General features: G+C 39.2%; 2 protein-coding genes across 4 annotated transcripts; both read left to right on the forward strand.

The window, feature by feature from the left end:
- The first annotated feature begins 30,049 nt into the window (after window positions 1–30,049).
- On the forward strand, window positions 30,050–41,411 carry sall3b (spalt-like transcription factor 3b). Its single transcript, XM_033638065.2, has 4 exons — window positions 30,050–31,000; window positions 35,648–38,599; window positions 38,702–39,045; window positions 40,433–41,411. The coding sequence occupies exons 1-4, from the start codon at window positions 30,919–30,921 to the stop codon at window positions 40,823–40,825; spliced, it is 3,771 nt and encodes a 1,256-aa protein (XP_033493956.2). The 5' UTR covers window positions 30,050–30,918; the 3' UTR covers window positions 40,826–41,411.
- A 1,159-nt stretch (window positions 41,412–42,570) lies between these two features.
- On the forward strand, window positions 42,571–99,164 carry atp9b (ATPase phospholipid transporting 9B). 3 transcript variants are annotated; one of them, XM_033637102.2, is made up of 31 exons: window positions 42,598–42,672; window positions 43,130–43,201; window positions 48,987–49,160; window positions 53,139–53,289; window positions 54,368–54,481; window positions 56,902–57,010; window positions 57,713–57,771; window positions 59,704–59,755; window positions 62,348–62,442; window positions 65,199–65,279; window positions 67,697–67,772; window positions 70,851–70,927; window positions 74,682–74,842; window positions 75,161–75,303; window positions 77,719–77,831; window positions 80,761–81,012; window positions 86,300–86,461; window positions 86,786–86,878; window positions 88,570–88,653; window positions 88,812–88,982; window positions 89,392–89,490; window positions 89,603–89,692; window positions 90,077–90,221; window positions 90,537–90,601; window positions 91,505–91,660; window positions 92,155–92,219; window positions 92,596–92,704; window positions 92,849–92,906; window positions 93,871–94,074; window positions 95,846–95,878; window positions 96,283–99,164. In XM_033637102.2, the coding sequence occupies exons 2-31, from the start codon at window positions 43,194–43,196 to the stop codon at window positions 96,417–96,419; spliced, it is 3,336 nt and encodes a 1,111-aa protein (XP_033492993.2). In that variant the 5' UTR covers window positions 42,598–42,672; window positions 43,130–43,193; the 3' UTR covers window positions 96,420–99,164. The 3 variants fall into 3 exon arrangements, with proteins under 3 accessions (XP_033492991.2, XP_033492992.2, XP_033492993.2); XM_033637100.2 differs by lacking the exon at window positions 43,130–43,201 and having other exon boundaries at window positions 42,571–42,672; XM_033637101.2 differs by lacking the exons at window positions 43,130–43,201; window positions 95,846–95,878 and having other exon boundaries at window positions 42,571–42,672.
- Window positions 99,165–110,758: the final 11,594 nt, after the last annotated feature.

The following is a 110,758-nucleotide window of genomic DNA, read 5'->3' on the forward strand; positions in this document are numbered from 1 at the left end:
CCAAAAGTCAGTTGAGATATTGTAGTGATAGTGTGGTAGTATGTGTAGCATATGACAGGAGTGACATATGTCACATGACATGATGTTAATAACAAACATACTTATTTTAAGCCAAACCTTGATGTTTTTTTTCAAACCCAGCCATATATTTTTGTTGCTGAAACCTATGTAAGATTTTTATCTATGTGTTAAGTTTATTTGAAAATACACTGTTTGCATTTAATGAGCAAAAACTACATTTCCTGTGATAATGAAAGTTTATTTTAAAAAGGACACAATGCATAGAATGAGTGTAAATTGACACATCATCCCTGAGTGTTCAAAACTGATGCTAGAGGAATGCTTAGAGTGTCAGTTTGAGTTGTAGGGCCAGTGACCACGTGTCGCTATTTGATGATTTGGCAGTGAGAATGTGTTGATTTATCACCTACACTGTACTTAACATTTCAGCTCTTTTTAGTTTATGAACTTGAATACTGAAACAACTGAATCTATATGTACTTTCTGTATTATTTTTCATACTTAAAGTATTTATATTTTGACTCCCATTTTAACTAAAATTGTTTCAATATTTCAACTGTAAATTTTTATTTTTAATAAAATTCTCTTATTTGTTCTCATAAAAACCTAATTTAATATTGGCAAATGTTTGAGTGTTTTAACTCCTGAATTTCCAATTAGTTTTACCACTTATACTTCAGCTGATAATTCAGCGGCTTTCACCATTTTCTTCTTCTGCAACTGAAACTTTGACCGCATCAATCTGTTTCTCTTCAGCTGACATTTCAGCTTCTTTTAATTCTTACACTTCAACCCTTTCAATTATCAGGGGTTCCCCTTTGATCAAGAAACACTCCTCCCACTCCCACAGTGTTCTCTGTTTAACAGTATACAGCACAGCACACTTTAACTGCTTTCAGTGACTCTTCAGCTGACACTTTAACTGATGTCATCCTTTAGTTTATACACTTGAAATGGCACTTAATAATTTCAGGACTTTCACACTTCCTGCCCAATTGATCACCGACACTGAATCTCAAACTATGTTCTGCACTTTCATTTCAACTGATGTGTCAACTTCAGTCAATGTGTACACTTTGTTTGACACTGAAAACTGAAACTCTATTAAGCACTTCCATTTTAAAAGCTATTTCAACTTCTTTCAGTGTTTATAATTTGACCACCACTTTTACATCAGCCTACAACACATGCTATTTCAAGCTGCAAAATTTTAGCAAAATTTTAAAGATGTGTTTTCTTTTTTCCTCGTTATCATGTAAAACCTAAATGAATATTGGTAAATGTTTGAGTGTTTGAACCCGACTTATTTTTCATTTCCCTCTTGAGCGAGTTTGGCAGGGCTTTCGCAGGAGCTGAGCTGTTGGCTGCCCTTCCATGTCTTCTGTTGTTGTTTTCTGGAGGCCTCAATGGGATGGGTAGTTTGTGAAATGACAGGACATGCCAACAAATTGCATCACTTCTGGCTCAGCGGCCAAGGACAATGCCATGCCATATGCCAATCGGGGGGGTTATGGGTAGAGGGATGAATGGATCTCATTTCCATGTGCTCCCTTCGAAGCCTGACCCCCCCCCACCAAAAAAAAAAACAAAAAACGCCCGACTCCAAACTCTCTGTTACAACCACACACACACTCACACCCAAAAAGCCCTGTCGGGAGGCTGCCTTGGCCAGTGGTGTGACACAGACATACGAGCTGACACATCAGCCATTAGCCAAAACAAAACATCCAGAGATTCATTTCAATACACGGGCGGGCCGGAGGAGCAGCATTGTCTCTGCTGATCTCTCTCTTCCTGCAGTGGACAGAGTCATCAGAGCGACACACTGGACACACACTATCACTTTCACACACATCATCTGCCGTTACTCAACGTCTCATCAAGACACAAATCACAAGTTTGATTCATCTTTCCTCTGAAAACTTATCTACTTTGTATTTAACTTATTTTTTAACTTTGCATTAATTTATAGTTTATTTTCTTTTTTGTATTAAGTTTTTTCCAATATTGAATCCATTCTACATGTTGTATGTTTCCTGTTTGCTGTGTTTTTGAACATACTTTTTTCTGTCCATATTCTACTTTGTATCTGTTTTGTATCTACCTCCTACTCAGCATTAATTTTGTACACCTCTTCCTTCGTGTCGTTTTGTATTTACTTCCTAATTGTATCTACTTTGTGCCAATTTTGTTAATATACTTTATCTGCTTTTGACTTTGCATCAGTTTTGTGTCTGTTTTATTTACTTTCCAGGTCTTTACTTTGTAGTTTCTACTTTATCTTGTTTGGATCTATTTTCTATTTTGTGTCTGTATTGTGTTAACTTATAAATAAACAAACGTTGTATCTACTTCCTCTTCTGTGTATGTTTTGAACATACTTTCTACTTTGTATCTACGTTTCTTTATCGGTTTTGTATTTACTTTATGTCTATTTTTTCATATACTTTATGCTCTGTATCAATTTGTGTATCTTTATATTTTGTTTTGATTTTGTTTCAGCTTTTAGTTCTGTATCTACTTTCTACTTTGTACTTTGTATTGTTACTTCACCCTTGGCACACATTTGGTATTTACTTCCTCTTTTGTACAGTTTTGTCTACCTGCTGCATTGTATCAGCTTTGTGTCTACTTCCCACTTCTTTATCCATTTTGTACTTCTTTATCTACTTGGTCTAATTTATATCTATTTTGTTTAAACTTTCTGCCAATTTCTAGTATAGTCCTTATGAGATTTACAACAAAAAAATCATGTAAAAACTCGAGTTAAGTTGCATCTCACTTTACTGTGATCTGTGTTAGGTAGCTAACAGATACTGGAGTAGATTCATGGAACAAATATTGAAATTGATCAACTAATTTTTCATGTTGACTTAAGCGAGATAGTTACTGACAATCTAAGGCATTTTTTGTCTCTGTTTTACTGTTGTTTTTGAAATAAGATATTTAAAAAGTGATAATAACAGCTAAAATGATTATGGTGAAAATTTTGGAATAGTCCATTTAGTGGTATTTTAGTTGCTATGATGTATACTGAGATATCTTACTGATACTTTTTTCTCTTTTCTCTCTCTCTTTTTCCCCTACTGTTATTTATGTTCCAAAGTATTTTGCACTTGTTCTGCTGTAGGACAAAATCACTTTTTGGAAAGGTTCCTCTTAACTGTGTCTCTTTTCTGTGTCTTTGGGATCACAGATTTAAATAGTGTGCGGTAATTTGACCAGGGAGTGAGGAGCAGTGATTTAGGAGCTGTTTCTTCGTTGACATGATACAAATGAGGATGGTACTAGAAGGTCAAGCAGCCTGCACCATCGCCATAATTGTGCTAATTGGGACAATATGTGCGTGATAAATCACCACGGCATGGCATCAAATCCTTTAATCGCTTTTGTTTTTTCTGAAAAAGTACGTTTACATTCACCGCTTTTGCTTCAAAGTGAGTGTTTTCATTGTTTGCAGAGCTGAAGTTTTGTTGCTGACCATATGTTTTTAAAGAGCATATGTTCTGTGCTAATGCTGCTGAGGGAGGGAGGGAGGAAACAGTGAAAGGGTTTTAACCTTCTACGTGGGGGAAGTTGTGCGGTTAATACTCCAGCCACCTCTTCACTGGGCCGCTGCCAAGTGTTCTTCCAGCCCCGGCTCTACGAGAGGGGGGAGGAGGACAAGACCCCACAGATGCTTTCTCTCGGTCCCCTCTACCTCGCAGCCAGATGCCAAGAGGATAAACTCTGGTAGCTTCAGGACCACAACATCAAGGTTGTGTCCAAAACTGGAGCCTGTGATATTAGTCATGGAGAGGGCGTGATGTATGATGCCAGTTTGTGTTCTGGCTCAACAGCATCTGAAATCACAAGACAATACAACACAACACAAAAGAATAGAAGATAATATAGTGTGAAGCAATTAACGAAAGCGAAGATGGGGAGAGGGCCAAAATGGCTGACTAAACTTTTACTCACATAGAAGTATGAATATTAGCCTAAACACTGACTTTATGTACTCACAGTTAGTCACTTTACTTAATAAAACTCCTAAATAATGATAATAATTAGCAGTAATTAAAAGTTAGCCTTTAACTGGCCAACTAGCCAGCAAGATCCAAATAAACCAAGCACAAACCAAAACATAAAAAAACAACAACATATAGCCTGCAATTAGCGGTGGGAGATGTGGCCAAAATCTTCTGTCACTGCCCTAAATATTGTTTTTTTTTTCACAACAAAGGCACGATCACCCTACTCTCACTCTGACTGGTTATTAGCCTACTTGTTGCCCTTGTTGGTTGGATTGGTTTGGTCATAAAGTGTGAGACTGGTTAGAGTTAGGGTGAGGATATCAGGGTAAGCCAATCAGAGACAGAGTAGGAGAGAGAAGGGCAGGTCATCAGCATAGAAGAGAAAAAAATATTACGCCCTGAATGGCTCTAGTGGTAGAAACAGTATTGCCACATGGACATTAACTCAACCCATAAAGGCATTAAAAATGCCAGTTTGCCATATGTTAGCATGTTAGTTTGGCTAATGTGGCTAGCAATAAAGTTAATGCAGGTGAGTTTAGAGGGATTTTATTTAAACCTACAGTGGGAAACTTCTTTGTCTGGCAGTGAGAGTACTCACACAAACACTGTTGATGCTGACTTAGACTGCCTGCAGGTGAGCTTGCCACATCTCTTCTGCTCCAAGGGTGCGCTGTCTGCAAGTCTTCTCATATAAATACAAATACCAACCTATTCAAGAGCAGTAACACAACATCAGTGTTTGCCTTTATTGTCTTTGCTCTTCTTTCAGTGCTCTCTGTCAAACGCCAAGTTTCCTCACCTAGACCATCCCAGCCCGGTCATCAAAGGCAAATGGTGGCGTTGTACATTTCGGCAAACAGCTATTAGATTTGTATGTTTCATACATATCATGTCGATGTTAGTGAAGTGACATAGTTTGGAATACATGTATATGAGCTCACTTTGTCATCAGTGTGTGCAAGGAGATGGTGGATGGCTTGAAAATAGAAAATAACGTACATATCCGAGATTTTCGGAGACATACGATGCCAACTATTTTCTTGAGGGTTAAGCATTCACTCCAGAAATTTTTTTTGGACACACGGGATTTTCTGCCAAAGCTTACGCTATACTCCGAGCTGCTGCTTTGTCGCTATAGTCTCTCCCCTCTTCCTGCCCCCTTTAGATCCGGCTGGTTGGCGTAAAGGCCCAGACACACCAAACGGAACCAAACTGAATAGCCAATCAGAGAGATTTCATTCACCCATGGGCTCCATCAGATTCACAGATTCAACATGCTGAATCGGCCAAACAAGCAGCAGACAAGGGCTAATGGTGCGGGACACACTACAAAAACTAGAGCTACTGACACTCACCAATGGCGGACTGTCGGCTTGGTGTGTCAAGGCCTTAAAACATATCACTTCCGGTGCGCCAGTGTGGGAAAGTTGCCAGAGACATGACAACTCTAGTATACTGCAAAATACAGAGAGCTTTCCCTGGCAATAGGCTCAATCAACATTGTGTGAGCTTGCTTGGCGACGGCTTGAATGCAACAGCCCTGCACTTAAGCTTTAAATCTACAAATTGATTAGAAATTTACAAAAACTTATTTAGGCTAATAGGAAGAGAGACTGAAAGACTTTAGTGACAGGTTAAAGTTCACCACACAGTTTATGGACGTATTATTTATAAACCTTTTGATCAGATGAAGATCGGCCTTGGATCGAAACATCTATTCAAATGTATTTGTGGTTTGGAGTCAGTGTGCAGGTGTCACTCCTCTCATCAGCGCTGTTTTCCAGTAGCCTTGCACCTGCATGTGAATTATGCTCCATCTACACACACAAATGCAACAAACAGAACTCGGTTAAGGGAGCGATTGGAGGCTTCCAGCTTTGCTAATTAGCCATTTACAGAAGTCTGTCCAGGGAGTTGTTGCTGTGAGGAAAAAATGTCAGTTTAAAACAGCAAAAACAGGATATTGTGTAAAGATGAAGTAAAGCCTGGCCGCTTGAACTTTTTTCCTTCCGTGGCAGTTTTATGTGAACCAATGTTTCTTTTGGCTCTGCGTCTGTCTCGGCGTAAAACTGACATAAAAGAATTAACAGTCGTCAGAAAAGCTGTCTCGCAAATGTGGGAACATGTATAATTTATAATTATAAATGCAGATTTATTCTATCAATCTTACATAATCTTTTTCTCCCTTGTTTTTTGTTTTTTTACAGATAGCTGTGAGGAGGGAGGGAGTGGGGGGGAGACAGAGGGGGGAGACCTGTGGATGATTAGCTTCTTTTTGTCCTCTGTTTTTTCTCTGCTTTATTTTCCCTGAGAAGATTAAATATTTCTGCTTGAGAAAATCTTTTTAAACGGCCACTGACTGCTGTCCTGGCCCCCTCTGTCACTGCCTGAGCACACAGGGTCCCCCTCCAAAAAACCCACAGTTCTCCCCCATTTTGTCATTCCAAAATGTGGTGAAAAAATGTAATCTTCTAACAAAGAATAGAAAAGGGTGGCTATAGAGGAATTTTTTTCTGCAAGTGGCCTCTTTATTGGGTGGGGGATGGGCGGCGGAGGGCTCCTTCACAGTATCCACACACAACAGGGCTCCAATCTGTCAAATAATTAGCCAGTGTGGGAGGACAAAGGTTTTTATTTGCCCGAATTTCATACATCACTGCTTGAATACATCATCACTGTATTGTGACGGGTCATGGGAACTTCAGCTTAGAGACAGAGACGGAGACACTGAGAGGTCTAGAGATGTGATAATGAAAAGACCAAACTGAATGAAGTATCTATGAGGGTTTATGTCGACGCTGTGGACATAATGTAGACATAAGAGAGTTTTTATGTTAGCCTGAAATAGTCATAATTTTGAAATGTTTGCAAAGAGCTACTTGTAAAGGTCCTGTATCTAAGCTGAAGTGATTGATTGACTGATTTAAACCATTATTTATACAAGGCAAACTCACTGAGAACAAACTGTCATTTATAAAGACTTCCTGTTTAGTCTGTTTTGTGTGTCACTCTTTGCCAAAGGCTACGCTGATGTCTTTAAATTCTTTGCTTTGTCCAACCAACAAAACCCAACGATATTCAGTTTATGCTAAATGACAGAAAAAAGTAGCAAATTACCACAGCTGCAATGATTTATCAATTAAGTGATCAGTTGTAAACTTTTAAATTAATCGCCAACTAATATGATAGTCATTTTTAAGGAAAGAAATATTAAACATTCTCTAAAATGTGATTATTTTCTGGTTTCTTCACTCCTTTATAACAGTAAACTGAATATTTTTGGGTTGTGGACAAAACAAGACATTTGAGGATGTAATCTCTTCTTTGATCAACATTTTTCACCCTTTTTCTGACAATGTATTGACCAAATAACCGATTGATTAATCAAGAAAATAATGAACAGATTTAACAACAATGAAAGTAACTGTTAGTTGCAGCCCTGCTCTTAACATGTCTCCAGCTGGAACCAGACAATGTTTGACATTTTCGCTTCAAAACGTGACTGAAATTAGGTAATTAGTTTTCTGCCAATCAACTGATCGATTAATCAGCTTATCGTTTCAGCTCCAGCTGCACTGTTGCGTGTTGATATTATTAATCACAAGCTGAATCAGAAATGTTTTATTGCCAAGCAAATTTGCACTTACTAGGAATTTGACCTGGTGATGATTTGGTACATAACATTTGAACACAAAAAACACAAAGAAATATAAATGAAATAGAAGGCTGCAAACTGACTTGAAGAGAATAAAGTTTTGGTTCAACATTCAGCTCAAACATTTAAGAATTTCTGACATTTGAAGTAGGTTAAAGTTAAGACAGTAATCAAAATTGCCAATTTAAAGATCACTGCTACAAATCAAAATTCCAGTGAGCTCATGGTAACCTCCTAATAATTGGTGGAAACTTCATTGTCACTGTACGGGATTTTTTTTGTGTGTGCAATGTTTCAGGACTGTTTATCTTGGCAACACGAGTATGTCTCTGCATATTCTGGTTAGGAGTGTGGAGAAAAAAATTATACTGCAGAGTATAGAGATATTTTTCATCCAATATTGTAAATATACAAAGACATCAAGTATGGATTTTTTGTATTACATAAATTCACATTATTCACATTTTTTAAGTTTTAATTTTTTATTTAAACTTTATTTAACCAGGAAACTTCTTGAGATTAAAAATCTCCTCGCCAAGACAGATGGCAGCAACATAAGTTACAGACAGATGACACAAAACAAAAAAATACTCAAATATGCAACACAAAAGCAAACAATATAAAACACAAAAACAAAAGCTGAAAGTAATGCAAAGAAAAACTAAAAAGTTTATTTACAAATACTATAAGTGAACCATGAAAAAACAAGAAAACAGGGCCAACTATAAGTGATTAAAAAGACTACATACAGAAATCCTGAACTAAACTAACTCAATTGCTTTTTTTTATTCCACTGCAATAAAAATGATTTAAGTTAGATAAATGGACTGAAAACTTTATTTTTTTAGGTAACACAGACAAAGTTTTTCTTTTGGTTTGGATTTTGCAGTTGAAAAATAGGTAGGGTTGGGTTAGGGTTAGGCCACAATATATCACAATAAATGTCACAGATGTAATACTCAGCATATCGGCTCATATTGTATTGTTACTCAAGTATTGTGATAGAGGCCTGTGGTGATTCCCACCCCTAATTCTGATGGTTATCAGTCAATTTGTAAGGCATATGAAGTGACTGACAGGTTATTTTAATTTAAAAATAAACAAAACAAAAAAAAAAACAGTTAATATTAAAAACCAAATCCTCAGATGGTTTATAAATCCTTCAGAGTCAACCCTCTGATGGCAGTGACTGTAAAAATGGCTGAGAGGTCCAAAGATTAAAACACAACTAGATCAAGTTTATCTCATTACCAGCAGAGATTTAAAAAGGAGGTGTTTGAGTGACACTTGGGGTGAAGGATTTTTGTGGCTTCATCCTCCACGTGTGTGTGTCTTTGAGGTGCGTGTGTCAAAATAAGCCCTGTTCTTTGGATACTAAGACAAACAAGTCGGGGGATTGAACTGTAATTGACCCTCAGTAAAAACTCTTCTTCTGAGGTGGCTGAAATCGGCAGAGAAAAGTTATCAGGAGCTTGATATTGTCTGCTTTTATAAAGTAGCTGCTCTCTTCACCTTTGAGTTCCTGTGTGAGGGGGATAGACCTCTGTATGGCCATTGTTTGGTATGATTGCAGCGGTCCATCACACGTTTCTCTGAAGGATTATATTGATCCACTGACAGAAGAGGAAGTCCTGGTGTCTGTACTGTACCCAGCAACACAGGAACCAGCAGCAGTTTGTGGTCCTCACGCTCTTTGTTCTTTTCTTTTACTGGGAACTGAAATTAATTACCAGTTTTTGGCAACTGGGAATCAGTTCCTAGTGTGGTGATGTATTTTTTGTGTTGTTAAGCGGGTGCCTGCAGCAGTGAGGTGATATAAGTCTGCTGATAACAGGAGCCAAGGTGCAAGAGTGAAGAAAGTGATTAGTGTCCACAGACACTCAGGCCCTAAGAAGGAATTTATAAGAGGGAATTCTGAACAAAACCTGTTTGTTTTTTCTATATATGATGCAAGAAAAGATTAAAATCTCCTTTAAAATCTACCAGTTTGTCTTCAGGTTACCACAAAATTGTATTTTTCATCAAATAACCACAATATTAACATCATTCAGTTTAAGATTTTACATTAAACCAAGCTGGCTGAGTCCTGAACATTTAGCATAGCATTTCTTTGTGGATATAAGGCCCCAGCACACTATTAATATACACCTTGTCAACTAAGAGTATTATTTACAGTATGTCTCTGCTTCCCCGGAACACTGTCAGATGCTCCCTTTAAAATTTGAATTTGATTTAAATTCAAACTTCATGAGAAAAAGTTCCTTCAGCTCAAAACTTGGTACTTTTTCTAACGTAATAAAATGAAATGAAATACAAATTTTCTTGCTAGTCAGTGTGTCTTTTCCACACTGATTGTTTTAATTTATGTTCCAACTCACAATACTGCAATATTCTGCAGGCTGAAATCATTTTCAAATAAGGTGTCATCATCACATGTTTTTGGTTTGATGGAGTTTCCTGGGGGGCGGTTTCGGCCTGCAGGGCCTTTTGAAAGCACATCTTATGTTTTGCATGTTGCTGTCAGTATACAGACGAAGTTTTCTTGACTCCTGGAGTGTTTATATTTTTCAGGATGTAAGGTTTTCGTCCTGAGAACAGTGACATACATAAACATCAGTATACAATACAAGCATGTAGATAATTGTGGAGTTAATACTGTGTTTGAGACAGACAATGGTGGTGGATCTTACCCTAGGCAACATAGGAGATGACGCAAAAAGAACCTTTCTTTTTTTTGGTTGTTTTTTGTTGAATGAAGGTCTGTGAAGACTATTGTTATTATTTTTATTAGGTGGTTTCTCATGTTTAGATTCTCCGTCCATTGGAGTCACATTCAAAACCAATGAACATTAGGGAAATGGTGCAGTGGAGTATATGTGGAGACAATTAGAGCAAGAGAAAATAAAAAGGGAAACACCATCCAGGGCAGAGTAGAAAGTGATAAACACAATTAATATGAAATATGATAATAATCATTATATATTATTTGTAGGGGTTGAGGGGGAGCCTGTCATGGCCACCAATTGTGCTAGGCCCGGCACTGATAACAAAGGAAGTTGATTTACTTGGAATTGTATAAATCACAGACAGTGAAGACAGGACAGATACCAAACTTATATTTTCATCTGTTTTAACACATAGGAAGCACAGATGTGAGTAATGGTAACATTATTCTGTCCTTTTATGTGAAATTCTCCTTTTTCTTCTGTTTATTTTCTTTCTTTCTTTCCTTTTTCCAGAAAAAGAATAAAATAATGAATAAAATCGAGACTGAAAAGAGGACAAACGGCACCGTAAAATCAGAAAGTTAAACACACTCCTAATTGTCATGTGTGACTGAGTGACATTCTCAAATCTCGTCTTGGACTGAATGTTTTACTTTCTCCCTCGTCCTTTTTTTTTCTCTCTCTCCCTAGGACTGATTTATACACACAACATGTTGCACAATGGGAGCCTTGTTTGTTAAATGGGATAGCCTTAATGGAGACTTATATTTCCAGGATTATATCTGTATTCAGTTGCAAATGATTTGGAGGGGGGCGAGAGGGGGAGGGGGAGTCGTTTCAATACTCTTCCTCTGTCTATGAATAATAGTATCATTTGAATTAAGTGGACACCTGGTGCAGTGGGTAAGGCTCTGAGGCGCGCTGTTGACCCGCTACCACTGCCAACTTCCCTTTTTCCCAGCCTGTCCTTATCCGTCCCTCCGAGCCTCCAATTTCATTCTCCCTCCACAAAATGCCACACACTTGTAACTTTAGTCTCCCTTCGGCAAAATCTTGCTCTCTCCTGAAAGGCGAAGGGGTTGGAAAAAAAAAACTTTAAGAGAGGGGGAGGGAGGGAGAGAAATTCTTATCAATCTCCTCTTAGATTTGGGCAAAGTCATTTGAAAGCGTGGTGTAATGTTTCAGGGAAAACTTCCAATTAAATACTGTAAAAAGATAAAATAACAGTATCCTGGGCCTGCCCGTCGCTGGTATTAAAGCCCCCTTTTGTTGATTTATTGTACATTAGCCACTGAGCCATGCAAGGAAGGGGACATTTCAGAAGGGATTCTATTTGTATGCATCCTGCGTCTGCTCCACACACAATCAGGCCTGTATTGCGTTTTGCAAATTTATACCAGGATGTAGGTTTAGAGTGTTCTCCCCTCCACCCCCACCACCTCCACTGAAAGAAAAAGAAAGTTTTTCAAGTAAGTGTCTGCTTTCATGAGCACAAGTGATTGAGGCTCACAAACAAAGCTTTGTTTCTAAACTCACAGATGTACAGCCCCGCCGTAGCTTTGTCCTCTGCCCCTGAGAAGCATTCATAGATTTCTATTAGAGCACAACATTGGATTGTTTGGGAATACTTTTAGAGTGGACATCCAATAATAACCCAAAGCTTTCCCAGGGCTGAATTTTTCACCCAAGAGGAGGAACGAAAGAAGTCCTTTCTGCCTAGATATCAGATAAAAAGGAAGTAGCCTGCTTTTTTTTCTTTTAAATGTCCTTTTTTTCAGTCTTTCCTTGTGATTTCGCTTTTGTATAACATCCTGAGAAACTAATGAGACTTTGAGCTCTTTCAGTTAGATGACAGCAATAATATTTGGCACTTTAAACTTTAACAATACAAGATGATGTGCTGATTTCAGATAGTTTCTGTTTTTGCTTATTTCCTCAGAATATTGCAAAAATATTTGCCATTTGCAGTGAAGGAACGTACATCTACTCAAGTGCTGTATTTAAGTACAATTCTGAGGTAACTGTATGTACTTTGGGTATTTACATTTTCTTCTTACATATTATACTTTTTACTTCACTACATTTGCCTGACAGCTGTATTAACTACATATCAAGATTTTACATTAATAAAACATTATGATGATCCTAAATTCCTGACCTGTTCCAAGGGTGTAGGTTTTGTTTCAACACGGGGGGAGGGGGGCACAGATGAAACCGTGGTGTTGGGGGCCTCTGACAGAAAATGTTCAGCATCAAACAATTAATTTCCTGCATTCTGTTGAATCTGCATCAGTTTATGGTGTAAATGTATTTAATTTGGTCAAAATAAAAGTCCTCTGCCACATTCATGCTTTTATCTGGGGAGACAAATGCATATGTTCTAAATATTGAGGGGATGTGTCCCCAGTGCCCCCCCCCCCCAAAATCCACACCTATGACTCAACTACACTGACAGACAGCTGTAATTAAGATTTTACATAAAAAAAGATAATCTTATATTCAAATCTGTTTGGCTTTGGTGTGCCAGAATTTCAAGTGTCTATGAGTCTTTAGCAGTTCCACCAAGGAGACATTTAACCTCCAAACAGTTTCATTCCATTACTGTTTAAGGCCCAGCGAGCTAAAAGCATTCAAGATATGGAAAGAAAAGCAAATATTAAAGAAATGTCCAAAAAATAAATTCAAATTTGTGTCACAGAACTTTGTTTTCTCTTCTTTTGTGCTCAAATAATCATCTCATGATCAGTGGCGCCCACTTTCCAAAGGGGTGACCACCAAAAATCTTGGGGTGGCACACCAAAAAGAAAGCCGTAACTGAATTTCAGGAATTATAGGAATGATGCTGCTGAAGTATAAAGGCTAGTTCAAAACTATGTCAGTATGAGAGTTAAGGAATCACATACTGTCATACAGTTCATATTACCAATTATCTGATGTGCATAGATTAATAGTGGTACAGTTAACATTTTTAATTTCACAACAATCCTGTTTTAATGTGTGATGTATTTGTACATGTTTCATTGGTTCATTGTTCTTCAAATAGACTGGTTGTTCTTCTCCTTTAAAGGACAAATATACAGCTTTAATTTCACAGAGTACACTGTAAAAAGAAAGTGCTTGTTTTAAGCCCTGTTTTAAGTTAGTGTTTGGGCTGCCTTGAAATTTTAAACTGATTGAATTCAAGAAGACGAGTTGAATCGTTACTAAATTACTTCAGCTTGTCTTCTCAAATGAAGTCAACGTAAACTTTTAAGGCAACCTGGACACTTGCTTTTAAAAGTTAAAACAAATACTTTCTTTTTACAGTGTATATTGCTTGTAAGGAGCAAAACATTTCCTGGGAACAAGTCTAGCTAAAAACACCACATACAGGCATCCAATTATTGTTGAGTATTTTTTGTGACAGGGGCATGAGGGTAGCTGTGGCCCCCCTGGCCACCCCTCGGCAACATCACTGCATATGATCCTGCTAAAAAGGTGTCTTGTTTCTTTTTGGAGGGGCCTGACCCCCCAACTAAAATCCCCAACTGTATATAAAGTAGTTCACCTCAACCAACTGCAACTGTTACATATGCATTGATGAATCAGTATTGACAATATGATAATGTATTACATAATAACACATCAGTCACTTGCCAATTTTCTGCAGAACAAGAACATTTTACTGGTAATACTTTTGTACTTTTACTAGAATTTTGAAAACAGAACTTGCATTGAATATATTTGCAGTAATGTGTTGGTATTTTTACTTAGCTGAAGAATGAGTATGTCTCCTACCACTGGAAACTTAACATCAAATGACACGTAATTATGCACACAATTTGCAGAAAATCTAATTATACACATACGTTTCCATTTTTCTCTCTGGAATATGCCAATAAAAGATTATTTTTGTTCAGTTTAAATGCAACCAATGAGCTCTCTGTAAACAAAAGACTCTTTAACTTCAGAAAGTCCTAATGTCAGACTTCGTACAGACAACAGAGAAAACACACACTTAGTCTCACACTCACTTGGAGAGAGAGAAGGACGGTCATGTTAGAGTTAGATGACAGAGGAACAATTATCCGTCTAATTCTCTTGTCGATACAGTTATGTCTTATGTGGTCGATGGACATGTAGTTGTTATCCCTGATCGATACTGAGACACTTCATAACACATCTGAGCGTGATAGAAGCTGATATCCTGCGCGACACCTCCTGATCCCCATTTAGCTATGATTGCAGGCGTTGGCGTGAATCTGTTTGGCTGGTTATGGATTAGCTACTTTGGCCCTGAAGTGGCTGCAGTTGATGATGTGATTAAATCAATGATCATCTCTCCGAAGGCTCTTTGATTCGTTCTCGTTTGGCTGCGCAGCAGAACAGAGCTGACTGTCTCAGCAGCACAGGGACAAATTACACAGGTTGTATTTCAAAGGCACGCTCACTGTCTTGATATTCTTTTTTATAAATGACTGGAAAAATGTTTTATTTTTAAAAGACTGTAAACAGTACATCATGCAGAAAGCAAGAGTGGTACAATATGTAAAACAGTCTGTATTTTTAGAGATCTTAGCAGTTCATTCTTGATGTTATAAACACACTTAATGTGTGTGATTGAAAATTTGAAACTCAAGGTCCACCTGCTTAGTTTTTCAGGGCTTTCAGATTCACCTCCTGGTCTTCATCAGTACATGGATTTTTAGAAGTTTTAGGATTTTTTAAGGGGTTTTAGTATTTGTCATTTGTACTTGTACTTGTAAGGCTTTTTGGAGGACTTTTTATAGGTTTGAGGGGTTTAAGGTAATGGATTTGTAAGAATTTAAGTATTTTCCAATGCATTTTAAAATGTTTCGATTTTTTTTTTTTTTTTTAATTTTGTCTGAAATTTTTGGAAAATGTTTTAGTTTCCAGGATATTTTTAGGATGTTTAATTATTTTTTTATGCTTTTTTTAAAGGATTTTTTTAAAGGGTTTAAAGGTAATGGATTTTAAGATTTTCAGGATTTTTTGTTTATTATTGTGTGTTGTTTATGTTTTTAAAGTTTTTATTTGGAATTTTTTTGGTTTTTGATTAAGATTTTTGGAGAAATGTTTAGTTTTTCAGGCTATTTTTAGGCTGTTTAAGGAGTTAATGGCTTTTTTTAAGGGTTTAAAGGTCATACTTTTTTTTTTTTTTTTTTTTACATTTTTATGATTTTTGATTACCAAGGGATTTTTGGTTTTATATTTAGGTATTATTCATTTTTTAGAGATCAATAGCGACTTTAATGGCTTTTTCACAAATTTGTAAAGGACTTTTAATTTGATTTTTAAGTTGTTTTTTTTTACTTCATTTGTCTCCAGTGCAAAATGTCTTCTCCAACTTGTCTACTTTTTTATCTATATCTCCTCCTTTGTGAATGATATCAGTCTCTAATAACTCTCTGTATGATTTAATGCATTTTACCAATATCCTTCTCTTAAGTGGATTTTGTGGAAAGACTTAAATATCCCCACACTTTGTACAATCAGACCTTGTTAGCATCTTGACTAAATCACTAGATTATTTCAGTTGTTTTACAGATGTAAAATGTTTTTTTCTCTCCGCAGACGATAAGTGAGCACTGCTGCAGCTCTGCGTCAGCTGTGTCTAGACTACAGGAAATGCAAAATTGCATTTGTTTACAGCCTTGCGGAGCTCAAAGCGGGTGGTGGTTTAAAGTGCAGCAGCCAGCGAGGATGGCAGAGGACTGGAGAGGCTGCAGCGAGCAGGCCGGATATGAGAGAGGGCTTGTCTGCAGGCAGCCAGTGAGGCTCAGCCCAGGATGTGTTGTAAAACTGTTGTAAAGCAGATTGGACTCTTTTTACTGTTTGCATCGCATGACATTTGTTTTTCTCTCTCTCTCCACTCCCCCTCCTGTCCCCTCCCCTCGTCTCTCTCTGAATGGACTGTTTGACGCACATGCTGCCATTTTGTGGCGCAGTCCACTGTGAAGGAACAACAGTGTGAGGCAGGTAGAAACAGAAACATTTACTGGGTTTAACTGAGGCCAAAGTTTGGGAGAAAATCTGTCTTTTTCTCTCCTTCACATTTCTCTGTGAACACCAGTCAGAGAGTGTCAGCGAGCCTCGGCAGTATCATGATATTTGCCAGTTCATACGCCTCAGGACCAGACATAATACAAACATAACCCTGATGACAGATCTTGTCAGCTGTCTGACTGTCTGTCCATCCAGCTATTGATTATCTTTCAGCAGGAGGTCATAAATGACCCATGATCATCTGGCTGAAAAACATATTCCCAACATCTGACCTGTCACTAGAGGTTAATCAAATAAACCACGCCGGCCCTATGGAGCATGACTTTGCAATTATCCGTAACTTGCTCCTCCTGTGCTGCCTTTTATTGCATCATTAATACGTGGGAAGCCAGGGTGACAGCTGAGGGAGATGGCAACTCTAAAAAAACAGTCCTGGGTGTGTTTAGCTGCATTAACTTACAGGGGGAATGTGTAAAATCTGAGAACATGAACATCTCAAAGCTTTAACAGAGGAAAATCAATATAATGCCAACAAATGACAAGTTTACTGTCTGTCTTCACTCCATTCTTGACTGTGACTTTAATGCCAAGATATTTATTTACAAGGAGATGGACAAACACATCACCTCAACATCTGCTGTGACGGATGTGGATGCTGTAACATTTAGAAAAGCATCAATAAAAGATGTTAATATTAATGAAAGGAGGATGGGGAGCATGGAGGGCAGCTGTCATGCTGTTTATGTCTGCTGCCTTCAGAGGATGTCATAATGTTTAACTCAATGAAACAAAGGCAACAGAAAAGTAGACAAAAACAAACTTATGGAGGCTGAATTTTATCATTACTGTTATTGTTATTTAATTAATTTAACGTTTATTTGTATGGGGACAGGCTTTGTTTTGTTTTTGTTTTCATCTTTTTATACCTTAAACCTAGTAGTAAATGTGTTTCTCATGAGAATATGCTAAGTTGAAAGGGTAGATATAATAATTTTCAGTCCATAGTTTTTGTTTACCTTTGTTTTGCCTTATTTTATTATGTGAATTCCTTTTGGAAAATTGTTAACAAGGACTGAAATAAATATGAAACTATACCATACTATACTATACTATACTATACTATACTATACTATACTATACTATACTATACTATACTATACTATGTAGCATAAGCAGATGCCACACACTACAACATTTGGGCCTACAGCCTGAGCTAATTTGCAATGCCCGTCCCGAGATGGACCTTTAAAATACGCAAAACTCAAGAACAAATACCGGTACAAAAGAGATAGTGCAGAACACAAACTCCAAAATAAATATGACATAACTCATTCACCATATTCAGACGTCCCACTCAATATTTACCACACATTAACCCCCCCCCCTTGACATTTCTACCTTAAATTGATGCTTAAAATGCACAAATTGGGAATTAGGAAATTAAATGTTTGACGATCAAAATGTTTTGGTTTTGGTTTACGATCCTCACACCCTCTGTTTCATGTGTCCACCCCAGTGTTAAAGGCAAAGCTAATCTCTTGCGCTGTTTACATCCACTTATTTTAATCCAAAAATGAACGCTTAACCCAAGTCTGCATTTACATTCTCCCTATTTAAGTGGCATGTTGCTAACAGGTTTTACAGAATCTAGAGAATCCAAAGACTCCTTAGAACTGCTCCATCTTCAGCTTTAGCCAACAAACAAGTGACTGAGTTACCTCAGTTGTAAGTGTGATGAGGACCAGCAGCTGCTTAACCTGCATGTTAAATCCACGCCTATGTGCAATACGAATTATCCAAACATCTTTATAACGTCCATCATGCCTACATGAAGACCGGCAGTCTGTTGTGCCTACGACAAGTAAAACAGAAAACAGTCTTACCTACAGCTTTGACAATCAGGTCCTGGTATTTTGAGGTGAAAACTATTAAAAATAGCCTCTTTCAGCAGGCCCGTGTCAGAATGGTAGAGCAGCAGCAGCAGTCAAACTGTAACCCTGGGAATGTGTGCCATCTTGCATGATAAATATCAGTGATTTGCTCCAGGCTTCAGACTGTTACTCACAGGAAGTCACTGTTTGAGCTGGTTTACACAGATGGAGACCATTCTTAGTCAACATTCACATAAAAATCAGTCTGGGACTTTTTTTTTTAACTTTCTTTTTCTTTTTTTTCTCGCCTCCCTTTCATTGTGTGTAGACAGTGGCGGAGCTTTGCTGTTTTACTGGGCTGGAGACGACACCTTTATTTGTTTGAGAGCTTTAACTTCACATTTCACGAGGATCTGCAACTTCACACAGACATGAGTAAGCTCGACCTTGTCATTCATGTTTTCACACAGGGCAAAAGAGTTTAATCTCGTCTGGGAGTTACAGTTCTTTAAGATCATTTAGACGATGGGATTCACTTTCTCCAGTTTTGTGCTCTGGTAATGCGGCAGGACAAAGTTTAGTCTGTGGTTGGTTACCAGCAGTTATTGGCCTTTTGATCAACGTCATCAGGACAGTCTGTGTGTGTGTTTGTCCTAATTGTTTTTCTGTCCGCTGTCTGTCTCCTGTTGAGAGCCACGCTGGACCTGGAGGCTGAAACATCTTCACATATGTTACTGCAACGTGTTTAAGAGGCATGCACGTCTCCTCTCACTGCTGCACTGTGTGTGTTGGTGCCACTGGTGGAAGAAGTACTCAGATATTAGTAGTGACACCACAGTACTCTGTGACAAGTTAACATCCTGCCTTCAGAATTCTACTTATCAGCATAGCATTAGTTTTAATGTGAAGAATGGTGTTAAGATGTCGCTGGTGGAGGTGTAGCTTATTTCAGCCATTTTGTGCACTGTTGGGCATTTTTATCTATAACAATACATTACTGAGTTACAGGTTGATACTATGCTTTTAAAGGTGTTCATCTACAAAGTAACAAGTAGCTATGACTGTTACATAAGTAAAAAGTAGAACAGTTAGCCCGCAATGTAGTTCAGTAGAAGAAAATGGAAATGCTAAATAGTAATTCTATTTTTCTTAAATGGACTTTAATGGATTTTAATTTTTTTTTAAGATATTCAGGATTATTCAGGGTTTTTTTTTAAACACTATTTAAGGGATTTTTTAAGGGTCTTTTTTTAAACAGATTTTTAGGATTTTCAGAATTTTTCTGTTAAACATAGAATTTGTGAAGGACTTATACGGACTTTTGGAGATTTTTTTTAAAGGAATTTAAAATTAATATTTGTCTCTAATGTTAAATCTTTAAAGGTCCAGTGTATAGGATTTAGTGGCAGCTAGCATTGCATTGCAGAACTGAAACATCTCTTGTGTGCCAAGCAAGTAGAACTACTGTGGCTGAAGTGTAAACACTAATGGCTCAGTCTGGAGCCAATGTTTGATTTGTCCATTTTGGGCTACTGTAGAACAACATAGCAAGCTCTGTGGAAGAGGATCCGCTCTGTTTGTAGATATAAACAGCTCATTCTAAGGGAAAACACAATAATTCAAAATTTCAGTTAAGTGTATACTAATCAAAATGTAGTTAGAAATATTATATTCCATTTCTGCCAAAAGACACCCCTGAATTTTACACACTGAGGCTTTAAAATGTTCCGATTTTTCAGTTTATTTTGACTTTTGAGAGACTTAAGGGGTTTTTCTTTAAAGGAATTTTAGATAGACTTTTGTCTCTTCAATCACTTGGTCTGTTTGTTTTAGAAAGGAAGACACCTCTGTGGACAGTTCAGCTCCCAGCAAAAAACTCCTTAACAATGAATGCTGAAGGAATTCTAACCGGGAGCACACACTTGGCACATGGGAGAAGTTTCAGCTGGTTGTAATCTACAATCCTCATGGCTACATTCCACTAAATCTGTCACGCTGCTCCTTTAATTACAGCACTTAAGTCAATGTATTAAGATACCCTCCACCTCTTGTTGTTGCTGCAATAAATCACATTTAGGTTTCTACATGTTTCCCAGATTAAGTGACTGCCAACCAGATTATTTGTCAGAGCTGATATGAAATGCTGTTTCTGTTCATGCTGAATTAAAACAAAGGGCTAACTGTGGCTTTGTTAGTCAGCTCTGAAAAGACCTCTTACTTTCACTTTGATCTGGAAACATCTTTTCTCATTCGAAACAACTGTGCTTTCTAATTGTTTTGGGAATAAGAAAGAGGCTTCCTGCTGGTACATTCAAGACCACCTCCTCTTTGTCTTAAGAAATCTATCACCCGGAAAGTTTCTCTTCATTTGAAATGTGGCACTCCTGGCTGAGATACTTCCAGTAAATACTGCGCTTCTATCACAACAGGCTCTGGTGTATTTCATGTAAAGGAGGTGACTACATTATATTGTAGTTTTCCTCCACCAGCCTCAGATGTTACTGCTCAAAGGTTGTAATTAACTACTGTTTTATTGCAGCCATTGTTGTAATTGGCACGCAAGTTTGTGAGAGGGAATAATTTCCTTTATTTTCCTGAAATTTGCAGCTTTGTTTGCCGTTAGGTTTGTTGTCATGTAAGCCTGCACGTCAACAAAGTCCCAACACATCATTATAAGGCTTTTATGTGTAAGAAAACAGCAGCTGAGGAGGTGTTTTAATCTGCATCCCTGTTTCCCCCATGCTGCTTTAAACGGAAAGATGATCTCAAAAACTTCACAAGTTTCCCCAAACAACAAAAACTTCCCTGAAGGAAATATTCTCTTTTTGGTTGCCTGTGCTCCAACAAATATTTACACCGATGTGATATTATCCCGCACTTTTAGAGATTTATTTAATTTTCGTCCATTTCTTTCTGCCTCAGCCAATTTCCTCCTTTTTGATCCCAGTCCACTGGTATCATCAGCTTCCTCATTTACAGCGTGAAGGCGATCCTGACACCCGGGACGTCATGTGAAACCATGAAGGACAGGAGGCAATAAGTCGGAGAATAGCAGCAATCTTCAGGAAAGTTCTCCATTCACTCTCACTCCCGTAGTTCTCTGTCCTCTTATCCAGCCTTGAAGATAAAGAAAAAAAAAATCAATACAGAAACACAGTGTTAGATAAAAGCAGAGAGGGGGAGAGAGCCGGGCCAAGTTGGGTGTAGTGAATTAAAGCGATCAGAAATTTCCCGGCCACTCAGCCCTCAGTCTACATAACCTAACAGCCCTGTCTTGGTGCTGTCTATCACTCTCTGCTCTCTGTTCAATCCCTCTTTGTTCACTTTTGATTTCTTTTTGGTCTATTCCCCGTTTGCTTTGTGTTTTGGGATGAAGGACCTGCTCCCATTCAGCTGCAATAACTGCTGAGTGAAGGTTTTGGATATTGCCGGGGAGCCTGTCTGAGCTTCCATATCAGCTTTGACAATTGCTGGTCTCTCTGGAGAGACGTGAGAATGGACTGGCGTGATCAGTCTCTTGTTTTTAGCTGTGGTAGTGGCAAGGCTCGAGGGGACAGCAGCGTCAGTTGGTCAGTTTACCACTTTGGTACACAGTTAAATATAACTATTGGATGGAATGCTATGAAATTTTTAACAGATGTTCATGGTCCCCAGAGGATGAATCCGTCTAACCTAACAACAGAATAGGTCACAAACTGTAGGCAATTTGTTAATTTTGAGCAGGAGCAAACGTTTGCCCTAGCCCTTTTTTAATGGCTTTTGCCTTTATTAGACAGGACAGTATTAAGCGTGAAAGGGGGAGAGAGGGGATGACATTTAGCAAAAGGCACGGGTTAGAATCGAACCTGCAGCCGCTGCAGCAAGGACATTGCCTTTGTACATAGGATGCCCACTCTACGCACTGAGCTACTGGGCTCCTAGATTTTTATCGCTCTTTGACCCAACCCCCCATTAGAAAGAATAACTGTAAGAGTCTGTCCATTCTTGATTAATGGCCTTGACACACCAAGCCGACGGTTGGCTGATGGTCAGTATCAGGCCTCCATGAGCGTCTGTCCCCTAGTTCTCAGCCCTTGCTGGCTGTTTTTTGAACAATTCAGTATGTTGAATCACCGTCTCAGATGTGGAGCCTGTTGGTGAGTAAAATCACTCTGATTGGCACTTCAAATACAGACTACCACCATCCGCTAATATGGAGTTATTTCCTCTCATGCAGGTGTAGAATGTACGTACCAGTTTGCTGTTGTCTGTAGTCTTTGCAGTGTGTTCAAGTGCAACTTTTTGGCCGAAACACAAACATAGCAAAGCAACGCATCAGTCAACCTTCGTCGCCACTAGTTCTTTAATGTCAGTTTGGTATGTCTGGGCCTTAAAAGCTCTTTTTTGCTGGCTACCTTTCTCTTTCCATGCACATCATGTTAAATTACTTTTCTCTGACTTGCTTATTTCTCTAACTGTTGTCTCTCATCTCACTTACTCGAGTCACAAGGCTTATTGGAGTGAATGGAAATGAATAAGTGTCTCCTGGGTGAAAGTCCTGTCTTTGTTTGATCTATCTGTTCACCCCTCTATATCTTTGTCTCTCTTTATACTTTGTCACCTGACTTCCGCCTTTGCTCCTGTCATAAATACTACAGCCACTAGAGGCTGGCGCATAACAGCAAAGCTAAATATGGGCCTTAATAAGCAGCTTGTACAAATGACCTTTGCTGTCGTTTTTTGGAGTAGAGGAGTCTCAAAACTTTAGTAATCCCCTAACTTTTGTCTTTGAACCATCATCAGGTCAAAATAAGAACTGGTCCACTACTCGGGTTTATGACCAAATACCTGGAAAAACGAATGACATTCTTATCAGCCTAAGCTGAACTTTGTGTTTACAGCAAAACAGCACACGAAATTAATTAAAATAAGTCTTCATTACTCAACAAATCTGATTGGAAGAGGGTGTCTGAAATTCCTGTCCTACCACTTTTTAAATATTGTAGTGTTGTCACATATAGTACAATGCTTTTAACTGAATTATATGCATGCAAATCTATAAAAGAGGACATTAATTATTGAAGTAATCATAACTTACCATCAGTGTGTTATTATTGACACTGTGAGTATGTTATCTCGCTAATGTTAGCATGTAGTTTAAAGCACTGCTGTGTCTGAGAACAGCCTCACAGAGCTGCCAGCTCTCCATCTTGTTTTACCTGCTTCTTGAACAAATATATGTCCATGCTCATCCCCTCTGTCTCTCAGCTCCGTCAGCTCCTCAGGTACCAGATCACATCGACATCTGACGAGCTGCAGCAGATACCTCGGCTGCATGCGATGCTCTGCAGGACGTATTTCAAAAGGGGTTGAGGTCATATTTCACTGTTTCAGGGCTGAGGCGCCGTCATGTATTAATTAAAATCCAAATACCCTGTATTGATTGTGTTATCAGGCTAGTGCAGCCTGGGCCCCGTGTATTGATCTGGCCTGTGATTTATGATCATTTTCAGGAAAAATCCTTTTGTGTGATTATATGAGGAAACAGAGCCTGAGTGAGTGTAATTCTTTTAGATCTATTCTGCAGCGCAGTGCCGCTGGTGGAGGGCTAACAGACTGCCACCCTGAAGCCCCCCAGAGGAGAAATATTTTCAACAAAAAATTGTTATGATCCAGTTGGTTTCTTTGAAAAGTAAATCAATTGAAGCAGCAGGCTCCACTGACTCGCACTGAGGCTGAAGCCTGTGGCTTTCAAACTCTGCACTTCTTACTGTTGGATAGGGCTGATCTTAGGATGACTAAATTCTCAGAATTTAGTTTGAGGGTCAAGCGTATTTTATTCATTATAACGGTGGCATCAACCCATTCATATGTAAGAGTACAATACCTTATAAAGTTGTGCCAACATGGATAGATCTCTTTTTAATTCTGTTGCTACAAAGAACATTAATAATGGATGATTTTGCAAAAGCCTGAATCAAACTCAGAGTTCCCATGGTCATGAAAAACCTGAAACGTCATGAAATTCCTAAATCTAATTTACCAGACCTGTGTTGGCATTAATAAAATCCCTGAAATTTTTGGAAAGGTCATTTAATTTTGTTGTGTTTATTGGATTTAATTGTTCCATTCATCTTTCATGGACAACCTTTGATGTAATGTCACAAAACAGTGAATGTATTTTCTGTTGCTTTTGGCATGACATAGCCCTAATAATGTTACATTTTGTTTATCATCACGTACGTTTCTTCATTTGTTTTGTTTTTTTGCTAACACAATCCATGCATTGCCTGTGCACTGTGCGTTAGCTTTTTTCTTGTTTCTCAGAAGGGAATTATTTAATAAAACATTGCAACAGTGAATAATTCCTCTGTTTCTTTGTTGTTGTAGGGTGCATTCATTCAAATGCATTAAGAATACACTGAAAGTACAATCGGTTCAGTTTTCCCTCATGCTTGAAAGCCAATGCAAGTACCTTGAGATATTTTTTTAAATGAAAGCCAGTGTATTGACTGAACCTGTGGTTTGAAGCATTTGAAGCGAATATGAACGTAACAAACTTTTACAGACTCAAAAAAAGTTAAACTTTCATACAATAATTAACATTTGGAGTAAAGTATATTATACATTCCTGTTCATGTTGTCAATGGTCATGGAAATATTATTATGGGTCCTTAAACATTTTGGAAAGGTTTGAAAATTTTGTAGTTAAAAATGTGAAGGGACCTTGTAAATTTGATTAAAACACTTTTTTTTAAAAGTCCCAAAGCCAAACCAAACATCCATTGTCAGATTGATAGAATGCAAACTCTGGTCACCCTCGTGAAAGTAAGATGTGCCACGTGCCCATTCACCACTTTGACAACCACACCCACACATTCTGCCCCCATATAAAGGACACACCACTTCCTACTGTACCTTGGCACTGGCACGTAAACTGTGTGTTGCAGATTTGTCCAATATGAACATAATTTCTAGGGATACTGAATTGAACGAACAACTGTTTTTCTGACAACTGACCTGTTTGTGGTTGCGCAGAAAGTGAATGTTTTTTTTAAGAAGCAAATGTGGACATAGTGTAATAACACCTATTTTGACATTTAGGTCTCAGGACTTGTTTGTTGGTTAGTTGGTATAATTGACCTCACTGTGGACAATAATCATTGAGACTTTAGTAATGTAGCTGTCCCCTTTTATTCCCCCTTAAGTTTTTTTTATCATGTTTATTCAGCTGTTGTTATTTCTAAATGTGCTTTATTACATAATGACTTATTAATAATGACTTGAAAAATCATGTTCGGCCACACTGCCTGACAATGTCATATATATTCTGTATTATCCCAGTGATTTCTGGAAATGTCTAGATGTCTTACACACAGTCCTCCTCAGTTCTTACTATTAGTTGTCTTTGGAGACTTTGTGATCTCCACTAGAATTTAAAATGAGGTTCTTGGGGTTCCAACAATGTTTGGCTGCACAGCATGAGTTTGTATTGATCAGCCGGCAGGTCAGTGAGGTTTAAGAGCAAACAATGTAGCTGAAATGACTCTTGAAATGTAAAATCTTGGACCAGATTTCCCCTATATGCCATGCAGATACTGATAAAATAGACCTCCAATGGAATTAGGTTCTCGCTCAGTAAACACCTCAGTAGCTCCAAAGTCTTCCCAAGAATTTTGTCATGTCTCCTGGCTTCTCAGCAGAGATTTGCATTTTTCTCGTAGTTGATCGCTGTCTGTCTCAGCGGCCATTAGCTTGTCATATCTGCATCTGAGGCCTCGTGCTTTGTACAACAGCTCTCACATTCCTCAGCTGGCAGCGGCTGACGGGACACTGCTGTATCAGCTCCTGCATTCAGCTGCTTGTAAATCACAGACTTCTACTGTAATTTTCATGTGGACTTAAACTGGTCACAGGGAATTTTCTCAATTCTGAGGACTCAGTTTTTTAGTTTCATATGGACAGTATTTCACTACTTTAGACAATGTGTCAAGCTTCCACACACAGAGTGGAGCTTTGTAAAGGGAGTTTGTGCTTTTTTTTTAAACACATACTAGCTCTGAATTAAAGTCAACAATCAATTAAAAAATGATTGCTTATTAATTGCTACCATTTAGTGTAGTTTGGTGTACAATTCACATTTATTTTTTGATCCTTCATGTGTACTTAATGTGTTAGAGTCCAGTGCAGTGGACAAAATACCATGAACACTTGTATGATCTAATGCTGTAATTACTGCAATGTTGGGATGTTTAAAGTTTTCGATTTTTGAGACTTTTTCAGAGGTGTTGATTGATGTCCAGATGGTGGACAAAGGAACAGAAACAACTAGAAGTTCAGTGCATTATGATCTGGGTGTTTGTATTGTTCAGTCCATCTCCAGGACAAATGATAAGACACACATTTTACCTCATATCCAGGGCCATAGCTACCACTGAGGTCACGCTGTCTGTATTTTGGGAGATGTGGGGTATTTCACAATCTGTAATGATGTGCAAATTACAATTTTTAGTAAAAATCTAGTCAGAAAATTGTTTGCCAGGATGATGATCACAGACTACATCAACATCATATTTTTAAATTTAGGCCCCCTGGTTCATTATATCAGATCCCACGGCATATATGTAATTTTGAGAGGGTGTAGTTTAAAGAAATCAGTCACATATTTTACTTATTATGGAGTACAACTATGAGGCTACTTGTAAGTCATATTTTAACCAAACAAGGGAAAACAAACCAAAAAAGAAACAAAAAAAAACACACCTGTATCCTTGATTTAATTACAGTAGTTCATATTCACTGTTCAGGACATGATTGGGGTCAGAGACAATGTTGCTGACCAGCTTTAATATGTTGTTATTGTAGGATCATTCATAGAATCTCCAGGGTTTGACCTGCAAACTTTGATCCGATTGTCATTTAGTTGAGCTTTTTTTTTTACTTTAAAGTGTACCATATTGTATTACTATACCGTAAAACACTCATCACAGAAGTAAAAAACAAAAGTAAAATTTTTCTACTCACCCCAAAAGACCTAAGGTGGTGGAGGAAATTAAATCTTTGTTTTGTCCTTTTGCAGACAGATCCAGTGCAACGTGGTCTCTCCAAGGTACCAAATGGTCTATAATTACCCTCTGGTATTTGTGGGAAAATAGCTGCTTGTTTTTTTTCATTATGGAGAATAATAGTAACAGTGTGAGATAATGTAATCTAGTGCAACAGCTCGGCTAACCTCTGCCTCATAATTAACCTGAGAGTTGAACCAGCACATCTACAGCACATGTTGACAGCAGTTTTAGCTTCACAGTAATTTCTGTTGTCCTTATGTTATTGTGCAGCTCCAGTATGCCTTTTTGTCTGATATTACTATTATAAACGTCTGTATTTGATGCAATTTCATTCACTTCCTGCAGCTCTTTGACAAACCGAAAAGTCATGTTTATTCATTATTAAATATTATTTATGGAACTTGTAGTGGCCTTGTTCAGATACATCTCTGCTGCTCATCATATGAACCAAAACAAACAGATACATTTGTTCCTCTAACAGATGTACGCAATCATCAAATTCAAGTGGTGCTTGGGGCCATGAGTGGAGTCTGCCTTATTGTAGGCCAAGTTCGAATCTGGAAGAGATCATGGTCAAGTAGTTGCTAGTTTGATTTTGTGTGCCGACGCTGGTTACAAAGAATCAATATCAAATCAAGGAGGGTTGAGTTTCCAGATAAGCCCTCTTGGCCACTCTGGCTATTCATCATAAGTCTGTAGAAACCTGATAGGTCAGAAGAAATTATATTCCAGCAGGAGTGGGGCCTCCTTATCTCTCCATAGCAGGGGAATAGGAGACATGCCGATCAATACCAGGCTGTTGTGTAGTACTTGCAATTATCAACAGCTGATTCTGTCCTCCCCCAGCTGCATCTTTTAATACCACATAATTACAAGTTTTGGGACAATGCCTGGTGAAAAGGGATTACAGCTCTGGTGAAGTATGCTTCATTCTTCTCTCAGCTTTGAAATAGCTACACTCTGTGAAAGAGGAGGATCAAACAATAACATCAAAAAGATTTTTTTTCTTGTACAATTCATATTCTGATATTTAGCTTCAGTTACCATTGTGACATAAAAGAGTTTTAAGTGAAAACTTTTACCCATAGTTGGTGAGCATATGCCAGCCACAAAAGTTAATTAAAACCTACAAAAATTAAGGGCTAGTAGGCAGAGGTGTGGACTCGAGTCACATGACTTAGACTCAAGTCAGAGTCAAGTCACAACTTTGGTGACTTTAGACTCCACTTGACAAACTCAAAAAACACTTGCAACTTGTTTTGGACTTTAACACCAATGACTTCACTTGGACTTGAGCCATTTGACTTGCAAGAGCAAAGATTAAAAAGTATGTTATTTTAAAAGTTTGCCACGACATCAGTTCCCCAGATCCACTTTGTTTGAACCAATCAGACAGCATCGAGGCAAGATATAAAAACTAATGACTACGAGGTCATTAGAAAACAAATTGCAGTATGCAAAACACACGGGTCAAAAATTACAGTCAGAGGTGCAACAACTTCCAATTGTGTACAACATTTACAGTTGCACAAAGAACGGTAATGGTAACGCTAATATTAACAAAGTAAGAAAGCTAATACTTTAGCTAATACATTAGCTTAACAAGTAAGCAACTTTTTATAAACACAAATTTTAAAAAGTATTTATGATATTTGTTAATATATTATAATATTGCTTTGTTGTTAAAATGGTGTTACATTTTGTGAAAAGTGCATCATGACTTGTGTAGACCTTCAAACTTAAAGTTTAGGACTTGTCAGGTTTTTTTTTTTTTTTTGGTAAGATATTTTTAGGGCATTTTTGCCTTTAATTGATAGAACAGTGAAGTGTGAAAGGGGGGGGGGGGGGAGAGAGACATGCAGCAAAGGGCCACAGGCTGGAGTAGAACCCAGCCCTTGTAGCCCACATGGGGCGCCTGCTCTCCACTAACCCACCGACGCCCCAGGACTTGTCAGTTTTGACTTGGGAATTGGTGGCTTTGAAAATGTATGAAACGGTGGACAAACTCTATTCGGCAAATTAAAGAAACTGATTTAGGTTGTTTTACTTCCTGTTTCCTGTCTGTTGCCTGTCTAGACTAGAGACTTGACTCAGGACTTGTCAGTCTTGACTGTAGACTTGACTCGGGTCTTGCGTGTCTTAACTTAGGACTTGACTCGGCACTTGTCACTCTTGCCTTGGGACTTGTCTGTCTTGACTTAGGACTTGCCCCAGGACTTGAGTGCAAAGACTTGAGACTTACTTGTGACTTACAAAACAATGACTTGATCCCACCTCTGCTAGTGGGCAAAGGAGTAGGTTTTGTTTCAATACTGGTGAGGACTCGTGAAACAAGAGTTTCGGGGTCCTCCACCAGAGAATACGTGCCTTATCAATTTATGGTGTAAATGTCTTTAATTTTATTCAAACAAAAACCTCTGCTAACCTTTTATGTCTTTATTGGTCGTGACAAATGCACGTTCTAAATATTGAGGGAGACGCCTATGCTAGTAGGCCTAATTTTTCTTTCAGCACCCTGTTCTCAATAAACTCCAGATAACAGATCTGAGCCCAGGTTGGTTTACCCTCCACACATCCCTGATCATCACTCAAAGGAAGAGTTCTTTTCCAACTTAGAGACATTTTTCAGTCTATTATGGCGCCAAATTGTGGGAGGTCGTAACAAATGAAGCAAGGGCTCCAACACCTCCTGTGGTATCCTGGCAGTAGCCTATCGCAGCCGGCTGAAGGGCATCTAATGATGGACCGGAGGCGGAGGCAACAAGGAGAGCGCCGGTGCTTTGGATAAACCAGGGAGTCTCACTTCCGACAGCCACCAGTTTAAGATCGGACCTATCTGCGACCTGAGCGAGGTTTTACGCACAAAGTTTGATTTTACGCACCTATTTAATCCGGCTTTCAACTTTTACGCAAGAATTACCTCTTCTAACGTGTCGATTGTGGACTTAACGCAGTGTTTTTGGACTCTGAACATAAAGCCTTTCCTCCTGTGGAAGGATAACTGCTCCTGCTAGTGTTGCTGTGTTGTCTTAAGTGTGTGTGTGTGAGGCGACAGATTCAACCGGGACACCCATCCATCTACCTGAGAATCAGCTCAAACTGGAGCGTCTCTTTTGACACGAACTCATCAAAGAGCTCAGAAACAACTCGCTCTTAAACCTAAACGGACACCGAGATGCAGCATTTGGTGACAAACTTAAAGCCAAGGCTACTCCAAAACGCATGAGCCACTCAGGTCGGACTGAACCATGTCGGAGGTGCTCGGAGTTGTGCGTAAAAGCAGCCGCACACCGGACAGGAAGTGAACTAATTATTATTAAACCCCATCCCTCATTTCCATATCTAGCGTGAGTTGGCTGGACCGCAGCCAATCACCCAGCGAAGGGCAGCAAGAGTCGTAAAAGCATTATCCTTCCTCCATCACAATTACACTGACATGCGCAATCTGCACGCGGGCATCAGCACCAGCCACCGCTCGCTTATTTCACCGACCCCGCTCCCTCTGAAGGGTCCCATTCGCTGCTTGTAGATGAGTCGGCGAAAGGCAGCAGCGAGTCGCAGAGAGAGATCAACATGTCCCGCCGCAAGCAAGCCAAACCGCAGCACCTCAGGTCAGAGGAGGAGGCGACACGGAGCGGACTCCTCTGCAGAAATGGTAGGTGTCCGGGAGGCTTTCAAACACTTTTACTGGCTTTACTTCAGCTGCTGGGAATAAACAACAACAACAACAACAACTATCATTTTAGAACAGCTTCATCTAAAGCTTTTTTTTTTTAAAAAAAGCGTGTTTAAGTAAAGGAATATGATAAAATTAACAAAGATGGTGTCTTTGGAAATGTATGAAAAGGTGGACAAACTCTATTCGGCAAATTAAACAAACGGATTTAGGTTAGTTTACTTCCTGTTTCTGTCTGACTCTTAATTATTTATTTTTTACATTTTAACATTATTTACTTTTCACATCTTATTTTGAAGCCGAATGAAGCCTTGTTAGTATTCAAAAGTCCCCAAGAGTTTATCTCCTGGTCACGAAAAGGAAATTTAATTGCGCACATATTCAATACTTTTCATATTTTATTTGAAAAAAGATTGATTGACTGAAAACTGAAGGCACACTTCGGACTGTAGATGCAAACAAAACGATGGAACATCTCATGAATTAAATCATTTTCATATTTAATTTAATTTATGTATAACAGTTTTAGGGAGATAATTACCAACAAGGCCTGTGACTGTAAAATTCACCAAACTACAGAGTAAACAAATGGAAACAGCCACGAGGAAATGTATGTTAAGGTTTTTTTTCTACAGATTATATTTGAGGTTATTGTGTGTTTTGGTTTGAGGCCTTCCTGTCAAAAACTTTCACATTTCAATGACATTTACATCATAATCCAGGAGAAAATAATCTGGGGGAAAATGTGGCCTCAAAGAAATTACTTTTATGATCCTAACAGTGTATTTACATGCACGAGGACTCGTGCTTTACTCGTATACTTGATTAGCATCCCATATTTTCTGTACAAGTTATTTCTTAAATAGGATGAAAAAGCAGAAAAAAAAGTAGATCAGATTTAATTGGTCTCAGCATATTTTATCTCAATGTTTTACCTGGTGTGTGTAAAATAATAATTAAATTATCATCCTTGTACACGACTTGTAACTAGATCTTCATCATATTGCCGGCCTATGTTATGGTACACCATAATATAATTTCTAATATTTTAATATTTAATTAAACAATTAAATGTTCTCCTCATATATGTGCAGGAAAGCCTGACTGTTATTTGAACCATTAATCAACATAAACCAGTGAGCACTAACTCACACCAGCACCAATATTTTAACAATAAATTCACTTTTAAACTGTTGGATGTGTGTTTATCCAAAAATTGACTGAATTTTAAACGGACTTTGGCCTGCATTCTTTGAATTTGGTGCAAAGTCTTTGAGAAAAAGGGCTCACCTAGCTTGAACTGACAGCTCATAAATCTAAATTAGTCTGAATTAATCTCATGTAGTATGATTCATTTCATGTTTGTGTATTTATTTATATCACTTCAGTCACAGGCGCATTTCTCTAAAGCAAAAGGCCTGCAACACAAAGCCAGTTTCACACATTAATTCCAATCATTATCATCTCAGTTCTTGGTCCATGTTTGTTTGATTTATTTAGTTTTATTTGTGGCTGTGAAAAGGTGTCGAGTGTGGGACAGGCCTTCCTCACTCAGGCCCTCCCACCAACCCTGCAGCCAGGCGGGGGGCTCCGCCACTCGGAGATGGGCTTTGATTGAGCCTGCTGACTTAACCTTTGTCAGCCTCACCCTGCGAGGACCAAGTGCTCCATGTCTGGATCATAATACAATTAGTACATCTGAACCGTTGACCTCTGCAGCCCGGAGGTCACGCAGAGAGGCAAAGAGGCATTAACACTGAGGCTGAGAGTCTGTTTGCTTTTCAGCTGCAGCTTCATGATTTCTCTTTTTCTCCTCTCATCGCCAAACAAACCACACAGCAAGAAACAGACATAAATCTGTTTTCTCCTCCTGCCGTTATGGATGAAGCAAGGATGACATTTTGAAAGACATTTCTATCGGTGTTATTATATTTGGAAATATATTCAGAGCTTTAAATCAGAGCTGATCTTTTCTTTGTTTTTCCTGGAGATAAATCTCACAAAGTGCAGGCAAAATCCTGAGCTAAAACAGTGAAAGTGTTTTCGCTCCTGTGTTTGCTGAATCGCCTTGGTGATCTTCAGACCACCCACATGGTGAGCCAGCGACTCTGATTATTTACCTCTGACCAGTTTGACTTTCAAATAGATTTTACCCACTCACCTGTGGTTACACTCTGCTTTCATACACTAACAAAAAAAATTAAAATCAGTTTTCATTATCTCACGTGGGAGACAGGTGGAAGCTAAAACCTGTAATGTATTAACAAACTTATTGCTAATTAATACATACACACACTGTGTGTGCTTGTGTGAGGATTTGTTGAGTGTACTGGTTGTAATTGTAAATACACCAGTCTGTGTTTAGCTTGAGCACACTGGGACTCATTCTTTCAGGTGGTGAAACATAGTGATAATCGGAGTGTATTGACTACACTTGAAGACACAATACACACACACACACATGCACACAAACACGTAAACTATGTGAACATACGGGAGCACTTACACACACATTCATGGTAAATTCAGCACAAACACGTGCACGCTTAATTGTCCACTTTTACTGCATTTAGGAACAAAGGTGCAGCACATATGTCGGCCACACATGCAGTTTGCTGTTTTATTTTTTGATTAATGACAGTGTGGCAGAAATAAAATTATTTTTTCAAAAAGTAAGTAAATTATTGTCACATTGTAAACAGAAATGTTTGCGAAAATATTAAATGAAAAAAAAAATCTAAACCTCACAATATCTCGTCTTCAGCTTTTGGTCCTTTTTAAATAGTTATTGTTAAACTGGTGCAGGGAAGCCCGAGTGTATGTAACAACAATTTACTATTGATTTCCTCAAATGTTTCCATCTGGTATTGCTGTCTGTTTCTTAATGGGCCAAAGCCTGAACAGATGCAACAGTGATTCTAAAGTGTGAAATCTTAAAGATAATCATCAAACAGACGGAAAAGAGAGTTTTATTGAAATGTGTTAGACATGTGATATGTGCTGCACACGGCATTTTTAACATTGGATTTAAAAAGTAACAATGGGTTGACTTTGCAGTGCGTTAGGGATTAAAACAGCAAATTGAGATCTTATATCCTGTTCACATTCACATCATGGTATTTTGGATCTTTTATTGTTTTCCTCTGCTTGTGTTTTCCTGTAGATTTGGAGCTTGATGACATGTAAAAGTGGCAAATTGGGTGTCAATTAAAGCTATTATTCACTACGCTGAGCTCTATCATGTGGATGAATACATTAGTTAAGTTTATTTTATTACTTGATTTGACAGGGACAGTGCATATTAATGGACACTGCTTTAAATACCCCAGAATTAGCCAGAACACTAGTTTTTATCTCTGACCCTTACACAGATTTAAAATAGACTCCCTAAAAGTAAAAGAACAAAACAAAAAAAGTAAAATAAGACAAAAATATTGAAAAAGGTGCAAGCAGCAATTCAAACACTTATGAAACTGACAATTTACAGTACAATATATTGACATTAATGATGATATAATTAAAAATGACATGACATCTATCGATTGCATTGTGTTGTTGATGCAGAATCCCAGTTGTGTTCGTCTGGAGCGAAAACACAAGTTTATCAGTCTGAGCACAATTAATGATACAGTAATAATAATCTCTTTATAGCATGTTTCACACTGCTTATAATATCAAATGGCTACGATGTTCTGCATAAAAACACACCACTAGAACAGGGAAGTATTTTACAGTTTAACTGCCAGCTGACTTCACAGCATCTGACTAAACTTCATGTTTTATGAACAGTTTAGACAACTACAAACACGTTGCTGTGAACAAAATATAGAAAATGCACTTTTTTTGCATAAAGATGAGACACGGTACTGAAACGTGAAAATGCTCAACAAAAAAATCAATATTCTGTATGGAATTTCATTATCTGTGTGAACGCACAATCGAGAGGTCAGATAACTTTATTGAACCTTATTGATTTTTGGGGAAGATTATTAACATCTGAAAACAGGGGGTGTGAGTTTTTGTCAACACTTTAAAGCAATGTCACTGGGGCCTGCTGCATTTTTACGATTGCAAGTGGTATCACAGAAACAAATTATTCATCTGCTGTTAACATTTAAATAGTAACAAAAACTTTGACTTAGATATAATATCATTTAAAATATTAATAAAGAAAAATAAGTGGCTATTATTTGTAGTTAAAACTTCCCTTCAAGTTTCCTCTTAAGCAGCTTGATAGTTAGAAAAAGCATTTCCACACTGTGTATCAATATTATATATGCAGTATGTTTATACAGTGTTTGGATTGGGAATAGGAATATAAAATGTTTCCTTTACATCAAATGATCTGTAAATATATGTTTTACATCTTTTTATAAAAACCTTGTAATTCAGCTCGACATGTTTGTTATCTCTGGACACTTTGGGATCGCTTGTGGAATTTCAAGTTCAGTGAGTTTGAACAATGCTTGTCCACACAACACGAGTTTGGAAAGATGGACTCACTGCTGTGTGTGTGTAGAGATTAATTACAATGTGATCGAGGAAAATTTGCCCCTCTGGAGAAATATCAGGACAATAAATTGTCAATTATGCATTCTTAATCTGTCTTTTTTTTCATGTTTTCAGGCATCGTGGAGGGCATGGACAGGGTGGAGAGCAATGGAGGCTGCCACAGCAGTGAGGAAACACACGTCTGTGACAAATGCTGTGCTGAGTTCTTCACTTGGACTGAACTGAGGGAACATCAGAAAGTCTGCACTGAGGATCCCTTGGTGCTGATAGTGAAGGACAACGAGGGGATGCCAGCTCCTGAGGAATCTCCTGTCGGACCTTCTCCAGTTCCTAGTGTGGCGTCCAGTGACTCATCTGCAGTGGAGTCCACAGACGCTGGATTTGAGCTGAATGACAATGACAGTCTGGACAATTTAGAGGAAGGCTTGGAGCGTGATGAAGCCATGGAGCTTGAGCATCACCCACAGGACACTACAACCTCAAGCCCTCAGCATCAAGATTCAGCTGAGTCCATTTCCCCTCAGATGCCAGCTGCTGGCAGCTACGGCATGCCGAGTACAAACGTGACGCTGGAGATCCTTCACAGCACCAGGGTGGCTGTCGCTCAGTTCTCCCAGGGGATCAGCAACAGCGTTACTGGAGGGAAGGCAGCTTCAGCAGCCATCCCGGTGATCCTGGAGCATCTTCTGGCTCTGCAGCAACAACAAGTCCACCAGCTGCAGCTTATTGAGCAGATCTGCAGCCAGGTAGCCATTATGAACAGACAGCCAACACAGGCAGCGTTAAACCCAGTCTCCAGATCTCTGTCTCTGGCACCTAACCCTTTCCCCTCTCAAGGCATCATCGCTCCTCCCATCCTGCCACTGTCAGGAACGATGCCCTCAGCCATCAATGGACAGGCTGCTGTTTCCTTGTCCTCTGTGCTTGACAAGTCACAAAGTCTCCCTTCACAAACTGTATGTGGGCAGTCCAACTGTAGAGATGTAACATGTACCTCAGCTTCCTCAGAAAATTCAACCCCATCGCTCTCCAGCTGCAGCAGCAGGATCTCCACTTTACTGCCACACACCAGCAGCATTAGCTGTACTCAGACACTGAGCTCCTCCAGCCAGCTCCCCCTGGCGCAGAGCAGCCTCCTCAGCTCATCCTCCAGCCTGCCATTTCTACCTCAGAGCCCCGCCAGCACCGTCATTTTCCCCAACCCCTTGGCGAGCATAGCCGCCACAGCTAATGCACTTGACCCTCTCTCAGCCCTCATGAAGCACAGGAAAGGGAAACTGCCTAACGTGCCCTTGTTCGAGACGAAGCCCAGCCCGGAGGAGCCCTTCTTCAAGCATAAATGCAGATTCTGTGCCAAAGTGTTTGGCAGTGACAGCGCTCTGCAGATCCACCTGCGCTCCCATACAGGAGAGCGGCCCTTCAAATGCAACATCTGTGGCAATCGCTTTTCCACAAAAGGAAACTTAAAGGTGCACTTCCAGAGGCACAAAGAGAAATATCCTCATGTTCAGATGAACCCCTACCCGGTGCCAGAATATCTAGACAATGTGCCAACAAGTTCTGGGATTCCCTATGGAATGTCCATCCCTCCAGAAAAACCTGTCTCCTCATGGCTGGACAGCAAACCTGTTGTAGCAACTCTGCCAGCCACTATGGGTCTTCCTCTTTCCTCCACTATTACCAGTATCGGAGGCTCAAATGACCCTGTAAGTGTAACACCATCCGTTAAATCTCCCTACCAGCCAGCTCCTGGTGAATGTGTATCTTTGTCACCTAACCACAGAGGCAGTGAGGCTCATTTCTCTCCTGTTTCAGAGTCTCCGCAGTCAAACCGTGAGACAGAAGCGTCCAATATACTGAAAACAGAGGGGGTACACCTGCCCCAGAACTGCTCCCTGAGACTGAGAGCCAACCCGGTAACAGATGCAACCAGCACTATGATCCCATCTGTGACCACCACGCCTGAACCTGTCACCTCAGCATCCCCTGTCTCCAACTCTCCACCTCTCTCGTTCAACTCGGACGAAACTAAATTCCCAACCGGTGGTTTCCTGGACTCTATGCAAACATCTGAAACCTCAAAGCTTCAGCAGCTGGTGGAGAACATTGACAAAAAGATTACAGACCCCAACCAGTGTGTCCTCTGTCACCGCGTCCTCAGCTGTCAGAGTGCGCTGAAGATGCACTACCGCATTCACACCGGGGAGAGGCCCTTCAAATGTAAAGTGTGCGGCAGGGCTTTCACCACCAAAGGCAACCTGAAGACTCACATTGGTGTTCACAGAGAAAATCCCCCAGTTCAGGTGCAACACTCGTGTCCCATTTGCCAGAAGAAGTTCACCAACGCTGTTGTGCTTCAGCAGCACATCCGCATGCACATGGTCGGACAGATTCCAGACTCGACCCTGGTGGATGGGCTGCAGGAGACAGATGGCGATGTCTCCTTCAATGAGAGGAACTTTGACAGTCTCAGTAGCAATGACAATGACCTCATTGATGATATTTCAATGGAGGATGATAATGACGAAGAGGAAGAGGAGGTAGAAAATATGGAGGAAGTTGTAAACCCATCTAAACCCTTAATCTCTGAATGTAACTCTCCTCCTAAGTCCTCCGTTGTTTCAAGTATAGCTGCACTGGAGAACCACATGAGGATGATTGACTCGACTGTAAGCCTGACCAACTCCTTCAGTATAAAGTCCCTAACAAATGGTTTTAATGACAGCAGCCATCACAACGTTAAATGCTCTTTATCAGAGAAAAAGGTGGAGCATTGCAGCCTAAACAGCCCGAATGTGTCAGAATCCTCCAGTTCACCTCATGTATCAGTGTCTCCCATTCAAAGCAACTCAGAAGGCATGACGATCAAATCACCTGCAGTGAGCAACAACAGGCCAGAATCCCAAGAGCCTTTGGCAGCATCAGTGAAGAGAGAGCAATCTGAGTCTCCTAACTCTGCATCAGCAGCTGCAGTGGCCCAAGAGCTGAGAGGGATACAGGCCAGCAAGCTGTGCGTGAAAGAGGAGACTCCTTATAGTATGTCATTCCAACTGAGCAGAGAAAGAGGTACATTTAGTGTTAAAATGAAAATGCTCATAGCCTACTCTAGTTGTTTGAATAATGTCTCAGTATGATGGGGAAAACCTTATTTCTGCATTCTCATTTCAGCTGCAGGTCAAAGCATTCCCAGCCTGGTTACCAGCACGTCATCAGGCCTGATAAAAACCGAGGTGAATGGTCACAGTCAACCCCACAACCCTTCCGAAGGGCAGCACCCACCATTCAGCATTCACATCCCCCCGGCTTATGCATCCGTTGGCAGCCCAGGAATGACCTCCCTGCTCGGCCCCGCTCCTCCTCGTCGGACACCGAAGCAGCACAACTGCAACGTCTGTGGGAAGAACTTCTCGTCGGCCAGCGCCTTGCAGATCCATGAGCGCACGCACACCGGAGAGAAACCGTTTGTCTGCACCATCTGCGGCAGAGCTTTCACCACGAAAGGCAATCTTAAGGTAGATAAAGGAGGTTTTTCTCCAGGATGTTTTTCTCTTTCTCTCTTTAGATTCAAGCTTTGTTGCCATATTTAATGATAAATATCTGCCTTTTGTAAAGTATTAGATGATCCACTTCCTGGGTCTGTCTTACAGTATGTTAATGCAGGCAGCATATGGCAACAAGATAACCTCCCATGTTCTCTTACATCAATATTCTCTGTGTCTTCACTAACAAACATAGAAACATAGAAAGCAAAGCCAGTTTGTAAATTGTAAGTGTTGTTAAACTTCCTGTTAAAACACAGGTAATTCTGCTTTTATCAAAATGTGTACAAACTTTACGTTACAACATATTTATTCATAATAATACAAGTATACTTTAGCAAAAGTAAGAAAATTAGCAACACTTGAAGTGTTAATGGGCACCTTTCAAAATAAAAGTAGTCTATGCTTAATCCACATAAGATTCAATAGCATTCAATAGTCAGTCATTTCTAATAGGAATTATAATAATTAAGTGCCCCATCTGTCCTATGATGTTTTTTCTCAGTCTTTTCCTCTCCACTAAAATAGATGAATCCCCCCCATCCGCCAACACCAAAAAAATTGTTTGTTTTTTTTTTTTTGCTTGTTTGCTTTTTTGAATGTCTATAGCATGTCTGCTCTTGACCACAAGTCTCTGCTAGTTGCAATATCTATAGAAAATTTGAAATAATGATAAAGCCATCAGTCATGTGACTTCATCTTTAAAATGGTTTATTGTACATTTTGTCTCTTTTTTTGGCAAATTACCTGCAATCAAAATACAAGTGTAGGGAGGTCAAGAGAGAGAGTCTGTAACCATAACTGTACAAAAGTGTACAAAAAAAGCAATTATGTTTAATGGATAGTGAAAAGGCTACCAGATGTTGCTGGGGGAGGGAGACAAAGCGAGTGTGGAGAAACACAAATGATTTAAAAGGCACGTGATTATTTACACATTATCAGGTGTGTTTTATTAACAAGATATCAATACTTAATTTTTAAATATCACAGTTATCGTCAATACCGGTATATCACGACGACCCAAGCTGCAACTTACAATTATTTTCCCAACTGATTAGTCTGCTGATTATTCTCTCATCAATCAGTTGATTATTTTGTTCACAAAATGTCAGAAATAATTTAAAATGTGCATCACGGTTTCCCAAAGCGACATCTTCAAATTGATTTTTTTTGTCGAGTCATAAGCCCCAACCCGAGGATATTTCAATTTAATGTCATATAAGACAAAGAAGAATAGGGAGGATAAAGCCCCAGTTGAATGTAGTGGGGTTAGTGTTCACTGGGACCACTCATGTTACACACGTTTACGTTTCGAAATAAGATCAGTCACCAAATCTAATATCTTGTATGTCATTTTCAGGTTCATATGGGAACTCACATGTGGAACAACGCACCAGCCAGGAGAGGCCGGCGGCTGTCAGTAGAGAACCCCATGGCGCTGCTGGGTGGAGAGGCAGCGAAGTTTGGGGAGATGTTTCAGAAGGACCTGGCAGCTCGAGCGATGAATGTAGACCCTGGATTTTGGAACCGCTATGCGACAGCTATCGCCAACAGCCTGGCCACGAAGAACAACGAGATCTCAGTGATTCAGAACAGGGGCATCTCTCAGCTTCACCCTCTGACTGCAGGCATGGACAGAGTGAGCACTGCAGGAAGTCCAATAACCAGTCTAACCAAGGCAGGCATGGACCTGGGAAATAATAGGCATTTTTCAATGCTGATTGATGACAGCAAAGAAATTGGAATCAACTGAAAATAAAAAAGATGAATGGAGACGTAATACTTATGCAATCTATTATGGACATTAAAATATTTGTAAAACATCTTGTTTGTTCTTATGTATTATATATAGACTTGAAAAAGAACTTTTTATCAATTGAGAGAGAATAGTAGGGAATTCACATTTTGCTATTTTACTTTGCTGTCATTTGTGAATGTTTTTTTTTTCTATACATTAAAGAAGTTGTTTAACTTGTACCTGAGAGAATTCCTAAGGTGCTCAGACATATGGTTGCTCTGAAGAAGGGAACGATATGTTCAAATCAATAATGCAAAGAGTCTGTTATCTCCTCTGGACAGCTGCCCAGGCTGCTAGCTGGTGCAAAGCACAAACCATGCCCGTACATACCCACAATTACCAATTGCAATGAGCTATTGTCAATGTTATGATGAGAAATTGTCATTCTTAAACAACAGTTGGACCGAATAAAAACTAGAACAAACAGTCTGTATGTTCACTTCACAACCTCACTGTATAAAAACGGAGAAGAGCTTACTAATTTCACACAGTGCTTGATAGAAATTACATCAAAGTAAAAAGTTACACATAAACTGTGCTCTTTCATTTCATGCTTCAATTCATGCTTCTCCATAACTTCTTTTGGCAGCTTTACCTCTCTTTTGAATTCATGCATTAAGTACGTAAGTAAGCATTTTTCCCCTGCAAACACAATTTCTGGATAATGGTAAACATGACGGGTCAAGCGTGTGCAGATGTGCATTCATACACAAAATGCATATGTCAACACGTCTTTGTGTCTTCTTTATCTTTTTTTGGTTCTTCTTGTAGGCCTGCAGCAAAACTGCACCCTTCTCAGTAATAATAATAATAATAATAATAATAATAATAATAATGACAAACTTAAGAATATAGGCTATATGTCCAGGGTGTATATATGGTGCAATCACTTTTCAGTTTGCACAAGCATAAATTAGCCTAGTTCTGATTAAATTTGTGTTTTTTTAATTCATCTTTTTTAATCATCGCTTTCTGATATTAATAAACTTCATGATATAACTGATGCACATCCTGCTGCATATCGGCACTATGAGCCATATGAATACAGACAGGTACTTTTCAAAGACTGCCTCATCCTTTATTGGGAGCACCATCATGAAGTGGAAGTTTTTCAGATCCAGATTTCCTCGGAAATGGGCGTTGCAGATTATTTTGGGAAAAACACACCAATTTAAAACTTATTAAGCTGATATATCTTAAATATTATCTGGCAATTCAATGAAAAATAAACAAGTGGTTAGCGTTGGGCTTGTTGATAAGAATAAGGGTGGGTTTAGGGAGGACTTTTTAGGGAGGATTTAACTTTTCTAACTATATGGAAAAACAGTCAAGGGTCACTTATGAGCTTTTGCGGAGCTTTCGACCGCATCACACGGTCCTTATCATCATTTGCCCTAAATACATGTTCTTCGGATCACTCATGTTTCATTCCGGACCCTCGGAAAGCGGAAATTCCCTATAGTTGCATTCAATAAGGCCCGCTTTTCGTAAGTAGACACATTCTTTGTTAGTTTAAATTAGTTAAAAAAATTCAATGCCCACGCACTACGTTGTGCTGCACCAACAGAATAACGTAAAATGGAAAATACGCGAAAAATACGAATCTCTCCAGTCTTATATCTCGCATTTCAGTGCTTCTACTTTTCCGCACAGTAAGTGAACGCAGCATAAGTCCCAAGCGTTTTTTTAACGTGGCGTCAGAATGTGTACTGCCCAGCCAAGATGGCTGACAGCATCCCGTTAAATCCGGTGCGGAAGAACTCGAAGAGAATCCCGTATTACAACTCAGCCAGACTTTCAAGGTATGGAGAGGCTAGTGGGCCTATTGTTTCAGTCGCGTACTAAAGAAAGAGCTGTTTGTCTGACATGTTCACATTTAGCTGTCTCGCCCGCTCCCGGGGTCCGTGTTTGTGTTCCGGTCGTGGCTGTTAGCTTGTACAGCTAGCACCGCTTCTGACAGCCCCTTCGCATTTTCTCCGTTTGACAGCTGCTTCGTTTGCTCACACCATCATTCATAAAGCTAAAAAAAACCATCTCATATTCATTCTGCCTTTACTAGGCCAATACCACAAACTCTATAACGTCCTAGTGTGCGTTATGTAGTGATAGTTATCTGTTGACCACTGCATCGCTCAGTCCCCTCCTGGCATTTAATTTAAAGTCACATGATAGCTCCTCTGCGTTAAACAAGTTCGTCACATGTTATGAAAGTGTTGTTGGTTACTGTAGCATTCATTTACCAGCTTGTTCATTTTTCAGACTGGACGAGGCTGAGCTATAAAAGCCCTCAGGGTCAGGAATGGACAGGAAGTGAACTAGTCGCATGACCAGGTACCTTTAGACCAAGTGGTAGGATGTTACTGAATGTTTACACAGTTTGAGTATGTGTAATTGGTAGCCCATTACAATGTACATACCGAAATTGGCTCTGCATATAAGCAGTTCCTGTTGAGTTGCGATGGTGTTTATTTACCTCACATTCAAATTTAGATCACAAGAGAAACACCTGCCTTTCTGTTTTCCCTTCTTTTGGTTTCAGTAATAAAATTCATGTGACAGTTTATTGGGCCATGTGAGTAATATGTCTGACCTCACAATGCAGATCACACTGCTGGGTCAGCTACAGAGCAGAGATCCTGAAGCTGGTAAAGCCACACTACTAAAGCTTTTCCACCGACACAGGAAGCAATTGTTGGCAACGATGCCTGTGCTGCACCGGAGAGCCAGCAAACCTTTTTTACAAACCAGCCCACGTCTCTACTAGATTTAGAGTTGAATTATTATGTAATCGGGTGTGGGAGTTCTATAGCAAGGAACACTATGGCTATTAATGTACCTTGTTGGCAAGCCCCAGCAGTGTGTAAACACACCACAAAACAGTGATGAGAAGTTGGTGGTTGCCTCAAGCACAGTGGTTGCTGAAGTCAGAGATTCAAGAGTTGATTTGCAGGTTTTGAGCCAAATCCAGCAGGTTCTTGCTCTATCTAACACCCATTAAGTATTCAATATGTGTAATCCCTTCAGTCTACAGGGCTTGTCTTTTTAAAAATTCCACTTGTTGTAGAGACTCTCCTCATATTTAGGTGTAGCTCTTAGCTTTTCTTTTCAAACTATCGGTTGACCTTTCTTCTGTCTTGATACCTGCTAAGTAAAACTATCCTGTTTTCTCTCATACAAAATAGTTTTGCTCTAACCTTTTTTTTTCATTACTTTTTATTAGGTTGTCTTTTAAAGAACAGGCATAAGTGCCAAGCGGACATAAAAACACACTTAAGCTAATCTACATATACACACATGTATACGCATACACACATACATATATACACACGTGTGTATAAACACGCACTTGTACAAATGTACACATTCTAATCAACCTATATTGATTCTGCACTTAGAGGAAAGGGAAATTATTTTAGATTTAGAAATATGCCCATAATACATTGCTACTATACAAAAGTCAGGCCTTATATTTGACACGTGGGTAAGTCATTTTTACCTATTTTCATTAAAAATATCAATTTGGGTTTTTAGTTTAAATGTAATTCCCCCCATCATGTACATATTATAGACTAAGTTGATCCACTTGTTTTAGCTATTTTCTCGTCAAAGCAATTTTACATGCCGCTAAGAACACCCTTAACAAGTATGTATCTTGCTTTGCAACGTGATGCTCCTCTAGATCACTGAGGTACATTATTTTCAATTTCAATTTAAAAACTGCTTCCAGGTCACTGTGTACACTCCTAAAAATGGAGACACAGAGGGGCAATTCCAGAAAATGTGGAAATGGTTTGCCACTGTGCTTCCAGAGGCTCTCCAGCAGGCAGTCTGATTAGAATAGTTAGTCTTATAGTTTTGCGCTAATCGTAAGCCATTTTCCTCTCTCCTTTCTGCTCGCTATCTTTCTAATTGCAGTGCTTTTCACTTTTCAGTTTATATGGTGACAACATAAACCCACTCTCAACATCATCTACTTCTTGGTTCTGCACTAGCTGAAATAGGGCTTGGAATGGAGCCAGTTTTACATGCTGTAATCCATCATTTTGTGGCAGATACACTTTTAGCAAATTTAGATTCAGTTAAAAATAACCATTATCTGCATCTTTATGGTGGAAATAACATTAACATTGACCTTCACGACCACCTTATACTCATGTTTTCACTGTTCACATCTTGTTTGTCTAGTTTAGCAGAATTTGTCACTGTAAGTTGCCTTGCATTGAGTGTGTTAATGTTCTTTGTGCATGTACGTACTATACCGTAAGACTCTATGAATGTATGTTGTGTTGTGTGTGATGTCATGTGCTAGATTAAATCACTTGATCCTCCCATTCTCAGCAAACTCACACCCTCCCACATGGAACTCATACTGTCAGAGCTGCGTGACTTTCAGAGTTTTTAGCTATATTCTCTGCTGTAAAAGTTACTCCGCCAAAATTTTTTAAAAAGCACTCTGTCATTACAGATATATTTATATGGGCAAATAAAACTGTTAGGATTTGAAATAAAGGTTTCACAGACTGTTTCTCAAATCAGATGGAGGATTAAATGCTCCAAATTTAGAATTGAATCATCTCATCACCCAAATATTTTATTTGTACCACATAGTCAGATGTAAAAAAAAAAAAAAAAAAAAAGGTTATTGCCTGCAAATGTTTTCATGTTTTGGTGCTTTTACAGAATTTTATGATAATCAAACTTTCAAAAAAAAAAAAAAAAAAAAACAGTATCTGTAATAAACTTTTGAAAGAAGGACTTGGAGAGACCAAACATCTGGGGAGAGGGAATGCTTGAATTCAACAGCGTTATTACAGTTAATAATAAGATTAATTTGTGGTTAGTCCATTATAAATATTGTAAGATAATCAGACTTCATTACTTATTTTAATGTTTGCATTGCTGACAAGATTAGAGATCTGGGCACAGATTCAGAATTACTCAACAAAATGCACTGTATAAATATTACAGTTGTACAGCAGGGATCTGCGTTGTAAATAGCACTACAGACCGAGTATTGCCTGCTTTCTGGGATTGTTGTGAAAAGTTATTGGGCTGTGGTTTGGCTGGGGTCAAACTTTCATATTTCAGGCTAAACCACATGATGTAGTGAAATAATGAAATGTGTTTAAGAAAAGTAAGAGCTGGGAATCCTCAAACCATCCAGTATTTGCCCCAAGTAATAGTGGTGCAGAGCCTTACTGAAGGTGTTTCTCACAGTCCACACTGGATAACACTGTGCAAGGATAGATAGCAAGCTGTTTTAGGACTGAAAGTCCTCTTGATTACTGGGGTATCATTATCTCTGGTTCTTGAACTTAAATTGCAGGAGTTGTCAGCTGTAACAGAAAATCAGGTTGCACCAGTTTCTGTAAGTTTTGCTTTGGCATGTTGAGCAGCTCTGGAGGGCCGTATCACTGAGAACTAAGATCAGAATGCCGCTGATGTTAGTTTTATGTTTGTTCACATGTTCATTTTCTTTTTTTAAATACAAGACATCCATTCATGTGCAGCAGAGTGACCCGAGTTTTCGAAATTTAGATTTTCTTTTGGGCAGCCTACCCAGTAGATACCCAATAGATCTGCCACCACCCAAAAATATTTTGTGTATTTATTATATTTTCCTTTTAAGAAGTCTGAAAAATGAAATTTAATGTGCATATAGTACTGATTGAATAAAATGGAAAAGTAAGTTAAAATCACAAATCAGCTTGTGAATGTATGGATGTTCTGCAGTCAGCTTTCAAGTGTTGGATGTTAAAGCTCCCAGCCATAAAGAACTAACCTGTGAGAAACTCTGTATTCACAGGGCAGTACAACACTTAAGTACAAAATCTACAATGTATATATGTGCACCGCTGTTGTTTAGTTAATTATACTTCATTCACAGCTGGGGTGTTACTTTTATCATCAGTCTCTGGCTTTTGTCATATTCACACTCTGTGTGCAGAAAACACAGAAACTTTCATCAGCAAATATTCAGCCAGTCTCAACACCTGCAGTCACCAGCTTCTTTGACTCTAACACCAGGCCTAACAAAAGCAAGAGAAGTGATGTGGCTTAGAAATAAATGTTCCCCAGTTGTGCATGGTTTTATTTCTGTGTGTTGGAGTGGGTTTTTCCATTCAACAAGTGATTGCTGGTAATGAAAATGATCAGCCACTGTATACAGATACTAGATTTGAAATACTTGGTACTATTTTGGATCTGAAGGTCTTCTAATGTTGTCTATTTAATATGTATCAGGTATGAATGTTGAAGTTTTGGTGTCTAAAATGTTGCATTGTGCTGGATCAGTGTAATCAATTTTGACAGCAGTGATATAGGCAGCTTCTATCACATCCTATTAACACCTTTAGGGATTTGGAATTGGTAAGATTTTATTGATACCATTGCCGTTATGAATCTGCTTATCAGTCCAGGTCTTTATTGATTCCCTTATTGATTCCAAATTAAATACTTGCGTGAAAAGCAGGAGGCTAACATAGGTTTTTAGTATAAAAGCAATTGGTTTATTATCTCTGAGTCTGAACACAGTTTAGATGAAATGAGAGAATGATAGTAAAGAGGCAGCAACACTACATGCCTATTTACTATCATTCTGATGTTTCCTGTCATCACCTGCACCAAGTTGTGCATGGGACATGTGCTTTTGAATGACATGAGCAAATATTTGTAAAGTATACATTTTCATTTAGGTTTTCTTAGTCAAAGAAAAAATGTGCTAAGCGTGCCTGCATGGCGTTAACCCTAACCGTAAAGGATGCGCTGCTCAGTTGGGAAGAAGTGGCTCTCGTGTAGAGTTTGAACTTCACAGCATTGCTGAAATGGCATAGAGAGGTGTTTGAGCATATTGCTGCTGTTATCACTCTTGCTTGAAAATATCACTTTACAGACATTACAAGCAATGCTGTTGTCATCTTTCTCTGTGAAATGAAGCCACACTTTGGACTGTTTCCTACTCTCTTTCATGACACCTTCTTGCAAGTCTCTAGCAGCATGTATGCATGAGTTTGAATCATTGTTTTGCAATATGTAACTGTCAGAAAAACATGCCCGCATTGGTCAAACGAATTGATAAGCTTGAGGGCACACTATTCCAATTCCAGTATGAAGACCTGCTTGGCATTTGTTGAATGAGCGTTTGATGTGTGGTTGTGCATGCAGAAGTACACCAGGTGTAAATACGGTTATTGGTATTTTGAAAGCAGGTAAAAATAGCATAGCCTCAGCTACATGCCAGCAGAATGGAAAACGCTCTTCTTATAGTAAACCTGATATCCCCTTTGCTACCCGATACTACAGCAGGCTATCCGTCACATTAAGCTGTGTGTCAATAGATAGACCTTTATTTATTATTGACTCAAATATTAACATATTACGAAAGATTTTCATTCAAGGTTTTATGCTCAGTTAGGTGCATCTTTGTTTTTCATTCTGAATTTATTGTGGTTTGTGTGTAGTTTGCATCATCTCTATAGGTGCTTCTATAGTATTGTGGTGTGTGCTGTCAGTGTGCAGCTAGAGTTGGTTTATGGTGACTTAGCCAGTATTGTAAGTTCCTCTAGGTTTTTCCTGTCAGGCCTCAGACTGCCTTAATTCTGTAAAGAGGCCTCATGAATAAGACATTATGTGCTTCTCAAGAGTGTTTCCAGTGTTTCTTTATAATGTGAATGGGCGATGAACTCTACAGTACTTAGTCATGGAGGAACTGAGCCAACTGGGCTAACTAGCTTTAATCTTGGCTTTTCTTTAGTCTTTTGCACATCTGCTGCTGTATGGAGCAGTCTGTCATTCTTCAGTACTGACAGTCCGCTGACTACAAAATGTCCAAAGTTTGGCCACATAGCCTGTACATAGATAGTGGATAATTCAACATCTATGTGGATTAAAAGAGGAGCTTATTGTAATGAGTAGAATATATATATCTTTTTGGATTAAATGTTATTTTCACCCCAAGTGAAATATTGTGACATCTAAAAAGTACAAGCCTGCAATTGCACTGTGACACGAAATGTTATCATCCTTGATTCACAATAGCAGGTCCCTTTTGGGAACAGTGTGTCACATATCCATGTTCAGTTTCTTTATATCTCTCTGTAATATGTCCTTCTCACAGATACTCTTTAGAAGATGAGCCCTCCAACCTGGATGAAATGCCTCTCATGATGTCTGAAGAAGGCTTTGAGAACGATGAGAGCGACTACCAGACGCTGCCCCGGGCCAGGGTCAACCAGAGACAGAGAGGCCTCAGCTGGTTCCTCCTTGGAGGGTGGAAAGTTCTCTGTGGCAGGTATTTGTACAGCATTGCATTATTGTTATTTATGTGTTTTTATTACGACTAATGACTTATGTTGGCTATGGTTATGACTCAAAGTAATGCGGTACGGATACTGTATAGGCTCGTTTCCACTGAAGAAGTTCCTGGTACTATTTGGGGGACAGGAACTACTACAGGAACATCTTCTCGCTCGGCCCTCTCAACCGCCGTGTCTCCACTGAGAGAGCGGAGCACGACGAAGGTTCCTGTAAAGTTACGGGCTCTGGATGTGACGTAATTGTTACGTGACCATTTTGACCGGGGCGACGTAGGGACGCCGTTAGCCAGTAGCAGTGTCTGTAATAACTCACTAAATGGCCCGTGAAAAAAATATTTTTTTCCAGCGGATGTCTTAGTTACAACATGATTGAGCTAACTGGAGTAGTTTCATGTTGTATCCGACAACGGGAGGCTTTTAACAGATGACGTCCTGATGTTAGCTTTGCTGCTGCTTTTAGCTATCCCTGTCAGCTGATGCTTTCTAGACATCGTGATTTCCCAAAACTGAATAAATACCACACATAGCAACACAAAACTGCTTTGCTAGCTCAATCATGTTGTAACTAAAATATCCGCTGGAAAAAACATTTTTTTCACGGGCCATTTAGTGAGTGTTTTTTTACATGGCGACGGAAGCTATATGAACGAGCTAACCCTCGTCTGCTGAGTTTTAAAAATGCTGGCTATTTTGTTGCTTTCTGTTCTCGTCACATCCCGCCTTGAGTATATCCAATCAGCACCAAGTAATCCCCAAGCCCCAGCCAGGAGTCTTTCGGGGCCGTTCTAAGTACCTACTCCGAGGCAGGGACTTGTTTAGCCCCTGTAAAAGTTCCGGAACTCTGTCCTTCGGGGGTGGTTCCTGTGGTGGAGACACGCACCAACGGCCCCGGCCCCATAAAATTACCCCGAAGTTCTTGCGGTGGAAATGGGCCTTATGTGTCGCCTCACATCAAAGCTCTCTGTCCACACACTGAACATGCACTTTTGTATGTAAACAAACCACATACTTATTAGCTGTGTGCTCAAGGTAACCATTTTAAGATGGGTGAGTAGGCTACTTACCGTCTTCCTGCATTTGTTGTTTTTAAACAGAAAACACAGGTTTTATATTGTGAGATTTACTGGGAATGACATACAGTATAGCCAACAGTGAATAAATTGTTATTAGCAATGATCATTTACCTTGATAAGGCTACTTAAGTTAACCAGAAACTTTCAACACCGGGGCAATATCTCTATAGATAGCTGCTACCTTATTTAGGTTTTTGTAGTGAAATTAGCATGTACATGAACTCCTGCCAGGAACAAAATGTCCATTTATTTGGTAGTCAATGATTTGTGTGATATGTCCACATACCGAGCTGCAGAGCACAGGAGAGAAGAGACAGGTGAAGTGAATGTGAACTTGTTATGTTACAATAAAAGCAAATGCCATAGGCTTAAGCTAATTATGGTTACTAGCACAAAACAATAGTTTTGTCTATGAATCTTGACACTCATTGCTCAGCCAAATTTGAATGCTATGTTAATGCCAAAGCCATGTTTCATGTGTGTTAGTGGACTCTGTTTAATCGATCAGAATAATCATGATCATGATGAAACGTGTGATTATATGCCCAAAGGAATTATTTGGGTTTGCAGTAATATTAGGCTGTGTTTGAGCATTGAAAAGTCAAATATGATTTGAATATTAAAAATGAGAACAAATAAAGTTTCAATGGAATTATAGAGGAAGATTGACAGCTGTAAATTTTAAACTACTTGTACAAGATTTAATTAAGAACCTGTCTGTAACTAGTCTCGCCACATTCAGAGATCTCTGCCTTCTGATAGTCTGGGGACACTCCTTTCTAAAGTGTGTTTAACACACCCGCGAAAACAGCCGGCAACAAAGCAACGCATCTTACATTTTTGAAAGTGTAACAGATCTTTAAACATAAAGGCAGCAGGCTGTCAGTAAAAATTTTATTGTAGAATTGATGTTAATCATTGTCCAAGAATGGTTGTGAGTTCAGGTACCTTCCAAGAAAAGTACACATAAATATGCTGCCTTAAAACCTCATTAATTCCTCTGCCGTGCTGCAAAACCACATCATTTTTTATCTGTGATTGGAGTTATTGTACTTCTGTTTGGACCTTTAACCACTCTGAAAGTTGGCAGTGTTTTGTCATTCTGTAAATGTATGTGTAATGTATAATGTCAGTAGGTATGCTCGTGATGATCAGTTTGGATTTCAAACGCACCGGTAGTTGTGCATGAAGTGCAAAGAGAGGATAAGGGCATGTTTTTGGTCGAGTTCCTCGATGCGCACCATCAGTCCAAAAAGATTTTCAGGTCAAACAGAACGGCACGGTTTATCCAGCTAATGATTAATTTGACAGGTTTTGCCCTCTAAAGATGCTCCTTTAGAGAGGAGTGTTTGTTTATGCCAGAACAATAAAGTGTAACATTTCTAAACAAATGTTTGTGCAGCACTTCAGTGCCCAAAAAAGTAACATTTACCAATGGAGGAATTTCATAGAATATTCTGTTTTCTGTGCCGTTTTGTTGTCAGTGGTGCATCTCCAGTTGAAGCTGCATATTGATCCCCCCTCCCCATCCCCCCACTAATGAACAAATCGGATTTTTCACAGCTGACCAGTTTGATGCTTTCCAGTAATTTTATGTGTGCTTAGTGTGGGATTATAAAACACAAATAATTCACACTGAATAAGCTCTGACTGTTCAAATGGCATATTATTTGAATAGCATTCATTTGCTCAAATAATCGCTCTTATGAAACTGGACTCAGAGTGCACAGAGACAGGGAACATGGAGGCCAATACAAACAAGACTTTTTACCAAAGTTGATTTATTTAGTTTAATGTTTTGCCAACTTGCTTAAAAAGTGGAAAAGCCAAGTCGATCAGCATGACGGTATACACTGACACTCCCCTCTTTCCCCCCCAGGTGCCAGTTTAGGTCATGCTCACATCAAGCTGCTCTCATTGTAATTTACCCCCACACTACACCTCTGTTTGCATTTGATATCAGATATGCTAGATAAGCCCCAGTGTAGTCATTAGCAGGTTGATAGAAAGTCAAATACTATTTAAAAAGTAAATGTCAATCTATCATCCATCTCTTCTCTCTAATCTCCTCTTAGAACTTTGATGATATCATAATAATAACATAGGTACATATGAAATAGCTGGTCTTTGCATGTCTGAAAGAGTCAACATGAGGTAAAACAAATGTGTATCATATTCTGTCACACAGTATATTTGTCTGCACATATAGCCTCTCTGGTTCTTAAGGTTTACCAGGTGTTTTGCTCTTATAGTGCTTGACTCCCACAGCACTGGCAAGAGAACTTCCTCTTGGAGAGATACTAATCTTTTCAATGATTGAAAGCTCTGAAAGAAAAGAACTCCCTCATAAGACTGTGTCAAAAGAAGCCTTGAAGACCTAATTAATACTAACACCTGAAAAAAAAACACAAATGTAAAATCTAGAGCATGATTCTGAAGATGTAATTAGCTGCCAAATAATTTTTTGTTAACCTAATTTGACCCCTGGCTGCGCTACATTATCAATTGTTCATTAGTCTTTCTCCCTCTTTTCAGTATTTCACAATCCAGAAGCCAGAAGTTGTCCTCCCAGTGACAAGACTCTGTTTACTGTCAAAATGAAATGGAAAGCCTGTTGAAGAGACAAAACAACTTTTTAATATTTAAACATAAAATCCAGGTGAAAATAAGTTTCAAGCAATCTCCCCCTTATTAAAAAGATCTCTGTATTTTCCCATTTTTATTAGAATTTCAACCAAACACTTGATAGCATTCTAATTTGTGCAGTGGGCCTCTTCTTCCCTTTTTTAATGAACTTGTACTTATGTGGATGTGGCCATAGTAGCATGTGTTTGGTGCAATGTGTTTACACTGAATCATTTCAACGGCTTGCCTCCTCAGCTGCTGTGATTGCCTGGCCCATATATGTCGGAGGAAGAAGGAGCTGAAGGCCAGGACGGTTTGGCTTGGCTGTCCGGAGAAATGTGAAGAGAAGTACCCCAAAAACGCCATCAAAAACCAGAAGTACAACATCTTCACCTTTGTGCCTGGGGTGAGTTGGATTTCAGAGAAAAAAACGAGATCTACATCCTGTGTTAAGTTAACTGTCGTTCCTTATGTAACACGATTCACATTTCATGCTCTGATCTTTGCTCCAAACAGAGAAGTTATGGCCTTTTTTTAAGTCAGCGTTTCCACTGTTATTAACTTTTAGAGTCCCCACAGTGGCAAGTCTTCCTTCCTGTTGAAATATGTAGATTTTTTCCACAGATTATCAGTATTTAAAGCACAGTAGCATGCTCTGGGTCTAATTGTTAACTGTTCTGTCATTAAGTTAAGGGTTTACACTGTAGGGGACATTACAGATCCATCAGACTTACTTATTAAAAACCAAATGACTCCATGATTAAGAGGAGCGCCTTTGGCCCGGGCCATAAAATGTCAACTGTCTGTTGGAGACGCAGATATTCTCATCGATGGTGAACAAAACGGCTCTGTTTTTCTCCCTGTGCGTTGAATTATTAAATACACACAAATTGAGTTTAGCAGTGTGCATTTTTCCCTAAAGGTCAAGGGGTTCATTAACTGTCGAGCACCGTCCATTGATCCCATTGTCTCTGATAATCTGTGATGAGACGCAAGACTCTCATTATAGCAAGCATTATTCAAAATTTGACCTTAGATGAAGAGAATACTAAGGGATCCCTGTTGATGGATAGCCCATTAGCAAAGAGCTCTCAGTAAGTCACAGGTGGCACTTTGGTATGTGTGATTTAAGAAAGTTGGCCTGTTTTCCTTGTTCATTCATTATTGTGGTTATCCGTCCTGTTTGTCTTGTGCTGTGTGTTTGTTCTGCAAAGCGTAGGCATCAACCAACATGAAATCCTTTCCCTGTGTTCCATTTGAAACAGAAGTTCTCAAAGTGTCAGAGTTTCCATTAGGTTAATGTAAAGTTAACAGCATTAACATGTATCTTATTCCACCTTGGAACACGTACAGTAACCCATCCCGCCTGCTTTGTTGTTGCTACATCCACTTTGTCTTCTTTTGGCAGCTGTTGTTGTCTTTGACTCACCTTGCTGACATGTTCGCTCACCTCGCTGAATCCCTGTCCTCTGCTTCCCTCTCAGGTTCTCTACCAGCAGTTCAAGTTCTTCCTCAATCTCTACTTTCTGGTGGTGGCCTGTTCCCAGTTTGTGCCGTCACTGAAGATCGGATATTTGTACACGTACTGGGCACCTCTGGTAAATGCATTTCAGTTTTTACACTGTTCTGTTCTCAAGAATATTTCTATTGAATTTTAGAAGTGTACAATATATACACAGGAAATTGTAGAGTGCACAACAGATATTTCAGATAAAGACAGCTCATTGTAATACAGGAGCACAACATGACATCTTGGCCCAATCATCCCTCATCCCTAACAGCCTCATCTACAAGCTTGAGTTCCGTATGTTAAAGGGTACATTGTCCCTTGAGTAATAATTATCTTATGCTACCCTGCCCATTCTTTATCTTCCATTTCCAGCGCAGTTGTTTTCGTTCTTCTGGTTTAGCGATAGCTTCACTAGTTGGCCATCTATGACATCCCAAATGCAGTATCTTCTAAAAAATGACAGCTAAAAGGGTTTTGACAGGCGTAACTGTTAACAGATCAAGCTAACCACCTGATTTCCAGGCATTAGTTGTTCTGTGTCATGTACAGAATCCTGATTTCTTTGTCATCGAAATCAGCGGTTTCAAGATAAATATACACTACTGTTACAGCCCCCATCCAGCTAACAGTAGCTCTCCTGTTAGCCTGTTGCTTAACAGTAACACCAAGCACTGTAGCCTAGCTAGAGCCACCTTGCTAGCATTAGATAAGCCTGCGTTCATGTTAATTATAGCAGCTAGCTATAGAGCATCATCATCATCATCATCAACATCTATATTAGTGTTCAACATTAACATTTTTTTTGCTGATAGTGAGAATAATTGCATAATCACTGTTGACATGTGCTTTTATATGCTGACCGGCTAGTCTCATGCAGCCAGCAGCTCCCAAAACTTTGGCACAAATTTCTTTTTTAATGTTTGGATAAAGTGATCACATTTTGGGAATCAACATGGCTACTTACTCGACTGACCATTGATGAATTTAAGGGCATCATAAAGAATGTGGTGACGAGACATGTGCTTGTTTTTCTTCAGAGGCCACTATGTTTGAATAGTTTTTGTTTTATTGTGGATTTTGTATTATATGTTGTATTTGTTGCATTTGAAATGTGTTTTGATTGGCTGCTACCTTGGCCAGTTCTCTCTTGTAAAGAGATTTTCAGTCTCAATGGGACTTCCTGGTTAAATAAAGGTTTAATACAAAATAAAAAGTAAGAGTGTAAACTCACGCAATGGGGGAGGCCCGAAGTTCAGGCAAGAATGAGGTGAATCAGGAAGTGCTGGAAGTTGGGTTTTATATTAAGAAAAGGAAGAAAGGAAAATTAATAAATAAATGAATAAATATGAAAAGGTTTACACATTGCTAAATTTATACAGATTGTATTATCAACAGAATTTCACAGTAAGACAAAAGGAGAGTGAAAAATTAGTTTGACTGAAGGTTCTGAAAGTATACCAGGAAATGTCCCCAGACCGTTTCAGTTATAGACTGAGTACCAGATTTCGTCAAGGTTTAGACAGAACATAATGTCCCTGAGCGATTAAGCGTGGTTGGGCAGGGCAGCATCTCTCCATCTTAGTAATACTGCATGTCTGGCCAAAAGAGGGGCGAAGGACAGTGTGCAGTGTTTCATTGGAGTCAGGTAAACGTCTCTCCAGTGGTGCCAAAAAAGGACAACCAGAGGGTTGGGTTCTAGGTCAACTTTAGGATTGACTATAGAGTTTGGAAAATGTTTCTCCAGTATTTTTACAGGATACATCCAAGATGTTGCTAAGGGACACCTCACCCATTTTACATTTGTCTAAGCAGGGATACACCCGTAATTGTTCTTTCAGACAGTCTTTGTTGTGAGTAACAGTCATCAACATGAAACAAAAGCCAGATAGTGTTAGATTAATTGCCAAGCATTTTCACAATCTATGTGTTCAGGTTGCAGCATTTAAATGTAAGTATTTGGTGCTTTTGTCTTTTTTATTTATTTGTAAATTGAATATTGTTGAGTTTTGAACTGTCGGTCAGACAATACAAGTAATTTGAAGACATAACCTTTGACTTACAGAAACTGTGACATGCCTTTTTGTCACTACTTTTGTTGCACTTTGTAGGCTAAAGAATTCATTGATTGATAAAGAAGAAAATCTGCAGATTTATTAATAATAAGATTATGAAAAAAATCGTTACCTGCAGACCCTAAAGATAGATAAAAATAGATCACTTATGTTTTAACCCGTACAGTTTGAATTAAATTTACAGGTTCTGGCTTTGTTATCCTAACGAGTAAGCTGTTTAAAATTGTTTTTAAAGAACTTTATAACATCTCACAGAGTTTTCAGTGTCAATTCTGTTCTCAGTTTGATTTGATTTTTAGTAAGAGTTTATAAACTAAGACTTAAACCTGTCATACGTGTAAAAGTCAGCTTTTTATGTTATGTTTATGCATTCTGGTAATAATGAAGCTTTGTTAAATTATCATGTTGTGATTGATCTGTGTCTTTTGTCACTCAGGGTTTTGTCTTAGCCGTTACAATGGTGCGAGAGGCTGTGGACGAAGTGCGACGATTCCAACGGGACAAAGAGATGAACTCTCAACTCTACAGCAAGCTCACAGTGAGAGGTTAGTGAGAGGACCGAGAGTAATCTATCCGTACTCCTCATGCCTGTAACTGTTTGCTGACATTATGATAACGGATATTCCAGCGTATAGTCAAGCTCTCCCCATGCAATTAAGAGACGGCACTCCACTGGATCTACACTTGTAACAGAAGTCATTCTTCTTGCTGTAATTGCATTGATTTTTTTTTCTCTCAGTTTCTCAAGACCGTATGATCTAAGATCTGTCCCTGTGTTGAATGTGTGGTAAAATCCCTTGTGTGGTATCTGTGACCATGGCTGAGGATGTAGCTCTCACACTCTCCGTGCGCCCATGTGCATGTACGCAGTTATGTGTGCTTGTGAGCGCAGAAGAAGAAGGGTCCGGGCGGATATTGAGGCAGTATAATTGAGAGTGACCCTATGTGCCGTTGTTTTTGTCTATGCCTCTGACCAGAGATGAAAACAGAGGGGTGTTAAATTATCAAGCTGGAGGTAATCAATCTCTGAGACGGTGAGAGAGAAAGGAGAAAGCAGTAGCAAAAAGTGGGTTGTGGTTTTAAGAGTCAGCGTCATTGTAAAGTGCCAGAAATCAATATCTGCATTTTATTTCATAAAGCTATTTAAAAATTCACAGCATATCTCAAAATTAAGAGACTCATTTTCATGTGAAGTGACATCTGTTGTCTTTCAGTAGTTTCTTCATTCAATCTGTCTTTATCCTCAGGTAAAATTCAAGTGAAGAGTTCAGACATACAAGTTGGGGACTTGATCATCGTTGACAAGGTAAATCTTTAGTGCTTCCTTAATATTTATCTGCATGCACACATTTCAAAGGATCAGTTTTGGGCAGTTTTCTGCTACAAATTTTACTATCTCTAATAGTTTTATGTATGAATAGCTGTTGTGTGCACCCAGTTTAAGTTATTGATAACAAGAGTTCAGTTTAATTCAGAGTATATCAGAATCAGCTTTATCTCCTTAGTATGTGTGCACATTAGAGCTGCAACAATTAGCCGATTAATCACTTAGTGTATATAGAAGCACTTTGTCATGACATTCTTATACTTTGATACTAAATGATACTTAAGTATTTTGTTTTAATGTTCTTTAAATCTCTGTTTTACTATGATGTCCTGTTTTGTAATGCTAAAATTCCCATCTCCAGTTAATTGAGAAACCTTGAACCTTGAACCTATTTGATTGAAAAAAAGTTAATCGCCTATTTTAATTATTTATTAATCATTTTCATTTCATTTTTCAAGCAGGTTCTAGCTTCTTAAATGCGAAAATTTGCTCTTCTTTGTCAATTATGATAGTAAATTAAGAATCTGAGGGTTTTGGACTATTGCTCTTGACAATTGAGGCAAGCTGAATACGTTACTTTAGGCTCCAGGAAATTGTGTGGAACATTTTTCACAATTTTTTGACATTTTATGTACTATATGATTTATTGTGAAAACAATCTGCAGATTAATTGATAATGAAATGTTGCTCTCAATGTACATACAGAGTGTTTACATTTTGCTGAACCTTAATCACGATGTTGCTAATGCAGTGTGGTTTAGACAAGGCTGGTGACAGTTGCTTTCGAGGTAGCAGTTTTGCTACATAAAAATCAGGTTTTGCTTTTAACTTTCGCATTTCTGGTATTGAAATGTGATGACACTACCGCATTCTAATGCAAGTTACCCAGCACAAAAAAGTTAATGAATGTTTTACAGACTTTCGTCACTTAAGAATTAATACTGAATTGCATCGCTAGATTCTCATGTTTGAGTTAATTGAATTTTTAGGGATAGGATGATACTTTTTCATCATTGATTGCAATAAAAAAGAAGATCATTGTGAATTTCCATTTTCAGGATAGTCGTGTCCAGCAACACCCAAAGAGACTGCTGGGCAGCCAGCTATTAAAGAGACTCTGCAAATACAGGCTGCATACACACCAACTTTAAAAAAATGCAAAAAATCTAAATCAGCCATCAGCATTTTTCATATAAAAAAATATGATGCCATTTCAAATAGTTAAAAAATATTTTCTAAGATTATGTAATTTTTCATTGAAAAGGATGCCCACTAAAAAAAAGATGTATATCCTCCTTGTGATGCAGTAAAAATACTTGTTTCTTAACAAAATGCAAGATAGAGTGATTCCAGTTTCAGTGCCTTTTAAAGAGTCTTAAGCATATTTTGATGAGTATTGTGAAATGCAATTATTTTGGATGTTGGATAATCCTGATGTGAAATTTTCGTAATGTGGCTAATAATTTTACTGTGGTCTTCATTCAAATGAATGATTTCATGCATTACTAAACTCCCCACCTCTAAAAACAAGACTAAGAGGATTTTGAATGAGCTACCATTTTAAAGTTGATAGAATAATTTACCTGATTTTGAAAAGGGACCATGTACAGTGTTAATCAGTGTTTTGTTTTACTTTGACAGAAACCAATAATACACTTCTGATACTATAAAACCCCCACTTAACTGTTAAACATGTGATCTTGGGTTTCAGCTCAGCCAACATGAAATGTAGCTGCTGCTAGAAAGTAGACAAGTTTAATTCCCATTACTGTGTGTTAGACAGACTTTAAAAAACGGTTTCTCCTTCACCCTCCGGTCAAGGTATTGACCTTGTTTAATTATTCAGGAAGATTCAAAGGGGCTGTTGCCACAGTGCTCAGTAACACACCACCTTTTTCTTTCTTTTTGTAGAACCAAAGGATTCCTGCAGACATGATATTCCTAAGAACGTCAGAGAAAAATGGTGAGCAGGCAAAGTGTTGGTGTAACTGTATCAATGTGAAGCAGGACAGTGCTGAAAAGACATAATTATGATCAGCAAAACTCCTCCTGGATTGATTAAGGTTTTAAAATGGAGAAAAATCTCTTGATAAGCAATAATAAATCATTGCAATAGGTGGAATAGTAATGCAATAATACAAAATACAATAGACAGAATGGCTTACAGCTGAACCTTGTGTGTCCTGTGGCACTTTAACGAACTGTGTCAAGATCATTTTGGTAAAAGATCTGACTTTTCCCGCACTTCCAGTCCTTTGACATCATCTCTCCGAGGCAGCCTGTGATTCATATGATTTATGTCACATTCCTCTAGTGACTGGATGCAAATTCCAATTAATCAATGAGCTGCGTCAGATCCTACCTCTTTTCTAAGGGGTATCAGGAGGAAATGTTTTGAGGACATCATTTCCATCAATCTCTGATGTGCCAATATGCTTGGCAGGGAGTTGTTGATGTCTTATGCTTCTAACACACACATACACAAACATAAGCACATCTTTATCTTTCACACATGCAGTCTCCTATACTTTGTCTTTCACATGCTCTTGCACACACACACACACACACACACACACACACACACACACACACACAGCTAAGTGATGTTACGTGAGGTGCTGGAGTGCCATTCCAGCAGAAGGAAAGCATGAATCATCCTCCTTGTGTTAATGTTTTCCATCATAGTTAACTCTCCAGGGATGGTTTATGGCTGCCCTTTACCCTCTCTGTCAAATAGTTGCTCCCATCCATCAGTTTCATATGTAATATTACCTCAGATCAATACAGGTCACGACTGCTCAATGTTTATCGGACCTTGCGGTGCTCACAGCAGCCACGGATGCTCTGGGTTGTGCTGCAGGCTATAATGTACTTTGCTGTTGGCAATTGACGCATGCTAGTTTATTATAGTCACATCATTTTTACAAGCCACATGTGTTAGAATTTTTGAATGTTAAATGTCTCACAAAGATGTGACATTTAAGCATTATATATTTTTTGGCTGAACAACATCAGAACTTCAGTTTAACCTCACAGGATTTCCAATAATGCAAGTATTTCTTGCTGAATTTCATTGGATCATGTATAAAATCATACAAATCATAAATTTTCTGTGTGAGATTGTGATACAGCCATAAAAAACTAAAAGATGAAATAATATTATGTTTCTCACGCAAATAAAAATTTGAATTCATAGGCTATGAAATACACGTTTTATTAAGTCAATCCACTCAGATAGATTGTCCAAAACTAATGGATGGTGCCACCATGATGTCACCCATTGGTCTGTGGACTGTTATGAAGTCTTGAGTTTAGTCATGCCAGCTGTTTTTTGGAGGAGTGAGAGGTTTGATCTGACTTATTAGCCCTTTTTACACTAAGATCCTGTGATAGGGCTGCACTGAAGACCCTTCCTTATGCCAGCCTGCTTTATCATATAGAACCAAACAATGCAAGCATAATGCCATCCCAGTGTAGGGCTTAAGATAGCATGCCGGTGTTATGGAAGTGAAACATTTCTCAGTATATATAACATATAACGTAACTTACACATTGGGCAGCGCTTTTAAAAAATAATGTCATAACATGACCATAACAGTCATTTACTGTCTATGATGGCTGATCTCATCCTCTGCTTGGGGGCTAAGCAGCTCCTGTACCTCATTGTCTCCCCAGTTTGCGAACATTTTCGGTTTCTGTATATTTTCTTTGTGCTAGCTGCTAACTGCTATCAGCTGCCTTTAACCTTCCTGGCAATGGGCCACACACATAACACGCCATCAAAAAGTCACACCCGTCCCTCCATGGTCCCTTCCTACTAGCTGTCCCTTATATACACAGGTCAATATGGCGCTCTTACTCCCTCCGCTGCAAGGCTTAAAGGCAAGACAATTCTGTCTCTCCATTCCACAATAATACTTTTTATAGAGAACGGCTAGGCAGAATAACAGCACAACATTCCTGTGTTGAACAGGCTGTGTAAAACTGAATAGCTATAGACCATAGCGACGCCTAGCAGACAGTTTGTCACTCAAAGCAGCCATGCCCTCAATTATTTGTAACTTTAAGCCTTATTAACATGTGAACAGGTGAGTTATACAAAAAAATCACCCCTGTTCAGCATCATGGAGGGAGAAATTAGCTATAGAGGCCATAACAGTTTTTTTTTACCAGGCTGTACACATGTTTATTTCCACTGTGAAATTGTGCATTGTAACATGGGGGTGCTTAGGGATTGACTTGGTTCTGGAGCCAGCCCTTAAGTGGCCAGTACAGAAACTGCAGGGTTTTTTTTGCACTTTTGCTTTGCCCTCAATTTCAGCCCCGGATGTTGCCCCTTGCCACAGCCGTACTTTGTTTGGTATGATTGGTAGCTTATAGTTGCTAATGCTGGCAAACTTTAGATAGATAATCCTGTGTAACTAAAATCCATTCACTAACTTTTCTGTACTTGTGATGCTATTAGACTTCTTATTTGTAGCATTTACCCTTATCCTGTAATTAAAATTGTGACCAACCATGCAACAGTCTTAATAGCATTTCTGTCTTTTTTCAGGTGCCTGTTTCATCAGAACAGACCAGCTGGATGGAGAAACAGACTGGAAACTGAAGGTTGCTGTTGGATGCACACAGCGACTACCAGCAGTGGGGGTACGGATACATTACGATGGTAGTGACTTTCTCGTAACAGACGAACCAATTGCAAATGAGTGTTCTGTTATCACTAAAAGCATTGCTCATCAAATGAAGTTGTCTGGCCGTGATGGAAACCTAATCACTGGTGACAGACAGCAGGAGCAGTCTGGACCTGGCAGCAGCTTCCTTTAACTGGAGGTGATATTCAACACTTAGGATTTAAGTTGAGTTGATGGTGTTTTTTTGTTGCCACTTAGTGTGATCAGAGAATTAAAGTTTCAGCAAGTAATTTGATGATTGAGCTGTGGCATCTATATTAGGTTTCAAGAGACCAAGAGTTGTCTTCTACTTTAGCCGCTATTCAACCTTGTTACAACATTATCCCTCACTTTGGAAAGACTTATTCTGAGTATTTTAGACTGACTATGTTTACATGCACACTGTTATTCTGAATATGACGATTGTGGTAGGAGTAATGCAAACAGCATATTTCATTTTGATATTTTGAATGTATCATTTTCTGAGTAAGACCTCTGGAATACCGATATTCAGGTTTTAGGAGTATTCTGTGGACATGTATACAGTGCATCCGGAAAAAAAGAATCAATTGTGTCTTAACTGCAGTTTGTGACACATGGCCTCTTGCCTGTTTATGATTGTTGGATATGTAGCACACAAACCGACTCACCAACAGTTTGCAAGGCAGTGGGCTAGAGATGTATGCCAAAAAGAAAAGCCCACATTTCAGGTTGGAAGGAGGAACACACTTACTTTTAAACATTATGAAAGACTTGGCCAGTAACAGGTTTTTGGATATGTGCAAATATCACAATGTCAACCTTTTCAGCAGTGTGGTTGAGGCTGTGTTGACACCATTGAATGAGTCTTTGAGAAAATCCTACTTTTGGGCAAAGTTGCAAAATGGCACAGGCGGCTACAGCCATTCCACTTTTCTATATTTTGACATGATAAATGACATGTTAGTGCACATTGCATGTAATCAACAATACTATTGGTATATTTCTTTTCATTAGCCATGTAAACAGCTTAGTAGGATATTGCCTTTTTTTTTAATTTTGTCGGGAGTCAAGACAGATCAGTGTGATGTTGTTGTTTTCAGGTTGAAATGGCTGTTAATTTTACTAGTGGTAAAAAGTGAGCGCACATTCAGTAGTGTTACCTCAGTTTATTTGTCAAAGTTTGCTGTTCCTGTGCACTAATGTATCAGGTCATGCTATGTGCTGGATAGTGATAGTACTTTGAGATGTCCATAAAGCTGGACAGTCTTTTTAGATCAGTAGATTATATTTTGTATTAATGTAAAGTTTAAAAACCAAAAACTTGAGAGTACTAACTGCAGTCAGATTTGAGTGTTGTTATTCCTCTGTGTCCGCTCTCAATCACTAAATAAGTCCAGTTTGCTCAGCAGCCACATTGATCTCTCTGAATGCATCAAGATGCCACTGAGTCTCTGAGCCGCCTTCTGTAAAATGCTGAAGCAACACTACTCTCCATTGGGGGTTCAGTAAAATAATCTTCCCTGCTCCTTTTTAACCACTCTGCCCATGTTCTCACCAGGAGAACACTATCTGAGCATGACTGAGGCTTGCCGAGCCGCTGCAGAGGCTGCCTGCCTGCCTGCCCGCTTGAATAATTTAATATTTACAATCAATTTGGTTCCACTCGGGGCAAAAAAAAAGGCTGCTGTTAGGTGCTTGACAGGCCAAAGGCTGCAGTCTTACTTGTTGGGATGACTCAGACAAACAGATGACTGAAGACTAGTTAGTTGTTTATTATTGTGTCTTCGTTTGAAGCTCAGTTTCTTTTTCTATTAAAGGATAGTTTAAACCTTTTGTAGTGGGGCTGTATAAGGTACTGATCCATAGTCAGTGTGTTACATAGAGTAGATGTCAGTCAGCACACTCCTAGTTTGGAGAAGCAGGCTGGAGTCCAACACAGAAGGTGAACAATTTACTACTTTGGAGGGGGCAGCAACAAAACCTATGTTAGACACCTAAATTTTTTTATATCAGTTCAAGTGTGTGCTATATTTAGAATATTTTCATTGTTTTACCTCAATGTCATAAAGGGGTTTCTGAAGGGGAAATTAAGCTGTTATTTTCCTGTATTCAAACCCAGACAACCCTGACTTTGGCATTTAAATGGGTTAGTTCGGATTTATAAAAGTCTCACAGTAACACAAAATAACTAACTGATCGAGCCAGCGGTAGACCAGTAGATCAGATAAGAACATAGATGGGAAACTAAAGCCGTGAATGTCTTCCCGGTCAAAAATATAATCATAATAATGCCAATTTTTTAGTACTGTAGCGACTTAAATAGCTTTTGCTGTGCTCCATCCACAGCAGTACATTACTTAGCTTTTGTGTCGTAACTTCTGCCTGCTTCTCCAAACTGGTGGCATGCTGATTGACATTTACTGTATGTAATACACTGACTTTGAATAAGTACCTCATACACTTCAGAGAGTCAAGAGTATCCCTTTAAAGAGAATAAAACATGTCTTCCAGTGTGAGAGAGATTGCAGCATTAGAACAAGTATAAATGTATAGACTGCAAACATTAAAGCATACTAAAAGTGGTAAAGATCAAACACAGCACCCAGTCAAAAAAGAACAAAACATCTTGTGCAGTAAAAGAATTACTAACTGTGGTAATTGAGTTAAATAAGACTGTGTCTGAGTTTTATATTAATTTATTAATGCTGAATCTTTTATCGCCTCCCTTTCTGTCGTGACTCATTTCCTCAGGATCTCTTCTCCATCAGCGCCTATGTCTACGCCCAGAAGCCTCAGCTGGACATCCACAGTTTCGAGGGGAACTTCACAAGGGTACAGTAACTCGTTGACATATTTATAACCTGTTAAACACACGCAGAGTTTTTCTTTACAAACTGGATTGACATAGAAGATGTGTATCACTGCAGTGTGTTGACAAGCAGCAACAATGACATCTTGTGTGTCCATCCGGGCCTGTTGTTATCTCCAGCAGGCGTACCTCTTACATCACAGGCAGGTTCTCGCAGCTCCAGCTCCATCCATCCCATCTTGCTTGTTGCTCAGTGATTTTTTTTTTTCCCTTTTTTTTTTTTTTTTTTTTTTTTATTAATAGCAGATTAGTGCAGCCCCCACAGAGAGGAGAGCTCCAGTACAAAGGGAGGCTTTGTGGCCCGTCTTCACTCTTGGCCACACACCAGGCTTAGTGAGCGAGCACTTCCTCCGCTCATTCATCCTCCGCGGCCTTCCTTTGCATAGCGTGTGCTTTTAGTCTGAGCAGGATGGGAAAAAAATGGGTTCCCACAGATCCGCAGCAAATGAACTTACCTATTTATTCTTTTTTCCTTTTTTTTTTTTTCTCCTCGAGACGGATATGGTGGCTTTGTTTCTGTGGTCTTTATTGAGATCCTCTGCAGTTATGAACACCGTAGTATGATGCCAATGTCAGAGCGGTCAAGCACTCTGCAACCTGCCATTTATTTTTCATGCACCTCTTCCCATGTTTGAGTGGTTTGACAGGATGTGGGTGCTTAGGTATCATAATTATCATATCAGGCAGGCAATTTGAGCCGAAACTGGAGCCTTGACTCTGCACTCCTGACTCAAGCCATTTTCAGCTTTCGTCTTTATTTAAGAGTGAGGGGTAAAACAGGGGGAGGGGGGGAGCGTGAAACAAGAGGCTCTCCAGGGGCTTATTTATCACTGAAATCTCATCTACGTGCACTCTCTATACTGTTTTTAAAAGGAGCCTCTATCGCCATGCCAAATCTAGTAGTATTGATAAAGGGACCACTGTATTGCTACAGTCTGCACAACTGTGTCAGGTGCTTGTGAAAATTAATGGCACAGCAGAGCCCGGCCATTCCGGTCAGGCTGTATGCTTAACTGAGGTTGTTTTCCTCATGTCTGTACAGCTGAAATTTTTATTTTCAGGGGAAATTTGTTAGCCTTGACACAGTGTTTTCCCCAAACAGAGAATAAAAAGAACTGTGAAATTGTACTATTTTTGTGGTAATTCTGGTTTTCAAATAGGATTTAAAACTACCAAAACTACCACAACAGTGTTGACTCTATCTGTCCTCCAATAAAACACATAAAACTGGTTAGTTGTACTACAAATGTTAGTCAGTGAGCCATTGTCAAATTGTTTTTAGACATCATGACAAATACTGTAAAACAGGTCCATCACTAAAAACAAATGTTCTTGAATGTGACCTAAGAAATCACCCTACACACTACTTTACAATATTTACTTGATGTAAATCAGTTTAAGCTTTAATTTTCTTTATTATTTCTTTATTTTAGTATTTATTGCTTAAACACATAAATGAACTATCTGCAGGCAAAATTCATGGCTCACGCACACACTGAACAGAACTGATTAGAGGTTGCTAATTGCAGAAATAAATTTACACAGTTAAGGTATTTCTTTCAAGTAGGTGTTTTCTCTCTTTTGACTTCCTTGTTTACCCACTAAAGTGTTTTAATAAGGGACATTTACGAGTTAAATTCTAATTAACACCGTCACTTTCAACCAAACCTGTGACATTTATTTTCTAATTATATTTGGGTGTTCTACTAAAGGATGTGCAAACAAATTTGACATTCGTTATTAACCGTTATTGAACTACAATGCCTGTATTCATTGGCTGTAGTGTTAGTTAGACAGTTACATGGAGACACCATGCCGACATGGTACTACTGTCAAAAATATTGTTTTATCCCTACTTATCAATTCTGAATATTTATAACAGTTTCAAGACTCACAGTCATGGTTTGGCCTTGTTATGTTCATCTTTTAATAACAGATTTAAATATTTCTGGTTCAGGACGTCAACCGCACCAACATTGGTAATCGCTCATTATCTTTATGGAAAACCATTTCAAAGGCCTTAGTTTTGGGAAAGGTTAAAACAGCTATAAGATGAAAATATTAACATGCCAGCAGTCAGCAAATGAGAAATGCAGGCAGTCAACGGCACGTTAAAGGTTAAAAGGTTAAATTGTATGCCTTTCAGTTTCAAATTCCCCTGTGTTATTGATTGGGAATGGTATTAATATCTCTGTTTTTCAAGATATTGTATGAAAGTTAGAAATTCCACCATCATGACAACACAACAGCATAGATTCAATATAAAGATAATGTTTGAAACATAGCAGCTCTTCTTTACTATGTACCATACTGCCAATTAACAGGCTCACATACATATACACAAATTGTAAAGCAGTATTTCGTTTTATTTCTCCTGTAGGAAGACACAGATCCACAGATCCACGAGAGTCTGTCTATTGAAAACACTCTGTGGGCCAGCACAGTCGTTGCATCTGGTAAGTGAATGACAACTTTTATTTCAAGTCCGTTTTTATCTTGAAATGAGAAATAAGATTTTTCCAGATGATGCCTTGCAGCCACAGTGTGTTGGTTCTCAGTAACATTGACTGTTGATATAGAGTTTTATGTACAGTCTGCTGCCTGTTGAATCTCCATGTTTGTCAGGAAGCAATTTTAAAACCTTGACATTACATTGAAAAATACTGTATATCTGCACCAAAAAGGTACATTACCTTCAACCAGTTCTGCCCTACATAGGCTAATCCGGGTTACTACAATTTTGGTCAGAGAAAATAGGGTGTACAAGTTGCAGTAACAACACAATCCAACCCAAACACCCAAGGCAAACCACAGTAAATGTAGTCGCTGCACTCTGTCTTGGGTTCCCTGAGGTTTGAGATTCTTTCAGGCCAAGAAAACTTGCAGTATGCGTATTACCTAATGTTGAACTTGAGAATGAGGATGATGCCAAAGTCGAAATAATTAATGACCATAGCAAGATCAGTGAGGTCAAACTTGATAGTTACAACAAAATGATACTTGAGGGTTACTTAAAAAAAGTTAGTGAAACAAATACGTATAGAATTTTGTAAGACATAACAATTTCCCTAATACTGAAAAAGATAAGACGCTAAAATTGTAGTTACTGCCATTTGTTGTTGCATTAACTATATAGCTGTTAAAGGTAATACAAAGGCAGTGTACAGGAACTACAGTTTTAGTGCATTTTTGTGGTCATAAGTCAAATCACTGGTCATGGTTTTTAGGCTTAAAATGTGCTTTTACAAATACCTTTTTAATTACTGTATTACCACTTTTCTACATATAAAGCATTTGACTGGATGGTTAAAAAACCTAAAAGCCACTTTTCTCAGTTTTAGTGTTGCCATGGTTACTGCAGTAAACTTTTGTGGGGCAGTGTTTTTATAAGCAATTTTAACTTACACATTAAAATCTTAAAACAGTATCACAAAACATTTTATGTACTTGAGTGAAAATGTTGGTACATCGAACACCTTGACTTCACGGTACCCTACTCTGCTTCATGTCATTCTGGGACTCACCATTACATTCAACTACTCCACCAAAAAAGACATAAAATGAGTCTGGGTGCTGGGAGTGTATGTAACCTCAACGACCCTGTTTCAAGTCCAGACAGAGGCCCTTGTTGAATTTCACCCCCCCTTCCACCCACTATAGTGGCACACAGCAGGGAAACGTGGATCAGAAGAGACACATTTATATTCACATAAAAATTGTTGATGACAGTGATTCAGTTTTTCTGAGGTTTTAGACATTTGCTTTATACTTCTCTGACATTTTAATAGAACCAAAACTAGTCACCAGTTCTAACCCCTGCTCATCATTGTAGTTAATGATTTAAACTCCCCATGAAATGAAAGTTGGAGGGCCTTTAGCTTCTGTAGTGTGACATATTTCCCATTGAAACTAAATATTTGAGCAGTGCACAGTTATAAGAGAGATTTAAATCAAATCCTTTGCATTTGGTTGGACTGCTAAAAAGTGGGCAGGCTTAGAGTTTAGTGCAATACAGCGCTATAGTGGAGTCGCAGCTGATTGACTGTTTTCTCCATACTCACCTTCCTCGCCCTGAGATCAGAACGAAGACAAGGGAGAGATGAATTCATTAGAGCTCCACCATGTTGTTTTGGACTTGAAAACAAAGGTTTTGCCTGATGATATCCAAGCACACATTTCTCTCCACATTGCTGTGTTAGCTAGCCGCCCAAAGTCTCATTGATTGGATGAATTTTAGAAAACGTCCCTGAGTGCAGGATGAGTCATCAAACATGTGAAATCATTTCGGCTGGATTTACAGGAAGAGAAAAGACAGAGGATGTAATGTAAATATATTTTCATGCTGATTTTCTGAGATATAGGTGGTATATAACAAGATAAATGATCAATTAAGACAGGGACACAGGATTAAAACTGGGAAAATGTATTTTTTCATTTCATGGGGAATTTAAGTGATTCTGTCTAAGTTGTGTTACACAAAGGATTTGTGGCATTAAACCTTGAAGGCATTTGATTTGATTCTGCAGTGTGCTTGTTTGAAGAACTATGAGAATACCCGCAGTTGAGGTAATCCTCCCTTGCTCCAACTTAGCGATTCCCCACAGAAACGGTTGTGTCAGTTGAGAGTGTTTGCGGCGCTCCCAGCGATGGCCACACCATTGATTTGCGGTGTTGCTCTCCCCTCTGGCCTGACCTTGACCAGAAGAACAAACACACACACACACTCTCGCACAAAAAAGCCTGACTTAGACCCCTTACATCATCTCGGCTTGGGAATGTCATTCTCCCTCACAAGGCTCTCCTTGACAGGCACTACATTGCCTCTACAGTGGCATTCTGGGCACTTGAACTGGCCCGGATCACCATGTATTCACTCTCTCATAGGCCCCAGTCCAGCTGTGACAAGAGAATTAGTTGTTCGCATATTCAAATTGAAGCCCCTGTGCATGCTGAGCCTCAAACCATTTGTCACATCCCTCAATATTTCTGAAGTTAGAAGTCAACGAGAGCAATTCATCACCTTTCTCCACAGGTCCTGCAGCTCTCTGTCTCTTTTCTCTTCCTCTCCCTGCCTGCACTTCACTTTCCACATTTTGTTTTCTGCCCATTTTTAACTTTCTTGCCATTTTTATGGTTTGGGGATTTCAGGGCTGTATTTAGGTTTATTATTGCCTTTGCTCACCCATTAAGCTCATTTAATATTAATGACTCATTAATCCTTTGTAATAAGGCCACCGTAATGAATTGGCAAATAAAGATGGCAGTGTATTGATCAGGTTTTATGAGCTTCCATAGGGTGGCTGAAGGCCCTGAGAGTCTAAGCGTATTAAACTCCTGTCTGTTGGCCTGAGTGGCAATGAGACAAAACTGCCTCAGCTCAGCCTTATTGTGTTTCCTCTCATGCTGTTCATCTTACTTGACCAAGACGAGTGTGTGCATGTATGTTTGTGTGTGTATGTGTGTGGTGTGGGAGATGGTGGGGGTGGGGTGCAGTTAATGAGCAGCATTACTTTCCTTGTCTCTCTCCTTGGCAGGCACAGTGATAGGGGTGGTGATCTACACAGGCAAAGAGACCAGAAGCGTACTGAACACGTCCTACGCCAAGAACAAGGTGAATACTTTTTTTAGTTTTTTTAGTATTTGTGCAGGGAAGACGGCAAGTCCTGTGATTTGTTTGACAGTTTTGGGACATAGATGCTTTAATTGTAATAGTATTTTCCCCTTTTTTTAAAATAACAAATGATGTAATAAGTAGTTTGGTGTATACAATGTCAGAAAGTTGCAGAAAAAGCCCACGACAATTCACTAAATCCCAAGATGACGTGCAAATGTATTTTTTCTTCAACAGTCTAAAAATCCAATTATATTCTATTTACTATCACCTTAGACAAAGGAAATCACCAAATTATATAGTTTAGAGCTGGTACAAGGTATTTTTTGTATATATACACACATTAATTGATAAGTGGTGTTGATAATTTCAAATCCCCTAATCATTTTGGCTTTATGTAAAAAGGACCTATTATGCTCATTTTCAGTTTCATACTTGTATTTAAGGTCTCTACTAGAACATGTTTACATGCTTTAATGGTTAAAAACTGTTTATTTTCCTCAATCTGTCTGTGCTTGAACAACTGTATTCACCCTCGGTCTAAAACACTCCGTGGAGCACCTGTCTCTTTAAGCCCCCTGTCCCGAAAAAGCCCAGTCTGCTTTGATTGGTCAGCGTTTCCAAGTCTTCTGTACCTTGGCGTCTCTGCATTGTCATTGCAACCAGGGAATGACTGTAATGTAGGATAACAGCACTTTTTAGCGTGAAAATTCACCAATTAAAGCATCTAAACACGACGGGGCATGTTCCAGCAGGAATATGATACATAGAGGAATTGACAACATCACCAACCAAGGTTACATGTTTCCCTGACGTTAGCATGTAGCTATGTGTACGTTAGCTGTGTACTTGCAGCCAGGGAATGACTGTAATGTGGGTAGCAGCACTTTAAACCATTAAAAAGCATCATCAATAAAAGTTTCTAAACACAACCAAACACATTCAGCAGCAATCTGCATTTACAATGTAGTTTGAATGCTTCTCTGATGTTAGCATGTGGCTACATGTAGCAGTGTATGCTACGTAATGTTAACACTTGCAGTAGTGTGCCTGAAGCAGAAGACCATATAAAGAATATATAAATATGTAATATAAAATGTGGTAATCATAACTAAGTCACTAAATTACATTGCTGACAACACTAAAATACACTTACTGATTTTGGGGAAGAGATTGATTAAAAATGTTAATGAGTATATCTTGGTTTTATATTCCGGCATGCCTGAGACATTCAGGTATTTTCCAGGCATTTCCCCAAAGCTTTAAGAAACTCAAAAATATAAAGATCCTGCCAGGTGATGCCAGTAAAAACATAAACAGTTTATAAAAGCTGCAGAGGGTGAAATGCCTCACACAAAGTAACATCTGTTCCAAGTTCCCCTCTTGCCATTGTTTTTTCCCCTGCCTCTAATCATTAATCAATCACTATGGCGAGGTGGTTTTTTAACCTTGACTTTCTAGATAAAGTTGGACCTGTCAATGTGAAAGGTCAGCGCCAGTTGCTAATTAACCAAAAGGGAAATTAACTAACCGAGGATTTAAATGACATTTTCAGCAGAAAGTTAATCCCACAGAATCCCCATCGAGTGTTTTGTCCCCAGATTGAGGAGATTAATGAAAATCTGATTCTAAATATAAGATTTTACCTGGAAGATAGTTGAGCTAGATAGACACGGGTCGACTGATAGAGGCAGGCATCAGTGGGATCTCAAGAGGCGGTGTTTTGGCTACAGCGCATACACCATGCAATGACTTTTACACACAAAGTTATCACCTACAGCAGTTCGCACCACTGAAGCTCTCTGTGGCACAACATAGCCTCTTCCTACTGCAGCACAGTTTTGACACCAGTGTCTTTTATTAAGAACGCTGATGTGGCCGGTCGAACGGCGGGGGCCACTGTTTTGTGTGAGCTCGACAGTTGAGAGGAATTCAATATTTCAAGGAGATGATGTCAGAAGTGCCAATATGGAGACTGGGGATTGGGGGAGAAAGTCGATACAGTGTGGCTAAAGTCACAAGAACGTTTTGGCCTCATATAATCTGTTGTGACACGGGCCAGGACAATGCCGGCACTTGATCAATCTGACAGGACGTCAGACATAGATTCACTCTTTGTCTCAGTATTGTTAGACAGACCTCTGTCTGAGTAAAGAGGCAGAACAATGTCATTTGACAAGAGGCTGCTCTTCAGTAAAGATTCTTCTATTTGAAGTACATATCCAAGTCCCAATACTCTATGTGTGCCTCAAACTGTGCTACTCTGCAAATAATTACACTTAAAGTTGTTTACTAAGATCCCAAGAATCAATTTGAGTTTATTTTCCTGACTTCCTCGATTTGTCGGTGTCACAAGCACCAAACAATGCACTACTTAGTGACTGAAGTCCTGATATTCTTTAGTTTTAACTCGATGAATATTCATGTCCTGGGGCTGCAATTCTTCATCAGATTTCACACACATGCTAAAATACAAGCCACACAGGCAGATCGAATCATTCCTTTCACTTTTAATGGCTTGGAGATGAATGGAGTAAAATATGCACTTTTTTTTATTCATTGATAGCATCTTTAGGTTGAGGTAATTGAGTCCTTTTTCCCCCCTTGACTGAATGAATAATGACTTCATCTGATCCCCGGCAAGGCTTGGAAAATTTAGACTAGCCATTGTTCAAGCAGAAGGGGATCCTTTGCTTTTCAGGCGTGCACTGTGCTCTCTGTCTTAATTTTTCTTCATTTTAATCCACCCAAACCCCCTATTTTTCTCAATAGCTCAACCATGAACCATGTAGTGAGGCAGTGGGGTGGGGAGATACCCACCCGCCCGCTCGCTCCCCTTACCCTTCCCTTCCTCCGCACTCTGCTACTGGGAGTTTAACAGCAACTGATAAATCAGTCACACTGGTCTCCCGGCTCTCCCAGTCCTCAGGGGAATGGGCTTGGTGGGGGTTTCGCTAGTGGAGGAATTTTGCTGCTTTTTATATGTGCTTGCCCCCTCCCCTCCTTTTCAGAGCAGTTCCTTTATTTGAGGGAGGAGAGATGTTATGTTCTGCTGTTTTTGTAAGCGTGGTGCGTCAGAAGAAAGCCCTCTGTGTACAGGGCTTTGCTGTGAGCTCTGCCAGAAAGGGGAAGGGCACTTCTTTATTTGACATCTTTTTCCCACATGCTCCATTGGCTGGGAGATACACTCGAAAAATAAAAGACAACTCTGACCCCTTTTTTGTTGTGTTTTTTCCTTCAGAAAGCCATCTCAATATGGGAACTTTATCTATTTTTGAGCCCTTTAACCTTCCGTTGCATTCAAGGACAATACTTCAGTGTGACAATAATGCAGCTTGTAGATTACCCCAAAATAGTGCCACCAATAAACTTATTTATGTTGTACACATGGTTTGCATGATAAAAGCCTGCAGCTAAGAATGTCTTTCATCGGCTTTGTTTTTTCTCCCTGTGTAGCATATTGTAAGGCTTTAGGAGCAGATGGGAAAGTTCCAAAGGGTCTTCTCTAGTATAAGTTGTCAAAAAACAAATAAGATGTTTACTCTAAAACTCCAGTCTGGACTTAATATTGTGTGATTCCCACTGAAGGAAAACATCACTGTCCTTAAGCAATGGAGTGTAGAGAGGACCAAACCTAATACACACAAGATTATCTTTATAATTATTTCCATGCTCCAACCTGCTTAGAAGATATAGTTACAATAGTGAATCTGTAATATTTGCTGTTTTGACCTCAGACCTCTTATCCCCAAAGGTTGGCTTACTGGACCTAGAGCTGAACCGCCTCACAAAGGCCCTGTTCCTGGCCCAGGTGGTTCTGTCCGTTGTCATGGTGGCGCTTCAGGGGTTTGTGGGTCCTTGGTTCCGCAACCTTTTCCGTTTTGTCGTGCTTTTCTCTTACATCATCCCCATCAGGTACTTTGTGATTCTCTCCATTCTTTGAACTGCTGTTGTTTTGTGTTTGTCATTTTGGGACCACAGCCAAATAAACATGGCTGAACAGTAATATGTTTTTTTCCAAGCAGAACATTTGGTCTCAAAATGGGAAAAATTAATGCATAAATTAAATTTGAAAATCTTGTGTCCCTGCTTTGAAACCCAGGCTGCCCATCTGCTTCTTTTTCAGAAGACATTTTTCAGAACATACCAGATCTTTTAATTCAGTTTCTGTTGCTGTTGTTTTATTGTTATTTGTTCTGTGATAGATTACAGCTTTGTTTTTCCCATGTGTAGTTTGCGTGTAAACCTGGACATGGGAAAGTCAGCCTATGGCTGGATGATCATGAAAGACGAAAACATCCCCGGCACTGTTGTGAGAACCAGCACCATTCCAGAAGAACTGGGCCGGCTAGTCTATCTGCTGACTGATAAGACGGGTGAGTGTCCAAAAGTACTGAAGATTACATTTACAGGAGCTATTTCTGTGTGCCTCCCTCTGCTGATTTTGACAGAATTGTTTATCGTTTTTATAGTTATTTAGTGCACCATTAGATCCATTTTCATATGTGAGTACTCTGATTAATACATGTATTCTCTGATTTTGAAACAGTAACCTTATGTTACATTGTTGTTTCAGGCTGAATTGTGGAGTCATTGGCCCTAACAGTTGTCTGTCATTAGTAGTCAGTTGTCTGCATATTAGAAGTAGGGGAACACTGGTTAAATGTAGAGTATACTGATAGTCTGCATGTAAGCTGTGTAGGGGACAGCCGTAATTTGCAGCTAAAGGAAGTTATCTGGGTAACATTTGGATTCCTTACAACTAAATTATAGTAACAAGTGGATCCACTTCTTCTCCTTCTGTACTTTATATATTTATTTATATATGAATTAATTTAATATTCTCCCAAAAATTCAGAAAATAAATGACTTATTCTGTTATATTTCTGACGGATAGACGTTTAACTGCATGCAGAACCACAGTGCACCAGTCCAAAAAGTCATATTCTGATGAAATGCTTTGGGCCATGTAAACTTTACCTTACTTTATTTTGTGTCCATATAAACAGTTACGTTGGAATCTCTAATTTAGAATAATTTCAATCAGGTTGAAGAAATTGTTGACATAATAGCAGCTAATGCAAGATAAAAAAATAGCTGAGGACAAAAGTTTCAACAAATCTTCTGAATTGGAGTTATTTAAGCCTCATTCAATTTCTCTCATTTTACAATCATGGCCTGATCCTCTAATAACAAATAGCTGCTCTTTACTAATGCTAGACAGTATGCCAGAGTGATAAACTCCTGCTGGGGCCCTAACATGCTTCTTTGTCTTACCACGCTGATCTAGGTAGGAATAGATTAGCTGTAGAGCCTATTTATCCAGGTTGATAGTTAAAGCACATGGAAAGAAGAACAAACAATCAATCCAACAGAATTGGTTAACCCCGTGGCTCTAATGTTTTTGGAAGTTAGATGCCCTCTAATCAGCTTTATGCTCTATCGGCACACATTCTGGCAACCGACATCCATTAAACAAGGCCATTGCCCTCGTTTTCAAAGTTTTTCTTTTTTTCTTTTAGTGTCTGAACATTCACTCAGTCTTTTTGTATGCAGTGTTGTGTCTTGTCTGTTAGTCAGAGAGGACATGCAGTCCATATTGGTAATGAGATTAGGTCAATGAGAAGGCAGTCACACCACCCTGCAGGTCCCATGATGCATTGTAGGCAGTCCTCTGGGAACAAATGCTGTGCTTTCTGTGTGTGTGTGTGTGTGTGTGTGTGTGTGTGTGTGCGCTTTAAGTGGTGGAGTATCTGGACTATGTTTTATTTTTTCTATGAAAGAGAGGTGGTGTGATAAGACACCTGATTTATTTTTACCCCTGACAGTCAGTAAACGGCTGACATTTCTTATATAACTACTTTATCGTATTCTACAAGCTTTGTGTTTACAGAACAGAAGATGCTATGTTTGTTTTTACTTTGATTTTATTTTTTTATTGTCAGAAAGAGCTTCAAGGCAAACAAAAATAGCTGAATTGGGAATTAAGATGTTATTGTATTAGAATTAAAGTGTGGTAGACTGCCTATATACTGTACACATTGAAATTAGCTTACTGCAGATACCATATCATGTGTATGTTGGATGATAAGTAATAAGAAATAGCAGTACAGAGATGCTAACCTAGGCCTCAGTTTATTTGAAAACAGCATCCCTATAATATAGTTTGTCCACCAGATAACACTGACTAAGTTTCTCATTTAGTATGTATCCCATCACAATGCTACATAAAAAAAAGAGGTTCCTCACAATTTTTTTACATTGTGTTTGTGTACAAAACAGTAATAAGATTTTTTTTAAAAACATTGATACCAGTTTCGGCTTAAAAAATCCAGTATAAGTGTGACTATACTTTTGCTTCTGCAATTAGAATTTTTAGGCTTTAATTGCATCTAGCAGTGAGGTTACAAAACAGAAACTTTTCCTGTGTGCCAAGCATGTAAAAGAACTACTTCAGCCAATGTGAAAACACAACTGCCCTATCTAGAGCTAGTGTTTGATTTTTCTTGCTCTGGGCTAGTGTTGAAAAACATGGCGGACTCCATTATAAAAGGCTCGTTCTACGGTAACGAAAACACAATGATTTCTAGTTCAAGAGATTATAAACTAATGAAAACATAGTTATGAATATTATACACCATTTCTGATCTTACATACTGGACCTTTAAGCTCTGATGATAACAGAAATAGCAGCGATCATTGGGTGAAAAACAGTAATGGAGGAGTAGTGTTGTGTCATTTCTTCATTTCTGGTTGGCTTGTAACATCTAAACTGGTCCTCTGAACTGCAGGGACTCTGACACAGAACGAAATGGTCTTCAAGCGGCTGCACCTGGGAACAGTATCTTATGGCACTGACACCATGGATGAGATACAGAGCCACATAATCCAGTCATATGCACAGGTAAGATTTATTACTACCCGTTATTGATTAATCTGTCGAACATGTCCTCACTTAATTGTTATGATAATGAAATGCAAGGGAATAACGAGTAAAAGTCCATTTATATTTCCCAGATGTTAAGATGATGTCTCAAAATGTCCTGTTTTCTCATGACCAATGGTCCAAAATCGAACTGTAAACATTCAGTTTACAATGATGTAGTGTAACATATATGATCCATTGCCAGTTTATTTGGTATACTTTGCTAAAACGAATGCAATAAATCCTACCTACACGAAGGTCATAAGGCTCTGGTTTTGTTAAAATTGTTTTAAAGAGGTGTTAATTCAAATTTATGAGCACTTTATGATGCTGTAGTCCCCGCTGCTGTTGCATTGTGTCATAGCGTAAGGTTTCAGTGCTAATTTGGGAGTGGCACATCCTGCTCCTTTTTGTTCCCTTTAACAATGCAAAGTTTTTAATTCCCATTAAATGATGTTAGATCTACATGATCCCATATGTAACACCAGACAAAACCAACCAAAAGAAAGCAAAATTTGTCACTTCCAATATTAAAATGTGTTTCCAGTTTGGGAGAGGATACACTGAAATATAAATATGTCCACTCCATCCATGTTTTTCCTTCTTATTCCCGCCTCTCCCTGTAGATCAGTTTAATCAATTTTTATATTTAGCTAAGGATATGTTTTCCAGGAAATAAGCCCATATTGTTCATTCATCACTCAGTGTCCCTGAGCGACTCCACATACTGTAAGCAAGTGTTTTCCTCACTGGGTGGCTCAGATCTGGCTGCAGTCTTGACAGAATGATATTGTTTGTTCTCAGCCAGCTCCAAACAGCTGGTCGACACTAAAACCATCTGCCCCACACCCTTATGTGTAATCTCAGCTAATGAAAAATGACTAGTCTTTTTAGAGCTGCGCAGCTGAAGCAGAGCAGAGCAACGATGCCTCAGTCCAGCTGATTTTTACTATGCTGCTTTTTCTTTACTGTCACAGTGACACACTTACAAGACACAAGCATGGTTTTAAAAACTGTTGTCATTTTAAACAATATTGGATCCAGACTAGGGCAGCAACTTACAGTTAATGTCATTTATATAATTTCCTCAACAAATTAATTTACTGTTTGCTCTATAAATCAGAAATACTCATCATACTTTTTAGTTACTATCACATATGACAAAAGAAGCAGCTCCTTTCGTTTAAGAAGCTGGAACCAGCAAATTTGTATTAAGTGATGCAAGTAAGTAATTGACAGTTGCAGATTAATTTTCTGTGAGTAAACTAATTGATGAATTGTTTCAGATCTATTCTACGTGAGGGCATCTTTATTCATCTATCAACTTTCTAGGATATGTTACAGTTGGAATAGGAATCAACTGTAATTTTTGTGATAAAGGTACAACCAAATAGCAACAGTAGCCCCATTTAATCATGCTTTTTGTACACTTTTTCTACATACACATTGTAATGGAAATTCCATAAGAACTATTTAAAAGTTTAACTTCTTGTTATGCCTCTGCACTGGTGACAGCTGTGGCCAGAGACATTATGTTTTTGGGTTTTCCGTCCATCCTATTCTTTATTAATCTTTATTATTCTATTAAAAACTTTAATCTGGCCATTATTTGCTGCCGTAATTCAGGAAAAGAAGAGGAGAATGAATTAATGATGCTATTTTTGGTCGTCCACCTTGAAACTGTGCTGATTGTATGGATCTTCTGTGCTGCTTGTGTGAAGGATCCACTTTTAGGATTGATAGCAACTTAGCAGCAGCATCCATATTTCAAGCATTGTCACTGTCATGATTACATATGAGTCTGGACAGATATGACTGTAAACTGTAACTGCATCTTGACTGGTTCATAGAAACATGCACCTGTGAGACAGTAATTCTAGTTTTATAATAAAACAAGGGTGTTGCGAGTGTTGCTGGACTTGTTGATTATCTAATATTACCAAATCCAGCAAGCATTATTAACCAAACTTGTTGTACACAGATTTGCTGTTGAATAACTGCTGTGCTTTCAGTAGCATCCTCTGCATGTAGCTCAGACACTAAACCTGTCTGACAACATGATCTAATGATCTCTCCATTGATCTTTTAGTCACTCTTGATGAAGGTTGTCATCTTGCATCCCTACTGTACTCCCCATCACCCCTCCTTTCCTGCCTGGCAGGATTGAAGGTTAATAATAAGCCAAAATCAAATGCTTCAATAGAGCGCATCGCACCCGTCAAATGCAGCTGGCACAGCGGGCTGTCTGTCTGCTCGCTAGTCACCACCCAGTTAAACTGATGGCTGATGTCAAAACAACGGAACACATAAAAGGTCGTCAAATCAGATATGACACGATAAAGACGGTGATACACCACTTCCCCTCGCTGTGTCACTTAGCCTGAAAAGAGATGTCAGAGTGAATTGGCTGCGAGTGTTGGATTAGATCTGTCCGCCATGTGCAGGGATCCTGCAGTTAGGAAATAAATTCAGAGTTGTAACAGTTGAAGTACAACTTACAGGTCTGAAAAGATGCAGTTTTTCATCTGATGTGTGTATTATTTGGTAATCATTATTAATCATTAGGCAGCTTATTTCATAAAATTTGGTTTTATAGTAGTTTCTCTGCATAGCTTTCGTAGTAATAGACTATCAAAATCAGTCATGAGCCAACAATTAAAGGTAATTAGATGCTTCCAAATGTTGGTACAAAACCCACATATTCTAGCTTTAATATCATGCTAAAACTACCACTTCAAATGAAAATGATTGAAACATTGCAACATTTGTCTATTTGGGCGATCTAAGGTCAACTATTTTACTACTATTCAGCTACATGTGTCATCCATAGATGTCAGTGAAATGGTATGATTTCAGTAAGTCATTCATTTATTGACTCCATGGTTCACATTATTTATCGTGATATCAGGTGACCTCCCAGCCCTCCACCGGCAGCGCTAGTGGCTCCACTCCATCGCGGAAGACCCAGCCGTCTGGCCCGAAAGTCCGTAAGAGCGTCAGCAGTCGCATCCACGAGGCTGTGAAGGCGATTGCCTTGTGCCACAATGTCACGCCCGTCTACGAATCACATGCCATTGTGAATGGAGAGACGGAGTCTGCCGAAGCTGACCAGGACTTCAGTGATGACAATCGCACCTACCAGGCCTCCAGCCCTGATGAGGTAAGGACGAGATGCAGTGAAGAGTTTTACCACCTCCAGCTTGAATAGAAAAGAAAAATGGACTAACTAAAAAGCGGTGATGTTGGTTTAGACATAGAGGGGGTCGCTAATGATTGAGAGATATTAGACTATCATTGAACTTGCAACTCAAAATTAACGGGTTGAGTGGTGTCCAGTGGGTTTAGTGGGTTTAATGGGTTCACTGCCCTTGTGTTGCACTTAATCAAATCTGTTTTAAAATATTTTTTAGGGCAACATGTAAGTGCATATACATATAGATATACACATAAAGGGGCACGCAATAGCTCATTGGGTAGAGAAGGCATCCCATGTACAAAGGCTTTGTCCACAGCAGCCGTGGGTTCAATTCCAGCCTGTGGCCCGTTGCTGCATGTCATCCCCTCTCTTTCATGGCATTTGTAAAAACCTGTTTGCCATGTGAACAACAGACAACCCAAAACACAAATAACAGCTGCTCGTAATGAAAACAAAAGGAAGAAAACACAGACAAATAGACTGATAGTGAAGTCCAGGCTTTACTGAGCATAAATGTAATGGAAATACAATTGATTTTGAATTGTCAAAGTGAAAGTGAAGTCGCTTTAACAACCGCTAGACAGCTTACACTATGTTTTCAGGGTTTCCATTAGTGATGCAAATGCAAACTGGACCCAAGAGGGTATGTAGTTCTTGGGGGAGCTCCCCAGTGGACAGTGCCTCTCAAGGAGTCCCCACAACTATTTGGTCTGAAAATGCCTACTCTGCGTCTCAACTCAGGAACAGAAGGGGGAAAATTGGGTCAGATACCGAATTAGTGACACTAATCTTGTCCATCTTGAAACTGTTGATTGTTCAGATCTTCTGAGCTGCCAGGAGATGTGTATGAAGCATCCACGTTTTAGAATGTGTAGCTTCTTTGCAAATGGTTTTGCTTTCTAAGGCCCTATTTACACTTATCATTTAAAGTGTCTCATATCTGGATTAAATGCAATTGTGTTTTATACACATTTCTGTTAAGAACAAACAGAGGGGATTATCAGGAGCAAACCCTTTAAGTCCCTCTCCACAGTTTCCTCTCTGTCTTTGTTTTATTGGTGATCCTAAATAACCCTTGTTTGTCATAATCGTCATCTCATGAACCTAAAGTCAGAGGTCATGAACTCCTCGTAGAGGTTAAGCTATTTAATCGTATGTATTTGCTCCCTGAGAATTTACTGCTCCAACTGAAGAAGAATGCAGCGCAAAAACGATCCCCAAAGGCATCCCTATAGGTTCTTTCCTCTGGCTGTCTCTCCATGTAACCTAAGAGTTTGAGCTTTTATTGCTGACGGTGCTACTAAGCCTTTTTATATACAGCCTCTCCTAATCATACTTAAGACTTTATCAATAGAGAAATTGAATGCTGATGGTAATTGAATACTGGGAAGACAGGGCAAGATTTTTGATCAGGAAAAGTTATAGTCAGTATTTATTTAAAGAGATGTTTAATGCATATTGAAGGGTAGTTAATCTTCCCATACACACCCTTTTCAAGACTGTTGGCATGTTTATCACCCATGATGTGAGGCTTTGTAAAGCCTTTGTAAGGCTTGCATACTTTGCGTCAAACCCCCAGTCTAGAAGTCTAGTAATCAAAATGAAGATAAAAAGGTGGCGAAAGATAAATCTCAGTTTTCCATTTTGCCCGTCTGTCCTCCCCCACTGAGTTGATGTATATATTTATTTATATCCCTGCCCACTCTGCTCTATCTCCCCTCTCTCCATTGTCTCACACTGCTTGGATTGATCAATATTTAATTTTCTCCCAGAGACGATGAGAGGTGGAGGTCTGTGATTGTTGGTGGAGCTCTCCCTTCCCCTTCTACTACATTCTTTGTTCTTTCTCTGTCCTTTCATTTCCACCCCTCTCCCTCCTTGTCTCCTCACTCTCATTGACTGCAGCATCAGATCTTGGCCACCGCTCCTCTGTCAGTGATAGTTTGTTTGGCCCTCGCTCTCTGCTCAGCCTCTCTAATGTAATGAGCCATCATTAAGGAGATGAAGTGGGCCGGCCACCAAGGTCAAAACAGGGGTCATCTGACCTGCTGGTCAGCCATGCTGTGAACAGAGTCCTCTTGGACCTTTGACCCTTGTAATAACGGACAAGAGCATTTGACTGTAGCCTTTAATGACTGCTGTGTCCAGGAAGTGGGTGCTTTATCATTTCCAATTGGATGTAACTGTCAGTTTCAGTGAGTGTATGGAGGCAAATGTACCGTAAGGGAGGAAGACAGCATCTTAAATATGCCAATAAAGTATAAGTTCTTCAGGCCAGGCAATTACTTTTCAAAGTGGTTGCAAGGCTAGCAGCCAGGCATCAGCAAATGATCAGTGCCACGTTTTAAACATTGACATTTTAAGGTCCTGTGTTGGACATTCAGAGCATTAATACAGCAATAAATCACTATTTGCTATGTAAAGATATAGTAGAGTGATGGTGTCCTGAACAGAGAATGAAGTCACGTTACCTCTGTGTGTTAATCTAATCTCTTGTTGTGGCAAGCCGGTCCAGCTGCACATGGATGTTAGTGCATGTGTGTATCCTACTGCCTAGCTCACCGCCACCACTTCGCAGTGTGGTCATATGGGGTTTACCAATGATGCTGGGATGGTGTTGCCCTCCTGTTCCCCCTGGGTTAACACCATTAGCTCTGTCAGCCCTGCTGCTGTTGTTAAGCACTATTTATGGAGTTTGCATTGTTAGCTGCTAGCTACCGGCTCCACCATCTACATGTTGAGAACTGTGTGCAGACACCTCACACTCTCTGAATTTGCACAGAGCCCCTTTAAAGATATAAATGTGTAATAAACATATTTAACATGGATAATCACAGTAGAGGAAATAATGACAATTTTGTCAGTTGTCCCAAATATGAGTCATTTGTGATCTTGAGATGCAGCCCACGAGCTAAATCCTAAAACAGATCAAAGGCTCTGTTTATTTATCTATGAAAGAGAGTTCCTATGGGTCCTTGAAATCCGTAAAGGTTTGTGAATTTGGTTTTAAAAAAAACAAGGCCTTCAAGTTTTCAAAAATAGGCATAAATAGACATGGGTCATTGAGAGTGCTTGAATTTATATACTTCATACAGAAATAGAGTGTGAAGTTCATATATTTCTTTGCTAACGCTCGTAAAGGCGATGTTTCGTGTTCACACATTTAAGCATCTCTCTCTTATAAATTGTTTTCAGTGAGTTTTTGTAAAGCCTGCTCTCAAACTATGCTATGTTGGGTCCTTGAACTTGAGAGAATTGGGCCTGGAAAAACCGCGAAAAGTCCTTGAATTTGATACTTAAGAAGGTGTGGGAACCCTGATAAAAGCATTGAATTACAAGGCTTCTATCTTAATTAACCAGCACTACTTACTGACAAAATGAATACCCATACAATAAAACCACAGGTAGATGTAGATGATATTTGTGATGCTAACTCAAAGAGAGCAAGAACGCACAGCTGGGACCAGTGTATTGATACTGTGGGGAAAAAAGCATGGTAACCATTTTAAATATCCAGAGTTGTTATGCATTGATAAATCGATACTTTAGACAACACTAACACAAGGCATGAGTAGCAGCAGTTACACCACACAGAGCGGTTGATACTCACCCATTTATGTGCTGCCTGTTGAGCCCTGAACGTCACAGTAGAAATACTATATAGAGATGTATTGGAGATTCATAGTATTACTCCTTCTCCTTCAAAATCTATAATAAGACTGTGTCAAACTATCCCTTTATGAATTCAGTTCTTGAATGTGCACCCTTTATATTACTAGTGACATTACAGGAGAAGAATTTAACTGTTGCTGGTCTGTTTTCATCCTGACATGCTTGATTTACATGATCACTAGAACATTGTGAACACAGTTGAAATGATTGATCGGGTTGTTTAAGCCAGTCCGCCGCTGTCATAAAGTAGTCTTATCTATTACTGTTGTAACACGTGATTGACGTGAAGTTTTTTATCAAAGTTGACAAAGCTTTAAATAGTATCTGTAGAGCTGATAAGGTAGATTGAAGGGCTCCGTTTAGCATCCTCAACACATGGTGTATGTGTCCATTTGTGTGTGTGTGTGTGTGTGTGTGTGTGTGTGTGTGTGTGTGTGTAGCTACACATACATACACACACACACACACACACACACACTAGGATAATGACGCACAGATGTGTGTTAAGTAAATATAGGCAGCTCCTTTTTACGGAGCTCAAAGGGGGAGCAGGAGAAATGATGGGGTATTAACAGGAAGTTCCAATTTGTAGGTCAGAGTATAATAACAACCTTTGAGTGAGCAAATTGAAAATGAACCCATTGAGAATTGAGTCGTGTGCAGCTGAACACTCACTCGGGGGCCGCAGTTCCTGCTGAGGAGAAAAAGAGGAAAGAGAAACAGAAAAACACTTATCTGGAGCTGAATGAGAAGAGCTCACCAGCTCTGGAGATACCGTAACTCTCTCATGCCTCATCTCTCAACCTCAAGTGAAATTACATTTGGTCAGCTTTAGGGTCTACATTCGGTTTGGATTTTTATTTATATATAAAAGGTCATTTTCTTGATTTATACTTGGTAAAGAGAGTGATTTTCCTAAACATTAACATAAATATAAATATAAAATTTATATTCACTTGTAATTCATAAATGTATTTTCTGAAATCCTCCCACATTTCTTGCTTGTTCATTTTTTCAGTATAAAGTAATTGAGTAAATGCCAGAATACTGTGCAATCTGTGGGTTAAATGCACTACACCTCCCTCCTACATGCTTGTATTGTAGTACTCAGGCCTTTGAAGTTTCACTGGGACCTTAAAGGAATACTCAACACCCCAAATAATCATTTGAATATCAGTTACTCACACCATGTTATGTTTAATGCATAAAGAAAACTTTCCCATGCCTCCATGGTGAACAAAGAATTCAAAAACTGGGAAACTTTTTGATGAATTAAAGTCATAGGCAATTGCCTTTAACATTAAAACTATATCAAAACATCAGTTTACAGACTCTTGCAGCTGGATAAATGAAACTTGGACTATACTGCACAAGTTGTGTGAAAGTTTGTAAATAGAAGTTGTGACAGAGTTTTGCTGTTGTTACATGTACATGCTCTTCACCAATCTAGTCAGTGTAAAATTGGCAAAATTCATCACCCTGCTAGTTTGTATTAAAGTTGGAGTATAAATGTAATTCTTCAGGGGCCAAAATGTCGAGCTGTATGGTCTGAGCAGTTATTTTCATATGTTTTCCCCAGGTTGAGCTGGTGCGGTGGACAGAGAGTGTTGGCCTGACCCTGGTGAACAGAGACCTGAACTCACTGCAGCTGAAGACTCCTTCTGGACAGATTCTCTCCTTCCACATCCTGCAGATCTTCCCCTTCACCTCCGAGAGCAAAAGGATGGGCATCATCGTGAGGGTGTGGGACTCATAACAATATGATGTGTGGATGCTCCTTCCTGTGGGGTGTTTTTGTTTCTAAATCATGTGTTTTACGTCTGTTTGTGACTGTCTCTTCAGACATTAGATTTACAGGACTTATATGTTATTCACATTTGAGGTTTTACCTTAAATGCCTTAGAGAAACCAGACTTCTATATTGTAGGTCTTTTGTTTTTTTGTGTGTCCTCTTGCATCTTTTGAACTGCACAGAAACTTGCAGCTGAATTGGGATAGAGATATAGTTCTGCTGTTTTAGTTGTACACTGAGAGTGTACTAATTGTCATTTGTAATTTGATTCAGGAGGAGTCCACAGGTGACATAACTTTCTACATGAAGGGTGCTGATGTTGCCATGGCGAGCATCGTCCAGTATAACGACTGGTTGGAAGAAGAGGTAAAGGCTTTAGCAATGATGCAAATCCATACTTCATACTAATGGTGCATTCTTCTCAAGACTTTAGGTTGTACTCACTTGGAAGTGTTCGAACATTGGTTATTTTCACAACTAGCACTGAAGTCACATCATTTAAAAAGCCTAAATTAGCTACCTATGCTGCGTTACGTATGTGGAGTGGTTTGTTTAAAAGGGACAGATAGAAACGCGACCATTTTTTAACACTTACGGTTTGTCGCGTCAGTTTTATATATAGAGAGTGGCGAATTATTACAAAAGTTATCTCAGGGTACCTTTCATATAGAGCAATTCTGGACTGTACTCTTGATTTATAGAGACCCAAAAAATTGTCACCAAGAGCAAGCACACTGGCTACAGTGGCAAAGAAAAACTTTCTTTTAAGATGCAGAAACCTCAAGCAGACCCAGATTCTAAGCGGGTGGCCAGTTTGGTTCAAAGTGAGAGAGGGGACAGAGACACAGAGATGCACAGCAGCAACAGTAACAGTAGTTATTAGCTGGTTTCGGACTACACTGTCTCATTTTAAGTCAGTTCCTGAAATGATCAAGAGAGCAAAATATGGATCCTATGTCTGTTTTTATGCATCTCTTCCCCTGTGACCCATTTCAAGACAGTCACGCCTCATATAGAGTGTGATGAGCATGACAGGACTTACGGACACATACCCCCTTCCACATGATATCTACATCAGCTTGCTTTAAAAAGAAAACAAAAAATGATACATTCATACAATCATTTTTCTCAAAATATGATCATTTTAAACCTGATGTTTGACAATTTGCATCTGGCAACGCTAATTGTTACTGTCAGAAATTCTTTATCTCAGACTGAATTACAATGCCGATATTGGTCACTCGGTCGCTTGTAATCACGTAGCGTAATTATGATGTGACGTAAACGAGGCAGGAAAATGTGACAAAATAAAGAATACTCAAACCAGACAATGTGCACATTAAAAACCCAGATTTTGTGTGTGCTGTTAATGTCCAGCACCCTCTCATAAACAGGACATTCATGGAGAGACCAACGGGCCGTGCCTACACCAGTGTGGTGGTCGAAGGTCTTGTGTGCATATGTTCATAATTATATTGGCATTATTGAGTCATTTAGCACTGGGGGCAGCGTTTGATTTAATTAGTGACCTACATAAAGTTGAAGTAATTACAGTATGTCATATTCTTGAACAATGGTGCTAATGATGTCCTGTTGGCTGTAATATCCCGCTGTCAAAGCAGCCGGCGCTGCGGTTACACTGCTTGTCAATAACCAATCAACAGGACAGATTTGCCCCATTGGTGTTTCATATCAAAAATAAACCGCCATCCATCCCTTTGTTTTACTGTGTCCTCTGAACTTCACCAGAGGCTATGTTATTCACTATTGATTTCTTTGGTGTTGGTAACAATATGCTGCTATTGACGGTACTGTACATGGTGTACTTATACAGCAGCTGCTCTGATAGAACAGATGATCTGCCCTATGTTTGATATATACTTATCTTCAAGAAATGACATAACTGAACATTCACAAACATTTATTTTGAATAACCACAATCTCTAAATTCAACCATAAAAATAAATCTTTAGAGCTGCAGTGGAAAATCCTTCTGAAAATCTTAGAAAAACTGCGTGTATATCTGTTGATTAACATCCTCCTCTCCTTCCTATTAGTGTGGGAACATGGCCAGAGAAGGCCTGAGGACACTGGTGGTGGCCAAGAAGTCTCTTTCTGAGGAGCAGTATCAGGACTTTGAGGTATGGATGGACACTACTGTCTTTTAAAGGTTGAACAACTCTATTCAGTATTTACTCTTTGTCTGGTTTACATCTCAGTTGCCTGGTCTGTTGCAGCCCGTTTACCCTAATATTTCCTCCTCCTTTTGTCTCCCCCTGCCACCTCCCTGTATGTGCAGAGCCGCTACAACCAGGCGAAGCTGAGCATCCATGACCGAGGCCTGAAGGTTGCAGCAGTGGTAGAGAGCTTAGAGAGGGAGATGGAGCTTCTGTGCCTGACTGGTGTAGAAGACCAGCTACAAGCAGACGTCAGGCCCACACTGGAGCTGCTCAGGAACGCTGGCATCAAGGTGAGCAAGGAAAAAAAGCATTACTACCAGGTTAATGCTGATAAAGTGCTCACCTCAGCAGTCTGTCGGGGTTGTAATAAGATACACAAAAAGCAGGCAAATGCTGGTCTTCTACTGGAAACCAGTTGTGTCTATGCATCCATTTAAACCAGACTGTGAGATCCCCAGTCTTTGTAAAGTCTTACAGAGTGTGACTAAAAACTCACATTGATATTAGATGTTAGAAGGTGTGTGAGAGTTTTCAAGTTGTTTCAAAGTCTTCTAGTGTATAGTAGGCATAATTTGTACATTTTCTTGAGTAAAATTAAAATTACTCTGACAGAGTGTCATGTACTTCATAGCGATGATGTTTTGCCTGTTAATGAAACATCTTCACTTCACACTTGCTGTAATCTCGTTCTCTCCTCAGATCTGGATGCTGACAGGGGACAAGCTTGAGACAGCTACATGCATCGCGAAAAGCTCCCACTTAGTCTCCAGAAACCAGGACATTCATGTTTTCAGACCGGTACGCTGTTTTACCTTACCCTCTTTCCCGTGCTTTGTAACAATCATAATGTGCCTACGTAATGGGAGCCTAACTGCCTGATAGCTAATTGTATTGTGTGGCTCTCGAGCAGGTCTCAAGCAGAGGAGAGGCCCATCTGGAGCTCAACGCCTTCAGAAGGAAACATGACTGTGCTCTGGTCATCTCTGGAGACTCCTTAGAGGTACTACAGCACAGCACAGCACACAGTGACATTTCATTGCGCAGCAGATGATGCTTAGGATGCAGCCAAAACAGGCGATGAGAGAATAAAAAGTACTTCTCAGCCAAGACTAATACTTTGGAGTTCAAACAAAGCCTTGAGGATTTGAAGAGGAAAACAAAACACTAAAACATATTGGTCACTTTTTTTAGGAGGCAAAACAATTGAAACTTTTAATGAAAATTTGTAACAACTAACAGCTTGTTGGAAGAGAAACACATCAGTGTTTTCACCTGCATGGCGTACAAGATAATTTGATTAATGTAATGAAAGAAATCATGTAAATTGATCTGGAGCTTTTAGTGTCTAGTAAACTTGTGTATCTCCATCTCTGTTGTGTTGCAGGTGTGCTTGCGGTATTACGAGCATGAGTTTGTAGAGCTGGCATGTCAGTGTCCGGCGGTGGTCTGTTGTCGCTGCTCCCCAACTCAGAAGGCCCAGATAGTCATGCTCCTCCAGCAGCACACAGCCAACAGAACCTGTGCCATAGGTGAGTGCTGACAGACAGGGGAGGTGTGTCTGTGTAGATTTAGCTACGTTTAAGGGGAGAAAAATGTTAAACAGTGTGTAAAACAATCTGTTGGAAAGATGAATTATGCTAGCAGGCCAGTGGATTGTAGATAGATATTGTAGATAGATAGATAGACAGTAATATTAAATATTGCTCTTTTTATCCACCAGATGGCAGTCAAAGCTCACCTAGAGAGGCACCCAGCAAAGTCTGCTATGTTTCTAACCCCAATCATACAATGTAAAAAATGTAAAGCTTATTTTAGAATGTGTATATCGTTCCATTTTGTGTCAGGTGATGGAGGAAATGATGTCAGTATGATCCAGGCTGCAGACTGTGGTATTGGGATTGAAGGAAAGGTAATGTCCTCCATATGTTACATTAACAGTAACAACAGAACATTTCATAAAGACTTTTAGAATTCAGTGAGAGATTTTTCTGATAATCTTGAATAAACATGTTAAAAGCTCTTTTTTGAAGTTTTAAATCACACTGTAGCATTCCAGTAGTGTTCCTCAAGTATTCAAATCCGAAACTTCAAAATTTGGTCAAACAATGTGTTATCGCCTCAAAATGCTATTTTCCCAAGCCCTTCTAAAAACTTTTTCACACATAATCCAACATTGGTTTCTGCACAGTGAAGTTGTTACATATAAACCCACAGCATGTGCTGCTACAGATGCCATGTTAATTTGGTTCCAATTTGGAGTCAGCGGTAGACTAGCAACTCCTGTGTGCTGTGAGGTAAAATGAAATTAAATGTATCTATGGTCCCTTCAAAGCCACTGACAAAAACAATAGGTTAACCTAAACTGGTCTACTACTGTCCGATCAGTAGTTTGTTTGTGTTATTGTGTGACTTTGGTGAATCCAAACTAACCCTTTAAAAAACCATTATAACACATGATGAATTCAACATAGCCTGGGATGAATAATTGATATATGGATGGTCATTAGGGGTGATGAAGTATTCTGTTAAGTAGTAAAACTATCAGTATTCATAGGTCTACATTTTCAGTGGTGATATCTTTCCCTGAAGGCCGTACCTCTTACTAAACTGTCAAGAACTTTAGCAGCACACAAACAACAGTTCACAGCATTAAGAGAAGTGTCTTGTGATAACTTACAGCGCTCATGCTTCTACATACTGTATCTGCCTTTATTTTCAGTTTTGTGATTTGTATCAGGTTTTGTAGAAGCAGACGTTACTGTGTACTTAAATTCAACTCAGCAATGGCATCTTCATTCTTGTGTGTAAACAGGAGGGGAAGCAGGCGTCTCTGGCTGCAGACTTCTCCATCACTCAGTTTAAGCACATCGGTCGTCTGCTCATGGTTCACGGCAGGAACAGCTACAAGCGCTCTGCAGCGTTGGGTCAGTTTGTCATGCACAGAGGCATGATCATCTCCACCATGCAGGTACAAAAATCATTAAATCATTGACAGGGCCCTGGGGACGGGAGGGGCTTGGGGATTGGACTAGTGTGGGATAGCGTGAACGCAGAAGGCCTAGTCCCTGTTTGGCCCATCTCCTAGTAGAAAGCTGCTCCTTAGTTGCAGTTGAGCAGACCCCTCCTGGATGGTTGGGGACTGTCCTGAAGGAAGTGTGATCTGCAACAGGCCATCCTCCTACAGGTATGGAGCCAGCCTCGAGGAAGCAGGGAAAAGAAGTGGAAAAAGGGCTAAAAATTAGGGGAAATGAAAAAAGGAGAAAAAAATAGTGGTGATAAAACAACCAAACAAAAATAAGAATATAGAAATGCATGTAGTTCTGCTGTGGCCCGTGTGTCACCTCAAGTTTGGGGAATTTTAAATGATTTTTTATGGCTTTCATTGTCATGTTTGTTAATGTTTTGTTCTTAATGTCTGTTTAAAATGAATAGTTTTTTTTTTTTTTTGTTTTCTGTCCTCAGGCTGTCTTCTCTTCTGTATTTTACTTTGCCTCTGTGCCATTGTACCAGGGTTTCCTCATGGTTGGGTATGTACCTGCTCTAAATGTGTTTATGTGGTTAAAAATGATTTATTGTTCTAATTTTATCCACTACCTCACTTTGCTCACAGAATGATGGAACAAGGCCAATCATTGTCTGACTTCTTTATTAAAACAATAGTTTGTTTTGCTGCCTCCAGAACTCTGTCACCTATAGTATTAACTGCCAGTAGCTCCTGGGCACCCCAATTCAACCAGGAACAAAATCTTTGAGATCGCCACTACAAGATCCTTTGGACAACTGAGATATTAAAAAAAAGGCTAGCAGCAGCAACATAGCACAGAATTGAGGGTTTATTTGATAAAGTGAACGTGTAGTTTGGTGCCCATCCTCTCCATTAAAACACCACTTTGTTCTGTGCAGCTATGCCACCATCTACACCATGTTCCCAGTGTTCTCTTTGGTTCTGGACCAAGATGTGAAGCCAGAGATGGCTCTTCTCTACCCAGAGCTGTATAAAGACCTCACCAAGGTACAGTTCCCGTTTTTTAAAATGTACAAATTTGACAAAATAAATTCACTTTATCTGCATTTTCTTCCCTTCAGAACTTTTATTAGGAGGTCACTATCATGTAAACATACAGTTGCACTCATGGGTGATGTTTGTTTCTTTCAGGGGCGTTCATTATCTTTCAAGACTTTCCTCATCTGGGTTTTGATCAGTGTGTATCAGGGTAAGGTGCCCAATCTCATTCTTAAAGTTACTTTCTACTCTCACTCTCTGGCAGATGAATACATTAGATTCATAAAAATAACCCTGATGTTTTAACAGAACTACCTGAGACATGACAGTGTCTCTAAAGATTGACCAGACTGGTATTGTAGACTGTCACAGCAACTCCTCAGCCACCATTTCATCTTTGCTACTGTGTCTTAATACCAGGATCTTTGGGCCCCTTCAAACTCTCAGACAGTCAGTTTCTCAGTATCTTAGGTTTCCAACCGCCATCCGCTTTTACATGCAGGCTTTTGTCTGTCCAGTAAATCGATATTTCTGTAATCGCTAAGCCATGCAGCGTGTGAGAAAGATCTATGTTCCTGCTCAAGCGTGACTTCCTGACAGCTCGAGGTTTTTAATTAAAGGCCAATACCAGGTCTGTGGAGAAAAAAAAAAAAGAAAAGAAAAACGTGAAGACAATATGAGAGCATGACAGCAGAGGGGGAAAATATTGGGCACCAATCTTTCTTAATTTATTACAGAGTTTGACTCGCTGGAATGTGTGCTGTATGAAGACTGTATGAAAAAGCAATTAGGTGTGCAGTTATAGGCTATTAAGCTCAATTTGTGTTGTGTTATGATAAAATGAAGGGCTATCAAGATACAGTAGGCGCCCTAAGATGAGTGAGTGTCTGGACACATAAAGATGTTAATCAGACGGAGACACACTGGAGCACATTTTACTCTCTTAAATAACAATATCAAATCAGTCCTCATCTCCAGACACATTAATCCTTAACTCGGTGTCCCAGTCAGATGATTGTGGAGCAGACCTTTGAAAAAATGTTAAGAAAGAAAGAATGCATGAAGAAAAATGGTCCCGCAGGAAAGAATTCAAACAAGTATACAACCCACTTTTTATCATCTCTTTAAACAACTGTGATGTCATGCAGTCGATTTGTTTCCTTTGGTGCCACCAGGTGGCATCCTCATGTACGGCGCGCTGGTGCTGTTTGAGTCAGAGTTTGTGCACGTGGTCGCCATCTCCTTCACAGCACTCATCCTGACCGAGCTGCTGATGGTGGCGCTGACGATTCGCACCTGGCACTGGCTCATGGTGGTGGCCGAGTTCTTCAGCCTGGGCTGCTACCTGGCCTCGCTCGCCTTCCTCAACGAATACTTTGGTAGGTATCCATTTATCTGGTTCTTTTATATTGAGCTTGTGTCTTTGGAAACTTCAGAAATTAAAAGAAAAGCTTAATTTTTTGATGCAAAGATGCTTTTATGAAATTAGTTTAGCAAAGTTTTATGTGCCCAAGTTTGATGAAAACTGCGACCTCTAAAAGACTTAAAGGTATACTATGCAGGAATTGCCAGTTACAGTATTGCCAGCAAAAGTGAAAGCCTACCCCAGATTAACTCTATTTGGCATCTCTCTTTGCTCTCTTTTTGTGCTGTGTCCATGATTTTTGTGGCTTCCTGTTGAATGCACCCTTTTTATGGTCACTACCTTTTGATAAAGTCCTGACCTCACCAGAGTGCTGTGCCCACGAATGTCCCAAACACAGGCAGAAAATACAGACAGAGGGCAGATAAATACACCATAGGTTATAAGTGTTGATGAAGAGGCATTAGCTTTGTAAGAATATACACATCGTCCATCCATTTTCATCCACTTATTTGGGGCCGGGTCGTGAGGCAACAGGCCAAGCAAATCATTTCAGACGTCTCTTTGCCCAGCACATTTTCCAGCTCCTTCTCCGGAGGTGTTCCAAGGCCAGATTAGATATATTATCCCTGTAGGGTGTTCTCCTACCAGTTAGACGAGCCTGTAAAATCCTCTGACAGGAGGTACCCAGGAGGCATCCTGATCAGATGCCAGAACCACCTCAATTGGCCCCTTTCAAAATGAAGGAGCAGCGGCTCTACTGCGAGCTCCCTCCGTATGTCTGAGCTCCTCACCCTATCTCTAAGGCCCAGACACCCTCAGGAGGAAACTCTTTCGGCTGCTTGTATCTGCAATATCATTGTTTTGGTCACTACCCAAAGCCCATGACCATAGGTGAGGGTCAGAACGTAGATTGACCGATAATAAGAGATCTTTGCTTCCATCTTGCTCCTTACCTTCTTTCAGTGCAGTGCCCTCATCACTGTAGATGCCATGCCAAACTGCCTGTCCATTCTCACACTCCATTTTACCCTTACTTGTGAACAAAAACTTGAAAAAGCAGTCACTCACTCCCCCAAGTGAGTGAGCTACTGTCTATACATTGCTCTTTCAGGAAAATTCTCCATAGTATACCTTTAAATCAGAAATAAATATGAGGTAGTTGGCACAACAGCAGTTAATCTATGTTTTGTTATTGTTAAATCTCCTGATTATTTTCTGAAATAATCGATTCTGTGTTGTTTTTTTTTGTCTGAAATGTCACAAAATAGAGTGAAATACTCATTTTAATGTCCCAGGACCCAAGCTGCAGCAGTCAGATTTCTTGTTCTGTCTAACAAGCCATCTAAAAAGTGGAGTTTCCTATCACGTGACAAAGAAAAGAAGCAAATTCTCACATTTGAAAAGTCAAAATACTTATCGACTATAAAGACTAATCGTTTCAGATATTATTCTATAAAGAACACATCTATGACTCACTTCCAGTGAGCTGTCTGTACAGGAGAAGAATAACTTTACTTTCTGGTTTGGTAAGTCCAGTATTGAGTGGACTTAGCACTTGAAGGGGCCACAGTCCTCTTTACTGCACCTGCTTTGTGCTGATTTTGATGTAACACTACCTGACACCCAAGTGTTGTGCAGTAGTTCAGCCCTCAGCTCTGTGCTTTAACTGCTCCCCCTCTCCTCTCTCACTTTGTCTCTCTCTGTTTCTCTGTTCACTGCTAACCTTTGTCCTGCACTCACTTTATTTCTGCTGCGTTTCTTTTGCTTCTGTATGTTGGCAACAGGCATAGGCAGGGTGTCCTTTGGAGCTTTCCTTGGTAGGTGTGCAGCCTGTGAACTCATCTCCTCATTTCCCTCATCCGCCTCTCTACATTTATGTCTGTATGTTCCAGTGATGTTGTACTCTGTCATCTTTTTGTTTGATTTGAATCAAGGTTTCTTTATGTCATGTGCACTGCAGATGTTTGTTATCTTGTGTTTTTTGTGTCATTCCACTGTTAGGTTTTCATTATTAGTGCTGTGACAAATACACAAACTCCAACATGTTGTGATTGGATCCAGCACATCAAGACCAACATCTGATGATGACTTTCTAAGCTGTTTCTCAACTGTTCATGCTGCTTTTATCTCCTCAAGTGACTCTTTCATCACTTGATTTAATGCCAATTTTCCGACGTTAAGATGTGTATTAAAGCTGTTTTTCTTCTGCTTCTTCTCTCAGACTTGTCGTTCATCACGACTTGGCCTTTCCTGTGGAAGGTGTCTGCCATCACGCTGGTCAGCTGTCTTCCTCTCTACATAATCAAATACCTGAAGCGCAAGTTTTCCCCACCGAGCTACTCCAAACTATCCTCATGAGCCAAACTTGGATTACTCGTGTTTGTTTCGTAGTTTTCGTGCTTCTCTGAGCTTTGTTTTTTCAGCACTTTTTCCTTACTCACTGATCCTCAGTGACGGACAGGTAAGAAACCACTGGAACAATCGAAAATGTTCTTTGGATTATGTCACTGAGATTTTGGATTACTTGAAAAAAAAACGGAGCACATAAGAAAAAAGACTAAAAGGACAGAGTCACCAAAAGAAGGGCAAAATGGTGTAAGTGACTGCACTTCAAACTTGACTCAAAAAGGGTCAATCTGCCTTCTTTTGTTTTTAAGCATTTACAACAAATCAGCTTCAAATGTCATTTTATACAGTTCTGATGCATTTCTTTAAATGTTTAAATTTTTATATGTGGAGTTCAGAATTTTTTTAAGTGTTATTTTTTATTCCAGGTATTAATTACAGTCGCTGGCCTGCATCTTTCAACAGTGTTGAGTTGCTGTAAGGGATTTAAAAAATTAAAAAAAAGATCTTTTATTTTAATGTTTTTGTATGTTACTGTAAATAAAGCCTTTACATGCAGCTTTGATCACTGCTGCTGTCAATGTGAAACCTCACTGCATTTAAAGAGACAGTTCACCCCAAAATACATTTTTTTTAAAAAAAATGCACATTTTCCCCTCTTACCTGTCACCTGCTCTTTATTAATCCATATTGTTTTGGTGAGGGCTGCAGAGTGTTGCAGATATCAGCCGTAGAGATGTCTGCCTTCTCTCCAAAATAATAGAACTAGATGGCACTCAGCTTGTGGTGCTCTTAGTGTCAAAACAATACATATAAAAAACTCAACAGTGATGTCTCTTTCCAGAAATAATGACCTGGTTACTTAAGATAAAACACAGACCTTGTTGTGAGCAGTTTCTTGTAGGAACTATTTTCTTTCTACCAAACTACACCGACCTACTGAATCACTGCACAGAAGGAAGTGTGCATCTACTCATGGAAAACTATGGCGGCATAGTGTGTGATTTTAAACAGTATGAGAGGCGTGACATGTAAATTCACAGCATCAGCCTCTAGTGTGATGTGTAACACACATGGGCAGCACTTTATAAACAATAAGAATGGCATTAACATGGCAATAACAATCATCCTCCGTCTCTAATATGGCGGTTGACCTCATCCTGTGCTCGGAGCGGAAGGAGCTCCCAGACCTCATTGAATTCCCAGTTTGCTGATATTTGCAACTGCTGTACTTCTTTTTCAAGTTAGCTGTTATCCAAAACATCACACTTGTCTCTTCCATGGTTCCATCTTGTCAGCTGTCCCTTTTACACGGATGTCAATTCAGTGCTGTTACTGCCTATGCTGCTGGCTTAAAAGCAAGACAACTCTGTCCCCCCATTCCACAATCATACCTTTTATACAGAATGTTGAGACGCAAGATTTCCACCTTGAACAGGCAGTGTAAAGGGGGGTACTATTGGCATCCTCTTTGGCTGAGCTGTAGCATTAGCTGACTTAGTGATGCTAGGTGAGCTAGCAGTAGATGCATGCTTCCTTCTGTGCGAGGTTACAGTTGGCGGGTAATAAAAGACAGTAGTTCCTAGGGCAGATATCTCCCAACGCTCTGCAACTCACAACTAAACAGTCTTACAAATAGAACTACAAGTAAGAGGAGAAATATTTTGATTTTGAGGTGAACTGTCCTTTTTACTCTTCAAATAACATTTACGATGACATTCACAAAAAGAATGCTGGGACTTGCTTCAAACTGAATTTCCATGTGTTCGCTGCTTTACGTCCTGTCCATTATACAAGACAGTGAATGACATCATCAATCATCATCTTCGTAGTATAAAACCAGCACTCCATAGCATCAGTAAATGTTGTATCATCAGCATATTTGGCCTTGATTATACTGCACAACTTAACATTTATGATGTCTGTCAGTGGCCACCAGTCCTCTTGTCAGGACATGGCAGCTCGCTTTGTGCCTCATTATCATGTATGTCATCATGTATGTACCGAAGCTGCGTCTCATAGCATTGGATGTTTGATCTGAACTTACAGGAGCCTGAATCCTGCTGCTCTACATGGAGAACATTTTTCTGATGGTAAAACTACTTTAAAAGTCACAATGAAGGACCCTGAAACACTGATGGCTGTATTTATTTTTAGGCCTTTATTGACAGTATGAATCCCCTGGGCTTCAGTGTGACTTTGGCCTGTAGCGGACGTTGACATTCAGCTCTTTTTAAGGAGGAATGAGTTTTATCATTCACTCCATGTACTCCTAGTGCTGAGTATGTTTTGAGCACAGTCGAAGAAAGTGAAACTGATCCTTTAAATGTACAGTTCATTAAACAGGGTGTAGTCTAGCTATGTTTATTAGTCAGGTTGTCATTTCTTACTAAATTGAGTTTAACTCAGGTCGACTTAATATAGCTGTCGGCAACCGCACTGTAAAATGTAGCTACACTACAGGAAAAAAGGCAAATACAGGAAATGGCTATTTGGGTGCGACTGTGACACTTGGATGCAAATTGCATTTAGGTTTTAAATTTCTGATTTACATTCTTATAAAGAGCAGTTCCAAATGTTGATTCCCGTGTTTTATGTTGAGATCTTTGCTCTGTGCTCTATGTGATGTTGTAAAAACTTTTTCTGTCTCAGCAACTTGCTTTCCATGTCCTACAATTTCGATTTCTAACAGTATGTCTTGTTATTTATAATATTGTTATTGATTAATAAATAATAAAGAGACGACAGATGCCAAAAGTGCTTTTTTTTCTTCTCATAATGTTGACAGAATCAGATAATCAAGACAGTTGCTTTTATTCAGCATGAAGCTCATTATGTGGCCACTAGATGGGGATAGAGATTAAACTTGACTGAGGAAGATGCGGTTGAAGGTAAAGGATCACTGTAATATTTTTGACCACTTAGAGATATAACTCAGTTTACTCATGAAAATGCTGCTCTGCTGAGAATATAAGTACCACATATAAGGGGCTCATATGGAACATGAGATTTTAACATCCACAATGACCAGTGCTTTTCAGTGCAGTAATATGATTTAACAAATGTACATTAATAAACTCAACAAATCGTTGTGACCCAAGTTCTCAGCGCTCTAAATTAACATGTTTGTACGACAATTTAACAAGAAATAGATTGGGTACTTTGTAGATGCAACATTTTTTACCCAGAAAAAAAACATTATGTATTCAGTTTTATCAAATACTGCTTTTAACACATTTTAAGCCCTCAAAGTACTTGTGCGAAATAATATTGATACACTTGAGTATTGCATTATGTTTTGTGATACTGTATTGATTCTCAAAAACATTGTATTGATTTTTAAATGTTTACTTTTTTTTGGTTTTCCTTATTTGTTACCCAAAGAAACCTTCAAGCACTTTTATTTTATTTTATTACTGATACTAAATGGTAATCCTTTGCTGAGATTGCACAAAAAGTAGTTCTAAGATGATGGATATTATTGAGACTGTGAAAGCTACAAATGCAGATTTCACTGTTCTTATTGCATAAATAATACGCCCATGGTGTTGTGTTCTTCATACACTTTTTTTCTCTAAAATTAGATTTTAAAAAGGGCAATGTATCAACTTACAGTATTGCAATATACTGTACAGACCTGTAACCCCTATATTGTGATGTGTATCCTATTGCCAGATTCTTGCCAACACACAGCTCTACTTGTTACACACATTCACAGCTGTTACATAGCCAACTGTTGGTTATCTGAGTAATACCTTAAACTCCTGCCTCTGCTCAAAAATCTGTTATTCTTATTGTTACGTCCCTTGGATGTTTGAGCTTCACTGTGCAGAATGATGTATGTGCAGAGTTTGACATTAGAAGGCTGTTTTCACTTTCTCCATGCTCACCTTAAATCTTCAGTTAACACCTGGAAGCACCAGCTGACTTCTGTGACATCATAAGATTGGAAGCCAATCATGAGCCAGTCTGCAACTTGCACACGTATGATTGAAACTTGAAACCTGAGACAACTTGTGTCTGGCAGTTAAACTTTTAACACAGAAAATATTTGCAAATTGATAGATTCTAGATTTGTGGATTTGTCAAAGAAGGATAAGGAGTAGGTGTCGACATGTGGCAGCACACATTGGTACACTTTACAGCTGAAGGGCACGCGACTGGAGGCAGCTTTTGAGGTAAAGATGACCAATGCTGCACAGATGCCTATTATTTGTGCTATATACAGCTGCTCCAATTGAATAAATTGGGAAAAACAAAAGCCACTTGAAAATTAGTACATAACAGGGTGAAGTGTTAAAAGACAACAACAAAAAAAACAACAGTTAAAGCAAATGTGGGTCAAAAACCTCTATCTTAAGTCTGGAGGAGTGGAGGAAACTCATGTTAAGTTTAAGTGTTGCATCAAACATGTTTTGACTTGATATTGCCCTGCAGTTACAACATGCTGTGACAACTTTGTGTTTTGTAGTGACAACCCAGGTTTTAACGGCATTTCACAAGACCTCTAGGAACAGCTAAAAGTAGTAGCTAAAGTTAGCTAGCTGACCTGATGCCAGCAGTGCATCCATGTATATATTTGAACTGAAATGTAGAAAGACAATTAAACTCCAGCACATTTACTCACCCAGCCAAAAACAAAATGGCAGTAGTTCAGTGTTACTTTTGCTCTGAGTTCTTTGACCCAGTTGCACACAAGATGGTCCTAGTCTTCTAGACTGTGTGCTATCATATGGCTTGCCGAGCAGTAGGAGGTCTGGAGGACATTGATCGGTTGTGTCCACGTCAGGTTAATCAGTCAAGTTGTGGGAAAAATCGCTTTTCTACATTTTTGATAAATCACATCCAACATGAGTTTAAAATTATCTGACGATACCTGCTATCTTTAGATTCATCCAACCGTTTTATTCAATCACTTTCCTCTATTTCCAGTAGAGCACTTGTTGTAAACCAACCTGGAAGTTAGTGTCACCCTGGTCTCCTCTTCAAAAAGCCAGTGGGATTTTTCAATTGTCATTTTGAATTATTGGGAACTACTCATTTCTGAGTTTCACGACACATTCTGGGACCACTCTGGATTGATCACTTTCTGCCTTCAGTATCACGTCATAATATTCACATCATTAAAAAAACAAGCTAATTTTAACCTTTTAACCTTTTTTAGTGGAAAAAAAAAATCAAATTATCATTCAACTCAAAATATTTTGATATGTTTAAATAAAGAATATCTGAATGGGCTCTATAAAACAAATGTAAGGGAGAAGGAGTAGGTCTAATAAAAAAAAACAACATATTTATGTAAAAAAAAAAAAAACATGAGAAACACAAGTCAAAGTAGAGTTTGTGTCCTAATACCTATCTGTAGGGGATCTTTAAGTAATGGAACCTTACTGTATGTGAAGAGAGCTTAAAAACAGACATGCCTATATAGTAATTACAGATTGTGCTTTTAAATGCAAAAACTGTGGAGGAAGATTCAATGTATACACTCAAAGAAAAGATATGTTTTACTATGTAATCTAAGGCAGTCGCGGAGCAAACAGACAATGTGTTATCAATTTCTCCCCGCAGAGCAGGAAGTACTTTGTGGATGGAGGAGTGACCCAGTGATGAATGTGATGGTCCGCTGGCTTTAACATGTTAAGAAATGTTCTCTTTCATCTCCTCATGTTCACTTTGTAGCTGTGCTGTCCACGGGAGAGAAGTGCCGCACCATAGGTTGTATTTAACTGTTCCTACAGTGTGTGCGTCTATGGAAGATCATTGTGGTGTGTTTTCCAGAGCAGCTGCAGCTAATGTGCTGCATGAGGAGCTTTGATGGACCGGATAATGTTCATGTGACTAATGATTTATTGTACTAACAGAGAACAGTTTGTCTTTGTTGGAGCGATGTTCTTTTTGTGCAGTTTTTGTGTGTCAAGTTATGTTTTTTTCATTAAATGGTAAAGTGCTGAGATCAGGCTGGGTCTCCTCTTTATTTATATTGTAAAATTTAAAGGGAAAAAAAAAGGATAATTAGAAACAAAACTTTCAAAGTGGTTTATAAAATATGTAAAATACTCTCAATACTACAGCCAAGAAGATTAATGAATATGACTCTCATTAAAAGCCTCTAAAATAACAAACAACATTCAAAATGCAACACAGATTTAACACATTTGAGCTCTCTAGTCCATAATTTAGCACATACACACTGATTGGCATTTCCTGATCATTTAGTTAAGCCTACAGGAACATCTGGATTAGACTGCTCTGATGACCTGAAGTTGCTCATAGAGTCGAGCGTAAAAAGATAAATGTTTATGAGTCAGAGAAACTCCAGAAATGTACTTTTAAACCCCAGTCACCAGTAGAAACTGTTGGCATCATAATGAATAGAAAGGACATTGAACTGTTTGTTTTGGTCATTTCACTAGTACAAAAAAAAAGTCGGATGTTGCTAGTTGTTATGGTGACAACACATGTTAGTGGGGCTGTAAAGCGTAGCACACTCACTAGTTAAAGAAATCTGTTTTGGCCTGTACTTACAACTGATTCTCTTATTACACAGAAAAATACAACCATGCACAAATCAAAGTTTCTCTCTTTCACCGAGCTGAGACTAATTTTAGTTTCACTGCCTTGTTAACTCATCGTAAAACACATGTCAGTCAGATTTATTCTTCCATTCATTTTCCATAATTGCTTATCCTCTTGAGATTCACAGTGGTGCTAGAGCCTATCCCAGCTGACATTGGGAAGAGGCAGGGTACACCCTGGACAGGTCACCAGACTATCACAGGGCTGACACATAGAGACAGACAACCATTCACACTCACATTCACACCTACGGGCAATTTAGAGTCCCCAATTAACCTGCATGTCTTTGGACTGTGGGAGGAAGCTGGAGTACCCAGACAAAACCCATGCTGACACGGGGAGAACATGCAAACTCCCTGGGTTCGAACCCCCCTCCCCAAGTTCGAACTAGGAACCTTCTTGCTGTGAGGCAACAATATCACTGCACCACCGTTAGAAACAAAATAAATCTCATCAAAACTGTCTTAGTTAGTCTTGTTAGCTGTTAGTTTGCTCATTGTTCCAACAATCACCAGCTCTGGTATGGTCAAAATAAATCTTTCATTCATCAAGTTGAAGTGAGTCAAAAAGTTACGGTGGTGTTTTAAAAGTAACAGACTGTGAGTTAGTGACTTGTCGCAGGTCAGATTGTTTAGGGAAGTTCATACAGAAGTTAGCCCCCTACGACGACTGCAGTGGCAACAGTGTATAAAAATAGTCGCAGGTCTGACCACCCTGCCATTGATTCGAATGGGAATGTTTGTTCCACTGTCATTTTATTTCTGTGGTTGGCATTGTACGTTCCTGCAAACCAAGAATATTTTGTTTTATACATATTATATCAACGTTGGTAAATGACGTAAAATATAATGTGACTTTGTCATCAGGAGGTGGAGGGGATGGTGGATGGCCTGTCAAGCTGCAGACAACTGCTCTAAGCTATGATTTAGAGAACCATCTCTGTGTTCCCAGCAACTTTTAAGCACCAAATGTGGGTGTTTTACCAGTGGCTTTTTAGGCCCAGAAAGTAGCTGTTTCCTACTGACATATTCCTCTCAGGATAGTGTCCTGAAAAGCAGTTGTGTGGGTTTTTTTTTTTTTTTTTTTTTAATTTATTTTTTACAGAGACATTAATGCTTTTCCTGCCAGGATTGTGTCCCCTAAACAGGGTATTTTAGGCCAAAACAACCTTTTCCTAACCAAGTGGTTTTTGTGTCTCTACCCAACCACACAATAACAAAAGCACTGATGCAGAAAGGGCACAAATTAGTCCATAAAAATTCACCAGAACGCAGGAAATGAGGTATGTAATGTTAATGCTCAAAATTTTCTGGCGGAGAACCAAATCTCCCATTCTATGTTTTTGTCTTGCTGAACAAAACCTGTAAGTATCATAAACTTGTGTTAGCCACAGAGCTTATTTTCTGACATAATCCAAAACGCAATGCAAAAATCACATTCACTTTCTCTTCTGGGAACCAGCGGGATGCTAAACTTCCGGGTTTTGACGTCAGCCCTGGCACACTCTACATGGAAACGATTGACCCAGTAGGTAGAATGTAGCTTAAGTTAGCTAACATTATCTTGTAACGTTAACTTGACAGCGGTGTATCCATGTACAGAGTTGAAATATAAAAGACAGTTGCACTCAAGCACTTTTACTCTCCTGGTCTAAACAAGTTTTTGCCTCGCTGCGTGACGTTGATAACATTAGGAGGCCTGGAGGATGAGGTTGTGCTGTGACAACTTCTCCATGTATTATCCACGACACACAATAACGTTTCACCAGACCTATGGAAACAGTTGACCCAGTAGGTAGAAAGTAGCTAAAGTTAGCTAACGTTAGCTAGTAACATTAGCCTGACAGCGGTGCATCCATGTACAGAGTTGAAATATAAAAGACAGTACTCAACCACATTTACTCTCCCAGCTGTCTTTGCCTCGCTGTGTAACGTTGATAACGTTAGGAGGCCTGGAGCATGAGGTTGTGCTGACACAACTTCTCCATGCATTAGCCACGGTTACACCCTGCCTTTCCGAAAATAGACCTCCATTCTTCATAATGGCGGGGTTTCCCATTTTTTCTAAAGGCCCCACTATTCCGAATATTGCATTTAATATATTTACTCCGACCAGAAGCCAGATTATCACTAGTCTGTCTGACCAGAGGGGGGGGACAACACATGGCCAGGCATACGTGTTGTGCGAGTGTTTTGTTACAGCGAATTTCAGAATTGTGCGAGTGCGGCCAGAGAGCGGGCGGCAGCGTTCGATGCAGGAAACTCGATATGGACTTGAAAATCAGTTTCGGAGTTGGGGGGGTTTCAGAGTGGGGGTGTTTCGGAACGGCGGTGTTTCAGAATGGAGGGCTGTTCCCATTAGCCATGACCCACATTTTTAATAGCGTTTCACCAGACCAGAAATGGTTGACCCAGTAGGTAGAAAGTAGCTAAAGTTTGCTAACGTTAGCTAGTAATGTTAGCCTGACAGCGTCGTATCCATGTAGAGAGCTGAAATATAAAAGACAGTTGCACTCAAGCACATATAGTCTCCTGGTCAAAACAAGTTTTTGCCTCGCTGCATAATGTTGATAACGTTAGGAGACCTGGAGGATGAGGTTGTGCTGTGACAACTTCTCCATGTATTAGTCACGACCCACATTTTTAATAGCGTTTCACCAGACCTATGGAAACGGTTGAGCCAGTAGGTAGAAAGTAGCAAAGTATCTGAGTACAGAGTTGAAATATAAGTCAGTTGTACTCAAGCACATTTACTCTCCCAGCCAAAAAAAAGTCTTTGCCTTGCTGTGTAACGCTGATAATGTTAGGAGGCCTGGAGGATGAGGTCATTTGTAACCGTGATCGTGTAGACACCAGGCAAATCATTTAAGTTGTGGGAAAAATCACTTTTCGTTGTTTTGAATGGATCACATCCAACATGAGTTTCAGTTTTCTGAGGATACCTCCTGCCCGCACATTCATCCAACCCTTTTATGTAGTCACTTTGCTCTATATCCAACTCACGCCATGATTCACATATATGGATTTATCACTTCCTGCCCTCCATCTGAACTTTGAAGTCATAATAATCACATGATTACAAACAAGCTTTACTAGATTGTAATAACGGACAGACAATGAGAGACATTTGGTTGTAGCATTATTTTGAGATTATATTATAAAGCCTCTCTTTCACCATAAAAGTACAAATTTATGTGTATTCCTTAGCTTTAGGTTTAATTTGCCAGAGCTCTTATATCTCAGTCACGTTTTCTTCTTTTGCAGCACTTTGACAGTCAAATGTGTTTACATACATTCAGTGCATACTTTATGTAAAACCTACACAGATGAGAGTGACTGCAAAGCCAACAGCTCTGAGCCTTTATTCTATAGAAGAGGCTGCACGCTCTGATTAAGTGCAGAAACACAACAGTGGGGCTCTTGCCATGTCAAATGGAAGTTTATAATCTAGCGTTTCATCTCCTGTACAACAAATTGCTGTCCTTAACTTAATTTAAAGCCCTACAGGATGAGGCCTCTTTGAAAAACCCATCTCGGCATAAAATAGATTTTATCCAACCCCGGATACAAAACACTTACGCAGCAGAAAATTCAGATGCATGGAACATTCGTAAATTAGTATTTTTTTTTTTTTTTACATTTTTGCTGCTTTTTTATGCTCTGAAGGGAGACCTGCCATTATGCCATTATGCTATCTTGTTACTAAGCGGCTAAGTGGCTTCTGTAGCCATATTCCATCTGACTGAGGTTGTTATAAAATTCCACAGCACCCTGTTTGAATTAGGAATCAACAACCAGTAGAGATAAAGTTACTGCTAATGATATTCCCTGACTGGCTTGATGGGGGAGAAGAGTTAGGATGTATTGAGGAAGACCAGGCTACTCCTCATTCCAGGGGACCAGTTGGGAAAACATTCAATTATTTATACATACACAAAAATACATTAAAGTTAGAATATCAGCTACTGTAGTTTCCAAACTGCAAACAGCACTGAATCTTTGGCAGAAAAACACTCAAGACAACTTTTCATTCTTTTGTGAGGATGAGTTTGAGGAGTCGACGGTGAAACAGCGAAGAGTTCAGTGACACTACTCACAAGAAATAAAGCTTTCATTTCTTCTTTGCTTTCAGCCCTCACACTTCAGCCGATATTTTTTAACTGATTTTTACTTTTTAGCAAAGTAAAGCTTTAGTAACGCAACAGAAAGAGTTAGTAATTAAATACTAAATAAATAATACTTAAATACTGAATTAGTATCTCAATATAATGAGAGACTTTTTCAAAATAATGAGTTAGTATCTCAAATACAATAAAACACTTTCTCAAAAAAAATAAGTTAGGATCTCAAAAAATTTATTGGTATCTCAAAATAAAAAAAACATTCTCAAAACAATGACTTACTTTTCTCAAAATCTTGAATTACTATCTCAAAATAATAAGAAACGTTTTCATAATGATGAGTTAGTAGCTCAAAATGGAAAAAAAAAACTTTATTAAAATAATGACCATCTTTTCTGAAAATATTAAATTAGTACGTCAAAATAATGAGAAACTTTCTTAAAATTTTGGGTTAATACCTCAAAAATAGTGAGATTCTATTAAAAAACCATGACCTACTTAACTTAAAATATTGATTTAGTATCTCAAAGTAATGAGCAACTTCTCATAGTAATGAGTTAGTGTCTCGAGTTGAAAGAAAAAAATCTCAAAATAATGACTCACTTATCTCAAAATATTAAATTAGTATCTCAAAATAATAAGAAACTTTCTTAAAACAATGAGTTTGTATTTCAGTTAAGAAACTTTCTCAAAATAATGACAAAGTATCTCAAAAATAGTGAGGAACTCTCAAAATCAGAGGTTAATATCTTAAAACTATGTGTTTGTATCTTCAGTTGAGAAACTTTCCCAAAATAATGTCTTACCTAGGTCAAATTTATGAAATAATATCTCAAAATAATGAAAAAAGAGTTTTTATTACACTGGTAGAAATGGGCTTCCATAATTTTGTCAGTTCCACTAAGACTGCAGAAGAGCCATGTTAAACCTATAAGTGTTTTAACACTTATCATGCTTATTACAGTAAAAGACCAGATTATGTTGGTACAAACTTCCCCATGTCAACAGAGTCAGTGTGTACCACAGTTACAAACTGGTTTATGGTAACCACACTTCCCTGCAGTTACACTAGCTCCATTCTTGATTTATGTAAATGACCTCGGGCATGTGGAGCCAGTGCAGCCACGACCCACAGCTGAGAGATAGTAAAGTGCTGTGTGCCTCGCAGGGCTGTTGCTCTGTGTTGTGCCCAAGTTAACGCTGGCGTTGGGCCTGTTAGGGAGAGAAAATTAACCTCCCGGCCTTCTGCAAACGCTCCCTCGGCTATGAAAACTCCTCCCTCGGCTGTAACCAAGCAACGGGCCTTCACAACAGGAAACAGAGCAGGGGATTCCGTCACAGCGGCTGAGAAAAAAAGGAGAACATTGATGGGAGACAGGAAGTCTGACTGTAAGAAAGAGCAGGGATGGTGGTGGGGTGTGGTGTGGTGAGGGGTCACAGCTCCTCTGACAGGCCAAATATTACCAAAATATCCAAACTACCCAAACAGAGAGAAACACTGGCATTTTTAAAAGTGCAAAAAGAAAGTCATTCACTCCCTAATGGCTCAAACTGACCAGAGCATAAATACAAGGTTAATAAATACCAGTGACTCAATGATTACATCACCAGGTGGTGAGATTTCTGGCGTCCAAAGCAACGACAAAAGCAGCTTTCATGTACTTTTTTGCACTGTGATACGTAATACTTCACTTTTCTGTTTGATCTCAGCTCTAACTACCTTTCTTTTCATCTCTCCTGTCTTTTCAGGTCACTGGACGCTGTGCCAAAGATGCTTTGAGGCTTATGCACTTTTTTTTGGTCAGCAATAGAGGTTGCAGATTACTTAAGTCCCCTGAAACCAGTTTTCTGGGCAGTCTGAACTCATGGTCATAGAGACTATTTATAACGTTTTATTATTCTACATCAAGAAACACTTTATAAAATAGCAGTTATGAGAGCACATATGGTGAAGGGGGGGTGTGTGAGCAGGCTCCGAAACACAAAGAAGTACAGTAATAATTTTTTCAGTTTCCTTCCAATTCATTTTTCCAAAACAAACAGGTGATTCAGCAGTGGGAAAGCCAGCATTTTGGGTTGTTTCTTAGTTTATGAATAACTTACAACGCTGTCCAATGTTCCGTCGTGTTTTTGTTCAGACACAAATAAAGCCAGGCACTGGATTCTGAGGGTTAGAACTGTGGAAAGAAAAGCGAGTTGAGGTCTTTTCCACCTCGGCGTGGCCAAACCACGTCATACCGGGCAGAGCGTTCACTAAGTTTGGCAGTGGCCACATACGGGATGGCAGACGACAAAAATGTGTGGGTTTGTGACAGCGAGACCACCCTCAACCCCCTCCCACACTCTTAAAATGATGATACACTCGGCAGAGCTTTGGGAAACACAGTTGGGCAATGCTCCTGGCAGCGAGAATCACAGTGAGACGTGGGGTCAAAAATGTATTTGAATGTTTCCTGGACACAAGATGATCTACAGTCTGATTAAATTAGCAATGTGATTGTGTCACTTATTAGCCAAAAGGATTGCACCATAAAGGATGCTGTGTACAGTGTGTTTTTTGTGTTTGTGTTGTCCTCACTAAGCTGCACTGTTAGCTCACAGTGAAGGTCACACATTGGCACAGTGTGAAGGTCTCACTGTAAACACAGTATGAATTCAGGCAGTGAGACCTGCAGCAGTTATTATTCAACAGCCCTGTGATGGAAATAACATTTTCACATGTAAACAATTTTAAATCTTTTAGTTAAATAAAGTCACTTGGGCAATAATGACAAGTGAAAATGAGCCACAGGGTTTGTTCACTTGTTTCCTGGTAACAGGATGTTCCTCTGGGATTAAAGCGACAACTCTGAGCCAACTCATTGCCGCTCATCCAAGTTGCCCAACAATTGCCCTGTGTATTACTGCCCTCAATACTGTGTGTGAAAGTCTTTGTATGAAAGGGGACCTGTTATGCATTTCCATATTTTGTGTCATATATGTAATGTCACAGTAGTCACGTGTACATGCACAAAATACTCTTTTTTTGCCCTTATTCTGAAAAAAGACAATAATTGTGCTAAGTTGTTTGCTACTGAAAATAAAACAGGATATTTTCAAAGTTTCCTACCGCTGGCGGACTTGATTGACCATGCAAACACAGCCTCCCTCTTTCATTCTGTCACCCACCTTCTTGAAAATGTCAGTGTTACAATATTTGCATATATCGAAAAATCTGTTGATATCCAAGTCTTTTGTGTGTTTCTCCTTAAGACCAAAAATGCTTTTCTTTTGGGCACGCATCTCTAACCCACAGCTCTGCAAACTGTTGGGGAGTTTGTGTACAACGTATACATGACAAAGCACAGAGCCGACCATAAACAGATAAGAGGCTGTGTGTCGCAAACTGCAGTAAAAACCCCAAGTGAGGCACATATTCTGAATGCGCTGTAAACATGTTTAAAGAATTCTCGTACAACCCAGCAAATATCGATATACGCCACGTCCTAATTGGAAAAATGCTACATTTGGAAAAAGGCCTAATGTGAGAAATCCAAACAGAATGTGTTGTTGACATTAAATCAGCATATTGGCATATTTTGAAAAATAGTGGAATATTAGTGTGCATGTAAACATTCATAGGTTCATATCAAACATGGCCAAAGTTTCAAAT

Source organism: Epinephelus lanceolatus, chromosome 16 (genome assembly GCF_041903045.1).
Source record: "Epinephelus lanceolatus isolate andai-2023 chromosome 16, ASM4190304v1, whole genome shotgun sequence".
Lineage (NCBI taxonomy): Eukaryota > Metazoa > Chordata > Actinopteri > Perciformes > Serranidae > Epinephelus > Epinephelus lanceolatus.

Coding starts and splice junctions, on each gene's coding strand:
- sall3b (XM_033638065.2), top strand. CDS start 30,919: ATGTCCCGCCGCAAGCAAGCCAAACCGCAGCACCTCAGGTCAGAGGAG. Junction 38,600..38,701: donor CCAACTGAGCAGAGAAAGAG/GTACATTTAGTG, acceptor TTCTCATTTCAG/CTGCAGGTCAAAGCATTCCC. Junction 39,046..40,432: donor CCACGAAAGGCAATCTTAAG/GTAGATAAAGGA, acceptor TGTCATTTTCAG/GTTCATATGGGAACTCACAT.
- atp9b (XM_033637100.2), top strand. CDS start 42,593: ATGGCTGACAGCATCCCGTTAAATCCGGTGCGGAAGAACTCGAAGAGA. Junction 86,879..88,569: donor ACGACTGGTTGGAAGAAGAG/GTAAAGGCTTTA, acceptor CCTTCCTATTAG/TGTGGGAACATGGCCAGAGA. Junction 90,602..91,504: donor GTATTGGGATTGAAGGAAAG/GTAATGTCCTCC, acceptor GTGTGTAAACAG/GAGGGGAAGCAGGCGTCTCT.